The sequence below is a fragment of the Poeciliopsis prolifica genome, unplaced genomic scaffold, assembly GCF_027474105.1.
Source record: "Poeciliopsis prolifica strain line A6 unplaced genomic scaffold, Auburn_PproV2 SCAFFOLD006, whole genome shotgun sequence".
Classification (NCBI taxonomy): domain Eukaryota; kingdom Metazoa; phylum Chordata; class Actinopteri; order Cyprinodontiformes; family Poeciliidae; genus Poeciliopsis; species Poeciliopsis prolifica.
Window position 1 is genome coordinate 6,854,509 of NW_026562381.1, and position 106,363 is coordinate 6,960,871.

Genomic DNA, 106,363 nt, shown 5'->3' on the forward strand with positions numbered 1-106,363 from the left:
CCCCCTCAGCCAAGTTATCAACAAGACTGGCTACGGATACAGACTCAAAAATGGGGCCAATATCAGTCACCTACTCTACATGGATGACATCAAGCTGTACGCCAAGTGTGAGCGAGACATCGACTCACTGATCCACACCACCAGGATCTACAGCACTGACATTGGGATGTCATTCGGACTAGAGAATGTGGTCGGCTGGTCACAAAGAGGGGGAAGGTCATCCACACAGAAGGGGTCTCACTCCCAGAAGGAACAATAGCAGACATAGAGGACAGTTACAAGTACCTAGGTATACCACAAGCAAATGGCAACCTCGATGAGGTCACAAGGAAAGGAGCCACAGCTAAATACCTCCAACGAATAAGGCAAGTCCTGAGAAGCCAGCTCAATGGCAAGAACAAAATCCGTGCGATAAACAGCTATGCCCTGCCAGTAATCAGATACCCTGCTGGAATAATTAGCTGGCCAAAGGGAGATAAAAGCCACAGATATTAAGACCAGAAAGCTACTAACAATGCATGGAGGTTCCATCCCAATCCAGCACCCTGAGACTGTACACGAGCCGCAAGGACGGAGGCAGAGGACTAGTGAGTGTGAGAACCACTGTCCAGGACGAAACAACTAAGATCCATAAATACATCAGGGACAAAGCCTCAACAGACAATGTGCTCAGTGAATGTCTCAGAACAGGGAACGGAGGTTGAGGTGCCAGAGATACCATCATGGGAGGACAAACCCCTACATGGGATGTACCACCAGCAAATAACCCAAGTGGCTGATATCAGTAAATCCTACCAATGGCTGGAAAAAGCTGGACTCAAGGACAGCACAAATGCCCTCATCCTGGCAGCCCAGGAACAGGCCCTAAACACCAGAGCAATAGAGGCCCAGATCTACCACACCAGACAAGACCCAAGGTGTAGGTTGTGCAAGGAGGCCCCTGAGACAGTCCAGCACATCACAGCAGGGTGCAAGATACTGGCAGGGAAAGCGTACATGGAGCGACATAACCAAGTGGCAGGCATAGTGTACAGAAAACATCTGTGCAGAATATGGACTGGAAACCCAAGATCAAAGTGGGAAACACCCCCAAAGGTGGTGGAGAACGCCAGAGCTAAGATCCTGTGGGACTTCCAGATCCAGACAGACAAATGGTAATGGCGAACCAACCAGACATTGTCGTAGTGGATAAACATCAGAGGAAAGCCGTTGTGGTAGATGTAGCAATACCAAGTGATTGCAACATCAGGAAAAAGGAGCACGAGAAACTGGAGAAATACCAGGGCCTCAGGGAGGAACTGGAGAGGGCCTGGAAGGTGAAGACCACAGTGGTGCCTGTGGTCATCGGGGCCCTCGGGGCAGTAACCCCCAAACTGGAGCAATGGCTACAACAGATCCCAGGAACAACATCAGACATCTCAGTCCAGAAATGTGCAGTCCTTGGCACAGCCAAGATACTGCGCAGAACCCTCAAGCTCCCAGGCCTCTGGTAGAGGACCCGAGCTCAGAGGATAAGAACCACCCGAGGTGGGTGAGAAGGGAATTTTTATATATATATATATATATATATATATATATATATATATATATATATATATATATATATATATATATGGCACAGAAGGTATCGGTGTAAATAGTAGAGGAGCCAAAAGAGGAGCCAAACACCAAACTCCTCGTAGACCACACAGTTGCCCGAGACTGCAAAACCCGACACACCAACCTGTGCATGGCTTGGATTGATTACAAGAAAGCCTATGACTCAATGCCGCATACTTGGATCATTGAATGCTTAGAGATGTATAACATTAACAGGACTCTGAGAGCCTTCATTGCAAACTCGATGAGGCTGTGGAAAACCATCCTTGAAGCCAACTGCAAACCACTTGCACAAGTGTCCATCAAATGTGGCATATACCAAGGAGATGCTCTGTCCCCTCTACTGTTCTGCATAGGCCTGAACCCCTCAGCCAAATTAACAAGACTGGCTACGGATACTGACTCAAAAATGGGGCCAACATCAGTCACCTTCTCTACATGGATGACATCAAGCTGTACGCCAAGAGTGAGCGAGACATTGACTCACTGATCCACACCAGCAGGATCTACAGCACTGACATTGGGATGTCATTCGGACTAGAGAAGTGTGGTCGGCTGGTCACAAAAAGGGAGAAGGTCATCCGCACAGAAGGGGTCTCACTCCCAGAAGGAACAATAGCAGACATAGAGGACAGTTACAAGTACCTAGGTATACCATAAGCAAATGGCAACCTCGATGAGGCCACAAGGAAAGGAGCCACAGCTAAATACCTCCAACGAATAAGGCAAGTCCTCAGAAGTCAGCTCAATGGCAAGAACAAAATACGTGCAATAAACATCTATGCCTTGCCAGTAATCAGATACCCTGCTGGAATAATTAGCTGGCCAAAGGAGGAGATAAAAGCTGCAGATATTAAGACCAGAAAACTACTAACAATGCATGGAGGGTTCCATCCCAAATCCAGCACCCTGAGACTGTACACGAGCCGCAACTCGACTGTCCAGGAAGAAACAACTAAGATCCATAAATACATCAGGGACAAAGCCTCAACAGACAATGTGCTCAGTGAATGTCTCAGACAACAGGGAACGGAGGTTGAGGAGCCAGAGATACCAACATGGGTGAGCGAGAGGACAAGCCCCTACATGGGATGTACCACCAGCAAATAACCAAGAAGCTGATATCAGTAAATCCTACCAATGGCTGGAAAAAGCTGGACTCAAGAACAGCACAGAGGCCCTCATCCTGGCCAGCCCAGGAACAGGCCCTAAACACCGGAGCAATAGAGGCCCAGATCTACCACACCAGACAAGACCAAGGTGTAGGTTGTGCAAGGAGGCCCCTGAGACAGTCCAGCACATAACAGCAGGGTGCAAGATACTGGCAGGGAAAGCGTACATGGAACGACATAACCAAGTGGCAGGCATAGTGTACAGAAACATCTGTGCAGAATATGGACAGGAAACCCCGAGATCAAAGTGGGAATCAATCAATCAATCAATCAAATTTTATTTGTATAGCACATTTCAGCTACAAGGCATTTCAAAGTGCTTTACATCATAAACACAAAACACAAAGGCATGCAACATAGAATAAAATACCAAGGGTTTTTTTTTTTTTTTTTCCTTTTCCTTCCTTTTCTTCCCCCTTCCCTTTGTCACGGAATTTAAGCGCCTGTTACCGCCGGACTCCGCCGTCCGTTTAACCACGGGTATTCGCCGGGCCCCGTTGCCCACAACAGGAAAAGGTCTCAACCTTTTGACACGGAATTTAAGCGCCTGTTCACGGAATTTAAGCGTTCTCCACCCCCAAAGGTGGTGGAGAACGCTAGAGCTAAGATCCTGTGGGACTTCCAAATCCAGACAGACAAAATGGTAAGGGCGAACCAACCAGACATTGTCGTAGTGGATAAACAACAGAGGAAAGTCGTTGTGGTAGATGTAGCAATACCAAGCGACTGCAACATCAGGAAAAAGGAGCACGAGAAACTGGAGAAATACCAGGGCCTCAGGGAGGAACTGGAGAGGGCCTGGAAGGTGAAGACCACAGTGGTGCCTGTGGTCATCGGGGCCCTCGGGGCAGTAACCCCAAACTGGAGCAGTGGCTACAACAGATCCCAGGAACAACATCAGACATCTCAGTCCAGAAATGTGCAGTCCTTGGCACAGCCAAGATACTGCGCAGGACCCTCAAGCTCCTAGGCCTCTGGTAGAGGACCCGAGCTCAGATGAGAAGGGAATTTTTCATATATATATATATATATATATATATATATATATATATAATATATATATATATATATATATATATATATATATATATATATATATATAAAGCCATTGAGTCATAGGCTTTCTTGTAATCAATCCAAGCCATGCACACGTTGGTGTGTCGGGTTTTGCAGTCTTGGGCAACTGTGTGGTCTACGAGGAGCTGGTGTTTGGCTCCTCTACTATTTACACCGATACCCTTCAGTGCCGTGCTCATGTGTTTATCCATGTGTTTGCTGATCTGGCCGCTATGATGCCTGACATGAGCTTCCAGGTTGTGGAGAGGCAGGTTATTGGTCAGAATGTTGGGTGGGACTGGACCCATATATATATATATATATATATATATATATATATATATATATATATATATATATATATATATATTATATATATATATATATATATATATATAAAATATGAATTATATTATACATTATATTAGTATAATTTAGTATTAATATAACAGTATTGGGATATTGATAATTATCAAATATAATTTTCTTCCATTGCCAATTTATTATCAGGAATTTGCACAAAATCTTTGTGGAATATTGGAGGACTCCTGAGAAAGAACCTAAAACAAATAAAGGAAATGATTGTTGATTTCAGGAGGATCAGGATTAGATCAAACCTGTTTCCATCATGGAAGAAGAAGTGGACGTGTTTGAGGGATATAAACACCTCAGTGTTCATCTGGATCACAGACTGGACTGGAGCAGCATCAGAGCCAGGGACCGTCAGAGATCAACAGACTGGTAAAGAAGTTCTGTTTCTGGGAAACCTCTGGAGATGGTCATACAGAGAAGGATTCTTAAAAGGACCAAGAAAATTTGGGACAATCCTGTCCATCCTCTTCATCTGATTGGACTTTTTTCACTGGGATCCAAAGCTCTTGTTCCTCCAGCTCCTTATGGGTAGGTTGTACGCCTGCATGTCCTAGGGCCTCAGGCCCGCTCCATACAACCTCATCCACGTACTCGACTGGGACCTCTCTTCCCCTGGGAGTATTGTCCCACTTCTCAATCCCGACAAAGACAATTTTTCTCTGTTGGACATAACGGTCCACTTTATTATTCCCGTGCCAATGAGCTCCCTCATGCATGTGTGACCTTTAATGCTCGACCTAGAACTCCAAATGCATTTTTAACTCAGCAATCTTTTTCCACAAGTCTCGGTGTGCCACTGGCTTGCCCTTGGCTGTTTCAAACCCATTTTCTTCCCAAATGAACAAATCTTCTTTAAGGGCTATCCATGACTAACCTGGCACTTTTGATCTTTCTTTTTGACAGTTCCAAAAGTCCTTCCAATATTGCAGTTACTTCTCCGGTTTGGGCACTGCCAGGGGCTTTTACTTTTTGCCGACACCTTTCTTGGCCGTCTCGCTTCAAGATGAACTCCCAGAATGCCACTTGGTCAGATCCTTTTCTTGATCCATCAGTGTAAAGTATCCATTCAGGGTGTTTTTCGTCTTCAGGCTGTGCTTGTGGCCGCTTCTCCAACTATCATTTGGAACCATCTCACGTTGGGCGACATGTCTCTCAGGCCCGTTAACACCTTTCGTTTTAAACAGATGGTTTAAAAAGAAAGGTGTCAAAATCATCATACTCTGGGAAGCAAACCTCCTCAGCTGGGGAGGTTTGCTTCTCAACTGGGGACAGGCCAAACGGATGGGAATCAAAAACATCGTCTGTTGGTTTTCTGTGTAAACCTGAACAGATCACACCTCCTTATACCAGTTTTCATAACAGGCTGAAATGTTAATAACGGCACAATAGACAACCACAAAGAAAACGAAGAACCCCTTAACATAACACAAGAAATCAGAAAAAAAAATTATAGTCACAAGAAGAAAAAGTAAACACAAAATTAAGATCGGTGCCTTCCATCTATTTGTATTCTTAAGTATATATTCCAGTATCGATATGCTGTTTAGGTGACTGGCATGGAGAGAGAGGGCAGGGGAAGATGGCGTACTTGATGTTTGCTTCTCAAATCCATTTTGATTATCGTCATTCGTGCTGTGGCCACAGAGGTTTGAGAAGCAAACCTCCCCAGCTGGGGAGGTTTGTTTCTCAACAGGCGATGGATGAAACAGATGAGATTCAAAAACATCTTCTTCTGAAGGCTTCTTTACTGGAGCTGGTTTAAAAAGAAAGGTGTCAAAATCATCATACTCTGGGAAGCAAACTTCCCCAGCCGGGGAGGTTTGCTTCTCTACTGGAGATGGTGTAAAAAGAAAGGTGTCAAAATCATCATACTCTGGGACGCAAACCTCCCCAGCCGGGGAGGTTTGCTTCTCTACTGGAGATGGTGTAAAAAGAAAGGTGTCAAAATCGTCATACTCTGGGAAGCAAACCTCCCCAGCTGGGGAGGTTTGCTTCTCAACTGGGGACGGAGCAAATGGATTGTAATCAAAAACATCGTCTTTTGGAGATGGTTTAAAAAGAAAGGTGTCAAAATCATCATACTCTGGGAAGCAAACCTCCCTAGCCGGGGAGGTTTGCTTCTCTACTGGAGATGGTTTAAAAAGAAAGGTGTCAAAATCATCATACTCTGGGAAGCAAACCTCCCTAGCCGGGGAGGTTTGCTTCTCAACTGGGGACGGAGCAAACTGATGGGAATCAAAAACATCATCTTTTGGAGATGGTTTAAAAAGAAAGGCATCAAAATCATCATACTCTGGGAAGCAAACCTCCCCGGCTGGGGAGGTTTGCTTCTCAACTGGCGACGGAGCAAACTGATGGGAATCAAAAACATCATCTTTTGGAGATGGTTTAAAAAGAAAGGCGTCAAAATCATCATACTCTGGGAAGCAAACCTCCCCAGCCGGGGAGGTTTGCTTCTCTACTGGAGATGGTTTAAAAAGAAAGGTGTCAAAATCATCATACTCTGGGAAGCAAACCTCCCCAGCTGGGGAGGTTTGCTTCTCAACTGGGGACGGAGCAAACTGATGGGAATCAAAAACATTCTCTTTTGGAGATGGTTTAAAAAGAAAGGTGTCAAAAATATCATAGTCTGAAAAGCAAACCTCCCCAGCCGGGGAGGTTTGCATCTCTGTTGCAGATGGTTGAAAAAGAAAGGCATCAAACGCATCATACACACACATTTCTTCCATTCTGAAAATTCTCGTGAAAAACAATGTTGAACTTCAATGAGCTGCTTGGAAATGAACAGATGTCTTGAACACATGCATTTATAATCTCAGGTGTTCTTTGATCTAGAATTGCTCGTCATCGATGAGGTCATAACTACAATGAGGTCAATGTAGTTCTGGGGGAATGTCTTGTTTCTGCACGTTGTTATAGAAACCATCAGATCAGTTCTGCATGACCCAGATTATTAACTCTTTGCAACGGTGTCATTTAATCATTCGAGGTGCCATGACATGAAGTGAGGAACGGGAACTTAGCGACTGAAGTTGTTTTCCAAAGATGTTTGGAGTCGGCATGTTATTTTTATTGAAAAGAAATATATTGATAAACTTCTTTTTATAATCAGGACTGCAAGTTCCTCTTACCTTCTTTCCTTCTTTCTTTGTTTCTTCCTTTGTTTCTTTGTTTGTTTCTTTCTTTCTCTCTCTCTCTCAAGTACGCATGCATGAGTGTCTGCTGCATGTGTGGAATGGAAGGAGCACGAGTGTGATATATATAAGGATATCAATACATATCCAGTATCAATACAGTATGTCGATACTGGAATATATATTATGGGTCTTCACTTTACTTTACTTTTCACTAAATTTTTTCTGTGTGATGTAACTTCAAACCATTCATAGAGCATATCTAAAATATTTTAGATAAAATCCAAATTCAGAAGCTGAAAGACTGAAGAATAATGCTGCTCTACATGCTATTAGAAAGCACTGGCAAAGAAGTCAATCCAGAACAATCATTCATTTTACTTAGCTGTATAAAGAAGATCCATTAGCTTCTGCCGCAGTGCTAGGGGTTTCCGCTGGGCTTATCAATGAATATTTAACTGTATTTGGTGCTTAACCTATTAAAATGGCCAGTTCTAAGCATTTTTAGAGAGGCTCTTAAATAGTTCCAGATTTCAGGAATTTGTGGGCATTTGGGGTCCCTAAACATTCTACCAATACAGAATAATTACTATAAGTAATACCCTGAGAAAACCCACACAGGACCTGGGATATTGTATAAAAAACACACTGGAAGACTTGTATAGCTGAAATTTACAAAATAAATATTTTCAGTTTTAACTACCAAGCAGGACTGCAAAGAAATACTGTGCAACATAATGAGAAAAATGTAAAAACATATGGTTCAAGAAACAAGACCATCATTTAATACCATGTGTGTTGATCAAACCAAATTCAGCTTTTCTGTAAGCACGGTTTATTGGCACACATAATGGTAAAGCATACATACCAGACATCAGATATGACACTGAACACCTCTGCTATATAATGTACAAATGGTGTCTAATAATACTAGGCTCAAACATATTTTGAAATGTGTTAGCTTCCTTACAAATACACAAATAAATACCCATTAGATCGAATTGTATAAAGACATCTGTCGTTGTTTTCTTGCCCATTTTTAAACAAAAATCTAACAAAAGATCAAGAATATACTGGGGTATTGATTCGATTGAAGATTAAAGAACAATCGTGAACACAAACACGGGGATCTTAAAGCATTTCTGTGGGGTGGATAAGATTGTATGTCAATCTGAAAATGCAAAACTGGTTTGTTCCTTCAGTTTGTCACTAAGTCCTCAGTAAATGGTCATGTGACAGTGTGGCTGTTTGTTAACTTTGTGGCTTTGGTTCTGTACTAGCTAGAGAGGTGTAGAAACATGAGAAATTTTGGTTCAAAATAAAGCAAACCAGCATCCATACAAACCACCCTACAGAAATGAGAAACTGGTGTAAAACAAAAACAGCTGCCATATCCAAACTGCTTTCAGTGGTTGATTTACAGTGGACAAAATAGATTCCACCTCTATTTACAGAGCTACAAACCTCGTTACAGTGTTCCCAAACTGATGAACACAAAAAGCAAAAACCAAACGATGCGTTTCAAAGAGCACATTTATCAAACCAAATAAAAATTTTATAAATCATGCAGGAGAAGGCTTTTGTATCAGTTTGGGATTAGGTCGTTAAAGGGAAAGAAGTCCAACTTTCCAGGAATAATAATAAAGAAAAACAATAAAGCATCAAAATGTGTCAGCAAAGTTCACAAACTGATTGGCAAAATTACAATGTGACTTCAAAGGATTCAGAAAGAAGCAAAAATACCAATAGACAACAAACACAATCAAACTGGTTTGCATGAAATCACAATCTGCGACAGCCGCAGTAACGTTAAGAAAACAATTCCAGGACAAGATTTTCCTCATTTGAAAAAGCTTCCACTTTGTAGAGAACTTTTATTTCCTCTTAATTGGAAATGAAACTCGGGCAACAGTAGAAACAAACCAACGGCCGACTGAATTTCCAATAAAAATGCAATTGCCTCCAACAATGTTTCATTTGAGTCCAATGTGGTGAGACACTTCCATGGGCTCCGCTGGCTGCTGAAAACCACCTTCCCTTCACCAGCTTTCTATTTCAGAGACATTTTGTTTGTTGTTTTTACTCTTCTCTCTTTCCCACTGTCCGCAGTCAGCATGATGACTTGTGACCTGCAGGTCAACCAATCACAGCTGAGGTATTCCACCAGACAGGAGGTTCGTATCTGAAGGTCCGGGAGGGAGAATTTGATCTACAGCTTTCCACTGAAGGGGAAAAGTCAGTCTGCAATAATCATTTTATTTTACATTGCATACGTTTTGTATGCATTTATTGTCTGTAGATACTTCTGAGAAGTTCTCTGTGTTTTTTAAAAGAAATGTTACAATGATTCAGAGAAGAAAATATCCCAGCTGACAACGTTTGGCTAGACATGTCAGTGATGAGTTTGCAGACGGGTGAATTCATTATGCGGCACGGAAGCGCTGTCCTCAGGGTGAAGGGGGAGAGGTTTAAATGTCTAACTCACATGGAGCCAAGGATCTGTTGTTTTCTTCTTTTATGTAATTTGTTTATCATATTTTTACTGCGAGGGCTGGGGCGCTGTGCTCTCGGGCTTGCTGTCCTGGGCGGCGGGGGGTTTGCTGCTCCAGGGGGCGTTGTTTCCCAGAGCTGGGGCTGTTGAAATCGTCCTCGTCATCCAGACCGTTGGTGGCGTCGTACTGCGTGTTCTCCAGACGGGTGATCAGACGCTCATCCTCGTCCCCAAACTCGCCACCCATGAGGGTCGGCTCTCCAACAACCATCACGTCCTGTAGAGATGCAGAGAGGTTGATGAACTGAAGTCTTCTCTTTCAAAGTAGACCTCACATCTTTAAGTCAAACTATTTTCACATCTACAAATTCAAAGTTATTTACCCCCTTAGAGGTTTCTTCTCTTTATGATTTTTTTGTGACACTTAAATTTATCAATTGATCAAACAAGTTGTATATTTACCAATATTACTGATATTGCAAGATTTTTTATATTGTGCAGTCCCAATAGAACCAACATGGCCGTAGAAAACATGGCACCTTTAAACTAGGGTTTGTGATGCTCAACTGTCATCAAGAAGTTGTGATAATTGGCAAGGAGAGTTCTTTATATCTCTGTTGATGAACTTTGGCTAATTTTGCTTGAGGGAATTGTTTTATTTTGGCCAAATTGGAGGATTTGTGAGCCAGAATGGCCTGGTTAAGGTCACATCACAGCATCTCAATTGGATTTAAATCGGGAGTTTGACTAGACCCTTTCAGAGCTTTACTTTTTAAGTCATTCTGATGCTCCGCCTGCTGTGGATCACTATCCTGCTACATAAACCACGTGAAGTTGAGCTAAAGCTAAAGTTCACAAACCCCCAACCACGTCTGACTCTCTTGAAATGCTTTAAAAGTTGTAATGGGACACAGACCAGACCTTACAAAAAGGTCATCATTCTCCAGAACAGGATCATCAAGATATTTTTTTTTTTTGGTAAACTATTGGTCCATGTTTTCTCCATTTGTGGATTATGTATCTCATCATGGTTCGCTGGAAATTTAACTCTCTAAAACATTACAATTTAAGAAAAGGGTCAGGGACTTCTTACATAATTTATTTTTTTACATAATTCCAAACTGGTTTGAGTTGTATTTTATTTTCTCCTTTAAATGGCCAGCTAAAGAATTGAAATGCTTTGAAGAGATTCAATAGTTTTTAAAATAATTATTATTATTGAAATATGGACGCTAATATAGTGAGATCCACATCTCTGATTTATTTTATTTTTGGTTGCAAATTTTATGAATTTTATCACATTTTTAGTCAGTGATTTGTAAGTACACAAAAATAAAAATAGTTTTGAAAAACTTTATTGTGGTTATGCTCTGGAACCAACAGGTGCAACTAAGGGGGGATTTGAAATGCAAATTGAATGAAAAAAAAATCACACTTGAAATGAACGAGTATCTGATTTTTCTATCTAATCTTTGTTCTCAGACCATCAGAACATCAAAGGAACATTGATATACTTAGACTTTTGAATAATATTTGCACTACTTCAATCAAATGATTATGCTATACAAAAGATAATAATATATTTAGCCAGCTTTAAACAGAAATACCACAAGGTCAAAAAGACAACCGTTGACTTTTAATAGCCTTTATCATTACATCATGTTTTCTGTCTGATAGATAATACCCAGTCACTGAAAGCTGTGTGTTTTTCTGTTTTAAATGCAGACCCCCCACTTGCAGCGAAATGACAGAAAATGTGCGTGTATGTTTAGGACAAGTGCGGCTGTATCCAGTGAACCCATCTGAATGGGCGACCCCTCTCTGAGCCCCCTGTGCAAATGAAACCTTCCCATACACTGAGTGGATACCCCTGGTGCGCTGTACCAGGCAAGATCAATACTCATCATGTAAGACATATTTCACAGAGATAGCCCTCTCACCCTGGGTCATGGAAAGGAAGGACTGAGATTAATCCATTATCTACTGATATCTGTGACTCGTGTGATGTGAATGAATCCTGATGTAGAGGGATGCCCCCTGGAAGTCCCCCTAGTCACGTTTTTAAATTCCTCTGCAAAAATAATCCTCGTAGGGTAATTTATTATTTCAAGCACCGATCAATAAGGACCTCAATTACTGGTATATTTATTCCTGAGTTGTTGAGTCTCATCCTTTGTTGCCGCTGAGTTTCTGGACCAGCTATTGTATCCTGGGAAGAAGCCGTTCAGTTAAATGGAGTGCACGCTTCACCGGCTGTGTGTGTCAGCGCTGCCTGGTTGGGAGATCTCACTCTCCACAACCGTCTCCACCGCAAGAAATACACAAAAATAACCCACAAACGTGCATGTGCACTGGACAGAAGCCAAGACAAATCCACTGCATAACCGCAGCGCTGCAAACAATTCCACACCAAAAGCAGATGAATGCAGATTAACCCTGCCTGCAGTCCTGTAAAAAGTAAGCATTGATGTAAACATGCACAACACAAACTGCTTCTACTCCAGTCCAAAAACCACAACAAAATGCACAAACACTTTGATGGGAATCACAAGGAAATCCATGAATCCAAGCCATCTCCTCCCTGTTTCCCCCCAGCGACCACTTCTACACCTCTCTATGCCTTAATCAGGCTAATTAATTTAGGTGAGCTTTTCAACTAAATGACAATATCCACACTGATTTGTCAATTTGCATAGCTAATTAAGTCATTAGCTAAAAATGTACTGATTGCCAACAAGCCTTGCATTCACCATCTGCTCCTGCGAGGAGGCCTGTCAACCTACCTCCGGCCAAATTTAGGCAAACCCCTCCTTCCCACCATCCCTCTTGAACAAAATCTCTTCGACGATAACAGCTGGTGGCTAGTCTGAGACCAGGGAGAGCTAATTGTGGGCTAATTAATACTGTCTACTTGTCTACTCATCTCGTTAGGAGTTTGCTTTCGCACTAGCAGAAGCAGCAAGATCTTGAATGGGCCAATGCAGAGAGAAACGCCTCCTTTCTCGCTTGATTCCACCAAGTGTTGCATCAGGATGCATTCATAGAGATTAGCAGGAGGACGTATCCACTCCTCTTCAGAGCTTCAAAACAACAAGTGAGAATTTAGTGGGTTGGAACAGGATGCAAAGTTTCGCTAAAGGCAGGACAACCAGACAGGAGACACAAAATCATTTAGTCATTTAAGGATTGTATTTAGAAACATCAGTTAAATCATAGTTATATACAGCCAAAAAGAAATCTTGCACACCTTACAGAACTTGTAATAGGAGAAGAAAGTTTCCAAAAGTAAAAATGGTTAAACAATCCAAGTAAGAGTATACTCCAGTGCACTGGAAGAATCTTATTGTTTGGGCATTATTGGTATGTTCTTTCACACCTATAATCGTTGTATTTGATCACCTCTTCAGCTTCTTCTCTTTGCAAGGCCCTGTGGTTATTGGAGATGATATATTTTAAGATAAAAACTGATATATTGGACGTAAAAGGCAATCAATGGATTTCAGACCTTTCTTATTATTTGCATCTCCCAGGAGCCATAAACTAATATTTGGCATAAATTTCACAATATTTTGGTCATTTATGGATATTTTGTTTTTGTAGTTCTTTTTGTCCAAGGTAGACATTAGCAAAAAAATAAATCAACTTTTCTTTTTTAATCTTAGAACTGGGTGAAACGCAAACATAAATATACTCACATTTTTCTGCATTTTGACTGTATCTTATCAATTTGTGCAGTAAATTAACTTTATTTGACCATCATCAAGATCCTGACATAATTTTAGCTCGATATTTCACAACTCTTTTTGAAAAAGGTCTTAAAGGTATTCCTCTGTGTTTATTATTTCATACAAAAACCACATGTTTGACAGATGTTACAAGTTTAAAGGCCTTCACTTGTCTTTGCAGACAAGTAGTGCAATACAACTTTCTCAGAATTTTTTTCTTAAGTCAGCATATTCATAGTCTAAACTGATGTTAAACTGGAAAGTGAAAATGGACATCGAGTTTTCCCCAGTTTATGATAATCTTCCTGTGTTCTTCCAGAACTTACTGATTTCCCTTTCTCAGAGTTTGGGACAGAAATTTGGAAATAATTTTCAGTTCCATCATGATGATGACCCCAAACATCATCAAATGTTTTTGGAAGGCTTACATTAAGCTTACTGAATAGCCTTCTCCGAGCTCTGACCTCAAATCAGAACATTTGTTGGCTTCACTCAAAAGCCCGATCTTTGGCAGGAAATCAACAAACAAATCAACTCTACCAATCTCCAACAAAGACGAGTGGTCAAACATTCTTGCCAGACATTTTAGCTAAAAACTTTGATAAAAGCTACAATATATATATATATATATATATATATATATATATATATATATATATATATATATATATATATATATATATAATTCATTAAAGTTGTTTGATGTATATTTATTACAGCCAAAAAATAGTTAAAATCTAAAAGCTCGAAATATGTATGACATTACAATCTGTAATGTGCGTATGTAACTGCATGTGCCACATGCAGTGCAGGTGCAGTTTTTGTTTTTATTTTTTCAACTGCGATTTGACTCAAAATTAAGGCAACTTAAATCTAATGTTAAGGTAGATCTATGGATTATAAAACAGGACCATTTCAAGATGACTTCAGTCTTGGATGTTCCCAAGACTGAACCACTAGAGGTCAGTGTTGCTCATTCTATGCACAGCCTCTCCACCACCACCAGCTAACCCTCCCCTCTACCCCCTTCCAGTTGCAAGGGTCCACTCCTTATTGTTATTGGACTCACGTAGGCTTGTGTTCAGCCACAAACGAACAACTTCTCAGACAAAGACAGCAGGCGCACAACATATGTAACCAGCATGTAACGGACCGCGCTGCCCGTCTTTAAGAGTTGTGTGGATGCACGACACAAGTGGGAATGTGTATATGTGTGTGCTTATGTGAGTGGGAGGGTAGGTAGGTGGAGGTGATGAGGAAGAAGAAGAGGGAATGGGGGTGGTTGGGGTTGGAGGTGGGGTTTGGGTGGGTGAGGGGGGGCTCAATGATGGAGCAAAGACGGAGCTTGTGAAGAAGAAGGGGGGGTGAGGGTGTATACAGATATCTGTGATAATGAGAGCTGGCACAGAGCCACGCTGCCTTCCAAAGAGAAAACAATTTGCGAGTGCAGTGTGTATATGTGCATGAGATGTACATTATGTATGGGTGAGACGAAGGCAAGCAGGTAAAAGGCTAGAAAAAGATGAGACAGCCAAAGAGTCTTCAGTAAATATAGACGGTCAGTGCAGAATGTTTGTAGGCAGCTCAGGGTGTAGCACATTTAACACTACTGTCCATTTAAAAGAACAACAAAATTAATGTTAGTTGAAGTCAGAAACAAAATTAATTGGTCTTTCTTTCAAACCCTTATTAGAGGACTAAATTGCTCTGTATGCCAATTCAGTTCAATGACATCTCAAACATAAACCTTGTTTTTTTATTGAATAAAGAATAAAATGTATTCTGGTAATGTTTGGGAGAGTTAAAGAACTTGAGGTCAATTAAACATTCCTCACTTGGTATTGAAACAATATCCACGAGACGTGAGAGGAAGAGCAAATGGCTAACATAGGGTCCTTTCTACATCTTTATTTGTTGTACTTATTTAATATGTATTACATTTATGTATTGAATGCTGAAAAATGATGTGATTTTCATACCATAAAATAAAGAAATGTATTGGTGACTCGTGTTAACAGGGATGTGCTGCTGGTTTCCAACTTTAATTTTGATGAGGGCCCCAATTAACCTTGGACTGTCCCTGAGCCTTTGTCTGGTTCCTACATGCAGGTCTCCTACAGAATCCTAGTGTTGTAAAATCTTTCCTCACAACAAGTCACTTTTTGAGATAAACTAACAGAATATAGACTCAGTATATTTACTGTGAGACCGGGGAGATATAGAAAGCTGGTATAGAAAGCTGGTAACACTCTTAAATTTTCCATTAGGCTGAATTAGTGCTGAGGACAAAATGTACGCACATTAATGCCAACCAGTAACACCTTAACAAAAACAAATTCCCTTTATTTTTTGTATCAGCGCACTTTTTCCTGCACTGAAATGATCTGTGTAGAAGAACAGCGGAGTGCTGTGCCGGCGCATCTACAGAACAGTAAATTGGATGCTGGGGAGTGAATGTAATACAGCATGTGTATAATGAGCATTGTGTGGAATAAAAGTAGAGCCTCTGCAGACAGCACACCCACAGCGGCATCCAATCCTCCAGGGAGGTGCCAGGCATGTGGTGAAACACTGAGCTGTTTAGGCGGCTGTTTAACCTTTAAGTACGTCAAGTAACCTTTAATACAGCCGTGTTGCCAAATCAGGCATTTTGAACCTAATACAGGTCATGAAGCTGTATGCTTGTAAAATCCATTTAAAGCCCTTCAAAATTCATTTGTTTAATCATAAAAAAACTATATTATTATGACAGTTTAATGAGGATATAAAATAGATTAAGCCCCTGCATTAACATAAAACTTCCATATTTATTAGTAAAAACACAATGGGTCAGATGTTTATTTAGAGATTAAAAAAAATGTTTTTCCGATTTGATTTTTTTTTAATACAAAAAGCACATTTAAAAAGTAATCGAAATAAAAAGTTAAATAAGATTCATATTTATCACATGCCAACTTAAAAACCAAAATTACTGAATGTTTTCCCAATCATGAGAGAAGGTGTTAAAAGTTACATTCATCCCACCTTCAGCTTTATAAACAGAGAAGCTGCCTGACCAAAACTGGCCCATATATAAAGTTTAAGATGATATTTATTATACATTCACACATAAAGTATGTGTTATGTTGTTATGTCATTCACACCTTTGTGAAAATAATAATAATAAAAAAAAACACATGTATAGCACCCTTCACATTTATGGTCCACCAGCTAATATGTGTAAAATAAATAAATGCAACTTTTATAGCACCAATGTAAATGCATATTGTAGATTCTAAAATCTTAATTTGAGTCCATTTGTAAAGTGGCAGAAAAAAAGATTTCACAGTAAAATTTAATTGTTTGTGCCATAATAATTGGCAAATGGTGTTGGCTTGTATTCCAAAAGCATAGAAAGATTGCTGTAATGCAGCTTTAAATAAATAATCCCAAAATAATATATTTGGACACCATCCATATGAACTACTGCTTCGGAATTTGTCAACATACTGCTATAATATCCCACCAATGGCCCAATAAAATAATAATTTCATTGTTTTAAACTCACAGAAACTCAACAGGAACATTTGAAGAAGAATTTAAAAAATTACACCAGTAAGGAAATATTTCTGATTAATTCGGCAAAAATAATGGTCAGTTATTTCTTCAAAGTGAAAAGTAAGATTCAAATTTCACAAGTACAACATGTCTTGATGTTCCACAAAATCCTCTGAATTTCCTTCTGTTTAGATGCACAAAACATGAAGTTTTCAATCTACCAAAACTTGGTACAAACATACCAAGATAAGAAACATTATGAAAGCAATCTAAAAAGTGACTACAACTGAAGATATTTTTATATTTATACTTTACAGTATGAGAGTCTAGGAATGTTTATTTAGTAAACAAACTCTTCACCTGAAGGAACATATATTGCCCTTGGGTGTGATACTGCATTTATTTATATTTAAAATTCAAAATTTTTAAAGTTCTTAAGTCAGAAATACAACAAGAAAACTAAAATTAACTCAGAATTCTGTCTGTGTAAGTCAAAGTTTGCAGAGCGTCAGATATAGCCTATGCTATTTAGAAAGTTTAGCTTCATCCCAGAAGTGAGTGGAGAACCAATATCAGAAGTCTATTTATTACAGTCATTCTTCAAAATGGTGAATACAAGACAACATACTATTTAGGTAAACCATCGTAAGTTAGAAAACACTTTCATTTAAACTTCCCATATTATTGACAGATCAAAAATTGCAAAGTTTCAAACAAGCGCTAAATAAGTTCTGACAAAGAGGTCAATGCATCACAAGCCGTTATGGTCAAAGATCAGTTTTTGAAAACTGGCAAATTTTTTATGTGCAACAAATTAATTTGTATTTTGTGATGTGCTCAGTGTTTTTAATCAATCTTATCTCTGTTTAGTTGATTTATTTTAAGGCACAATACATTTCCCTTTTTTGTCTTACTGGAGTACAAAAGTAAAAATATTGGAATTTTATATCATTATAAGTTATGTGTTATAAAGTTGCTGTATTGTTAGTGAGTTACATGTTCCATTTTATAAAAATAATCCATATTTGTTTGTCAAACTTTTTTTCTTAAACATTATATCAATTTTTTTCATTTCTGAAGTAGCGACATACATCCACCTTAAAAAACTGAAAACTTCCTTTGCAGCAGCATGATGCTGCAAAGGAGATGTCACTGATTACCAAGTAAAATTAACTGCTGTTGGGCAGTCTGTGGGTTTAGTGCTTTGCTCAAGGGCCTGGTCAGTGTACTGGCTGTGAGAGGGCAAAGCATGATTTCACCACCCACATTTTCTGATTCGCTTCAAAGTTCTTCTTTTATTTATAGCCCAAGGCTTTGGCCACTTGGATGAACAACAAGGTCTCATTGCTGGTTGGTCGTTTTAAATAAAAATTCCGAAAAGGCAAATATTTTTCTGAGAAATAGGAAAACATTTAGCAGACAGCTGTAATGGTTGGTCACAAAGCACCCTACAAGAACAGTTACATTCTAATCTTTTACTGAAATGTTTTTTTGCTTTGATCACTTTCATTTTGTCCCATTTTATTTCATATACCTCTTCTATTTTTTTTTGTTTGTTTACAGTTTTAAAGCTTTTTCTTTCATTTGTAAAAATAAATTAAGCCATACTACCTGAAATGCCATTAGGAATTTCTGGTGCTTGTTTGGAACCCTATAAACATTCAATTGCAGCTACAGAAACCAATGATGGCTCCTTTCTGAGATGCTTTGACGAAAAGCGACTGCTAAATGGCTGTACGTAAATAAAAGAGGAGGCAAACCGAGAGGAGCTGATGCTTACAGGTACCTGACTGGAGAGGCTGAAGTTGGTGGCGGGGCTGCGCTTTTTGCTGGCGGCGGTGCCCACGCTGCTGTTGGCGCTGCTGGCTGAGTTCTTCCGTTTCCTCCTCTTCGTGGTTGTCTGTCGGGCAGGCTCAGCTTTGGCGCGACCAGCAAAGAGAAACAGAGGCCATGCCAAGAACATAATGCATACAGACGGAGACAGGGTGTAGGAGTGTGCGCAGTGTGTACAATTTGCAAGTGAGATCATGCAAACTTCTTCCCAGTGCTTGTACACTGAAAACACATGCAGACAGAAGACGGAATCCCACAGACATGTTACACAGATAAGAGCCTCTATTAAACAAGGATGCATGCTTTATCTTCAGAGGTGAAACCACACAAGCGTTAACATCTCCAAACACATGCAGCTTTAATAAAGAACCTCTGCTTCATTACATAAATGGTCAACTATAGACCTTGATGTTCAATGTGTTGCAACTTCTTCAAAAGCAAAAGCAAGACTGAAAGAAGAAACACAACTGTTTGACTTATTGAAATCTAATTAGCATTAACACTGAGTTTTTATTATTCCTATTGAGAATCTGTGATTAATAGCTCTAATTACAAGTTGTAGCCAAGTCATCACATGCAATAAACATCTAACACATAATTTTGACATCAGGCAGGTGAGAATACATGATAAGCTTGCACATGAAAATGCATTTCAGTCCATTCAAGCAAACAAGGAAAATAATGCTGCTTTCTTGAAAGACAACGGATAGTCGATATTGTTAGAGAGAAGATACCTTTTTTGTGATTTGTGGGAAATATTTCCGTTTTGAAGTTCTGTGGGTGTCCAGCTGAAACCGGAGCCAAAATTTGTTGTGTTGGTTAAAAAGACAGACATATATCAGAGGGTACAATAGAGAATTGCTAATAACATCAGTAGGAAATGCAACATACATCAAAAAGAATGTGAAGTTAATCTATAAGTGAAAAAATTAGAATTACCCAGGTAAGTAGTTCAGTTTGTTCCTTTTATTCCCTGACAGTTTCACTAACTTTTTTTTATAGAATATATGTAGTGCATAATTTATAAATACAAGGTTTTGCAAATTCTTCAGGCATTGGTTAGAAAGCATTATTCCATTTAATCTCAAGAGAAGACAAGAAAATCCTACTGTGATTTTCAGTCAGATGTCTGAAAGTGAAAAACATTTTCTGAGGTTTCTGTCTAATGATGCTCTCATATTCAGTTATAACAATCAGAGACTCATAACACAAACAGCACTATAAATCAGAACCGCAAGAACAAAGGGAATTTTATCCGCATCTTATCTCGTTTGATTTCAAAAAAATTTGACAGATATGTTTGTTTATGAAAAAAAAATAAAAATTAAAAAGGCTGCTATTGTGAGGGACAATCATTTGTGTTATCCCACTGGTTTCCTCTGATGCTGAGCCTGTGACGCACAAAAATCGCTTCCATTTCCACCAAAAGAACTTATCAGAGCATAAATACACCCGTGGCTTCCTTCCTGCAAAAATCCCAACCTGTTTCCGAGCTGGAGAAGAATCGCAGGAAAAGAGGAACAACATCACCAACAAGGAAAACCCTCATTTCAGCTAAACTGCAAAGATTGTGCAACAGATGTGTCAACATGTAAATGAATGAGAAAGAGTAACCTCTTTGTAAAGGGTCAACACTGTGAGGAGTAATTGTTAAATAAAACGCTGCATATTACCATAACGCTTGTATAGAGCAGAGACAAATTCTGATCTGCTTTTGCTCTTTTACCATGTGCACAAATAACTATCAATGCAGCCAGGAGCCTTTATTATATTCATAAAATGCTTTCCCTTTCCTCACTCCCTCTGATTCTGTTTTTTTCTTTTCTTTGAAGAATGTCGTGGACGCTGGGGAGCCGCTGTCCGGGGAGCTGGATCTGCGAGTTTGATTACACTCGGTACTCTTAATTAAAGTTACACAGGTCTGAGTCAAAGGCTTTTTGACTGGTGTTGGTTTTTAAAGACATCTCGTCACGCCTCGCTAAGCATTGCTGTAATTTGCAGCCACTCCAAAGTGTCCCAAAAAAAAAAAGAAAAAAAAAAAGGCCTCGGCTTACTCCCTCTCCGGCTTAAGACCGCGCAGCCAATTTAAGCTCAGTACTTTTCAGAAACCAGCCTGCAAACATCAATCAAGGGCGCCTGAGAGGCCTGTTAAAGATTGGCAGGGTTGAGATTCAAGAGGCAACTCTGAATTCTGATGATTTTATATACCTGACAGGCAAAAAAAAACATATTTCAGGAATTAGGATGTATAATGGCAAATTTGGGAACATAAATGATGCAATAAAACGCACTCTGAGTGAAAATATTTCTGCACAGTGATAGATGGAGTGGAATTAAAAGCTGTTTAAATGGAAGAATAAACTCAAAAGCTCAGTAGAGGGAGCAATTACCTCTCACTATTCTTTATGAGGAACCAGCTGTTATAATGATGGTTACTTCAGCCCCATTAGGACTCACTTTTATTGTATTAAATATACAGGAAAACAAAGCAGAATTTAAGAGTTTTGCTGAAAGAAATGGCTCTTTCAGGGTTTAAGAAGAAGAAAACACTATGCATTATGTATTTACCTGGTGGTGCTACCATTCTCTGCCATTTTTGGAACAGACATGTCTTGAGACAGTCCCGAGGACTGAGGTTGTAGGTCTTATGCCTCGACATGAGCTCTTGCATGGGCTCCAAGATGACGCACAACTGCAGACACAGCGAGACAAAGCAGAAGCTCAATGAAAGCAGAGGACAGCATCGCCAATTCATTTAAAGTATTTAAAATTCTCTACCATTTATTTATTTTTTTACTGCTGATGCTGCTCCTGTCATAATAAACCAAAACCAGAATAGGTTGAGTTTGTTGCTCAATTAATCACTCGCTCACTGACGTCTGAGTGATAAATTAGGAAGTAAACTTATTTTTATAGACACTTTAGCAAAATAACTTTAACTTTTTATATCAAAGTGTGTCTGGAAGGACCAAAGACAAACTTCTGATTTATTTATTTATACTTTTCCTCCCATTTCGACATTTATAAACATAAAATTCATTATAATTTATCAGAATACAATGAGACAGATCAACAGTGAAAACATTGCACGGTTTTCTACATTTTTCGCAAAGAAAGCTCTAAAAAAGTCTGCAACACATTTTGTTTCTGGTTGTAACATGACAAGATGTGAAAAGTTTAAGTTGGAATAACTTTAGAGGCCACTTTGTATTTAGTGACATATCTAATATATGCGACAAAAATATTAAAATAAGTGTAATTTGTACTTCAGTAGAATAATCTCACACTGAAAATTTTTGAAAAGTCCAACCTTTAAATTCACAACATCTATTAATCAATCAATTCAATCAACCAATATTTACACAGCACTTCACGCACCCAAAGCGCTCCATATGTTCACAGAATAAAACATGACCCAAACAAAATCATTACATAATTTAACAGATAAGAAGAGACCAGCTAAAAAGAAGGAAAGAAATGACCTTGATAAGAACAACATAAGAATTTTTGATAAAATACAATTAAGCTAAAAACATGGATTCTTAAAAGGAACTTAAAATACCTTCAATTGTCTGCTGTCCTTACAGAAGGGGAAGATTGTTCCACAGTTTGGGAGAAACAGAAGAAACTCTGCCTAATAATTAAGATTATTGTAATAATGTTTTGTCATTTATACTTCAGTTGTTTTAAAAATGAATCAAAGGATATTTAATTCGTAATCATTTCTGTTTTCCTCAGTGATAAATGTGATACTCTTCAAAATGGGAAAGACAAGAGATCATGTTATTTAAATAAAAGTATGTTGGGAAGTAGCTACAGAAAAATATGTTCATCTAAAATTTAATAAAAAAGTTTAAAACAACTGGAATGTTGGCAATCAAGGCTGGATGAGGATTCATATTTATCTTCATCAGATGCAGGGAAGGACAATGAAAAATGAGATTAAAATAGTTTCATAACAGCTGCCTGTTATGAAACTACATCTAACAGCCACCATGTCTACATAACAACTATTTATTTTAAAGCTTTAGTACACATCTTTAGCAACAGGGCCGATAAATGTGGAGGCCACTGTAATAATCAACACACATTTCTGTCTTTAGAGCAGAAACCACAGAGAACAGCCCGTCCCTCCCACCCTGCGCCTCATAACATCCCCGCATTGAAACAGCACGAGTAAAATATTCATTCTGAAGAGAACCGTAAATCTCTGGCGACCAGCTTTGAGAGGAGGCTGTCATCTTAAATACATCAAGACTGGCTTATCCATGAACATCTGGATGACATTACAAGTTAGTTACACCACTGTGTTCGGCAGCTGGAATCATCCAGATACGTGTTGGACAAGTCAGTAAAGAGGCTCGAAGGATTTTATCATACTCCAGGTAGATTCCCAGTTTATCTGTTTAAGTAAGCAGAGGGAATATTAACATCAAACGTGGTATTGTATGCTTTTAATTTATAAAACAGTTTTCATCCTAAAAAAGGAAAGCCATAAAGGTCACCTGGTGAAATTGCATAGCATGTAACATCAGTTTCCTTCTTTCCTTCCTTTCTTTCTCAACATCAACAGGAGGAGGAGCGCAATGATCATTTGTTGAAATGGCTTCAAACAACCAACATTTATGTTCTGCATTATTGGGAAAAAGCTGCAAATGTTTTAGGGAGGGGGATCTTTGTGGGTGGATGTGCTCACCAAACGTTTGACTTCATCGCTTGACTCCAAATCTGTATCCTATTATCTGTAAATGTTGGCCATGCAGAGTTTTTCCATTACAGTGTCTATTACCACAAATGTTTAAGTTGTTTTAGTGTTTCTGTGGTCTATCAGGAGGATCTAAACAGCTACAAATGACTCTGAAAAGCAAATTTGTCAAGATTTTTTCTCTTTGTCAAGCACCAGGTTTGTAGTGCTTTTTCTTGTAAATGTAAACCCTCCACTGTCATGAGTTGTAATTTCTTTCTCATTTTTATTTTATTTGTGGATAATGATGTGGTTGCACTGGAAAACACATTGCTTAAGAACATTTACAACTATTGTTCATTTCAAAATTGCATCCACACCAGACCCTTCCATACTAGAATTATGGACCCGTGTCTCAAAATGTTTCCCATTTAAATTCAATTGTTTTTCAGACTAATAAGAATTTTCAGGCTGCTTGTATTGTTTAAGCACAAAAACTCACTCTGACTTTATGGCAGATATTTATACAATGATCAGACTTTAATTATACAGAGGATCCATGCCCATTTGCTCCTCAGTATTTGCAGATATTTCCATGGAAAGTGCCTCCAAATTATTTGTGGAAAATTTGGCTACTTGTGGATTTTTTTTTAGCGGATAGCGAAAATATATCATCCTGCATTCAATAGCAGCCGACATATTTTTATTGACTCACCAACACCACAGTATAATTAGTTTAAGAAATCTAGCTGGGAAGTTTTTAAAGAATGGATATCTATCTCTTTAAGAGGGAGATAAATCATGGCAACTGTCTGAGTTAGTAAAACTGGGACTCTACCAAAGAATTCAAGCAAGTTTCAAAGCACCTCCAAAGTTCCCACTGATGTTTTTGACATTTGAGTTGAAATACTGGTTAAAAACGCCAAAGCTTTAGTCAGTGTTCTTCTGTTTAAAGTGTTAATGGTCATCCAGGATTTGATCCGGTCTAAGCTGTCAAACAAAGGATGAGGGGATGAGGGGATAAAAGAAGATAAAGGCCTAAGACAGAACCCCGGGGAATCCCAGAAGTGATGGGAACAGCTAAAGAGGAAAACTGCCCAACATGAACTGAGAAGCTCCAGTTAAGTATGACCTAAATCATGAAAAGGCTGTGATCCTTATAAACTGCTGTAAATGAGACAACAGGTAACAAAGAAGACATGTTTCAGTGTGTATTAATGCCAGATTGATGTCGAAACTGAAGTTGATTTCAAAGTACATTCTTTAAAACCTGTACAGTAAGGGCTGTTTACAAATGAGATAGAAATGTGTTAAAACAGAAGGATAAAGCTTCCAAGCAGGATTGAAACAACTGTATACAATGAGAAACAAAATATACAAATATTTTTACATAGTCTATCTTTTTTGTACCAATTCTGACCTGATTAATACTTAAATTAAATTCTCAACTTTTTCACACTTCCCACTGCTGATTGACTTGGCCAGTGCAGTTTCTTAACAGCTGAGTGTTAACTACTCTAATGTGTCCACATAGTTGCTGTCTCCTAATCAGAGTGTAATGTAAGGTCAAAATTGCTGCAGTGACGGTAGGCGTGGGTTTACTAAGTTGCTCAAGGGCACTCTCATAGTCATTATGGAAAGAAAAGGAGACTGTTAATCATCCGTTGCATACTCAAATGATCTCATCTGACCTTCAGCATCCCACCACTCCTACTTTTCTGATGTCACTTCTAATCAGCAGGTTGTTTCCTTCTTGAAAAGGTCTGTACAATGAAATAAAAAGAAATCTTTACAGGAGTATTGAGTACAATCCACCCACAGCTATTTGTAAATTCGTGTTGGAGGCTTTTATGCAACCTGCGTTGCAACATTAAGAGTCCAAGCAGAAATGATAGATGTTCTCCAGTTCTTAAAACAGTCGATCTGTCAGCGGCAAAGTCGGCTGCTTAAGTCAAATTACCCTACATGAACAAAGCAATGCTTGTTCCTTTTTCCTCAGCTGATATGTTGGTTCTGTTTGGATGCTACACCACTAGAGGAAAAGTGAGCATCCCTGTGGCAGACTAATCCAGTGTTCTCCTCTGATGGTTCCCTCCTGACATAGTAATATCCCTCCCCGGCTCAGCCAACAAGCCCTGGCTCTCTGCCTGAAAACAAGGGCTATTTTCAGGCTGAATAGCAGGAAGCCAGCAGCTCCAATACATGGAAAGGCTTAAACACTACAAATGAAAAAAAAAGATGTGTGTGTTTGTGTGTGAGTTTGAGGGAGAGAAGGCAAGTTGTTGCCCCTTTAGCCAGGAAGCCGTCACTCTCTCTTGGAAGGTTTGATAAATGCTGGGAAAGGCCATTTCCAAAAGAACATTATTACTAGTCTAATGTGAATAAAAGGAATATTTCACATTGACAGCCTCACATAAGTGACAAAAAACATAATTCGTAGAATGTGAGACTAAACCATATATATAGTGGTGGTTTCCAAACTGAAGAGTCTGACATCAAGATGGATCTAAAGTAGTGCAAAAAAGAAAGTTAACTGTATTATTTTAGTCTATTATATATTTTTTTTATATATTCTTCCAACTTCAACTCAGTGGAGATTAATCTAGGCTTTAGATGAATTGTTCTGGATCCTCCATGATAATAGAATGAAAACAATATTTAAAATAGATTAAAAGTTTATTCTAAGAAAGATTGCTAGTTTTAAATTCATCAGACAAGGATTTCTGTGGCATATATTGAGGCATCGTGAGTCACACTGAGACAGTTTAGACACCTTAACCTCACCCATTAAATACAAGTTTTCAGCACTCAAGGCATAAACACCATTTTATTTCTTGAGTGCTGACCGCGTGAATCACAAAAATAAAGGAGCAGAAAGAAAACCTTCAGTTTGTAATTAAAGAAGCTTGAATTACGCATTCTCCCATTTAGCCGTGCTGGAGTTGCCTTCTGTAAAGAAAATTTTTTGTTATAGAACAACAGCAAAAAAAAAAAGAAGAAAATAAAATCCATCCTGCTCCCTCGCTCCTTCTCTGTGTGTTTTTCTTCACTCGGCTATAATAAGCTGCGAAGGTGCCGTACTCTGATTCGCGCCATTTCACAATTATGAGTCTCAACAGGGAGCGTTCATTAATGTTATGCTAATTTTCTGTATCCAATTAATTCTTTCCTCTCCCCGTTTCTCTCCTCTTGTTCCCCCGTTTGGAAATTGTACCTGTCAGTCAACTGTGGTGTTGGAAAAACACAAACAAAACCCGCTGAAATCATCACTAATGCATTCAGCGATTGCTTACATCCTACATTACTACATGTTAAAATGCAGAGAAAATTATGTGCATTTATAAAGTAAAGTTAAACAATATTATTTCTTTTTATGTATACAATCAAGTGTGGAAATACCCATGCGTCATAAAGGTTAAACCTTTAACTGGTGTAGAAAACTTACAAAAAATGTGTAAATTGTGCAAGTGAGAAGAGAACAAAAATATAACATGTGCATTCAAACCTGCAAATACATTTCTGAATAAAAATTATGACTTAACTGCAGAGCATGTAATGTTTTCTGACAAGAAGCATATTACAAATAAAGAAGCATGAAAATTCTGCACAATAAAAACAACACTATACTGTCTAGACATGCTACTTAATTAGAAATTATGAGCAACATAATTTTTCTATGTATGGATATCAGATAACAATAGCTCCTTGGCATGCATCAGGAGTGACAGAAACTAAACCAAAAGCAGAATGGCATTCTGAGATCCAGCCCCCCGAAAACACACACAGAAATTCATACGCAAGGCACTTACCCTGAGGTAGTTGAGGGTGAAGTTGGTCAAGCCCATGCGTGTGATGTTTTTGGACAATTGTTCCAGCACCTGAGGGTCTTGCGCCTAAAATAAGGAACACATAAATAAAATAAGGGAATTTAAGAACATTTTAGCCTATATTATATTCCTCTGGACAATAGTTAGGTTCATTAGTACATATATTTGAGGTATTTGATTTTTATTTATCTTCACACTCTTGCAAAATTGACAGCTGATCAGTTATATTGCTTGAATTTTTACAAATATCTAGCAGGATTTGTTGTTGGTGGTTTTTAAACTAGGTTTGAAATTGCTGAATGTGGGTTTGTCAAGCCACAGTTTCAGAGTGTATTGGAATAAATAATGACAAGACACAGAAATATGCAACCCAAAGAATAGAAAAAATAAAAAGCACTGGTTTTAAACCTTTTGCTTTGCACTTTTATGAAAAACATATAAAGCATAGCAAGATGGCACAAAATAATTAAGAAAACCACATAAAAACTAATAAATAAATATTAGAACTCCAGCAATTATATTGAATGTTTCAGAGAAAAGGGTACATTTTTGAAAAGTTTCCTTTCTTAAAAAAGTAAAAAAATGCTGGCAATTATAAGTATAAATCTAAAGGTTTCTTTTTCTCTAAACTTGTTTGCTCCACAGATAAACATTCACATCATAAAGAGCTGGAGGTATTGACAGACCAAAACACAGCCCAGACTAAGCAGAAGCAGCGCTCACACTTGGATTCAGTGCCTCATGAAAAATGCATAATTCTATCTCCAGTCACATCTCTGTGTGGGGAAAGTCATGAGGGAAGCGGGGGAGTCCTTTTGTACCGTCAGCAGACCAGCATGAATGATAGCAGGATTGAACTAGTGTGCATTATTTGACAGCTGGCGGGATCACAGTCTGAATTACTTTACTCATCAAGCAGAATTAGGATGAATGTACTGTACACATATTTTTCTTGGCATCACCGGCACAGCGATGCATCAACAATTTAGAAGAAAGTTGAGGAAATACTGACACATGTGGATGAGAAGAGATGGAGGCTATCAGCTCAAGAAACTCAGCAAATAATAGAAGTAAAAACCAGATCAGAGGGTCAATCATGAAGTTTAAAATGAAGACAATAAACTGTATATGCATTAAATCTGAGAGGATACAAAAAGGAATGTGTAAATGTGTCTATAAACAGTCCTTATATGGATGGATAGTTGTAATGTCTTGTCCTCCGATGTAGTGAGGAAAAATATCTTAAAACATTAGAATCCACAGTTACCATCCAAAATGCAATCACATTTAACTCTTAGTGCTTCTTAGTGGTGGCAATATAACAGCTTTGTTTTTATTGCCTTCTGTTTGTGCCGGTGCCATAATCCAGTGGGTTTTCAATGGGAATTTCATTTTAAAGGAAGTACTATTACAACCATAACAATCGGCAACACATTCATTACTTTATTTGCAAAACAAAACAGGTATTTTAAATGCAAACATTGACAGCAATCCAGTAAAAGTTTAAAATAAAAATTCATAAAATATATGACAAAACACAATTTTACAACCTGTAACAAAGTATTATTTTATTGCTATATAGTTTCAGTGAAACACTTCTGCATCTCTTAGAACCAGATTATAAATTTAGATATAAGTGCAACAAACAGAAACTCATTCATGGATCCTGTTGATAAGTTTTATTTTTCTATTGCCAGAACAACAAGCTTTGCAAATTTGATGTTTGCAAAATAGAGATCTGACTTACTTTAGTTAGTTGATTATATGTTGTAAATGTGTACTTTTCCACCTCAATAAAATTAAGTTGATGAATAAGATGCACTTTTTAAAAATGATTTGCTGATTTTGAAAATAATTTACAAGTAATTTTACAATCTCTGTGCAGGGATTGTAAATCCCAGAAAGGAAACATTTAAAGCTGTAAATGATCTTTCAAAAAGTCTATTGTGCTGTGACCAAATTAGCACCTCAGGTCTCAGTGAACATTAAAAATACTAAAGAACAAGTGAATAATTGAGATTCCACTGTGGAAGCGCCATCTATGAGTGGGAAAAATTTATTTAAAGTTTTATTTTTATTTTGTGGTAATGTACCAGCAATAATGAAAAGTAAAAGCAATAATAAAAATGACAACTTCAAGTAGCTGTGCCACGCTAATCATAGTCCCACACTGTAACTCCATTAAATCATGTTTTGAAATGTATTGATATTTACTGAGGTTCTCATCAAACCAACAGTGGAGAAAATGGTAACAATTATTTTGACAATACAACCAGTTATGTTTTTTTTTTAAGTCATTAACTTTGACTAATCTTTTAGATGAATCCAAATTTTTATCATGATGAAAAAAAAAATCTCAATAACAATAAATGATCCGACAAATGCTCACCCCACGCTACACCCTGTCTTGTGTGGAAAGCCTGATCTGGTCAATTTTTTGTCTAATTCAAAAGCTTCATAAAAAATAAAATATTTTTCAGCTTCATTTGAGGTCTGGTAAAATATTAAAAAACTACGCTCCAACCCTCGCTTTGAAAAGTGGTTTCTTCCAAAGCACTTCGAGTTCTCCAAGAATCTGAAGTTTCAACTTCGCTATTCTGACTCCCATGTGTCTGTATGTGCTTTCATTAGCTCAAGCAGTGATCAAAAGAATGTACTTACACTCAAACACAAATCACAGAAGACCTGGCCAGGACCCACAACAGTCCACAATATCCCACTCTCCAGGAATTAGCGTGAATACCCAGAGGGGCCAATTTATTGGTGAGTAAAATTCATAAGAAGTTTCAGGCAAAAAGCAAGACTGGATCTTAAACCTTTAAACCCACATTATAAAAGAGAAAAGGATCATATGGTCGTTTCAAAGCAAATGTGGAAAATGTAACGAGATGGGAAACCTGTGATTTAAATTCAAAAATTGTTGCTTACTCTTGAAATGTCTTATTTGACTCATGCTACCTGTTAAATTTTCTCATTTGTACTAATGAAGTGAAAAAAAGAAATATTGGTACACACACAGTGAATGGAAGAGTGTATTGGAAGCTGATGCTTCCTGTCTGTGTGAAGATCAAGTCTAGTGTTAAGTTTGTGGAGCAGAACATTTTTTTCTGTGTGTCTCCACATAAATAACTGCATCTAATTCCTCAGTGAACTGTACTACTACCTGAATAATAGACAAGTCATTTTAAAGCATAAAGCAAATAAGCTAGCATTACCCTACCTCTTCAGTTAGCTGGTCTGTATTTAAACATTGTCAGAAGGACAAAGATGTTTAATAAAGATACAGTGGGGGAAATACTTGTTTAAACTCCAAGTTAACACCAATATAAAGACATTTATGATGGAGAATCTGTAAAATATGGGTGTTTCAATAGACAGAGAAGAAATGTCAGCAAAATATCCAGAAAAAAATCTAAAAGCTGATTTGGATTTAATCAAGTGAAGTAAGTACTTAATAAGGAATGTTAATAAGCATTTTCAAAGTTCAGTTCAGAAACTCAGTAGTACACATGTGAAACTCACAGTTTCACATAGTACTTTTTCAACGACCCAGTGTACATAGATAAGGTGAAAAGATCAATGACTATTGATAATTGAAAATCTCACTATCCACATAATCCGGCTTCCAGCAATTATAGTGCTTCACTTTAGCGCCCCCTGTGGTACAAAGGAGAATTACAAAGATAAGTCTCAAAAAATTAATTTTTGTTGTTGCCTTTCAGTCTTTCTTAAAGGAAGTGTGACATATGGCACAAAAAAACAAATAAAGTTTTGCTTGTCTTCAAACCCAAACAAAGCAAAAGGTACTGCAAACTTGAAAACTCCTCAAATTTTCCAAAAAAAAAAAAAAAAATCTTTTATCCTTCAGAGTTTCTATGCAAGTTATTGTGGACTTAAATGAGTACACACAAAAAAGTTTCAGTCGCAGGTATTTTAATCTGCATTATCTTCAACAAAATGTACAATATCAATTGTTCAAATGCTATCTTTTGATGTATGCTGTACAGTAAATTTCATTGTTTTTTTTGACCACATGAAAAATAATGTTTTTTGTTTCACAGTGAAGCTTTGCATACAGAGTACATCAAAATATAAAGTCTGAACAGAAACCATCTAAACCCATGTAATAAAGCAGAGAAACAACAGATTAAACATTTGGCTCTTTTAAACTAAAAAAGAAAAAACTAATCTGAGTGGTTTTTGTTTAATTCATTAGAATTATTTTTCTTTCATGCACTGATTTAAGACACTTGAGAAACTGAAAAGAGTGACCTCTGAATTCACTTTATGTATCTAATCCTTTGCTGCAGCAAACCTTACACTAATATGATCACGTTCTAATCAGACAGACATGCTAAGAGTTCAGGTAATGTTACCTTGAAAGATTTCAGTGATAGTGATGTTGGTGCTTCTTCATTAATGTGACTACCATGTACAATTCTCACAGTTTTTATGTAAAGCTGCTGTGGATTTCGAAAATATTTTATGCAACTATTTTATTGGTCCTTGAATCACAAAAAAGAGCCAGGAGGCTAGTGGGAACATATGCATAGTTTTGCTTTGTTTATTTTATTTTTAGTGCAGCATCATATGGTTTCATCTTTTCTATAGTCTATGCATCATAGACTGAGTCATCCATTCAGTGGAATTAAGAACTGAAAATTTATGTAACCTTTTGCTGTATTATATTTTTCTCAGACAAAAGGCTTATTTTTCCTTTTCAGTTTTTCATGCAAACAGAAATTCTTTCATATTCCTTTGTTGGCATATTATAACAAAAGGCTTTTAAATACGTCTCTGCACTGTGCACCGACAATCTCTACTAGTCAAAAAGTCAACCAAAGCGGACATGCAGTGCTGTGGAGAACAAAGTTAAATATCAAACAGAGACAACCAAAGTAAATACAAAACTGAGTTTTCATTGAGTGACTTAATTAAGAAAAACTGTTTTCCAAACCAGCCTGTTCAACCTCTCTCTAAATGATGAATTAAGTGGGACTAGCTACATTTTTTTTCAGTCAATTTCACTACGTATCTGCTGAATACTGCCAGATTTGAACAATCAGAAAATCTTTTAGAATGAACTTGTTTGACAACATGATGTAGACATTTTTCACAAAGGCATCTTAATAATCACAGCTTATTAAGATGCCTTTGTATACAATTTAAAAATACAGTTTTAAAAGGTGTGTGTCCCCTTGCATCTGGTGTGAAATTAACAGCATTAAAGATGATCACATAAAACAGGGTGTAAAACATGCCAAGCATGATTGTGATGATCTGGGGCCACTTTGCTTTTCCAGGAGCTGAAAGATTTGCTATGATTAATAAAAATCTCTACCAGACCATCTTAAAAAAGAGTGTTATGAGTTTGTTACACTTAGCTCGAACAATGATCCAAGGGTTTACCAATCATAGTTTTCTGGTCTGAAGTGTCAATTCAGATTTTTTTTTGTCATAAATCATCTCCAAATATGACAACAAAACAACTAAGTTGGCAACACTGTGGTAACTATTGTTACTCGGATGTGATCTGGTGTCCATGTATATCAGTCAGTCCTCTCTCACAGCAGAGCAAACCTTTGCTGAAGTCGAGGAAGATCTGTGTATAAGCTCTGTGTTACTGATCTCCCAAAAATTTATGAAACTGAGGCTAATTTATTGGAGCAGCTTTATACCATGTTCAGATTGAATGACTCAAAAGAACAAAATCATAATTTTGGAGAGACCTGTTTAAAGCCTAAACTTAAATCCAAGTGAGACACTGTGTCACTAACTTCAACAGGCTATTCATGCATAAAACTCCTTGAAGTGGCTGTATTAAAATTGTTCTGTAAGAACCAGTGGGACAAAATTCATCCACAGAAATGTAAGAAATTGCCAGTGAGCAGAAACTCTTGAAGAAAGTTGTTGATGCCAAAGTTGTTTGCATTACTTTTAATACTGTAATAATACTGTAACTGACTGTAAATCTAATACAGTCAGTCAATAGTTGCTGTAAATCTAATACAGTCAGTTACAGTATTAGATTTATGGGGGAAATTAGTACTTTCTCCCCAAAGTGCTAGTGCACTTTTTCAAAAATAGGTCCCAATTTTTAAACTGCCTTTTACTAATTTAGCTTTCTCTGATAGTATCATTTGCTTGATGATTTGAAACATTTAAGTTTGGGAAAGGTCTTTCACACTAGTGTCTGTGTTGTCTGTTGGGTGTTCGCTGTGTCAGACTTACGTGCATGGCCAGGATGCTGCGCGGGATGAGCTCCCGGTACTGCCGGATGGTAAAGTGCCACGTCTTGATCCTCATCAGATCATCGAAGGCAAACTCCAGTATCAACCGACCCTCTGTGCAAACCTGGAGAAAGATTCCATATTTACTGTTAGCTGACATTTTTCCTCATTCTTATGTTTCTTTAACTGACTGGTGTCAAATCATAGTAACACAGAAACCAAAAAAAAGTCAGTTTATTGTTCAAATACAATTTCTCTAAAAATGCTGGAATTGTTTTGTCTGAATTCTGGAATTTGCTAAAGGACTTTTTGAGCGACTATGATCCCAATATTTACTTTGTCCGTGGGCCCCTAAAATGCAAAAATAAAATGTAATCTGCAGAGGGGTGTGTTTACACCAGAGACAAAAGAACTCCAGGTCAGAGAGAGTTGCCAATTAGGAGGAGACGGAGAGAGCCAGAGAAGGGGAAACTGAGAGGGGAAAAAACATTATTTCGGCCCTTTAGCTGAATCCAGCTCTTGTCGGGGCTCTTGCGCTTCCCTGTATTTCGTTGCTGTGACAACCAGGCAAGAGGCAGGAGAGAAAGAGAGAAATGGAGAGACAGACAGAGAATGGGGTGGGGGTGGGGGGTGAATCAGCTGATTAGTTGGCATGGCAACAGCAAAGATGTAATCCCACCAGACACACTCTAATCAATGCCCCCAGCGCAGATGGTCTCCTGAGGATCAACAAGAAAGAGGCTAGCGGCCATACTGAACCCCCCCACCCCAACACACAAATACACCCACCAACCCTTCACACCACCACCACCCTCACCACCCCCCCTCTACCCCATCCCCTGTTCCCAGCCAACTACCTCTGTAACTCACGTGCCAACACACTCAGTCATACCAAAAAAGAAGAAGAAACAGAATCTCACTGCATGGAAAACAGACTCTCTGCTGTTTCAAATAGAAAATTAGATACCGTGAAATGTTCCCACTTTTATCAAAAAACCCTGTTTGCTGATATATACAACCATTAGAGAGTAAAAGTAAGAAAAAAAAAGTTTTGTTCAACAGCAAAATGTTTATACAGACAGAAACTTTTAGCAATAACAAACATGTAGCAATAACAAAACACATGGTCAACAGAAATAATCATAGCCAATAAGAAATAAAACGTTTATATGACTGTTGATCTATAGCATTGCTATGATCTGAATAAAAGGTACAGCAAACCATCAACATGCTCAACAACATACTCAGTGTAATTTCCATTGTCATATAAATTTGCATGTCTTCTTTTCTAAATACCATTTTAAAATTGTCCTTAACTGTAATGTAATTTTTTCACAAGTTGGGTTATCTGCTCTGTTATAGTTCTGTCTCTCTTGTTAAAGTCAGACTTGCTGCACTTAATAGTAACATTAAAAAGGACAATATGTCATGAGAAACTTGGGATTAATTATTTGATGTCTTGTTTAATGTGGTTTTGTAGCTTGGAAAGTAAATCTTTTAAATGAGTGACACTTCAGTGTTTAGTTTGATATATTTACCAGAGCTGGAGGATTTTAAATTAACTCTCTTGTTATATTTTGATATAATTTAGTTACTTATATTTCCTCTCCTTTTGGTTAGTAAATTAATTTAATAAATAATTGCCTAAGTGAAAACAGAGTTAAGATAATCCATAATTTGAAGGATTATCTTAACTCTTCAACCTGCTACGAAACACTCCCTGATATTTTCTATTACAAAAAAGTATAAAGGCAATGATTTAAATTTCAATTTAAAGTTGAAATACTGTTAACAGTCCACTTTATTAAAATTAGAATCAGAATAAACTCAACTTTGGCTGATTTTTTTCTTTTTTTTTTTTTTTTTTATTGCATTGCATCCTTTTAATTATATAGTGGATTATTTTTCTAACCCCCAGCAGCATATTTAAAAATAAATATTAAGGCAAGTATGAAAGAAAAAAAAAACTATTAATTCTTGACATCATTTCTGAAAGTTAGGTCGTTTCTCTGCATGACATTTACCCAGGAGCAGTGAAATAACTTGAAATGTATTTACCAGTGAATCAGTGTCTTATGGTGCTTTCCAGGTCTATTGCCTACAGTGAAACAACAATGCACTATTGATTCCTTCTTCCATAGTGCCTACTGTGTCCTTAGTACTGCCTTCTAATATTGCTTCTATATCTCTCTGCAGTCCTTCTGCTTCTATGCAACCCATAGATGAAATCATAAATGGCTTAAATCAGAACCAGAGAAAAATACTGCACTTTAATTGCCAAGCCCAATATATGCACAAGAATTTGTCTTTGTGGTGCTGGTGCAGAGACAAAATTGCAGCCAAGGCTTCATATTTTCCATGAGGAAGATTCAATCACACAAGCTAGTTATTTCCCAACAGCAAAAGTCAGTTGGTTAAACCTCATATTTTCTCAACAAAGCTCTAGCCTATTATGTTTTAGCTAAACAGCTTTCCCTTATGAAAAACTAAAAGAAAGAAAATCCAGATGAATTAAAAAGTGTTCCATTAAATGCTACAGCCCCTCGCAAAGTTCCCATTGATTTAAGAGCAGGGTCATAAATCTTGCACACAACGGGGCTGAGATCTCTGGCTCAAAAGAGCAAGAAAGAATAACAGTGTCCCGCTGCGGAGACACTATTCAGTACTGCGCCTCAACCTGACAATCAATTAACGGAGCAGATGAGAGTCATTAAATTGAGTATTATGAACATTTATCACAACTTCTGACAAATTTGTTGACTAAATATTCTAAGTTAGAGTAACTAAGTGGTTAATATAGGAGGAAGGGCAGATTCTGTCAGCATGATGGTATTAACACACAAATATTTAAACCAAAATAAATAACATGAGTAATTGTTTTTATTAAACACAGGAAATAAAAGATTATTGCAACTACTGCTATTTGCTTTTGTAGAAAATGTATATTTATTTGTTTGTCTTACTGGTCATCAAAACAAACTAAAGCTTTAAATTAGGAACTGATTAACTAGTTCCTATTTAATCAGCCAGGTTGCTTGACAGACATAAATCATAAACATTCATGTCACTTGTTCTGTGCAAACAGCCAAAAGTGTTACCATAATAAGTGTTTTAAGGGGCTTGTTCAGGTGGGATTTTTCGCAACGATATAACTATAAAGAATTTCTAATAAATAACTTTGAACTTTTCAACAGAAAAGTGCAGCAGTCATTTTTCAGGCAGCTGGAAGGCAGTGCACAGCAACAGGGATTAGATGCAGACACTCTGGTCCTGGAGCATCTCCCGATGCCTCATTGTAATGACTTTAAACCATAAAAACTCAGTTTAAAAATGTTGATACCAGTAGCTAAACCAAGCCTGTATTGCACTGTGCAAAAATACAATAAGTACAAAAAAAGTAGAAATTGATCTTGATTCTGCAGTTTTAAAACTGTTTTATCAGAGAGATTAACTACTGTTTTGTGCCGCATCCAAATTAAACATCTAATAAATTCATTGTTTATTAATTCTAAGGAAATGTAAATGTAAATTGAATTAATTTCTGAATGTGAAAATCACCCCTCATAATGTCCTTGAAGAATAAGGCACTGAAAGTCTGTGAAACGTTTATGACTTGACACACACCCCCAATCTTCAAGATGAGTAACAGTAAATCATAAAATGTATAATAAATAATAAGAAATATCTATTTACCAAAAATTCCTTGGAGATAGTCTGAAACGGCTAAACCTGTCACAAAGTTGGACGAGGAAGTAAATGTATCGTAGTACACACAGACAGGTGCGTGGACTAAAAAAAGTCCTCAAAATTTATTGCCAGAGAAATGTAACAGAGGGGATCCAGGGGTTCACCAAATCTCCATAGTGATATATATATATATATATATATATATATATATATATATATATATATATATATATATATATATATATATATATATATATATATATATATATATATATATAAATATATAATCTAACATCTTTTCTAGGTCTGCCAAAGACTGTGAAGGCTGCTCTGAGTCATGAAGTTAAAATACAAATGAACAGCTTGTCTGTTGCATAAATTCTGAATAATAAAATCTGTGGGGTTTTTTTGTTTGTTTTTTTAACATTAATTCAGGCAAATTTTTTAACTGATAATTGAATAATTCACATTTGAATGAATCAAGTTTCAAACTCCAAGCTTATATTAAAACGAGAAATGATGCAATTTTGTCTTGATCGGCTTTGATCAGTCAAGACAAACTATTTTATTTATTTAAAGCATTAAAAGTAATCATGCCCATCATTCTTAGTTTTCCTTCAAATTATAGATCACTTGATGATTGCATCTCTAAATGTATAATTTGTCCTGCTTTAAGTTAATTAATGTATCCGTTTGCATAATCAAAGCCCAGTTAATTAATATTTATACATAACTTATCAAATTACCAAAGAGGTACATACTTGAATGTATTCAATGGTAATGAACAGAACAAAAACAGTTTGGTAAAAATCTCTTTTCATTTTTAGCCATTGGTAAAACATCCCTACTGAATTAGATACACTTGAACTGAAACCATTGTGTCATAAAGTTGCCTTTTCCTCTTTGCTTGCCTCCCAGCATGCAGAAACCCCAGCTGGGCACCAGTAACAAGGACCAAGGCCTCAGAGCTAACACACTCCGGTCAGGGAAAGCAAGGCCTGCTGGGTACTGAATAGAGGTGTTGGGATACTGGAAGGTGGCTGAGAGGTTGGGAGCTTTTGCTCAAATTGGCACCCCGTGTCACCTTGTCAACACCTCTCAGCCTTGTGAGTCGCACACACACATTTTCCACCTGCACCCAGAGAGCTCGCCCACTCAGAGAACCCCTGTATCTCCACCCATTCGTTAGATTATAACACTCCGCCGTAGCAGGAGTGACATCAATTCAGGGAGAGAAAAAAACTCAAGAACATGGAGTGCTGAACAAGAAAGTCTTTACATCTAGCTTGCATTTATATTTCCACCAGTAAAATTAAATTAGGTGATTCTGGAATGCTGTACATTTTCAACAGCATTGTTGCAGATAATAACAATTTACAACGCATCTCTTATTACAAACTGTAGCCAATGATGATTAATAACGGGGTCTATCAGTATTTTCTGCCCACTTGAAACAAATCCTAAGGTTTATCTTTCATTGTAACTACAGAAGATTTGTCTAGAGGCATAACATTAATTAAACTAGCAGTTAGAATTTAACCAATGAAATTAAGAAATTAATGCTAACAAATTTCTTAAGAAGTTAAGAAATTTGTTAGCATGCTTGACTTCAGTGTTAGAGTTTTAGCTTAGCAAACTGAATTCATTTTAATCTTCAATTCTTACTTCAACACAAGACAGATTTTCAACCTGTCTTGTGTTGACCTGTAAACACTTTTTACTGGTCACTTTATTTGTTACCCTGACTCGTTCTAGTATGAACTCCCTTCTGAGCTTTAGTTCGCTCTTAATTATTCATGGCCTTATTCTGACAAAGTCTCAAAAACATTCATTAAAGATATTGACATGGCAGCATAGAATTAATCTTCACTGTCACTACATCCCACAGGTTCTCCGATGGATCCACATTTGGTAACTGTGGAAGACATTTTAGTAGTTACCAAAAATGGCTTCCACATTTTTGGAAACTACTAAAATATATTGACTACAACCATCTGTGAATAACTAAAATCTGCAAATACTTGAGTCCCCATCTTAAAATGGGGACTCAAAATGGGGATAATTAATAGTTCCATTATCCAATGACTGAAGATATACCTTCAGTCATTATGCACAGTGGAAACCATTCAGTAATATAAAAAAGGACAGTTTTGCTGGATTGGCTGCTTCAGAAACAACACAAGGTAGGATGTGAAGTAACATTGCACCAAACTAATTCAGCTTTATATTGTAGATATGCTCAACAAAACATATCACCGACTAAGTAGTATTTCCACCCATAATTCAAAGTTGCGTTCTACAGAAAAAGATGCAAATAGATGTGTAAAATTCGAATTGAACAGCAAATGCACTCTGAAATACTACTACTGCAGATTTACAAGGAACACCAACTATTGGCCAGTATGTTACCAGTATAAGAAGATATCCACTGCAATGCATTTGTTGTTTCTTGCTGTTTTGATTTTATGTTCATGGTGAAAGGGTTAAAATGCACCCATATGTGAAGTTTTTTGTTTCTGTCTGAGATCATTACAGGATTCCCAGACTAACCAATTAAATTGATGCTAGCTGTGCTTTTAGAACTCATTGAAAACATTTAAGAAAAGCAACATAAATCCAACTCAACTTTTAATATACCACAATATTTTTTAAAATATATGCAAAGAATTAGACTTTATGAAAGACGGACGGAGGAGCAGAAAGAGACAGATACAGGCAGAGAGAGAGAGAGAGAGAGAAGTAGGCAGAGGCAGAGCAAGCGCACGAGTTGGGAGCTGGGGATGATTTCTCCAGGGATGAAGGATGCGGGTGTGTGTGTCTGTGTGGTATGTGTGTGTGTCTGTGCGTCTCGAGGGAGCGGGGTTGGGGAGGGAGAGAGGAAGAGGGAGGGGATGAGAGAGAGAGCGTTGGAGTAGAGAGCGAGGGAAGAATGAGCGAGCCGGCAAGGCGGGGAGGGGGATGAGCAAAGCGGCGGCGGGGGTGATGTGCTGTGGTGGTGGTGTTTGAGGGAAAGCGAGGCGAGGCAGAGCTGATTGAGATTCGGGCCTCCAGAGCTGCAGGCTCGCTGCTGCCGCTGCTGCTGGGAGCTCAGACAGAACACGCTCAGTTATTGGAATTTTTTTTTTCTAATGAATTAATTCTTCTCATCCAATTTAGGTGAAGATGAAAAGAGAGCAGGGCTGCAAGCATCAAATTTAGCTTTTTGTTGACCGGGCCTAGCCTGCTCTGCTCCCATTTTGTATGGTTAATATCTGACACTTGTAATATATTATAGCTTTTTTTGGTCCGCTGCTTTCAAGAAGCCTTGTTTACAAAAAGGAGAGAAAACTCAAACAGCAACAACATGAAAAGAAATTTCCTTTTTCTATTACTTGACACATTCCATTCTTATTTATTAACATGATAACAAAAGAGCTCCCCTCGTTCCACTTATACTAAAGTATAAACTTGTTTACACATATGCCAAAACTCCACCCTTGCCTACAAAATTTGCCCGTTTTTCTCCTCTTTAGTGAAGCTAACCATTTATTCATGTAAATACCTGCCACATTCAAAATAAGAGCATGATTGAATGAAGAATAATGCTCAATGCTAGAGTTAAAATACATTTTCTATTAAATTGAAGTTAGTTATGGTGATGATTAAGCAGATGTTAGGAATGATAGGTATAGGTAGATGCAAGCCACGGTTAAAGCTCCACCTTGTTGCTGCAGTTATTGCGGTTAATGTTGTTATAAAGTAACTTGAACTTGAGAAAAAAACGAAAGTATTTATAAGTATCTGATTTCTAAGGCAATATCAACATTTTGAAGGTTCTGATTCATCTCCTTCAGGATAACTCAACATGTTGTGACATTGTTTCTTATCTTGCCACAAACACATAATGACTAAAATTAATATTTTAATGATAATAAAGCATAATAATGTTAAAATTCAATAAATGAAATAATATTTCAACAAATCCTACATAAATGCTTCTAGGATTTTAAGTATGGGATCAGAGGTCAGTAAAGTTGATGTAATTATATGTGTTAAATTACACAAATATATAAACTCAGTTATAGGTTAGAAACTGTCAGAAGACATGTAGTTGAGGATCTTTCTTTGAGCAAAATCTAGTTTTACCTAGCTTAGCCACGATGAAAATGCTAATGCTATGCTTTTTGAGGCAGTTATTGCCAATTTAGCTGTCATTGCATGATACATTATTAATTACCTTATTATGTTTTAACCCTTAATCACAGGTATTGTTTTATAATTTCTTTGTCACATATAACAAATTAAATCACAAAAATTATTTTGTTAACTAGAATTTAACTTAAGTTATCTGAGTAACTTTTAAAGACTAATGACCATCTGGGCCATAATGTCCAAAGTCTATGAATATTATTTAATTTTATAAATCACAATGCAGTATCATTTTAATACAAGAAAGGGTATAATACCTGTCAAGCATTAAAAAATACATAAAAATCAAATTAAGCTAATTGGAGATCAAAACTAACAACCACCTTCCAATGTTTTATTCCCAAAAAAGTTAAAACTCAACTCTCAAGGTTTTTTTTATTCACTTCATAGTCTCACAGCCTTTGAGAGGTCAACTAAAAAGTTAATTATCTGACTCACACACACATACCCACACACCCCCCCCCCCACACACACACGCACGCACGCACGCACACACACACACACACACACACACACATGTGAGTTAGTGCGCACTGTCAAGTTCTGAAAACAAGAGGGGTGTATAGCCATTTAATGTCAGAACAATCTGGTCTGGCGCTTCAGCTCAGGATTCATGGTAGAGGGAACATAGAATCCCTTTAGCTCAGCTGCTTGGCACTGACAAGGTATCTGGCCTCAGATTCATTTAGACAGTCAGCAGAAGAACACTGAGAGTCAGCGAGCCATCTGGATCAGACCGTGGAGGAGCAGATATTCACTCCACCTCACAGGGGAATTCTGTCCCCAAAGACAAAAGCCGGTGAGCACAGCATTATTGCTTTCAGAGGACCTTTGTGTCTGCTTTGGATCATTTTACCTGTGCAATTAGTGTTTCCTCTCCTTTTGCTTGGTTCCATCTGTGTGTCAGTTACAATACAATCTAAACCACACTCCGCAGGCATCTTACTCCGGTCCTGATAGCTTTGCCTTTGGAGTACCTGTAGGCTTGAGAATCAGTCTGTGGCTTTACCACTGTAAATGCCAGAGGGCAGAATGGCCAAATTTCTAATAGAAGACAAAAAAGTAAAAATAACCACACTGCTTGGAACAAATATTGGGCTAAAAACAATGCTTCGCATGGTTTAAAAAAATAAAAATAAAATGAATATATATATATATATATATATATATATATATATATATATATATATATATATATATATATATATATATATATATATATATATATATATATATATATATATATATATATTATATATATATATACAATATACAATGATTGTTTTTATATTTTTACTCATATTTATATTTGATATGTATAAACATTTTATTTCATCATAAAGAGAGAATAATCATAAAATTCACTGATAAACTGACATAAAAAGCTCAATTTGGCGCTGCTTTGGTCAAGAATAGGCATTTAAAAGTAGAGGAAAGCGTTTTTTTATTACTCTTTGATAAAGACACAAGCACCTTCCTGTGTTTGACAGTGAAACCATCAAGTTTTACTTCAAACAGCAGAGACAGCATGAAAGAAAGAGGAAGAAAGGGAATCAAAGGGTTTAAATGGGTTTGATCTTTAAGCACTTTAACACCTTGTCTGGCCATTATCATAGCACACAATCAATTATTTATGGAGAGAGAAGCTCAAGGGTCAGATGTTACCTTTGTAAACATTGGCTTCCCATGCTGGGTGACCATGGTGCACTGATCACAGTCCAGGGTGATGCAGGAGTTGTGGAAGGACTCCTTGGAGTGTTTCAGGATGTAATGGAGCTCGGTGACGCCGCCCTCAAACACTGTGCTGAAATAACGGGGTATCAACGTCCGGCCGATTGCTGCAGGGAAGGACAGACAGACATGACAGATATGCTGAATACTGAAGGAGCCCAAACATGAAATGATGTGTAAAAGATAGGATCAGCTTATGGACAAACAAAAGGTGCTGTTGCACACCAACAAAATTCTCCATTTCAATGTATATTTACTTTATTTTTACTCTCTAAACTTGCAGGTCGTTTTTTTCTCAACTGACAGGATTATAAGGTTTATAAAAGTAGCTTAATATCTTGCTTAAGGACCCTTCTGCATGTGATGTGTTGTTCATTTAACCAGTTATATTCCAACAGGGAGATTTTGCCGCAGCTGCCTAGGAATTTATTTGTCTATTAGTTAAAGGTTGCCACAGTCTTTTGGAAACATTAATAACCACTTCAACTTTTGTTTTTTATTGCATGTTACAGCCACTAACCCAAATGCATCTTATTGTAATTTTATGTAACAAAGCAATATAAAGTAGTGCTTAGCTTTAAAGTGAAAAGAAAATATATACATGTGTTAAAACTTTATGATAAAACCAAAAGTTGTGGTTCATAAATGCATTGAACCCTTCCTGAGTCAAAACTCAGTAGAACCTATAATTATAGCAGTATATCTTTTGGGGGTATGTATCTAATAACTTTGCACATCCACACACTGAAAGTTTTCTCCATTTTCTTTGTGAAATAACTTAAGCTATGTTAGCCTGGCTGAAATCCTCTATTCTTTCTTCACACAAGCGTCAAAGACTGTCGACTAGATTTAAACCTAGACTTTGACTGGGTCATTCAAACACATGAAAATGTACTGATTTCAACCCACATCATTGTAGATTTGGACGCATACTTAGGTTTATGGAACAGAGTGGTAATTCGGTGATGTAAAATTTATTTATTTCATTCATACCAAAATTATATTTACTTGTAATAATCTTACAGGTACATCTTGAATGCCCATACAAGTAAACGGTATTGGGTTTGTGTCCTGTTGAATGTATTTGTCAATAGAAAGCCCTCTCTTTGTTACTTAAACTGCTTTGCTTTCTGAACCTTAAAGGAATCATCTAGTGATTCCTTTAAGCAGCTCTTCAGCTTGTTTTGAAGTTCTTAGCTGCAGCAGAGAGACAATTAGTTTGGACTCTGCATTAAAAACTGGAAACAGCAGGAGGTAGCTGGCCTGGATGCGTGCCAGGACTGGAGCTCAAAATCAACCTATTATTTTTGCACAACACCTGTGTGTTATCAGGTTAAACAAATGAGATAAAGGGAGATCATTACACAACTTCAGAGAGGCTGGTTTGAACTTTGGACAGAATCATGCTATTTCCTGCTTCTTGGAGATATTTTAGGGAAGACTAATTGCCTCCTGGCTCAGCACACCAACTGTAATAAGAGCGCTATCTGTCTGTTTTATTTTTTACTTTCAGGAGGAATGTAACTAGAATTTGTGAATTTTTTTCAGATTCTATCCAAAAACAAACAGTGAGCACGTGCATTGTTGCAAATAAATATTATTTTAAGTTACAACATATATCACAAAAATAAGATTTAATAAATATGATACATAAAAACATAAAACACATTCATACATTTGAATGTGTGTTTTGATAAGGTTTGTTTGTCAGGTGGTTTAAAAATGTTTTTTGTGTATTAAAAATGTTTTTTATTGGTATAATGTATTATCATTTTAAATGTTGTGTTTTCATTCACTTTATAGAGAAAATAATCATAATTAAGATAAATAAAGGCTGAAAACAGACTGTGTGCAGTTATATTATATAATGTGTTTCACTTAGAGAAGTGAGTTACTGGAATAAATATTCTAATGTATTCAATGTTATAGAACAAACTATATTTTAACTTAAAAAAAAAAAAACTTAAAATAAGTACAAAATAAAAAGCTGCTAACAGCAAAAACGAAGAAGTTCATCTTCGTTTTTTGCGAAGAAGGTTAACTTCACGAAGAAAACCACAAAGTGATTTTCTTTGTGGTTATCAAAGAAAATCCCGTTATTTTGTAATGGTTTCAGATTAAATTATAAATATGAGGAATCCATAAAAAGCTTGAAGAAGACAGGAGCAGACCAGGTATTCCAATGACTTAAACAATATTTTGTGTTTACTGTATGACACCATTAAATGCATGTCACTGACAATCATTGGAGCAGCTGCTTTTAATTAGAACATGAAAAGGTGAGTCTTGATGAAACTTCAAAATGATTGTAAATTTAAATATATAATCATGAAAAAACTGACCTTCTAATTGAGGTTGGACAGAAATATGAGCAGTCAATTCAGAAGACACTATATGGATATTGCCGCTGTTATTGATATAAGCTTCAGCATTTCTGCCACTAAAATCAATACTGGCAGTAATAGTCCATCCAACTAGTCACATATATTTGCATGCAAAGCAATAAATGCATTCCACTTAAAATATTCCAGCAAACCAAAGTTAGCATCCAAGCATTCTTTTGTGATATTGATTTTTATTGACGTTTGCAAATTGATACTGTTGGAGAAATTGTGATATTATTAATCAATTATTTGTTATTCTCATTGATCTTTATAATGTATCTTTAATTGATGCTTTCCTTAAAGTTAATCTCATTATAGAATTAAGAATGTTTCTTGTATTGTTGATTTACTCTGATTCCTTTCTCAGAAGGCCTCACTGACAGAGAGCAGAAACAAAATCTTCCTGCAGGTTTACCTCTTGGTGAAGAGCTCTGCTTCGGTTGAGTTGCTGGCCTCCAATAAAACCATCATTGCTAAGATCACTACATATTTTATTAATCTTTGTGCCTGGAAGGACATTATCTAGTACAGAATGATTGTGTGTTAGTTAGTGAATAACATTTGACGCTGTAGCTGTTTGCCCCCTCCCTTTAGAGCTACAGCGTCCTTGTGATTAGGGATCCTAGAAACATAAAATAGAGGAGCAGACAAAATGTGCTTCAGATCGGTAGGAGATTGTAACTGAAGCACATCTCTGTCCGTTCTCCTCGCGAATGAAAAAGAATCTAACTCTTTTGTCTTTTCTGTCTTTGTTAATGTATGTTTAACAGGTGTTAACCCTAACAGATACATTGTTAGAATTCAATCTCCCTTGCCAAAAAGACAGAAAAGTTTTTGGATGTCTTATTTTCTCTGTGTTATAAATAAATCTTCCCATCTATAAGTGAAAGTCCAAATAATTCACAACCCTTGATATTTAAAGATTTGTCCTTAAACAGTAAATGTTTCAGTATATCACTCTCCCAGAACAGGCTATCTGAATGACATGTATAGTCCAGGTTTCACATAATCTTCAAGTATGTAAGACTGCATAAAAAAATGAAAAAAAGATCTCCCGCAGCCTCCCAACAGGTTTTTTTTAGGACAATAAGATTTCACGACTTAGTGCAGTGTTAAACTGACTTATTGAGACAGACAGCTTCTGCAGTGCAAACTTTCTGCAGAAGCCTGAAGAGACAATGAGCAGGCTGCATGATGAAAACCAGAGGAGGAGTCAGGGAGGGAGAGACTGTATTCAGTGGTTTATAGTCCTCAGGCTTTGTCTGGTTCTATCTTTCCTGAGCTAGCTATGGCTTCAAGGAGAAGCACAGATGATACAGTATTCATGCTACACCACTCTATGGATGTGTTGTAAAGTCCTGCCAGAAACCAACTTCTGAAAATGTGGGTGTATTCTACAAGTCTTTCAAATTTTACTTTTTAATCAAGGATATATTTGGATAGTTTTTTGTGAATAAGTTATTTTGTGAAAAGAATAAAAAAACTTACATCTGAATAAGTAGAGGGGTTTAAAAGCAGTGTCTCACCGTCCCTCTACCTTGACAACATAATCAAAAATTCCTCTTTATCTCCTCACAAAGAACCTTAAATGAGGTCACATGTTCTCTCTCTGCCAAAATGAACAAAAAAGAGGCCGTGAAGTGTACGTTTAGGCAAAGTAAGGCATGTGTATTTTTAAAAAGCAAAATCATGCAAGACTTGATGAACACCAAAACAGAAATTAAATAAATATTTACTTTAAATCTTAGTTCTACATCCTCAATTTAAAAAAAGTAAGATGTTTTAATCTTAGCAGACAGTGACAAAGTAGTACTCTGCCATACCTGATCACTGTAACTGTAGAGATACATTGAGGCTGATGGTAATTTAATGATCTCCAATTAACCAATTAAGACATTTTACGAATTAAGGTATTTGTTAGTAAAGTAAGAAAACAGCTAAAACTAGAAGACAAGACCATTTATTCAGAATCTAAAACAAGATTGTTTTTGTTGCACAACTAAATATGAAGATTAGTCATCTGCGCACCACCCCCAGAGAGCATCTGCATCGAACAGCTTTCCCTTGGAAGAAAACCCGCAGCCTCCACTTGTGACTGCAGACCTCAATGTTGCAGTTTCAGTTACTTGTTGAGCAGATGTCCAGAACCAAGAATAACATCTTGGCAGCATATTCTTAAAGAGCCTACTTCTGTTGCTCTTATTTCTCTATAGCTATAAGCTACACACTGTGGTACACACACACGCCTGAGAGCAGCTCTGCAAACACCTGCTTCATCCAAACATCACCGGGCAGTTTCACTTCAGCAAATTGACTTGCTTAAGGGCAGCTACTTATCAAATGCACAGGGAATCAGAAGCGGTATCTGCTCCATCCTGAGCTGATACTTTTCTCTTCTGCCTGCAAACTATTATTGCCCCCACATATGCAAATCCCAGCAGACATGTCTTAAATTTGATTTAAATTTCAAGTTGGATATAATATATTTGCACACTAAAAGGGCAACAATGTTATGAAACCCAGGCTGTACATTGATGCTTAAATAAGAGAAATGGTGAATTATATTCTACCCTAAATTGATTTCTATACATCCATAAGCAGCAATAAAGAAAACAATTTATACATAGCAGATGTCTGAGGTTCCTGGTATAATTGCAATGTAAACATGGGAAATGCGTTATTTATAATCAAACAGGATAAAACAAAATGCGATTAAACATTCTCAAACAAGAGTTCCCATCAGAGAACTTCTGCAGTTTGAAATATTCCTTAGATTGAAACAGTTCTTTGCATGGTAGTCGAATGTGCAGAAGGAAGGACAACAATTATCCAAGAAATGCTAATGGATGCAATGCTCTTTGCTCCACACAGCTCAAGAGGGACCTCAGGTCCTTCCTGCACGTTAATTGGACTCTCATCAAAAACACTTTCAACTGTAAAAATTACACAAATGAATATTTTTGTGAAATCATAACTTTTCCGAACATTTGTTAATTTATTTTATTTTTTGCATTTTTTCAAGTGAATGTTTTAAACATGTACACAATCTGTAGTTTAAAATGATTATCTGCAGGGTGACCAGTCTGTATAGTGGGGGAGTGGAGGGAGATAACTATTGTTCCACCGACTGCAGTTTTCTCCGATCCATAAAATGTTTAGGCCAGCCAATTCACATTTTGGGGAATTCCTTTTTTATTTATTTATGTCTCACAATGTTGGCAACAGTTGGCTGACTGTTGTCAGTTGCCTGTGGTGATCCAAATAGGCAGTCCCAATTTCAAAAAACAGTTTTCAAAGGGCCCTAAGTTGTATTTAACACAATAAAGGTTTGCTAAAATTTCAAGATTCTCTATTCCTAATTACAAAAATCATGGGCAGTCATGGTACAGAAGCCAAAAGAGCGCCAAATATCACTGTTACTCAGGTAGAATTGTTTTAAAACTACAGTTCAGAGCTGAAGAATGGCATATCTGATAACCAGCTGGCTGCAGGCTAGCTTTCTGAACCTGTCTAATTAACCAGCTAATATTAGCTTCATATGCTTTTGTTGCACTAAAAGTAGCAGTGAGCCAACCGGTGATAAAATTCTGCAGAATAAGCATGTAGCACGTTTAAATTACAACTGGATTTAAAAAGTGTTTGCTCTTTAGTTTTGGTTGAGTCTATGTCTCAAAATCAAGATATTAAGCAAATGCTGAAGATGTAATTATTATAAAATTATTCAATACTTTTAATTTGCTATTATTATTTGTTTGTTTTTAGAAAATTTTAGAGCATGTTGGATGTTTTTAGAGTAACTTACTTAAAATTGTGGCATCATTCCAGCTAATCAAACTGCTAGAATCCGATTGGTAGTATGTTAGGGGAAACATTTCTAATAATTGAATACACAAAATAATCAAAATCAATTCCAATAAGTTGAGATAAGTTGCGTTACACCAGATCAGTAAAACAAAAACAGTCTCAGTCCTGATTTTGGCACTGAGAATGTGAACATTTTGGGATTTTCCTGCTCATCTAGTGGAACAGGTCTCTCTTCTTCTCCATGTTGCCATGCTTCAAATCTTCATTATTGGAACACCGGTGCAAAACAAAAAAATTGGATGGTCACATTATCCAACAGCACATGGCCTCTGATTTCAAGCAGTAATAATCCATCTTAGAGTCAACACTCTGCTGCATAGAATTATGCTCTCTCGCTTTCCCCCAGGATGGCTGCTTGGTCTGGAGGCAGTGGAGGTTGGAGGCTGGGGTGAGGGTGTTGGGAGGGTCTAGCCTGGGAATAAAACTTCATTTAGAAGTGAAATGTCCCCTAAGACACTGGCTCAAGAGGATTTTGTGGTCAGACCCGGATGGTAGAGTCTAAGACGGGGATGATGTGAGTGGCTGGGTGCGGAGGGGCAGCAGGGGGAAGAAACAGGGGAGGGTGGACCCATGACTGGCATGTTTTTTAAATTCAATAAAGTCAAGCATGACTAAATAACACATAAAATGTTTGGCATCATGAGCAGCAACTGTGAGGAGGAAGAGGGAAAGAAAGGGAAGGGGGGAGTGTGCTTGGCGTAGATGACTGTGTAAATGATGCTCTTTCGCTCTCTCTGTATCTCGCAGCCTCCCTCACTTGGTCTCTACCACGGTTGAAAAACAAAGTACGCCAAGGAGTGGAGCTGACTGCTAATGCGGAGGAGCTCTGAGGAGACGAGGGGGGAGACGGGGAGGTGAGAGAAGGGTGGAGGGAGGTGGGGGGTGAGGAGGGGTTGTGGAGATTGGGACTGAAAAAATGAGCAAAGGATGAAAGAGAAACAGTAAGAGGAAACTAGGAGAAAAGCTAAAAAAAAAAAAAGTAAGCACTTGTCAATGAGGGAGAGAAGTCTGTCTGTGGGGTAGAAGGGAAAGAGATGGAGAGATTGGGAAAGGGATGCTTAGGTGATTCACAGATCTGCTCCCTGCTCCCATCTCACCAAACCATGCAGGGGTTTTTGGTTGCGTCTCCTCAACCAAAACTGTTCCAATAAAAGTCAGTGTGCGTAACTCCGGGTGACACAGTGATAGATAAGCATGTAATAGTAGCCTTGCTAGCAACTCTTGGATCATTTCAAGCACGGCAGTCCCGTGTTTCTCCTCAGATAACTTCTTCACTCAGGCTCAAACACGTTTAGGCTCCCTCTATGCTGCAGACAAACACTGGAGCTGGGCTGATTTTAAGTCCTGATGTGTCCCTACATCCCCCAGAGGGGAATTCAACAGGCATGTGTTGATCAAGGGTATTAATTCCAACATACTAACATCTATTGAGTATCTTCTTTGTAATCTTATCCAAAATGTCTCTTCTGACCTGAAGAAAATGAGAGACAAAATGCATTCAAGCAACAAGAGAAGTCCAATTGCCTGTTCTGATGCATTTAGGATTTCCATGTCCTGAAAATCCTGGTCATGGACTCTTGGGGGTGACTGAGAACCAGTTGGTAAAAAAAAAAAAATCTAGTCCATGCATTTGTAACTTCAAGGCTGAACTACTGTAATTATTTACTATTAGGAAGCAGTTAAAAGTCTTCAGCTGATCCAAAATGCAGTATTGATGAAAATTAAAAACAGAGGTCATATTTCTCCTATTGTAGCTTCCCTTCACTGACACTCTTTAAATCCAGAACAATTACATGTAAAGCCCTTAAAGATCAAGCCATCAGAGCTCTGATTGTTCCAGATGTTCCTAACAGAGCATTTCACTCTCAGGTTGCAGGTATATTAGTGGTAGAACGGGTGACAGATCTTTTAGCTATCAGGGTTCTCTCCTTTCCTCACAGTTTTACTCTGTGAGGAAGAAAACCTTTCTATTTTTAAGAGTGAGGGGAACTCGTTTACTAGTTAGCAGTGCCCATCACTGGTCTCTCCTAAAGAAAGCCAAAGACTAACTGCATCGGTTCTCTTTGATCATAGACTTGAAACTGGCTCAAAGATTATCTGCTTAACAGTGTTTCTCTCCTAGATAAGACAAATAAAGGAGCTTCTTCTGCTAATAACTTTTAGAAGTAATCAATTGGCACTATATAAATGAAATGAACTGTAATCGTATCATAGTGAACACTTCAGCTAATTTAAACAGATTCTAAATAAAATATAACTGTACAAAACTACCGATGCTCAGCTTCAAAAACAATGTAATTTTTGTATAGTACGTCTTCTGTATGCTTTACTTCAAAAATGAAAACGATGCATTTAATTAATTAAATGTTGTTGCTCACATGGAATTATTAGCTTTCATTACTTGGCTGACTTTTTTACCTACAGGTGTATTGTTGTTAAAAAACAACAATAACAAAAAGTTTAATCCATTTAAAAAAACCTTAACCATCATAATCACTTTTCGTTAATAAAAAGAGGAATTGTGCTAAAAATAGAAACTATCAACTGAGAGCAAACATGAGCAAACCCATAAATCAGAGGATTAAATTGAATCTGCACTTTGATTTGGAAGAGCACTTTTTTGAAGCAGAGCACATATTGTATCCTTCACTTAAAGATATGCTATCTATCATGTAGAAGACAAACTACAAACCCCACAAACTTTCTTTCCAATTTTATTTTTCCTCTGCACTTTTCTTGACTTCACTCTCCTGCTCGTGTTTTTATTTTTCTCCGCGGTGCTGATTGGCCCGTCTTCAGTCATTGGGGCACTCCAGAGATACAGATTAGCTGGCACTTGTTTGGACGAACACGACAAGCAGCATATGTCTCTCAAGTAATGTGTACCCAAACATGCAATTTACAAATAATTAACGTGGTGTTAATTAGTCACATTAATTCATAGCACTTTGTTGGGATTGTTTCCCCCCGTCGGTACCCAGGACTCCTGCCAGCAGCGTCACTCAGCGAGACAGCAAGAGCGTTTTTTCCACTCCAAAGCCAGAGCGGGGCATCAGAAAACATAAGGGTTTGTAGCTGACATAATACACTGGCAAACACATACATACATTCACAGTGTACAGCCAGGTGTATTTTAAATTCACATAATACTGTGTAGTATTCAGAATATTCATAAAATTCTTGCTCAACCTAGACATTGTCAGCATATGTTGTGGAAGCTATGTTTTTAAAAATGGTTTTAATCAATAATTTATAACAATTGTATAAAATCTAAACTACATTTGATTTTTCAACTACAGTTAAAAAAACACCAGCAAGCAATTTTGGCCTGACTTTTAAGCTGCAGTTTTAAGGGGGGGAAAAAACATCTAGTCACATATTTCTAGTTTCCTGTAACTTTTCAGGACTTTTTAAGACCATAACAACTTTAAAGATATCAACGTTCTTCTTAACTTACTTCATAAATTACATATGAAAGACAAAATTAGGTTTATTTTGTCTTAGGTGAGTTTTGGTTTAGATGAGTTTATTGTTTTTAAACTTGCTACATGTTACATTCAGTGCATTTTGCACTATTAATGATTATTAACAGAAAGCTTTAACAAACTAAAACTGGGTAAATGTGGCTCCAGTACTAAGACCTTTGAGTGGTCAGAGTGATGAGAAAAGCACTTTATAAATTCTGCCTTTTTAACAATATTACAATGGATATACATTTTTTTTACTATAGTTATTAATCAATCAACATTTATTCACTATTGAATAGCTAAACAACAGAAACACAGAAAATAATTTACACACTACTAATTAAATTGAAAATTCCAATTGGCAAACAAACATATATTACATACTGGGCATTAGCTAATTTTTAGTCCAGATCGTATATGAAATATAATTGTATCTATCACTATAACCGTAGGACATTTAGGCACATTAAATTATATTTGTCAATAAAGAAGTTGGAGATGCTTGTTAACAGGTGGGTTGCAATTAAAATAAATTTCTACATATTGGATACATATGTTGTTTTTTTTTAGGAAACCATATGTATCCAAAAAGATACATATGGATTCAGAGCATTAGTGCGACATGATACATTGTGAATTTACTAAATCTTATTATCCACACTGTCAACCTCACATACATACAGCACATCCATAAACACAGACAAACAGCCTACAAAAGTACAGTAATGATTTACCAACGGACACCAGACAAAACTTGATATATTATGCACACCCACATGTGTAGAAAGAAATAAATACATGTAAACATAGAGCGGTGTTCAAAAATAAGTTAACAATAGGCTCATATTGTACACAGTGCCACTTAGATGTTTAAATACAGATGATTTTACATAAATGTCCAAATAGTTTTAGCCAGTTAATTATGCATCTGAAGCATTTATCCTCCAAGGTGGAATGATGACACAAGAGAGTAACTCAAATGTCAGTACAGTTCCCTTAGCAAGTTGTAGATAAGTCTATTTTCTTGGCATTGACTCAAATGTTAAGGAGCCATTTCAAAGGGTTACCAAACCAAAGTTGTGTAGCACAATAATAAATCATTAAAAGCCCCAAATGATCTTGACTTTTTGGATACAATGATAAGATTAAAAAAATAAACGAGTAAGAAGCATGGTCAGTAAAATCTTCTGTATGTAGTTGTACACACAGATGTAAACATGGACTGTAAATACAGAACTATAAAATTAAAACAGAAAAATACAAACTCCTTGTCAACTCAAGTGAAAATGTGCCTTTTTATGGCCATGTTCTTTAGGTTTGATACCAGAAACATAAAAAAACATGTTTATGTTCCTGGTATTGATAACTTCACTCTATAGAGGAAAGTAAAGAGTAAATACTGCAGTCTTCTGTTAAAACAGCCCCAGAACGTCACAGTGAATGAACTGCATAGTCTCAAAAACAGGCTGAAACTCAAGTAAAGGCAAAAAATGAAAGACATTGAGACTGTTTAAATTATTTGTTACAGAGCAGAAGATACCTCTTCCTCTAAAAAGCAATATTTTCAAATAAAAAACCATACAAAACCTTGTATTGGCATTAATCAAACCTGATATTAGTTTAATTTCACATAAAATTAATATTTTATTGTTTTTAAAATTCAGTGTTTAACTCAGACCATTACAACCTGACTGTGCTGTCCTGCCAGTGTTTCTAGCTTGTATTTGTTAGACAACATGTAGTAACTTACATTATGAAGCAAAATTAAGACGCGAGAATGTGTTTGATGCGGGGACAAGAAAGTCAGGAGCACTCAGTGGGTGATTATGCAGCAAATGCAGTTCTCTGAACTGCAGAAAGGGGAAAAATGGGATGAAAATGAGAAAAGGGGAGCGATGGGGATGATCATAATATTTGCAATCTGCATATATTCATCAGACAAAAACCTGATTGGTTTATGACTCAGAGCAAGGCACTTTTATTGTGTTCTGTTATTTTAAATAATTTTTCATTACATCCAACTAAAAGTATATATATATCTATATATAGATATATATATAGAGTGCAGCACCCACCTGTTGCTGCACACTGAGCCTCAGCTGGCAGAGACGCTTTAAAGCTGCAGTTGAAAGTTGAACGTCTGTTCAGCAGCCAAGAGCAGACTCACTCCTCTAATCTCCTTGAGTAGATTACCAAATAATTAGGAGCATTATTACACTTGTTTTAACCTTCATGGTTACTTCATGAAGAGCAAGATGGCAACAAGTCAGTGTAAGTAGTATTGTTCTTGAGAAGAAAAAAAAATCAGATACAACATATTACTATGGCAAGTTTATGCTATAATTTTGCTTTAACTTATGCATTAGCGTCAAAATAACAACAAACAGATGCTATACATATTACAGTAATTGCAATATATGATGTGAAACTATTGTCAACCTTATGTGTATTTCTGAATAAATATTGTGATACATCAAAACTGTGGTATTTTTCCTGCAGGTTATCTTATACCAGCATATTCTGGTCACAGTGCTAAAGCCAGCAAGTGTTTATGTTCTTAAAGGAAACTACAATGACTTAAGGTTAGAGCAAGAACTGGCATACTGTGGTGAAAAGGGCAGAATTTAAACTATTGACTACTCTGTAGTATTTGGTATGTCTTCCCAATAGTCTACCACTGCTCTTTTGAGACATTTTACTTTCCATTGATTCCAATCCCAAGACTTTGAACTTCCCACTTGGGAATTCAAATCCCAAATGGTAAGATTCACAATCCAGACAAAACATCCCAACTGTAGGCTTCAAATCCTACAGTTATTAAAAGTCTTCCGTTAACAACAGAAATTCACAACCTCATAACATAAAGAATATGTAAAATTAGAAGAATTACAAAAGACAAAAACCATAGAACCTTAACCAAAGATACATGTATGCTAATATTCTCATATTTCTAAAAAGGTTTTGCAGATGTTGCCTTGCAGGAAGACAGTCCTGATTCCAGTTTCCTCCTGGTGTCTTTCTACATGGTGTTTGCATGTTTTCCTGGCTGCCTGGTTAAAACCATTGCTTGCTTAGACTCACATAATGTGATGTACTTCAATACACAGAGCTAAAAAATACAATTTAAAAACTGATTATTCCCTCTCAGTGTATTCCATTGTTGATGACTAGTGGGGAGGAACATGCAACGATTAAAACCAAGATGACATATTGATCTGTGGGCTTAATCAATGGTTGATGAAAAATGCTTGGCCAAAGCACATGTCTTCATCGACTCTTATCTTTATCTAAATACCCGTCAGAAGCTGCCATTCCTGAGTCAACTGTGGGGAGAATCAGATCATTGGCAAACTGATAAAGTCAGCTCAAGTTTACTCACTGTCAAGGATTTGACTAACACCACTGCCGCATAGTACTTCACATGGAACATGAAGGAGACAGAATATACTAACAGAACAATATGACAAAACTGAAACAAAGTATTTATTTGTTTACTGCATACCAGTAATTTTTGAAAAAATAAAAACTAGAGTTGTTTCACTCATAATCTATATTTTGTGTCATATATATATACAGATGAACTGTGTGATATTCCTTTACATTTAATTGGTACAACCATGAAAAGCTGCTTTTTAAGAAAACTAATCTATTTTAAAGAAACACTTATCAAGAGTGAACATCCTGTAATTGGAGGAGAATTAAGTCCAAACTTTTTTCTAATAAGGCCAGGATACAGGATACAGAACCGAACCCAGTGTGAGATTCAATGTTGGCAGAAATACAAAATAATCCACATTGTTTTTGTAGAGTTTAATATAATCTAGAGTGGGTTAAGCCAGGCAGCCTGAATTTTAGGAGAAACTGACACATGCGCACAAAGACCTGTGCACATCAGTGCCCACACACTGAACACTCACCAGAATGTGGGAATCACTGCCTAGAACATGAAATATTCATCAATCATAAAACTTTAATTCAATCTCTCTCTCTGTCATTTTAGAAGCTGCTGTATTTTACTTTGTGAGGTAAACAAAAAATAAAATAAAATAGAACTACAGATTTTATTGAAACACATTATCCACATGCACACACCAAACCTCATCATTATGACACTGCAATATGAAAGACAAAGCAAACTGGTGTTCCTGATTTTAAAAAGAAAAGAAGCAGTGAGATCTGTCACATGATACTGTGAGACTGAAATTAAGTGTCTAAAGTTGACCTCATTGAAACTACGGTGCTTAAATACACACACAAGAAAGAACAGCATTCATTTTTAGCTTTCAGAAAGGCAGAAACACACAAAAATCATCAGATATTTTTCTCTAAATACAGTTTTTACTGTTATTTTGCTTTTACCAGGATCCAATAAAAATTCAAATGAATCTTAGCTATGATACATAATTGTGCCATAAAATTGTGCAGGCAAGTGTTACTAGGTGAGTATTTGGTTGGTGACTTGAGGAGTTGTTGTGTTATTAATTAAAAACAGCATTCGAACAATAGTTTTGACAAACAATATTGCTGATTTTCATATTCAGTTAATATGTTTTTTATTATCCATATAATAAATCATACCTCAAGTTCTGCAGTGCAACTTTCTATCACAAACACCCAAAAAATGTTTGGGGTTAAATGAAACGGATATTTATAAAGCAAACTGCACATTACAAAATGCAGTAAAGTGATTATTAGTAGTTCTGTTTGTTAAACTCTTGAAATGAAGCATAATGTTTGATTCCTGAACATAAAACAGTAACAGTTCCTACTGTAAAGCCAACAATCCTGCTAATGATTTCTTCACCCTCCTTCAAGTTGCTGCTGCAAACAGAGCTGGACTGGGAGATTCTGACACGTTTTACCTGATTAAGATTTGCAGAAATTTGCTAAACTATGGGAGTATTTTCCTCAATATGAAAACAGAAGGCCTTTTTTAAAAATGTTTGCTGATTAAAATTTTGTTTGGTAGTAAATATGTTGGAGAAATATCATTAATTTGGCAAGACAGATATGGAAACTCTGGTGTGCTCTTCGAAAATAGACACTGTTCTAAAGAAAATAAACCTTGTAAATGTATTTTATTTTTAATAATTCCTCCAGCTTTTGCTGATATAAAAAAAAAATCAATCTGAAGCATGTTTCACTGAAAACTGGTGTCTCCCTTTAACAATCTCTTTACACATAAGAACATGAGTTTATGAAAACAAGTAAAAACATAATCATAATCACACATTTTTAAATGAATGACAGAAAATACCAACAATTAAACGCCTGCATCTATAAATGTCATCTATAGAGAAAATGTGAGCTGATACTTCTAGAGCTGACGGATGAATGATCCTTGGAGATATTAAGTATTGTTGGTGATATAAATAGAAAATGTCACATATGATATAAATTCATTGCCACTGTTTTATCAAAGATTTTATTGAAACTCTTAGTTTAGTTTGCTTTGATCTAAACTTTTAAATATGATGGCAAAAAAGATCAAATGCAAATTAAAGAAAGTTTCATTTGTGCTCAATGAATAACAATCAAACAGTAAATAAATGTCAGCAATTTAAATAGATTTTTACCGTGAAAATGTCAACCTATTGAAAAGTATTTCTAGTTGCGCTACTAGTACATGGTCAGCCAGAGCCTGCTGAGATGTTCCAGGTCGCTTCAGCTTTCAACCCACCCATGTGTTTACATCTGATTCTCATCTTCCTCTTTACGATACTCTGTAGTTTCTTTAGGTCAAGAGAGACAGCTGACCAACAATGACGCCATCATTATTACATCAGAAACTACTTTTTGCAGTGTGGGCAGGTGGTAAGTCCTGCTGAAAAGCTAGAGATGTTAATTCACATCTTTTTCAAACACTGAACCTTCTGTGAATATGGCTTTATACAGCCCTCCATTCTTTAGCAATGGACTTTGGTGATTTACTCTCCTTGCAAAGGGATGCAATTTCTCATCCAGGAAATTCATTATTGTGACAGACCTAGCATAACGTGTGTCTGTATTATTTGTTACGTTGTAATATAATTAAAAACTCCATTTTGTGTTGTATAAGCTCTAGACTATGAAAATTAGAATAAACATTTGAATTACAACGTCATGTATGAAATGAATCTACATAATATATGAATTTATTTGTTTTGCAAAACATTCAATGACGTAATAAAAATCTAAAACTACAACAATTACAAGCTGCTTCACTGTCAGAAACACACAGTGTAAACAAAATAAAAATACTTTTCTGCTTTTTCTTCTCTCGACATCAACCGGATATTTTTGGGAAACTGAAGTTCTGTCATTTTAGCTTTCCACTTTAAGGGGAAAGGAAGTGATAAGGAAAAAGTGCGTAATGACAGAGAAAGAGAATCCTCCACAGTCAACCTCATCCAACCTCAGGCCACGCATGGATGGTGACTGGGTAACGAAGTGAGCAGGAGGCGAGGGGGGAGGGGTGGACAAAAATCGGAAGTGTTCTGGATGGTGGGGTGTATATCCCCCTTTCACTCCCCCGAGGGCAACCCTCTTCACCTCCATCCATAATTCAGCAGACCTCCCTCCCCCCAGCTGTGCAGACCCCCAGGGCAAAGCTCCACCAGAAGGACAACACGCACAGGAGGAAGACACAAAGACACCCACCACCAGCAAAACTACCAAATACAGCAGGACAAATAGAGGAGCATGCCAGAAGTCAGAGGTAAATCACGTACAGCTTTCCGTATAAAACCACCATGAACGACAGACATTCACCAAACAATCACAGACTCCACTGATACAGTGAATTAACAGCTAACCCATGCAGAGGTTCACACACTGCCTCGGTTTGACTCAGACTCCCAGTGAGCCTAAATCAATGGTAATGAGTGTTGTTTTGCGCTGCTTGGCCTCTGATAACTAAACTCTGATCTGACGCAGCGGTACCGGCTCGGCTCAAACAAGTTACCTCCAAAAGGGATAAAGAAGTTTTTACAGATCCGTGTCAGAGTAGAACTTTAAGAGAACTCCATCAGAAATTTAAGATGATATTCTGAACGACATCATTTAATAACCACGAGGCCTATCACGATAAAAAATAAATCAATCACACGATCAATGACAGTTATCGAACTCATTTATTTTATCGGCTTTGTCATTTCTTCCTGCCTTTTTCTCTTTCTATTGATGACACTGGATGAAAAAAGGCTCAACTCCGGTGCTCTCCACTGATCCCTCTGTTTTTAATTTCATTAATGTAATGTCCAGTTCACACTACACAATCAAGTGAGCTATTGGCAAATAGAAATGTTTTTAGGAGTCGTCTCTCTATGTCAACTAACAGAAGACTAAGTGTAATCTTATTGATTGAAGGGATGGTTTAACATATTACAAGCAGACAAAAGGCAATTGTGAATCTCTTATTTAGTTAGAAATTATAAAAAGGATTAGGGCTACAGAAAATTTTATATAAAATTATAATTCTGACTCTTGAGAATTCTGACTTTAACTTCAGAATTCTGAAAAAAAAGACGGACATCTGTGAGAAATCAGTTTACCTGGAAAATGGTTGCCCCCAGGTGCCCACCTGCATGAAAGTCAAAACTGTGAGATTAAAGTCATTTTTTTCCTTTATCTAATCCTCTTAGAGGAAAGAAAAAGGAAACAATACCCCTCCTAATTAGTGTGTTCAGATTAAATGTTACATTTTTATAGCTTTAGCAGTACTTGAAGTGCTATTGCTACTTCAATAATCTTATTTTCAGGCTTCTGCATATTGTAACCAGGTGTATTAATAAATATAATTACATGCAAAGAGTCCAAAAACATTCAGACAGCAAAAATAAATAACATTAAATAAGTAAATTAGAAGTCATCTTCCAAGTCTTCTTTATTTCAGTTTAACAAACTGAAACTCAAACTGGAATCTTTTAACAGATGAGCACATATTGTTCTGCACTTGCACTGTCACATCATCTGCACTTTACCATAATTGGACCTGCTGCTTCTTCTTCTTTGGTGTGGTTGAGTGCCTTTAGTTAATTTTAGTTGTATATATTATTATTACTATTGTGTGTTTGTTTATTTAATATTGTATATATTTGACTTTTTGCACGGGAGTTGCAATAGAAATTTTGTTGAATCCTGTTCAATGACAAAAAAAAAAAAAAAAAAATGCTATACATGCTGATGCAGCTTTAATTTAAGGAGTTATTCATCAGGAGTGTTCACAAGCACTGCAATAAAAAAATCAAACATTTCTCTGTAAATTACAAAAGAACTACATGTTTGGTTTACATACAATTATGAGGTGCTGTATGTTTAGCTGTGGGTCATTTTAACACTATGATGGCTGAAACTGGGACTCAACCTCCCACCACTTGAGATGCAACAAGTGAACATTTTGCACTTCTTGCTGATTCACAGCCACCTGAGCTGCAACTCCACAGTGGAGTTCATTGTTATGAGATGTTCACATCAACATTTGAGATGCTCGTTCCAGCATTGAGATGCTAGAACACTAGAAAGAAACCTTTTGTCATTGACTCTTAAATATATGCTCACTAAAGAATGAGCTACAAAGCTCAAAAAGTTATATTCCCTGTCATTTTGAGCTTATGAATTTCTTTTACATTGCTGCCATTGTGTCTGAGTGTGTGTGTAGTTTTGTGTGTGTGTGTGTGTGTGTGTGTGTGTGTGTGTGTTTGTGGAGAAAGAAGATTTATTGAAGGATGAAGGAGTGCCACATAAACATTTAATAGCTTAAGTAAAGTGGTGCAGGTCTTTCATAGACTATGGAGACTGATGGGTCTCCAGCACACTGTATTATAAATAAATATGGATTACTCCATGTGTCAATAACGAAGCCCAGGGAACGTCAACATGCACATTTGTGCACGGTCTGAAAGTGTGTGTTTTTGTACACAAGCCAGCACTTTTTCCTCTGCCTTTGGGTCTGACGCCAACATCATCTCTTCCTACAACCATCTGTGTGTTGGGACTTTTGCAGAAACATATGTTAGAGCTTGTTTGCATGTTTTGTTTCATCATGACATTACCCTTGCTTTCACTATGCATTTGCATATGACTGCATCCTGTTGTGTGTGCCTGTATGTGTGGGCAGCATCAATACACTCAGTGTATAGATGCTACACACAAAAATGTGCAATTCTATTTATTATTGATGTAACTTCTCCTCCGTTCTCTTGCAGAGCTCATCTTTCTGGGCTTTCTGAAATGTTTCACTGTTAAAAGCTCGAGTTGCATTTCACTCTTCATTTTTTCATGAGCAGCATGTTTTCTATCAAGACTTGGAACATTCACAAATTTCATTTGCGCAAAACAAAGCACAGAGGTGTACAGTAAGAGACCACATGGGAGACTTTCCAGTACGAGTAACTAAGAAATCAAATGTCATGTTTATTTAATGGAATACAAAAGTGGGGGTTTATACAGATTTAGAAACTAAATAGGAGAAATAGCAACTAATGTAAATTTGCATTTTAGAAGATGTGTTAACCAAGTGAATATTAAATTATACATTTTCAACTTGGTTGCAGGATTTTGATTATTCAGCTAAACAGATTATTCTTTTAAACTTTTTTCCAAATGTTTTACTATCTTTGTTCAAACTACAAAAGAAAAGGAACGAGCAGAAGGAAAGAAGATGAGAAGAAATATAGCTGAACATGGAGAAAAAAGTTAAAACAATGTTGAGGAAAAGAAATTTCAAGCCCTTCAGAGTCAATATTTTTTTTATTTTTGTTTCAGAATAAAGCAATAATCCAAACTTTTGGTCAAATTGGAACATTTTCTATCATTCTCATACTTTTTTCATAAAAGGTGACATATTTATTTTATATTATTAAAATGACAAAGATTCAAAGAAAAAGATGCAAGTTTTTAGCCTATTAAACCATGAACTTCTCATATTTTGTTTCATTACAATCACAAATGTCAGTATTTTGTTATTGGAATTGTGTATGAAAGCCCAGCACTGCAATATGATATAATTAGGTAAAATGAAAGGAACCCAGTTTTAAACAATAAAAACGTAAGGAAATATTATGCATAATGCTACAGATCACACACATGAATATGAAAAAAGATCAAGCAAAGGATGAGAGTTAAAAACAGGAAAATAAAAAAGTAACTGAGAGAACAAAGAGAAATGAAGATAAAGAAAAGGAGAAACTTTGAAAAGAAGCCAGGATGGAAGAGGAGAGCTGTCTGCGGTATGTATTGTTTGTCCGACTGGAAAGGAAAGCTGGTTTTGTTTTGCTCCAGGGCACACAAAGTGTTGAGAAACAGGAAGCCAGGAGACCTGCCCATCCTCATGGACAGCTGGTGCCCTCCGATAGCTGGTCCCCTCTTCCTGTTAGCCACAGTACATACAATGGTTCCCACCCTAATTCAGGCCACCTGGAAAGCAGCACAAGCGGCGGCTCTCTGCAGCCTCTTTTCAGACATGCTTTCAATTAATTGGACAGCAACTGAACATGTCTGGTTTGTGTCTGAATTGTGCCCCTAGAGCATTTCTGAACAATTTGCACTGACAACTGTCTAATATGCTGCAGTCACATTAAGAAGCAGACATGCAGCGCAGCGGTGTGCAAATGTGGCAGACATTTAAAAACTTTAGTTCAACAAGAGAAAATAATGCTCTCATCCATTTGCACTGAATAATTAGTCGAAAGATGAAGTTTCACTATAACAAAGAAATTAAAATTTTCAGATTTTATTTTCAATAAAACAGATCATTTGAAGACAGATTTTCAGGTGGAAAAGTTGGATTTTCTCACCAACTCAGACCTCCAAATTAAAAATGGCCACCTTGAGTATAAAGCTTTGCAATAGCTGCTTTGTAAACAGTTTATTTCCTTGTAATAACTGAGTGATTCACTTTCTCGTACTGTAACATATTCATTAAATGAGGTGTGATAAAGATTTAATGACATACAGATAATCCGAAGGACGGGTAATCATGTTCATGTAATTACGTTTTATAACAACATAAACTCATTTTGTTTTCAGGTAAACCATCAATATTATATCAAAAAGACAAATCTTGACATTTGAATGAAAAGCATTTAAAATCTATCTCAGTCTTATCAGCATTACATCTTTCTGTACATATAGTCAAAGCCTCAAAATAAGTACTGCTCTATAAACAGAGTTTATTCCTATTAAAATGAATGACAATTCTTATCATGATTTTTTTTTTTCATTATAATGATAAAGGGAATGTTTGCACAGATTGCAGTGTTTTGGATATCACTAGTGATTGTGGCTGATACAGATTTTTCCTCTTCCTAAATATAGTGATAAAGTTGCTAAGTTGGCAACAGTGGGGTGACTACTATTAACCGAGCATGTGCAGACGTGACCTGGTGGGCGGGTCTGTCAGTCAGCCTTTTCTCAGAGAGCAAACAGAACAGTGACTGATCTTCAGACACTTGCAAAGTAAAATAAGTATTGGTAGATCTCCGGGGCTGAATTATAAGTGCACTCCTAATAAAAGCTATAAATACCTATCCAAAACTCAAAAACTGCAGAATAGCAGTTTAATATGGAAACTATTTCATAGTTTTATGTGCAGGACAGCCTTTTTGGATTTTCAGGTAAGTGATAAGCATAAATTCCCCACTTGGTATTCAGACTTGAAAGGATCACCTCTGAAAATTTCCGAAATTCAAACCTATACATTCCAATGTGGAGTAAAAATGGAGTAATCCAATGGAGTAAAAAAACTCTTAACCAATCAACTGCTGCTAGAATATGTTTTTTTTTCTTGTTTTTTGACAGAAGACAAACAGCTTTGTCTTTCAGAAGAGTAGCACATCTTATAAAAGGTTTAAACTTTTTCAGTTGCTCTTTGTAATTCAGATTTTATAATAACCTAAATGTTTGGATCTCATGGAAAAAGACAAACAAACAAGCTTTAGAAGGCATCTAAATGTGATCATGATTGCCACAATCCATTTTTATGCCTCTGCTGTGAAATGGATAATGCATGAGAACTGATCTGACAAAATCTTTAGGACTAACGAGAAGGTTATATTTTAATGCAAATCCTGAAGCTTAAATTTCTCCCTGGTGGATGATCCTTAAATAAAACAAAAACACAGAAGGTCTGATTTTAAAAGTTGGGAGTTCAAGTGCAAAAAAAAAACAAAAACATAAATAGTCTATCAGAGGAGAAGATGGACCCATTAAAGGCGAAAGAGAGATCTGTTGGGATGCAGTGAGTGTTTCTCTCAGCGTAAAAACAAGCTGATACTATCGGAATACTGATTCACAAAACAACTCTGCAGGGGGCAGTAACTTTCAAACACATATTTTCAGCAAATTAGATTCAAAAATAAATAATCTAACTAGAGCTCATCCTATATTAGGCATATTTCTTACAGAGCAAAATATTAGTACAGCATTCTAGTTAAACACCACAATAGAAAAGCTAAAATACATTTTCATTCAGATCTTTTCTCTGCTCTCTGATTGGAATCACTGCACTCAGTAACATCTCTCTTGAAGTACAGAAAAAAAACTATCCTTTCTTTTTTTAGATTGTAAAAAATAATTTTATTCTCACTTTAAAGCCACTAAATTAAGACTTGAAGAGATGATAGAGAGCATTGGCATCTTCTCTTTGGATGTGAAAAGTCTGCATGCATCTTGTTCTCCCTACAGTAGAGGGCAGAAGGGCTTTCTGAAGAAGTCACGACAAGCAGGACTTGTGAGGAATGAGCCTGTGAGCCTGCACGAGCAAGAGGTAACGGTCTGAGAGGGGTGAAATGGAAGAATAACAGCTTTTATTTTAGGGTGCGAACGCAGACAACTTTTAATACCACTGAATTTTATATCTTGCATCTTAGATCTCTCAAATTAAATCCAAACTTTACAGAGTTTGGAAATATTTAGCAAATAGGATATTTTTTTGTCAACACCTCCAAGGTATTTTCAGTATACTTCCTTATCAGACAAAATGGAAGGAAATATAATAACCTTTAAGAGTAACATTTTGATTTTTATTTAATTTTCACCCTCGTCCTGGCTTCTAACCTCTAGACTTAAACAATTAACTAACACAACCTTTTAAGTTTTTGGCACAAGATTTCCGATGTTGTTCTCTGAATAAAATTACATTTGATAAACATTGTTTCCATTAGTTCAATATTACTATCTTTTAAACCACTTTAAAACCTGGTTACATGTTTGAAGCTTAAATAAACTGCAAACATTCTTCTTTCTGCGATAAAGTTCTTATCCAAACATTTCTTTCCTTTAGTTACTCATTCTATGTTTTCTGACAGCCTCACTGTCATTCAATCCTCTCACTATTTGTATCTCTGCTTTCAATAACTTTTTTCACTGCAGCCAAAGACATAGAAGCATGCTGGATAGGAAGACAGCTGTCAGTGATATCATTAAAATAGGACGAGCTTGGTTTACAATAGATGGCAGTGTTGAACTATTCTGAAGCAGACTACACAGCAAAGCGTTAAGGCTGGATATTTATGTTGGAATGTATGATTTTTCTCTCTCCTCTGCAGCTCTTTCTCTCCATCTTCTCTTTCTTTGTGGCCAATCCAGGTTCCCAGTCTGGGCTCGACTGTCAATCAGTAACAGCCTACACCTCGGTGCTGCAGCTGAGCCAGGGCCGCATCATCCCACCTGTCAATCACGGCTCTACACCTTCAATCCTTTCCATCTCTCTAAAGCACAGTCGAACACCACCACCCGCTCCCCCTTCTCTCCTCCTTCCTTTCAAAACAACCGCCACCACAGAAGCACCAAGATACCTTTAACTCACAAACCATTCAATAAGACATGCAAACATTTGTTGTTGCTAAAGCTTAAAAACAGACATGAAAATGGATAAAAGGTATGCAGGACTACATACACAGCCACATTCAAATTACTGCATGGATTGAACGCTGTCATAATACATAATCGATATGCATAAAAACATCATTCTAATATCGTACAGTGCAAAAATATAGTGCTTAACAGTGAAGTGGGGGTTTCTACAAACATTGTTCTAACTTAAGCTGGCCATTAATATTTTCATATGACAATCTGCAAGAAAATAATTGGTTATTGTGCACTCTGGAAGCCAAAAAAAAAAAAAACTTTCTTATAGAGCATTGCAGAAAAAATATTTTTGATTTGTATTTTTGATTCCAAAACATTAAGAAAATGTAAATTTTTTAAAATTAATTTTCCTACTTTTCATAAAGATGTTGTCAATATGTAGTTTATATTAACAAAGTGACCCTGAATTTTCAAAAATGTTGCAGTTCTCCTTTTATTATTGATTTCTATTTAAATATGAAATTTAACATTCGTTAAGGCTGCTACTTGCTGCAGCACAAAACTGTCCTCATTAAAACAATAAAAATAAACAAAAATCATAATATTGTGAATTATTGCGTAAATATTTTACAACATTTTGCCATCAAATTGATATCCAATTAAAATCAGGAAGTATTTTCTTTAATTAAACTATGCTGAACAAGATATAATATTTGCCCTTACTAAACATTTGCAATTAATTTATTTTAGCATATTTTTAATCTTTCAGATAAATGTTTTTGACTAAAATATTAGGTTTTGTCCACATCGCAGAAAATTTAGACACTTGTGGGCTCCGGCATGTTTAATGTATATTCTAATGAATCTGTTTTTCAATATGCTCCTCGAGACACACTGCCCTGGATGTTTCAGATGTTTCCTTGGTCTAACACTTTATTCAGATAAATGTAGCTGAGCGAGGGCCTGTTAATCAGCTATTAACTGAAATCAGGTGTGCTGAAGCAGGAAACATCTAAAACATGCAGCGTTGTGTACCTTAGGGACCAGGGCTGGGAAGCGCTGCAATAAATACATTTATATACATTAAAAAGTTAAAAACCATGTCAAATGCATGTGTTTTGAATATCAGATCTGTTCTACATGACTACATAAAGTCATCATGAGCACTCTAATCCATACATTACGACTTCTCTTTTCCTATCATTAATATTGCAGAACTTGATCATTATCCTTTATCACTTGATGGCTCTAATCTTGTGTGGTGGTAGAGAAGGGAGTGAAGATGGAAGTTTGTTTACTTCTTATGTTTTTCTTTTAAACTATATCAACTGTTTTTATGAATAAGCTAGATTATTTATTTCTACAGAAAATGTAAATCCTTCAGCAACTCGCTGTAATTTTTGGTAGGAAGAGGAAAACGTTCAATTTTCCAAAAAAATATATGTTCATTTGCAATATATATAGCAATATTAAATCTGGGCTACATGCAGATTTTAGAGTGATTATAAATATGCTAAATATTCAACATATTGAAATGACTATAATACACAAAATATTGCAGAACTCAGTGGTTCTGCTTATTGATCAAAATGTTCTATTCTCAGTAAAAGCCATTGTTTTGTTCATTCCTAATCTGACTTCAAGGCAGAGGTGCTTTGGCTCATTCCTTCTCATGTAATAAAGTGGCTCCCTTGTCTTTTCTGCCTCCTCATTATGTCCCTATGCTTGCTAAAAGAGAATTAGCCGTGGTCATTTCATCGCTGCAATAATTGCGACCCACAATGCCAGATAACAAGATGAATTGCAAACGCATTGAGAACTTTTTTTTTTTTTTGCAGTTTGCCCTCAACCAGCCCACGAAACATGCAAAGTTTTCTGTTTCTTGTTTGAACTTCTTCTAAAATGAGCCTTGCTCTTTGATTGCATCATAGAGCGCAGCTTTCATCAGATGCTTCATAGACTGTAAAGCGAGGCAAGATACCCAGCCAAGTGTTCAGACCACTGTGAATTAAGACATAATTAAACTAAGTTTTAAACATAAAAAAGTACAAAACAATAGCCGGTACTAATTGATGCATGACTATAGACATTTTGATGGAAACATGTCTCCAATGAGAACACTGATTAAAATTAATCAATCACACTATCTTGAAAATACACATCTTTATTAGCTTCTACTTGAAATGAAACTATAAAATATTATGTCATATGAGAGGCAGAAAAGTCTCAGAGCTCATATTTAGTGCTCAGATCTAAGAAGGGAGAAGGTGAGGCAACAAACAATACAATCCGTCTGAATAATCATCTTATGTTCTTTTCTGTTGTAATTGTGGCTCATATATGAAGATTACAATTAGCAGGCACTGGTGATCTGGTAAAATCAGATTTTTATTAGTAGAACAAGGTGGAAATGATTAAAGAGCCTTGAGTTCAGGTTCTGGAGAATCTCAGACTCATATACGTCATTTCACAAAGAAAATGCTGTTCATGCTGCTTTGGGTAATTTCTGCATATAATATATTTTAAATATTTTAAATATTTAAGAACTGAATAGATAATTTTATCCTATACCACATTACTACTCAACAGGAATATGGACTAAAATATGCAACTTGGAAGAGTTGTACTTGAATCACTTGAGATTTGACTTGGACTCAACTGAAGGTTTGAGACTTGACAGATTTGTGTCATTAGAGCATCATTTCTGGGTTTTCAAAATAAAATCCCTTCTCGCTACTTTTTTGCGTCTTCGCTTTTTCTCATGCCTCACACTTTATTTTGTAACTCATAGCTACGTTTTGAACATGTTCATTAATTAGACTTCAGGACAAACATTTTAAATTCAGATTTAAATATTGGTTTTCTAATATTTTCAAGTCTTAGATTAAGCAGAATAAAGAACAAAAAGTCCAGTTTTATGCAATGTAGTAAAAAGAAACAGACAATTTGAGAATGGGATTAAGCAAACATTAAAAATATTACTTCTTAAAAATAAAAGCATTTCTGTTTTGAATAAATTAGAAAATTTACTTCAACTCTCTTCTCGATTTTATTTAACCATTAATGCATATTTATGTTTTTAGTGAAGTAAATATTTCTTATTAAATTATTTGCTGTCTTTTTACACTATACCAAATATTCAGGAAAAGATAAATGAAAGACAACGAATGGATGTAAGCAAATGTCGAAAATGTATTGATAAAGGTACTTTTTAGAAGCCCATCTAGGGACAAGTGCTATGAATTAGCTGTTGCTATTGCACTATGATGCAAATATTGGCCTGCTGTTTTGTGCAGTTTGTCTATGTCAGTGTGTGTCTGTCCCTATCAAATAAACTTAAATAAATAAATAAAAATATCATATATCAAAAATAGTTCATTATTGGCTGATTTTTACATTGCTCTGTATATAAGTTAAAAAATTTTAACATTTGTAAATGAAAGATCATCAATACTTAATTCAGCATCAAAAAACAAATTTCATTGTCATGCTTTTGTGCATCCATCCATCCAATGCCGTTTATTCTTGCAGAGTCGCAGGGGAACCTGTTGCTGATGCACATCTTAATTGGTTTTGTGAAACACGGTTTATTGGTGCTAGCATCACATCACATGTTTCTAAATCTGGCAAAAATGTTCTGACAGACTGATCTGTTTTGCAAGTTTGCAAATGAATTTCTGACAATTGTTTTTGTCCAGCAAAAATGATTAAACCACAAGCATCTCTGAAATCAATATTGTCAGTAATTGTTGTCCAACAAAGCCAGAAAGATACAATGCAAATCCAGAGGTATCTATAAAAATGTTGTGAAAATCCCACATATACTACTGACCCTCAAAGTGAAATATTCACCTGACAATAAAAGATATTCTACTTTAGACTTCAAAAAAAGATTTTTTCCTTACCCAAACATTCTAAGCTGATTTCAAAATGAAAGTATAAAAAAGGCACACTGAGTGCTCATGAAGAAAACTTCCAGTAGTTACAGCGGTTATTTTCAATATGAGCTATTTCCTTTGAGAAGCCCCGTTTAACAGCAGCTGGAGACGAGTTATGAAACTCCGGTCCTGGCAATAAAGAAACAGATTAGGTAAATTAGCTTTTCTAATTTTTGCTACACTGAACGTTATGAAATTAGAGCACCTCAGACTGGAGTAAAAGAAATGTTTCTTTGTAATTATCATGTAAGCCACTCAAACAAATACGATTGAATTCCAAAAAGGATTGGAATTTTTATTTTTAAGCCTTTATCCGTCACACAATGTGTGGAATTATAAATGTACTGGGTTAGAAATAATAAGCAAATAAAAACTAACAAAAACACAAATAAATATGCCTTAAAAGTGAAGCTGTATTCAAACTAAAACATTTTCTCTTGATTCATTTACGTTTTAAAGATATATTTAATTTTTCAGCAGAAACACTATAAACCTGACAAAGAGGAGCTAAAATAATCTCCGGCATAATCAGTTTTAATCTCTTGATTTTATACCTGCAGTTTATATTTAGAATCCATACAGTTGTTCCACTGCAGTAAGTCACAACCTTTTGTTTTGCAGCATGGCTGCTTCTGAGCCACCACTAAGCACTTCCCACACTGGCCAGTATTGTTCTGACCTGCATGACAGTAGCTACAAGTCTTAAGCGCTTTTCACAGCTGGAAGCTATAGGATTAATTCAGGATGAGGTCACTGGCAGGCACATTTACATGCTTTTCTGTTTGCTATGAGAGAGCAACTAAGCTTAAGTATGAAGACTAAATGCAGAAGAAGGATCTTAAAAACATTTATCTGAGCTGTAGGGCCGGGTGATAAATCGATTGATTAGTTAATCTAATTTTGTTTCATCAATTAGATTTTTTTTAAGCCATATCACCCAGCCCTACTGAGCTGCAAATTGGAAAATATAGAAATAGAGGGTGATGGGAAAAAAAAAAAAACAATCTTATAGTACTAGCTATAAAACTCATATAAATCATCAAAAAGTAATGCCTTTATGAGAATTGTAGCAATATATTTAGTTTTTCTCTCTTGATTATGTAGATTTGGTCCAAAGATGTATCGAGGTTTATTTGTTAAAGTTAAGTCTTTCAATCTGAAACTTCTTAAATTTGGTGGAAAGCTGTTCAGTGAACAAAAGAAGAAAATCTCTTTTCTCCATTGCTGGGATTCATTGGGATGAAACTTTTCCGTTCATCGGAACAAACATGTCTCTTTTTCCAGGTTGCCACAGAGAATTCAGGCTGGAAGAGAGAAGTCTAAGAAAATGTGGAACTTCATTTTAACAATTTTCTTTTTGGTTTTTGAAACAGGGCTGTGTACAAATCAGCAAAATGTATGGGTTTTCTTAGAGATATCTGAATCAGGACAAATGTGGATTCATTTAAAACAGGTGGCACTGCAAAGAGAAGACCAATCACATTCAAGAGGCAATAAGCAATCAAGAAACAATATTAGATGTAGCTGGTGAATGCTAAACTCCAGATTAATCTCCTTTTTCCTAATGTGTCCCTAACTCCCCCAGACTAAAACTGTGTTTTAAAAAATTTAAAGCAGAGGTATCCAGAATGTGACCAGGGGCCATTTGTGGCCCTTCCAGTGATTTGGTGAGCGTACTAGCACTCATGGTTGAAGCAGCTGGACACTTTCTGAAACGTTTCAGAGTCATATTTTCCATTAACAATCTACACAAAAACATGAGATTTTAGTTTTTTTTTATTGTTCATGTTGTTATTATTATGCTACACAGGCTTTTCTGCTCTTGTGCAGATAATGTTTCAGTGTAAAAAGTATGGAGACAAAATGGAATAACATCCTAAGAAAAGAATAGCAACAAGCCAACCAAGACATGTCATGCAAACCCCCCAAAATAGTGAGTTATTCTCATTCATTAAGTTAGATACCATAAGAAACTATTACCTTTTGGTGTATTTATTGTCATTTTAATAAGTTGAATATCTGACATGATGTTGTTTTCTGAAAGCTACAAAGATTTTCTCCTTGAAGAGTCAAATTGTTCAAAGCTGTGACTGCGACCAGAGACCAAATCTCCAATCAGCAGACGTTAAACACTAAAGTTGGTCATAAGAACATCCCTTTAACTGTAATTTATGTAATTTATGGTTATGCACAGTCTTGGACAACAATTTTCAATTTTTTGCTTTTCTTCGACAAACTAGTAAAATTGGAACGCATTTTAAGGTGACGGTGTTTGAGTGAACATGTGTGCAACTTAGCACACCTGAATGTGAATCGACAAAAGCTTGCAACTGTAGGTGAGTCATCATTGCCATGGTGTTAAGCCTCCTGTTCCCGGGGGAACAGGGTTACCATCTCTACACCGGTGGGGATTTTTATTTTTACATTTGAAAAGCAAAGCTGAGCCCAGCTAACAACACTCCTCCACTGCATGTATCTCTGCTCTCGCTTCCTTCTCCTCCTCCGCCGGTGAGCTGCGACACACAATAACAAACGCAGCCGACGCCACTCACACATCTGGCCATTTCAATGCACCACATCCTTATCTATGTCTGTGTGATTTCGAATATGTTTCAGAACAAAACATGCAAATGAGATGGAGGAAACAAAATCACAAACTCAGTCAGAGCATCTGCTTTGCAGTTCATCTGACAAAATGTACAACATGAAGTTCTGATGTTTCTTGAGTTCAAAACTTAGTTCAGAAACAGAAACGTAGCAAACTTTTCAGATCTAAATGAATGAGTCTATAAATCCTCAAGGTGAAAAAGATAAACAAGATCCAGCATACACTGAACAGGCTGAGAATTATGACTACCAACTGAAAACGTAAATATCCCTGATTATCTTTTCATGTCAGTGGGATAAATTATTCAGTAAAAGAAAATGTCCTCAAAGTTGATGTACTAGAACCCAGAAGGATGGGTAAACATGAATGCCAAGTGGTTTATTATATACATATCTACAGATCAGTCAGTGCTGACCCATGTATACTGCCAAAAATATCAACAATGCATTATAAACACAACATGGAGAAACGTAACAAGGTGTCCTGATCTGATGAATCATGTGCTCTTTTCTGTCTTATGGACGCCCAGGTGCATCTGAGTCTGTCAGAAGGGAAACACATGGAACCAAGATGGACTATGGTGACAAAACAGACCAAAACAGGCAGAGACATTGTGTTGTGTTTGGGGCAATGTTCTGCTGGGAAACTTTGACTCCTGCCATCTATTTAGTTATTTATCCTGTACCTCCTGCCTTACCACAACAATGTTCTTGAGACTTTGAGATCTGCAGAATTTGGAAGCCAAATTCATGCTAGTAAGATTGTTTTATACAAACTAATATACCAGTATTAGTTTGGTATATGTATTATATGTATATTTCACCAAACATCAAAAGCTTTTCCAATGAAAAAAACATCTATATTTTTCCAATTAAAATGTAGCTTTTTTTACATGTAAACAATTTTCTACAGCTAAACAGGGTCTCCATGAAAAAAATAATTTGTGAAAGTGAAACCCATATATTAGACCTGTGATGAAATTTTTAGAAATAGGTTGCCAGTAGTTGGGTGTGACATTGCATCAATACTCAAACACATGCAGAGTAAAAGCTGGAGAGAGAGACAGCAATTTTCTCAGGGACACAGAGCAGAATGCTATGTGGAAAAAATATTGTTTCAGAGGTAAAAATCTTTACTGAGAAAGTTCACACATTTTTTTTTTGTTGTTTTCAGTGAGGTGTTATAGAGGTATTTTGGGAGAGTAAGAAATCAATTATTTGACTGGAAACTTGGTAAAGGAAGGAGCAGGTTAAAGAGAAGTAAAAATACAATGTGTATTTTTTTTTTCACTTCGGCAAAAAAATCATTTGAAGGAATCATGAACTCCACAGACAGAAGTCTCAATGTATGTGAAGGCTAAGACTTTCTGTAAAACAGCTTTGCTTCACAACCTGTTTTCAACTTTGCCTCCTACAATGTCATAAAAATCCACCAAATTGATAGATGGCAATAATACTAATGATGATAAATTGAATTGGGAAGATTTTCACAAGATGCAGATTAGCACAGCAATGACTCATAAAGTGGAAAATATGAAGCTCGTAAAAGTAAAACAGCAGGAAAACCAGCATGTAACACGTTGAATGTCTCAACAAAAGGAGTCTTGACAATGAAACAGTTTCACAATTATCCAGTTCATTCTAACAAACACAACATGTTTAAATTAATTTTAGAAAAAGAGATGCCTGCAGTATTCTTACTGTATCTCTTTGGTCCATCTTCGAGGCAGAAGGAGAGTGTGAGGGTAGCATCTTCTTCAAAAAACTCTGTAGCAAAGGCGTCCCACCACAAACTGTCGCTTTCCTGTGAAAAGAAAAACAGAATCCAAAGTTTTAGTCTAGATTTTAATTACTAAAAACCCAGTTTTTGTCTAGATTTGTAGGCATATGATGTACCACAAGGTACCAACAGGTTTGTATTGCTTCAGTGTCGTATAGGAAACATTTACCAACCCATAATCTTCAACAAGTTTGTTGCATTTTTACACAAATTCAAAACTGATTCTTCCTAATCTAACATTTTTTTTTGTAGTATAATGTGACAGCTTTGTTTATCGCATGAAAAAACATAATAATCTCAAATTTTATATTTGAATTTGTTAAAATTAAATAATGTGTTTGAACCACAGTTTTACAAGACTTTAATTAGTATTAAACCTGCTGGAACAGAAATAAAAAGTGTAAATCAGAAAACATATAACTCCATAAAAGACAGAACTTCCTAATTACACCTCTAGAAGGGGTGTTTCCCCTCCCCCACATGTTGCTGAATGTTGTAATCCAGGAGGAGTTTTCCAACTATTTTCCCTTTGCTGAGAGAAAGACATCATCATCAAGGTGCTACTGTATCCAGGCAAAATAATAGGAAGTATGCGCATCAATTCTTTCAAAGTACCACTGATTTTGAACAAAAGCTGCCTGGCAGCAGTGTACATTTTTAGCCTATTTGTTGGCTTAATAAAACACCTACGGCTGCCCAGCTACTAGTTCAGGTAACCTGAATAATTTGTTAACTGACATAAACTTTGTCAGCTCCCAAAGTTACCTGAAAAACTACCAAGCAGTCTTCATGACTTGTTTTGCCTTTGTCATTTATATGTGCAAACGATATTTGTGGGTTTTATTTTTGACCAACAGTTCTGGCATTAATGTTTTATGATATTCTGATTTACTGAGATTCTCCTGTAAGTATCAATATAAAACTAAACTACTAATAAAAATAATACATTTCAACAGCAGTATTTCCTGTTTATTTTATTAACTTAAAGCTATTAGAAGTTTGAAGTTTGTATATTTTAAATGGTTGTTTTTAAAACCAACATGCAGTAAAATATGCAGTATTTTTCTCAAGATAAACAACACATCTCCAGCTCAAGCCTTAAGGTTGTTGACTGTTAATAATTTTAATAACTTTGACAGTAGCAACAAAAGTATAGTAAATAGCAACTTTAGCAGTAGCAATAAGAGGAGAATGTGGGGAACTTCGGTAAAGTACTTCTAGCACTGGCTCTGGTAAATGTAATTTTTCACTATGCATCTTCTGCAGAAAAGCTCATGATAATTCTGGCAGGATAACCCCTATTCCCCAACCTCCCTCTTCCACCAGTGACGTTAAGCTGATGCTAATTTACTCTGACATGTTATGACACATCCCCACGTTTCAGTCTGCGCAGGAGCTGAAGAATAGCAAGCACTTCCCAGATGTTGACAATTAGCGTTGTCACCATCGAGCAGTGTCAGGCCTGATGAGCGGTGACCGGAGCGCCCTGTGGGTCAGCGTGTCTCATCCGCGGCAAACCCGATGCAAAGAGGAGGGCACGTGGTGCGCAGTCCCGGAACATAACCCAAATCAAGCCGGGTAATCAACAGATGATCATGAACTGGTGGTAAGCAATGAGATTCCACAAGCGAGAGCTTTAATCACTGCAAACTCTCATTTTTTTCAGCATTAACATCTATCATAAGATCTTGCAAGTTTTTGTACAACTTTTGTACATTTCAACTTTTGGACAAGATAAAGCTAAATGTTTTGGTAAAAAGCAGCACCTTTTAAAAGAAATAATTATGATTCAGTCAAGTTTAGAAAACTGCATTAAGGACATATTCATAAAGTTTGATTTCCACTTTTCAGACGTATTTCTTTAAATTCGAACTACCAAGACACCAGCTGCAAACCTTTAGATCGGAAAGCTGAAAGCAATACATATTTCATTTGTTTGCTTCATTAATTAGTTACAAAAATGTTGAAAATTGATTAAAATACACAAATAATAAATAAAATTTTTGCATGAACTAGAAAATATTAAAAAATGTCCTTAAGCAAAAACTTGAGCATCTGTGCTCCATAGTCACTTGTTTTGTTGCCACAAACTGAGCCAAAGACATCACCTTTAAAAGGACACTATTGACCTGTAATTATAGTGCTCCCACTGGGTCAATCAGAGTAATTGCTCACCCCAACAGTGCAAAAATACATCACTCCCCCTCAGTGTTACACAGTAAAACAAACTGATAATTGATTACATGCCAGGAGTTTGTCTGAGTTCATTCTCACTTTAAAAAAAAATTCAGAAAAATAAATTGAATCTGGTAAGCTAACGTACGGCCCAGACTATCTGTCCGCTGGGGATGAGCTGCATGCAATGCCGAGTGTTTTTGTGTGTGTGTCACACTGTGAGAATCAGCAGGTGTGATCAGCCAGCATGTGTGTGGTGTCATGTGAATACATCTATTTCAGAAAGACAGAGAAGAGTGGCACATTGGGACAAAAGAGATGGAGAGAGAGTGAGACCGAATCCGGTGCTGGTCGGTATTCAGACGGAGTTCACCTCATAATCCAGCAGCAGGAGGAGGCAGGCACTCCCGGGAATGACAGTCAAGTGAAGGGTAACCAACATGTTCACTCCACTCACCCAGCAGCCCTCAACCATCCTGCTGCTGAAAAGCTACGACTTTTAAGAAAGTCAAAACAAATTAACTTTCTGATATATTATTGCAAATAATTTGTTGTCATAATATTTTAAAGATAGGAAATCATACTGTGCATCATATCAATGTGTCTTAAGGCCAAATTTTACATTTGTTTAAAGAGGAATTCTCAAACATCATGTTCAAGTGTCCAAATCTCATTTATTGTAATAAAAAATTTAAATATCTTTTATTACATTATTTTGCAATAATAATAATAAAAAAACATTTTTTTTATTAGAGAACTGTGTTTGTAACACAACAAAACAAATCTTTGCAGTAAAGTTTGGTGAGCATTCTGATTTTATAGAAAAACTTTGCAGAAAGTTGAGGAACTCATGCCCCAAACCTAAAAATAAAAAGAACCTTTTTCACACACAGGAATAAAGAACCCATGTAAACTGACCGTAAACTGCAGTTTAACACAAAACATGAAGGGAATCCTGTTACAATACAAAGTGTGAAAAATGGCACAGTCTGATTTCAGAGAACTGACTAAACTAAGGCCCTATAAAATCTTTTCATTTGTTCCCCAATTCCAATCTATTCCATTCCAAATTCATTTTCCATTTTTCAGAATTTGATGATTTTCATTATGTAAAACCTAAAAATAAGTTTTTCCTTCATTAGAAAACACACAATATTAACACACTTAATGACATTTTTTCAATGCAGGCATGGGCTTTAAACATAATAAAATTAAAGTTCATAATTCGAACAATCGAATATTGTTCTCCCATCAAATTTTGTCAAATGGAGCTGTTCTTGGTCTTATGATGTAATGTGAATTTAAGATTTAATCACAGCTTTGTGATTAATTCTTGAATCAAACATTTTTTATGTATTATTCTTTATGTAAGGATCTCCAGATGTTTTCCTGAACCAAACAGAAATTTCACAGGAGTCACTGCTGGAGTTTAACAAAGGTATTTCATAAACACATGATAGACCTAAGTTTAGGTCTGAATGATGAGAACTGGTTACTGAACTTGTTTGCATTACAGAAAACCTCTTTCTTTTGGTATTAGTTACATGCTACTTTTCCACAAATAGTTTTCATTTCTCTTCCTGTTTTCAATATTTTTCTGAACCAAAGCATTCCAAAAAACAATGTTGTCCACTCAAACTCAATACAGCTCATTTTGGCACCTGCCCACTATTTGACTCAGGCCTGAGACCACCCTAAAGAAAGAGAGCAGTTCACATAGAAGCAGAGATGACAACAATGTCTATTGTTTTGTCTCCATTAGCCGCTTTTGGCGCAGCAGGGTTCAGCCACAGACGATGTGGTTTTGTTTGTGTCTTTATTGAAAAGTCTCCCGATGCAGACAACAGAGGAATCTGAAAATAACCAGCAAATTTCATGCTCATGAGCAGAATTTAGCTTCAGCATTCAACACAATTAAACTCCTACTGCTGCTATACTGCACTAACAATCTAGCATATTGATTTACTGATTTAATAATGTAATTAAAATCTACAACAAACTACAGTTATAATTTTCAAGTAAATGTGCAGAATTTTGAATATTTTCTGTAGCTGCGATACAACACACCAACTGCATCATCAAACAGTAACCAGTAGGATTAAAAGTTTTTGAAAGCCTGTTTTTCAAATTCATGTATTTACCTTGATACCAAAGATCAGACCAAACCTGCAGCTGTATGTGTCCCACTATAACAAGATGAAGTCCTGCTTAGAATTGAGAGGCAGAGTGGAGTTGCCTCACAGCTTCCTCCTGGTGTGACACTGAATTACGACTTGTGCAAAGCTGAGCCGCCAGACTGGCCAGATTAAACTCGAGATCTAGAAGAGAGGAGAAACTGGAGGCCAGAAAACACAAACCAACATCTGAAACTAAACCAGCCTCAGAGAAGAATCACAGCCTGATGCAATGAAGAGTGTAAGTAGTTTTGATTTCATTTTGTAATAATTATTTACTATTTTAAAAAAGCCGTCCTCACTCTCCGCTGCTAGACTCTATTTTTATATTTCTCTGCCTCTTCTCACATCTGTCTCCTTCTCGCTGTCTCCCGTCCTCCTTGCTGCTACCCAGTGACAGACAACATCCTGCCTTCATTCACGCCCGTGGACTCTCTGACGAACCACGTGGCATGACGATGTTTGTTGTCAAAAGCAACAAATCAGGCTGACTCCAAGGGACCTTAGGTGAACTGACACAGTCGCAGCCGTGACGGCCTTGACGCCCGTCAGAAGATAAGGCTCTATTGATTCAAATGAATCGCACCCCATCTGAGGGGGATTTATCAATGTGTCAATTGCCCACTAGCCAACCACAAATCACCAGCACAGGCCAGTCCCAGGGGATTTACAGGGAATCAAGTGGATTGGACGGACAACATAGTAAGGATCCTCAGTAAATAGCAACAGAGCTGAGGGTTAAGTCCTGGCATAAAGAAACATCCATACAGAATGGAAAGGCAGTCAGAGTTTCATGAAAACACTCAAGCATGCCTTAAGAGATGCATATATACACAAACAAACCGGCATGCTTTCAAAGAGAACAATGTACTATAAACATGCTTGCATTCACTTTTTCCCACTGCCTCTGTTTAACATGGACTGGTTTCCCAGGAAGCTTTTGTCAGTCCGAATCTTTTTGTTATCGCCTTCAGCCCCTTGTGTCAAAAAAGGCTTCAAGAGTATAGGCGTGTCAAAGGCCTGACCTTGCAGAATTACCAATGACTGAGATCCTATTCAGCTTTTGAATAGTTCATAGTGCAGCTGACTGTTGTGTAAAGAAAAATGTACAGCGGCCAAAAAAAAAAAAAAAAAGAATCACAATCGTTGCAGCTCATTGAAGAACATAAGTTGACAATAAACGCAAAGGATTTGTGCCAAGTCACTTACATTACAGTCTTTGTGTAATTTGCGTAATTTACAAATGTGCTTAATAATGAAAAGAACTTCTGATTGAATCCCAAGAGCTACAAACAAGTTGACAGAAAGTTTCTGTCCTCCAATCAAGGCAGGAACTGTTTTCTTCGATAACTTGCTCTCCTTAGACATTTAGTCCAGATTTTTGAAAACATTAGTTGGGACAAAGGTTCCTATTTTCACAAACCTTATAGCAGAAAATATATTTCTTGCTAAATAATTTTTAATCTATCATTAAAATCTGACAATGTCAACTATGACAATCAAGGAGAAAATATTTTTACCAGCACTTTGAAATCAATTATATTTGATTGATATTAACCACACGTCACAGCAATCTGGAAAAATGTTTCTAATTTTTTAAGATGTTTTTCACTGTTGGTTCCATGAGAAGATCATCAATAATCCAGTTGCATGCATATATAATTTACCATATAGTGGCATGATTGCTCTTTTTTTATTCTGGATTTTTTTATATGATGTTATTCCAGAGTAATTTTCTGTCATTTCCATGTCTTAATAAAATATGTTTATGAAAACAGTGATAAGCTAGTTTACCCATAATTTGGACAAAGAGATATTTTAATGTGGTTCCAGTTAATCCAGTGGGAACAAAATGTATAAAAATTTATCTCCGGCATCTTTTTTAATCTCTTTTTTGGGTTATGCTCACATATTTGTAACATTCAGATCACAGCTAGGTGATATTACAGACTTTTGTTACTGTGGATCGTGTTAAAAGGTGTCAAAAACAGATTGTTAATGAAACCCAGATTCACTGGTCAATAAAATAATGTGTAAAAGAAAAAGCTACAGTTTTGCAATACACACAAAAATACTAAGTATAAAAACTGTCAGTAGCAGCTCCCAAGCTACTAAAAATGTTATTTATTATTTATTCTTAATATGACTTTTTGAATACAATTGTAGCTATTTTCCTCCATGTAATGATGCTGCTCTGTTATTTTTTTTTTATAGCTTCCTAAAAAAACAACCAATATTGTTTTGAAAACTCTACAGTTAATATTTGTTAGAGAAACAATAACAAAAATAGGCTGACTTGGTTTGGACTTACTGTTTTATTTTCTGGTTTTCCCAGTACGGCTGAGTGAGATGCTAAATAAATACAAAGAGACAGAGATCACTGAGAGAATAAACCTTTACCTCATTGGCAATGTATCTTTAGTGGTGCTTAAACTGACAAAGTAAAGCAATTCCCTCCATACAGCCATTGCTGTGATCATTTCTAAGATCCAGGACACACTAATGTTAGACATCAACATGTTTATTCCCATGGGTCTAGAGTGCAGACTATACATCCTGCTGCATTTGGCTACCATACAGCCACCTGCCACACATTATGGAAATGAAGAGAAATGAATGCAGCGGGAGAAAGTCATTGCCCTTGAACAGCCTCCACACGTTCCCCAGAAATGAACTTTATCTCTCTGGATGAAGTCACTGAAGAAGTCCCCAAGTTTAATTTCATATCTGCCAATTTAGTTGGGCTTCTTCTTCCCTCCCATTGTCCCTCTTTCACTGCATCAGACTCCATGCACTGGAGTCACAGAACTGCTTCACATACGTGCCACAGAGCAACAACGCAGGAAAGGTCAGAGCACATACACACAAGTCGTTTGTTTGGCGTTTTAAAGAGAGAAACTCGATTCAGAACAAGCTTGAAAAATGACAGGAGACAACATTCAAGACTGCTGGCTTTCACCCAGAATGGAGCCGGATTGATTCCTACAGCAGCAATAAAGTCACTTGTGCTGCAGATACACACTGAGGAGCGACACTGACTTACTGACAGGGGATATTTTCCTCAAGATATCAGTAAAATGTGCAAAAAAAAAAATCAATAAAAGTTTAACGGAAAAAAACGCAGAAATTACACAGTTTTGGCTTCATAATCGTAATAAATTTTAAAGATCAATAATGTCTTGTTTACTTTAATTAAGATCAGATAATTGTATAATCTTATCCAGCACCTTTAGGGGGTTGAAATGATACAGTATTTTTAAACAAAAGCTACAGATACATACCACAGATGTTTTTTGATCTTATTAATCATTACAGTGGTGAGCCATAGGGTTTCAGTCAGAGCCTTTAATAGACGTCATCTATACCTGAACAATACACGTTATGAAGGACAATGCAATAACTATGCACCACACTGAGCAACAGGCGTCCAATAACATGCCAATAAATAAAAATACGTCCAGTAAGGGAACAATGCGCATATCAACCAATATATCAATGTATATATTAACAAAATAAACAGGCAACCGCGCATATAATTGAACAGCCAGCAATTTAACAAAACTTTTCTGCTTCCCAGTTCAGCTCAGCATCAATCCATACCTGCTCAAATAGCACATTTGAACAATTAAAAGAAACTGTAAAATTTGTATGAGAATGTAGGAAAAGTAAAACTCACCCATCATTTGTGAATAAAACCCACAGGTTGTGGTGGTCAGTGCTAGCTGTTAGCCACTCATAGCGTTCATAGATACAGTTTTTAAAATGCCTAACAAAGTTCTTACTGGTCTATGTTAGTAAATACACTATTGGTGTGGATTTTTCATTTTTAGTTATTTCTTATCTTAAAATATGCGATTTTGATAACCGGAGTTGAAGCAAACACAACTACGTTCTTTTTTTTTTAAAGGTTTTGTTGGCTGGTCTTTATTTGAAGGCAGTTCAACAAAAAGGAGGGTAATGACCACCGGGATGAGGACCAAGGCCTCCATACGTGGGTTGTGCTTTGCCCCTGCGCGACCACAGCACCCCACAGTTACCATTTTCTAAATACCAAGTTCACTACAGTGATGTGGAATGCAATGGACGTTCTTTATGCACAGCTGGGCCTGTGGGAAACGCCGTCATTGTATGTCAGTTTTGATTGGCTGATGATTCTGTCAGTCATGCCTGTAACTACTGAAAAAAGTACCTATTTAAAGGGTCCTTGAGTAATACGCAATATGAAATATGAAGATGAGTGAGGATAAAGATTCTGACTTTGACTCACTGACCACTGCAGTCCTCCGGATTGTGTTTCCCTTTTCTAAGCTAATTAGCGCACTAAACAATGAGGTTTCAGGCTGCTGGGAAGGAAGATTCAGCCATACAGGATTACTTCAGAAATTATGCTATTAGGACATTTTTAATGTAACACTGAAGATGTAGATGCTCACCTGAAGCTTTACACAGTGATATTAGAAACCAAATGAACAGGGATGTATTTCAAAAAGCAAAATGTAAGAAGAGACTGATGATACTGTCTGAGTTTACACTCAACCAGCCTGGTTAAAGATCAGCTGGTGAGAAAGTAAGAATTAAGATATTTTCTGGTCAGAGGACACATCCTGCCAAAATAACACTGGAAACAATATTTGGTGTATAACTACTTTCATCCGACAAGAAATATGAGGGATTTGGAAATGCTAGTAGCTTTAAGATAAGGAAATAACTTAATTTCTTTACAAGTGTTTACAAATTAGTGATTAAAAATTATTTGTCTTGCATTCTAACAGAAAGTACATCTGAGCTTGATCTCAAAAATCAATTTGTACTATTATTTATTTAAATAAACTTGCTAAGAAGAGAATATGTTGTGGGGTGGAAAGTATCAGTTGTTTTCTGACTTGTAAAGGAGAAAGCAAGAGATCATATTTATTGTCAAAGTTTTTTAGGCTCTGTTTGTTTACAAAAATGTGAATAATCATTAAATATGCAAGTTCATTTTTTAATACTTTAGCATGATTAATTTTCACAGTATAATCTTTTATTCAATGTATGTTCTTTATGCTTGAAATGAATACATCATATTTTTGTAAACTATGAATAAGTTTTAGCAATGCAATAGCTAAATCCTATGTGTACGTTTGACTCAAACATATTTCTTGCATCATGCTTGCAGTGAAACTGTCCAAAGCAGTTAAGAGTTTCCACAAATGTTAGATTGTTTCAGCTTCATCTGACCTCATGAATCAAACAAGATCAATAGTGAGCATAATTCCACTGGATTAAAAATTAGTCTGATGTTCTACTACTTACAGGCTAATTGTTGACATCACTCAAAGCTCATAGTTACAGTGCCAGTGTGTCCAGATGAATTTGTTTCAAAAAGATAAAATAGGAAATAATTCTGGAGTCACAGCTTGCTCTAGACTATAAGAAGGTCATTAATTTCTGTAAGGTCAATTCTCCTGCTGGTAAAGTTTTTAAATCAAACAATATCCAGAAACTTTCACAACATACACAATTAGCCAGCCCTGTTGAAAAGTTGAAGATCAGCTGCTGTATAACACTCGCAATGACACATCACTGATGCAGATACTGAGTCACAGGTGCAACTTTTCAGCAAAGATTTAATCGAGAAGGGTGCAGTACCCATAACACTATCAGTAATAATGAAATAGATGTACAGTCTATAGTCTGTCTCCATCCTTGGTCAGGATTATGAAGCTCAGCTCATTTACATGGAAAACTCCATTAGACTCAAACAGCTGATCAGCAAAATGATGAAACAGCCAGAAAGCAGCACAAAGCAGAGCCTGACTGCTGGTGAAACCTCCCTCGAGTAAAACTTCCCTCTCCACTGCTGCTGCTTCCACTGGTAAAAATATGCAGCTGGAGTTGCACAGCTTTTTATGAGCCAAGCTGCATGCAACAATAAAACCCGGTGTCATACCACTTTGGATACACCTTCTGGATTGCTAATTGTTCGGCTTACGGAAATGAAGATAAACCCTTGATTAGTTAACAAAGCTGATTAGGGAGACCAAGATTAAGAGCATACAAATAATTTTATTTGTTCGTTTGTTCCTCTCTCTTGTGTACACACATATTTACTATCAAAACCCTTTCAGCGGGATTAGAAGTCTATCTCATGATTTAATGTTTTTGTTTTATTTATATTATGCAATATGACACCTGTAACATTGACCAGAACATTAGTTTTGCAATAGTACCATTAGCATTTGGATATAATCATTTAAACAAAGACAAAGATGTGTGGCCTCAAATGGCTGTTAGTGTTTCTGAGGACTTGCCCATTTTATAATTTATTACTGAACATAATGGATGAAGATTTTATTGACTAACAAAGATTTCCGGTTTTCTTTAAGGTTTGAGAAGCCAAATTTGATTTTTCACTTTTTAATTTTTAATGGATTATAAGGCATCCAAATTGTTTTTCAATGTGTTTAATTTCAAATAAATTTAAGAAATGTTCACCATAAAAGATAATTAAAAGTTTGCCACATGTTATATTTAGGAAGTAAATTTTAAAAGCAACATAAAATGACAAGAATATCCAGATTTCTTCCAAAACCTAAAATATGGGGTATTAAAAAAATTTGTTTGGTTGGGGTTTTTTTTGTCATAATTCCAAAAAAGTAGGAGAATTTGAATAACTAATTCCCCACAGTTCAAGCTTTCACTATGTCACTCAAATATTTGCCAAATAATATGAGCACAAACTGTTTCAGATCCAAGATTTCAACCTGTGACCTCTTAGTTTCAGGACAGAGTTGTCAACCATGCTGAACAAAGAACACAACAGGACATAGACTGACTGCAGGCACGTCTGTCTTCTCTGTTATCTGAGGGGCAGAGCTGCCTGGAAGGAACCATGGGAAAGAGCCAGGAAAAAGGTGGGTCCATTGTCCGAGCATCCTGCTGGATGTGACTGACGCTTGTGATTTCATCGGAGCTTTTCTTTTTTATACATTTTCACGAGTTTCTGGAAACATCCTTTTCCAACATCATACATACAACGTGCTAAGAAGCACCATTTGCATATACTTTCACATAAGGACAGAAATCATAAACTCGGTAAGGGTATACTATTTTTGACACTAAAGCAAAAATAAGCATTTAAGAGTACATACTACTACATTACACATTTGACAATATAAATATTTAAAGCAAATTAAATTGTTGAGCTGCCCTAAATGAGAGCCAACAGAATCATCAATGTGATGTACATAAATACGTTTGATTTGATCAACTACAAAAACTACTTTCCTCCTACCAAGGTCACTTCAGAGTGTCCTTATTAGACTTTTTAGATTGAGTTAAAATAACCTCTAATTCCTATAGGAAGCTTCTGAGAATCTAAAAAAAAAAAAAAAAAAAAAAAGTTTTGACACTGGCAGGTTATTCTGCAAGAGTTGCGTCAAAAAATGTCAGATTTCTGTTTTCTAAGAAAATTTGAATTTCAAAAAGGTTTGAAATATAAGAGATATTTTAAATATTGGTTTGTGAGCTGAACTTTAAATATAAATCTCTTTGGATTCAATAGAATTAATCATATGTTGTCTCCTTTGAATATTAAAAAAAGCTCCAGTCATGAAATAGAGAGAGTAAGATGTCTCTATACCTAAAAGGTAGTCTATTATTATTATTATATTTTTTTTAACAATCAATCGAATTGTTTTTTGTTTTTTTTATCTGTTGAATCACTGGCTTTACCATAAAACCTCTCTGACTGACTAATAAGCACTCCTGACAACTCCTCCTCCAGATGCTTCTGAAGAGCAGAGCTCGCTTCTGACTCAAAGACAGAACCAGTAGACCGATTGGAAATTCTTGTTCAGTCGGATCAGGAGAGGTGTCTAATCAATGTAGTGATAAATGTTCTTGCTTGCATCATAGAATTTGCTATTTTTGTGTAAAAATCTTTCTGTTTTTCTTATGTGCACTGAACTGGTGCTCAGGGTCATTTAGTAACTTTCTTCATCAAGATCCAATTTCAAAGTGAGAATCCACCAAGACGTTCAATGACCTGTAGCAGAACTGACAGTTGCTAATCTCTGAGTGACCTCCAGGCAGACAAAACTGCTGTTGGAGCAGAAACGTCAATAATCCTTTCTGCTAAATAAGAGATGAAGGTGATGAAGAGTTAGTAAGTAAGTCAACCACCAGATCTGACCAAGTAAGATGTTCTTTTAGTTTGACCCATTGTGGTTCTGGTGTTGAAAGCTATCAAATCAGGGTGAGTCAAAATCAGGCTGCAAATCTATATCTGCATCCGTCTCCGCTCCACCTGTATCCATAGAACCGCCATAAAATTTGGCGCCGATCGCTCTTCATCACCAGTAGGCAGCATCTCCGGAAGGAAAAAGGCTGTTGTATCCATACATCACGCCAGTCATTTTAAAAATGCCTATTGGTCCCTTGAAAAACAGTAAAAACCCAGATATTATCATAAATCAATGAAATCCCCCCAGATGCCACGAACCGACCTTGAAAATTGAACGTTATGCTGCTAGCACTCAGCAATCGTCAAGAACTAGCAGGTGGAAGTAAATGTGCAACACAAATAATCACCTGACTGGAATACAGTGGGCTAAATAGTAGAACATAATTTAACTAAGCTTACGAGCAGATAATTTGCCTCAAGGAATTTTAATAATCAAGGTACCGGAATCATTCATGGACTAGTGCAAGTTTGTTTCCTCAGAAAACCCAAAAACTCTTGCTACAAGTCAGAAACCTTTACCTTTAGTCTATAGCAGCAGTTGTAAAGTCAGCGTTAGCGTCAATTATACTTTAGATTTCTGTGCTTCTACTCAAAAGTAAGCAGGCCTTAGTTTGGTTTACGTTTACTTATTGGTTTACATAAACTTACGTTTACTTACATGGTTATGATATGTCATAACCATGACATGTCAAGAAAGTTTGAGTATCCCTGAACTAATTAATCTATGAACATGCCCTCATTTTTCTTTCAATTTGTGACTAAGTAAAAAAAATATGTTGATGGACTAATAAAAAAAACATTTAACTAATGGCAAGTCTGTTTAGATTGTAATTTACAAACATGGCTGTTCAACTTTTATGAAGAAAGCAACAACATTTATGAGGCACATGTCACATTGGTGTTACATTCACTGCAATTTAGAAAAGAAAGAAATCAGGTTTCACTTTTAACTCTTGAACACTTTTTTACATAATTCATTCTTAGTCCAAATCTTTAATATCCATTTCATATATCAGGGCACATATTGTTTCAATTGCCTATATTCATCTCTAAGCAGTACTTTTATATAATATAAAGGAAGAGCTTTAACATCAAATAGAAAGTTAAGTAGTAGCAACAAGCTGTGTATGTCTTAGTTGTTGGTTACATTTTTGTAAAATTAATAGATTAATTACATTTTTGGATGTCAGTGACTGATCATGAGTGCTTAAATTCTTTTCTAGTGTTTAATAGAAGAATAAGACAAGATGGAAAACTTATTGTAAGACAGTAAATTGAATTTTATGTATTTCTGTCTCTATTCAGAGATTTCACACCCAAAAAAAAAACAGCTTTCTAAGAAAAAAAGCAATAAACAGGCATGAGGTATTCAGCTCTGACACCAGCTTTCTGTGGATAAGGTTACTTTGTCCCTTCAAAATGATCAGTCTGCCTGCTCACCTTTTAGCACTATTATTCTTTAATTTAGCGAGGCGGATGTTGCTGGGGACTTAACGAAGAGACGCAGGATTAATGTGATTCAGTCCTTTCAGTGACTGGCCAAATTATGAAAATGCAAAATGTCTTTGTTTTTAATGTGAGAGCACTGAGCGACGTTTCACAAGCCCACAAAGGCAGACGGCTGCTCTTTGTCAATAAGCCTTGAATCATAAAAATGGAGCATATTAGAGATTCAGCTGATAGAGGAATAAATAAAAATAATGCTGTTGATTCAGTGAAGCGAAGTAAACACAACATTTTTGAAATATAGAGTCTGTGTCGCTTTTTCTTTGTTTCGCTATTTAATGTGTAGAAGGGAAAATCAGTGCAGAGTAACGTGACATATTTCTTATACAGTTAAAATAATCATTAAATGGATCACTGAATGATTAAAATCAGCACTGATCCAGCTGAACAAAGATCATCAACACTACTAAGGAACGTTTGAATATTAATTAAATTAAATTAAAATAAAAAATTAATCATCCGAAAAAAATCACAAGATGGTTCATTCCTAAGAAAAAACAGGAATTCAAACTGCCAGAGATCATGAAGTCTTGTATCGTGGCTCAATCCGGTCTCCTTCTTTGAGACTGACTTGCTTTTGCCTCTAGATTTGTGTTTTAAAAGCAAATTTCTGTATGATGTAAGCATGTCTTCCCAGGTGCCAGGTTTACATCATTGCATACTGGAGCTGTAGCCAGTAATATCAGAGCTACTGCAGTTTTTTGACTGGACGCTGATTGTGAACTTCCCAGCTGAAGACAAGAACCAGATGTTCTTGGGTGGGTGCTACATCTTGTGATTTATTTCCAGTACAACGGTGATATCAGACTCAATACATGGCAGTTTCCATTTGACCTACAGACAGTAAAAGCCTCCATTAAGGCCACAATGTACAGTATGTCTTTGAAAGGCAGATTCTCAAACACAAACCTCTGGCTGTGTTCTTGGTGGCTCATCTTTAATCTCTCCATGTGAACCTAACAGGAAACTGCCAACTTGACCTCTACACCATAAGCCTATTCATGTCAATCTGACACTTTGCGCTGATGGGAACAGATCCACTTTGCTCCTGACAGGAACAAGGGATTTTACCATAATGAACACTCCAGTTCCCCCAGTTCCACAGAGAAGCCAATGAGTCAGGTCTGCAGGCCCATTTAAATAATGAGAATGAGACTAACTATGTGCAATAGACACAAGAATCCAATAAAAGGCCTGCCAATCATTGTTACTGATCGCATGTCTATCTGCTGAGGAGGAGTGTGACCATTAGACCCACTGTCAGCAGCAGCGAAGCCTCTGAATGCAACCTGCCGGGTATTATTGCAGCGGCTCCATTAAAATGCTTTTGTTTTCCTCCTGTTTCTCCCTCTGTGTTGTAGTTTTACTTACAGTGTTATTCTGCGTCTCCGCTCTCTGCTGCTGAATATTAATGTCCTCTATGCTAATGGCCCTGCACCAGCTGAGGTCGACCAAGCTCCTCCTCTGAATGTTAATCCGCCTTTGTACATTTGCATATGCCTAAGTGTCGAATTCCCCCACAAATCAGCGCAGCTCCCTCCAAACGCTGGAGGTCTGTGCCCTCCGCGCGACAGCACTGAAACAATGTGGTCACACCATATGCATGGCATCAAACCCACATCGCAGCCTGTTTAGATTACCAGGTCAGCGCAGGTTCACGTTCACTAAAATGGGATAGCAGTTGGTTTGGCACAGAAATACAGCCAGCCAGGTAATAAGTATGAATGGAGCAGGTAATAAGGTTGGGATAGAAACAGACCCTCAGTAATCACAGGACCAGGGTCTGCTTTAGTGGCAGCAGAGGTTTCAGTTCAAAGGTGAGCTCTGATCCCGGACAAACATGTGATCAGCTGCGCTGTTGGCTTTTATTAGGCCATATTTCCATGAAACTACAGGGTAGGTGCAAAGATTGTTACTGAAAACAAAACATACAAGAAAACAAGGAAACTTTCCTCAGCACACAGAAATGCAGGAGTCCAACTGACAAACCCAACAGAGCATGTCACATTAATTTACTAGGATAAATTATTCTCTTTCAGAGGTAGAGAGTTGTTTTGTCAGATAACAGAAATATTGAATAATTTTAATATCTAGGTTACTTCTTGTTTGTCCTGACAAAACCAAAAAAGATTAAAATAAAGATAGAACTGATGCTACAAATTGAAGTCTCCAGGTTCTTCAACAAACTCAAGAAAAGTAAAAATGTTGCCTCTTGTTAGCTTAATCTAAACATAAACCTGGCTGTGGAAATGTTATAATAAAAATATTCAGATGACAACAATATTTAAATATAAATCTGCTCTTTTCTGGCAGTGTAAAATTTGACTGAATAATTAGTCAAATCTTTTTTCCTGATCCTAATTCTGATTTATGTTTATGCTCTAGAAGAAGCTCCCAGTGAGATCATGTAAATAAATTCACATTAGTTACTATTAAATAAAATCAACTAAACATATAGTTGAAAAAACAGACTGGTGATTAAAGATATCAATTCAAATATTTTGTTGACCTTTAAGCTTTCTGTCACCTTGTTAATTGTGCTGGAGATTCATAAAATACATTTTAGATGGGCTAAAAATATTTAAAGATCACTTGGCCATCTGAAATTTAAATTCTCTTAATTTAAGAGAATTTAAATTAAAAAAAAGTTCATCCTGCCATTAGTTGGAGCCATTTCAAGCAATCTGCATGTTGAGGCAAGTGAACACTCATCAGTACTGACTGAGACATGGCATGCATAGAATAGCATGAGGATTAATGCTAAACTGCAAGATTTACAAGATTGTTACTTTTCTCAAAATTAAGAATTTTCTGGAGGTTTCCAAAATGTTTATAGAGAGATGGCAGGGATCAGAAATTCTAGAAGACACCCCACAAAAATCCCTTGTGTTTTTATTATCATTAGTGCAATTCAGTATAAAGGTTTGCTATATAAAAGACTCAACAGCATATCTGTTGCACAAGACTCAACAGTAGCCTTCAAACCATTATGGGTTTATTGCAAAGACTCACAGGACTTCAAGTTCAAGTTCAAATTTTCCTTCTTAATGAAACTATTAATCTATCTCTTAGATTTGATTAGATTTTTCAGATATGATTGAGTCAGAATTTTAAATTGTATGAAGTTTTGTTTGTCTTCTATGGAAACAAAACTGACCTGATTGTTAGCAACACCTTTAAACCATAGATTTGAGCTCCTTGGCTTTAGTTGATAAATACATGCATGAATAGTTACCTGTGTGTTTTGTAATGCATTTCATTTAATGTCCGAAATACAGTGTTGAGCATTGCAGGGTCACTGCAGCTTGTCCCTACTATCGTGGGGACAGAGGCGAGGCAACGGCTGCAGGTCCATTTAGAGAACCAACATGGAGACAAACAGCCTCACCCATAAGGTCAATTTAGAAACAACAATTAACCAACAGTGTGTCTTTCTAGAATGTGGAAAGAAGCCTCAAATAAAACCCACACATGCACAGGGGAGAACATGCAAACTCCACGAAGAAATGCTTCAGTCAATGTTCGAATCAGAGCCCATATTCATCCAAAGCAGCAGCACTAACAAGCACAGAATGAAGGGAATTGCAATAAAAATAACTACCCTTATAATCCATTATTATTTTATTTTTTGAACAAACTCCAAGAATTTTGGCTGTAGTTTCTAAGCAGACAATCAGAAACAGAAAACCAGAAGTACTGTTGACCAGTTATCATAAAACTGACTGTTAAAGTAAGCAAGAGAAGGCTAGATTATATGTGCAATCATTAGCACTGGCTCTGCTCTACATTTTATATCTCTCCACCCACGTGCATATCAAGTTAAATAAAGACACATTTTGTTGTAAGATTAAGAAACAATCCTCACTGATGTGAATATGTGTACAGTCAAATGTAAATGTCAGAACAAATAAAGAAGCTCCACTGCATTTCTCATGTCAAACAAGCAAATGCGTGCATATTGTTGACTTCACTTCAATAACTGTCATTATTCAGGACTACAATCATCTATTTTGATAGTTTGCTACAGGTGAGTCTGCTCCCACTATTGTTTGCCTGCATCAGTAACATAATAATTCATAGACCCACCAATGAACATGACAAGTGAGAGAATTTCAAAAAGAAGGATTAACATCACTCAACTCTTTGAGCACTTTTCCAGAAGGCGGTGCCAAACTGCAGCATAGTAAGAAGAGAACCGATTAAAAAACGACTAATATCAACAGCAAAAGTCTTGAGTCATTTTGGCCTCAGCAGGTTGCCAAGTGCAGTTTGAGCTTTTTCTTGCAGCCAATACTTCCACTTCTTTCAATACATTCAGCATCTGTTTGTAAGATTAAGAGTTTTTTGACTGGACCATTACAATATAGCAACCACCACAAATAAATGATCTCACTGAGTACTAAATTTAAACACTATTTTCACTTAGTAAACCTACTTTCTTCTGAAAAATGTTATAGTATGCACACCTATAGTGCCTCTTATACGTATTCCCACACTTTAAACCCAATACAGTCACAAACTTCAATGTATTTTTTGTTTTACAACTTTCACTGAAAAGTGAGGCATACACATGTATGCAATTCCCTTGAGTGGGTATTTTGCAGAACCATCTTTCCCCAAGTCTTTATAAATACTGCCTCTACCTCTATTTGAACATACAGAAACTAAAGAAAATTTTGCACTGTATCTCAAGATTAAATAGAGAGCAGCACTGAAATAAAATTTCAAGTGTTGGGAAAGATTCTCCATCAGAATTAAATGGGGACTGTGTCAACCTTTCTATCTGATTGTATGCTTTGTGAAGCGCTTCTGCATGAAGATGAACATCTGGTCAGGTCCTATGAGTTTTCCAGGTTTTCTTTTCTTGATTGTCCTGTTTTTAGTTCTATTTATCAACTCTAAACAAATTTCTAGTGCCTGCTGAAGGAAAACATCCCCAAAGCATCATGTAGCCACCTGAAAGTGTCACCTTTGGGGGGTTTGTGTTCCAAATAATAAAAAGTAATAGTTTTCCATCAGAAATAGAGTTTTGCATGGAGCCCAAAAGGTTAAACTCTGGTATCTTTACTTCTCACCAATGTTTTTCTTTGTTCTCTTTTTGACTTGTTTCAAACTGCAAATTAAATTTCTAATTACCGTTCTCAACTTTAAACTTCGACAACTTTCTCCCTGTTCACCCATATTCTCCAACAAATTTCTGAGTCTGTTACAGATCAGCTGGATTTTGATTGAGATTATTATACACCAAATATTAAATGACATCTCAAGGCAAATTATTGCCTTAAATAAAATTGCTGATTTTATTTAAGGGGTTTTGTTGTAAATGGGGATGGATAGAAACCAAGCTTTTTACATTTATACATATTTATTTATTTATATTTATACTTTATCTAATAAATAATTTGTCCTTTTCATCATACAGTTATTAAGTTGTGACAATCTATTACATAAAATCCAGATAAAACTCACTGAAATTTGTGATAGCTTATGATGAAATGTGAAGAGGTTTCAGGGTAGTAATACTTTTTGCAAAGCTTAAAGAAAGAAGGTCTAAAATGATCTCCTTCCTAAATGACATATGACATCTATGAGGAATCGTCCCAGTTTTTAAATCTAGTTAAATGCTGGAGATTTTCATAATGGTCTGCAGCAGTGATTTGCTTAGTTCATGCCACATAAATCTGCTTACATTTCAGTTATTTAAGTGTTATTGCAACTTATTCACACACACAAAAAACAAAGATCCCAGAAGTCAAAATAGTATAAATTGTTTTTAAATAAAACAAAAATGAATTCAGCTCATGTAGCGGATAATTCTTATATTCATGTGCCAGAAGAATAATAAGCAAAGGAAATGATCAATACATTTTTATCTGATAGTTTAATAACGTCAAAGAATAACAGAACAGCAATTTAATTCCAGCACTGCTGTCTATAAACTTAGAGACATTTTCTCTTCAAATATCCCACTTGTTTGTTTGACCCTCATACTTCAACTGTTGTAGTTTATTAATATGAGCTGTCTTTTAAAGTTCAGTAATGAGAAGCGGCACACTGGCTTCTCATGCACGGTCCGGTCCAGCAGCTGACCACATAAACGGCTGCAGCTTCATGTGGAAAGTATGACATGTATCCCCTCAATGTCTCAGTTAAGATTCAGGACACAAATATAGCATCTCTACAAAGTTAATAATTTTTTTCTTCACTAAATGAAGCAGTTTTAGATAAAATTGTGGTTTGGGTTTTGCTTTCATGAGGATAATTATGATATAATTATGTTAAAAGCCTGAACCCCGCTATATGGCACATCTGGATTCAAACAAAACTCAAGGCTTTTTTTTCTCCTATAGTACATCATTTTCAGTAGTCAAACAATATGCACAAAGCATATGATGCATATCCTGACTACTGAAGAAAGAAAAGAAACGAAGAAAGGAAGGAAGAAAGAAGGAAAGAAAGAAAGAAAGAAAGAAGAAAAGAAAGAAAGAAAGAAGAAAGAAAGAAGAAAGAAAGAAAGAAAGAAAGAAAGAAAGAAAGAAAGAAAGAAAGAAAGAAAGAAAGAAAGAAAGAAAGAAAGAAAGAAAGAAAGAAAGAAAGAAAGAAAGAAAGAAAGAAAGAAAGAAAGAAAGAAAGAAAGAAAGAAAGAAAGAAGGAAAAAGAAAGGACAAAGAGAGACTGAAAATACTATTCAAACCAACAGCAACAAAAAAAAAATGAAATATATAAAAAAATAATACAGAATTTTGGAGGTTAAGGTATTGGTTTAAATGGTTGTGCACCTAGACCTGCGCAAACGTCTGGAAACGTGTGCCTACGTGTCCATGCGTCTGAGATTGTGTGCGTGGTGATTGCACTTGGTTTCTGGGTATGTGTGCTACAGGAGTTGAGGTCCATTGGGGCTCTGCATGAATAATGCATCAGACTGAGGCTGCTGCTGCTGCATCTCAGCAACATTGCCTTGGTCGGTCTGCTTAAAGTTGCAAGTTCTTCCTCTGGAAAGTCAGCATCATTCCGTAAGAGACTGCAGTAACTCAACTGGAGCCTGAATTTAGACAAAAATAACTGCAGGAAGGACAATTCAGTTTCAAGCATTTCATAAAAAAACTGATTTAAAGTATCAAATATGTAAAATTTTAATTTGAATACAACATGTTAAAAGCTGAAACTGTATGCTGATTATTTAGTTCATAAAAGAGCTACATTGCATTGTAAAAACCTGATAATGACTTGTAATTTCTGAATGGCAATATTAATATGCCATCAACACAAATATTTCTTGTTATTCTCTTTCTTTAACATCTCCACAATGTCCCCACTTGTCTTAAGCTTCAGGAAAATGTCAAGATCTGTATGAGGTGTTCGCCTGGGACTGAAAGTCATCCAAATTCACAAATATTTAATTGATAATCAAAATTGAAAGCATGGTAAGTGAAATAAATATTCAGTGACGGAGCATTTTAGGTATATTTCTGCTTTATTTTCCACCACATGAGAAGAATATGCTGCTTTTGGCATCTTAGAATTTCTATATTTACAAATGTCCACATTTTTGTACAAGCATAAGTTTGGAGATAGACATACATTTTAATATTTTTATGGTGAAATCTTGAAACATGGAGAACAGGGATAATTTAAAACTAATTCAAGATTTTTACTGTTTTTTGCTTAAGACGTCCATCTCTTTTAAACTTGACATGCCAGATGAACTTTTTATCTGCAGATTCACACATGTGTGATCACAGAACAGCTGCCAGAGACAGATGCTCTCCATGCAGCTCACAGTGGGATCAGCAAAGGTTCAGGCTGGTTGACACTGTACGCCACACACGCTTAGCGCCCAACGAATTGGAGCATCAGGAGACTGACACGAAATTAATTCGTCCCCATGTGCAATCATAAATTTGCAATCAGGACCACTTTCATTGAGGAAGTTTGGCGTAAATGCATTGAACGGTGGATTTGCGCTTTAGCAGAAACTCTTCCATGAACTTTGAAACTCTTTTCCGAGGGTTTATGGAAATATTTTAAAGCCAGGCAATATGTAAATGTATGCAAATTAAATGGGTTACATGAGGTTATACAGCTACTTTGCCTCAGTCACTGCAGCCTAGTCGGATAGTTTTTTTTTCGACTTCTTTATTTTAAACCCCACTCTTCAGTTTCCTGAAAGCGCACTCCCTTTTGAAACGTGTCTCCCATTAAAACTGTCAAATCCTGATTTCACTGGACTTTCCCGCTTAAGGTGGATCACAGGTGACATTTGTGCAACGCAGTTTAGCACTTTAAATAGCCACATGTGAGCCACTCCTGTACTCATCCTTTACTTTGTCACTAAAAATCTTACCTATTCGTCCCAAGATTAAAATAAGCGCTGCGTGTTTGCAGCGTGTTTGCAGCGTGGACTTCACACGCTGCTGTTTACTTTCACCTCAGGAATGTTTGGCACTTTGGCAGCCGTGTCTCCTGAATGACGGACCGTCAAGGCTTATCTTTCTCCAAACCCGACTCTTCCCTCCCTCCCTTCCGCGTCGTGGACATTCCCAACTCTGCCTCGTCCAGTGTCCCGTTTTCTTGTGACGGCCACGTCCCGGGGACTCACCTCTGTGCGCGTCTGCAGCCGCTTGTTCATCTCATAGATCCGATACTCGGGCTGGACCATGTAGGGCGAGTGTCTTCTGTAGAAAGGTCCGAACGGAGAGGAGTAGAACGGGTCGTGGGTTGGGTTGGACATGGTGGCTCCTGGCGAGGCGCACGGCGCGATTTCAACATCCAGCGGGCACAGCAGTGCACATGGGGGTGCGATGCTCTCCGACAAGCCCCAGTTGGAAGCAGCCGCTATCGAGGCTGAGCTGCACTCTGCAAGTTGGCCTGCCTAGTTCCCTGCTATAGCGTGGTGCCGGAGGAGGGAGGGAGGAAAGCGAGCGGGAGGAGGTGGGGGAAGCAGCGGAGTTGGGTGGGGTGGGGGGCGGGGGGGGGGGGGGGGGGGGCAGTTTCCTGTTCCCTCAAGACCTACTCTCAGTTTTGCACTCTTGCGAAGTTCAGTGTGTAGTGTTGCACGGGTCTCTTTCTTTGTGTGTTTTCATGTTTGTTTTTGTTCAAATTTCACATGTTGGATTGAGAGTAAAAAACAAGGATGAGCTCACATTTAATTCCTATTGATATTTTTCAACAAATCACATGTAAAGGAGCATAAACAGACATGAAGCCACGGCCGGATGTAGGAGGATGCTACCCTGGGTTGGGACCAATATGGTGCCCCTATTTTCTTTTGAAATGACAAAATAACAACAAACCTCTTTAGAAAAAACATTTCTCTAAAAGAAGTTTAATTTCAGAAATGCAAAAATAAGAGAGGATTTTGTTGTGTGTTTAGTAAAGAATCCAAGTTCAGAGACTCTTGCAGAACTGAAGAGTTTTTCTAATAATGAATGGAGAAGGAAACTTAGAGGGGAATCATGGGTCATGCAGAGTAATTGAAGAATCCAACAATGAACAATGAAATTCACTCATATATAGTGAACAGTGGTGGAAAATGACAAAGGAATCAGATGAACTAATCAGGGGAGAGGAGGAATAGCTGTGGCACAATGCAGGCTGGGAAACTGAGGGAAAGAGACTAATTAACACAAAGGAACTGAATTAAGAGTTAAATAAGCTATAAATAAAGGTGAACAGACTAACAAGGATCAAAGGCAACTGAATGCAACTGAACTAGGAATCTAAACACAAAGCACAGATTTAGAAGACTCCCTTTCAGCAATAATGAACATAGAAATGAGCAGAATATGACAAGACCTATATGACAAAAACTAGAATGTATGTTCTTTAGATTGGGGTTTCCAAGTAGAGAAAAAAATCAAGCAGATACTGTGTCTTCCTAAAAAGAAATAAAAAAAATAAAGTTGCACTTATTGCATTTATTCAAAAATAGACTTGAAAACTTATCTAGTATCAAAATTAATTTGTGCAAACATAGAAACCTATCTTATAAATGCATTTAATATGTGCAATCACTTTATGTAAAACAGAATAAAGGGTTTTGGTGTAAGTAGCGCTTCCTTCATTAGCGAGCTGCTGTTGTCACTTTATCACAGTTTGATGAACACTAGCTGCCAGTTCTTCATTTTTCTCTGGAGCTCCTATATAAATGACTTTTTCCAGACATCTTTGATGTTTTTCTCCTAAAAACATGTGTGGTTTTATGACGTATATCATTTTTATCTGTGTCTTTTAAATTTTAATATGCTTATTTTGCTAAATTAAAAAACTCTGAATGCACATCTTACAATTTTAATACTTTAACTTCAGCAGCAGGGTAGCCATTCTGCCCTTTTCTCTCAGTGGAAAAGGACACTGATTTATGCTGCATGAAGCATAACAACACACTAAGTGACTAAAACCATTCATTCACCAATCAGGCATACTTTAGTACATATGCAGCAAACTACAATACTCTCTGAATCTTTCTATCAGAACCATCAGCCAGAAACATTCTCTTTTTCAGAACTTTGAGATAAAGTCACTTTTGTTAGATTGGACCACGCTTCCTACCTCTGTGCATCAAGGAGACTTAACCTTGTCCACTTGTTACTGTTCCTGCTTTTCACCACTTTTGATACTGACCACTGGAGACCTTAAAAGAATTGCACTTTTGAAGATTCATCTAACCATCCATGTGTCCAAACTGGCTCAGTTAGCCATTTTTTCTCCTTCTACTAAATAAATATTAAGGACTGAATTAATTTTGCTGTCACCCCCCTCTAACAAGTGTCATAGGTCAGTGGTGTAATATTAAGTGAATTATATTTGTCAGATAAAAGAAAAAAGACTCCCACGATGTGAGGTAAGATAAAGCTCTGGATGAAGCTCAAAAAGAACAATGTGTGGGTTGACAGAAAAACAAGTCAAAGCAGTAAAAAATCTTTCTGAAGATTTATTGTCTCCTGACATGTTGATGTCCTTTTTTACTGCGCAGGCAGTCTGACACAAATACAACCTTTGTTGAGTAATTTTCAGAGGAATCCCTTTGTGTTCTTGTGGCATCAACTTCCCAATTTGATACCATGGTCAAATGAAACATCTCAGTGGTGGAGGAGAGAAACACAAAGCTGTCTGTAAAATAATCTTCCAACCACTTCTTTCAGAGGTCTGCACATCTGCCTCCATCTCATCCTATCCTTTGTTTCTAGCTTTATTACACTAACTCTGAACATCAGTGAATCTCCTCCCTGGTGTTCTTCTTCTTCTCCATATTCCTGATCTTTTGTCATGCTAAAGTCAGCTTGTATCGTCCATTTCAGACAGAATTAAGACTGTGTTGCAAAGGCAAAACTGACCAGTGCTGGATGGTTTTTGCAGAGAAGGTATTCTGGTGCAAAGTGGGCGGTCCTTTATATGTGATTGAGTGTGAGAGTTCCTTTTTAAGAGCATTCACAAGACTTATTGTCGTAGTGACCAAGTATGACTTAGATGAGCACAGAAGACTCATATGGGCATCAGTTGCAGCCAATCCATAACATGTTATTGCTGTTGTGCCCCACCCAAACTCTCACTAAAACCAATAATGATCAATGTACACTCACTACTTTCTCACCATGCAGCAACCATCAATCCACTCTTCTCATGCAGAAGACATTTTATCTGCGCTCCGGTCCCCAACACATTGTAAACTGCTGAAGTAGAAATCAGAGCTCAGTGAGGAGGGATGAACAGCTCCAAATCGATCCAAGAGACCAAAAAGAAGTTGTGGGTTTTTCAAACTGCAGCCCGTCTGCAACATGCATCAGAAAACATCTTACTGTATACATCAATGAGCAGAAGGAGGAAGAGTGATCAGCAGCTAGAAGAAAAGCTTTAGACAGCAATATGAAAGAGCAATGTGTGTCTGTGTGTGGTTGGGGTAGTCATAGTGAGACTCATCGAGTTCCAGGAGTGACTGTTCAATTCCAGGAAATTCAATTCTGGGAAAACTACTTTGGGTGTTTTCTATTGTGATCCTCACACTTTGAAACAATTTAGAGTAAGATGAGGGAGCTGTCACTTCTAATTTCATACAAAAAAATGTAAATCCAATAATGTCAACATTGAGTAAATGCAAAGACCTAAAACAGTTTAAGCTTGTTTTATGCATTTTTTATGTATTGTGTTATTTAGTTTTTTATCTCTGTTTTTATTATTGTGCTTTAATATCAATCTGTCAGTGAGACTAGAAATGGAAATTAGCCACTTGGCTATAATCTCATATATTATTCAGTAATGTGTATTGTATCATTTTGAAAAATTAACTTGAACTTGAAAATGAAAGTGACTTCAGACTGACCATCTGACCAGTGGTGCACAGTTCCCTCAGCAGTGATTGAAACTGATGGCAGAAGTGCAGAAATCCCTCAGGTCGACAGGAATTCCAAAGATCATAACTACATTATGGAGTAACTGAAAATGCAGATATAATTTCAAATGTGTTGTGATCTGGGGCATTCTGGTAAGACCATGCTTGGGATCTTCTCAAGGGTCTTGTTCACGACTGAAGGAATAGGTGGAGTGAGAGATCTATAGGCGGACTGGCGCGGCGTCTGCAGTGATGTGATGGTACTGGCCTGTCTTGATGCAAAGAGGGCTGAGCTGAAAGGTGAAGCTCTAGATTTACAAGTTGATGTACGTTTTACCCTCATTTGTGGTCACAAGCTCTGGGTTGTGACCGAATGAAGGAGATGGAGGATAGGAGATGAGTTTCCTCTGCAGGGTGTCTGGGCTCTCCGGCATACAGAGGGTGAGAAGCTCAGAATAGAGCAATTCCTCTTAATCCTGGAAAAGCCCTTTCTATGTTTTCCTTAAGGTAAGGTAATTTTATTTGTAAAGTGCATTTTCAGCAAGGTAATTCAGAGTGCTCTGTATGATTAGAAGGAAAATAAAACAACAAACAAACAAACAAAACATTCCATTGAAGTGTCAGAGTAAGAAAAAATGTTGACAGGTTGAAAACCAGGCAACACTTCAGGATGATTCAGTTGATGTTAATCAAAGGCAGCTATAAACTGGTGGAGTTTTAGTCATGATTTAAAAGAACTCAGTGTTTCAGTAGTTTTAAAGTTTTCAAAGTTTATTCCAGATTAGAGGAACATAAAAATGGAATCCTACTGTTTGGTTCTGATTCTGGGGATGCAGACCAGACCCAGAAAGATTGATACGACAACAGCAGATCTTTAATGTACTGTGATTTATAAAATAATGAATAGTATTTTAAATTCTATTCTCAAAGCCACAGAGTTTAAGGACTTTTTATTTTTAGAATTGGGGTGATGTGCTTTATGTTCCCAGTTTTAGTGAGAATGTGAGCAGCAGCATTTTGAAACAGCTGCAGTTGTCTGATTAACTTTTAAGGCAAACCTGGGAAGACACTGTTGCAATAATCAGTTCAACTAAAGATAAACGATGGATGAGTTTTTCAACATCTGGACATTATTCCTTTAATTCTGGAAATGTTCTTCAGGTGACAGAAAGTTGACGTAATTATCTTCATATGTTTCTGATGTTTCAGGTCTCAGACCAACTCAGATACATTTTGTTTGGTTGCATAATGCATAGTGAATTCTTAATTCAGTGTTATGGGGTCGAAACTATACACATATTTTGTGTTTTCAAATTAAGATATTTTACATGTTGTAAAATAGTATTTAAAGGTTGGAAAAAGTCATTATAATTTCCAAAGTATAACTTTAACTTTTCAGATGCTCCTTTTGTCCAGCTTAATATTATAGAAATTATAGTTAATGATAATAATATTTGTTTCTGTAATATGAGACAGTGAAGCAATATCACACATTTTAAAATGAGAATTAATGTCAACTTTTGAAAATGTACATTTAGAAGCTGTGTTGATAAAAACTAGCATTTCTTGCAGACAGAGCAGAGTTTAGTGACATCTAGAGGTGAAGTTGCAGGCTTCAACTAACTGTACATTCTAAATCTGAAAGCACATGAGAGGTTGTGCTTTGTGACTAAACACTAAAATGCAACGCAAATACAAAGCAGCCAGTGGAGCTGGTGTTTAGCTAGAGCATTGTGATCTTTGCACAAACCTGCTGATGCAACATGGAGGAGGAAGAGGACACATTTTTTCTGCAGAAAAACAAAAGCATTTGTTTTTGTTCACGCTGTCAAAAATAAAAGTACAAGTATGATTTATTTATTATATTTTTCCAATACATTAAGATATTAACTGGAATTCCAATAACAAATGTAAACATACGTTACATTTATTGACTTTTTATGGCATGAAAACCTCATTTTTAAAAAAAATCCTGACCCCCTTCTGCTTTGAGTTATGAGGAGTAAATCTCTGAAGACCTGATGGTAACACACAGATGCTGAGCCACCCGGCTAACGAGCCTGCATACACAAACTGGGTTTATGTGAGAAATGAGTTCTTAATACTGTATTGATTGTGTTGCCTCTGGTCACTGCTGTTAATGATGGAGTCTTTGTACCTGGCTAGTTATGCACTATAATTTGTGATTAAAGGAAGATGAGGGAACATTTGCTTCTCTGACTGCAGCAGCGAGAGAACACATCCTGCAGTGTCACTCGACATCAACATTCCAAATGTGTGTTTGAATCATGTCAGATTTTTGGTGTTTAATTCAGTGGCTAGACAGAAATATTTCGTACTTTTCTGCTTTTTAAAAGTAGTCTTCCACTGTCAATAAATAGTGACAGTGCTTTAATAATTATGCCCTGATATGTCGTTATTCAAGAAGTAAAGTGACGGAAAATAAAATACTCCTATGAGAAATACTGTGCTGGTGATTTTTAATGGCATCAATAAAACATAAGTTTTAACATTGTTTGAAACTTCAGCATAAAACTCCTGATGTGATGGTCTCCATTTCTTCTTTATCTTTCTTTCAGTGCTCTACTGTGCTGAAGAATTTTGTCTTTGAAATAAAGGAAGAGAGAAAGAAAATACCAGAGCAAAAAAAAAAAAAAAAAAAAAGAAAGAGAACAAGAGAAAGATGGGAAAAATATATATTTTTGGTGTAACAAGTACATCAATTTCTGGTTCTGCTGTATATTTCTAATGTAGCTGTTACAATAATCTTGGGACAAAAATATTCCTCAATTTAGATTATTTTACAATTACATGAGCCATTAAGTTGTACAGTTTATTTGCTTGCCAATATGTGAAGAGTTTTTAATTACTAATACCAAAAAGGAAATTAACTGAAATGACTTTATTTAACAACACAGTAATTTCTAACTGTTCACACTATATATACAATACAGGTAGCAAATCTGATGTTAACCAGGAATCAAGAAGAACTGATGAGGCATTATTTAAACCATGAGCTGAATCAGGAGTCAAATGATACAGGCAGAATGAGGATTTAGGACATGGATAAAAACAGGAAATGGGATCTAGACTAAATATTTTAAATATAAAGTTGTATTGTTTTTTTTATTATTATATTAAAAGAAACACGGCAAGAGATGGTGTTACTTTTGTTGATCTAGACATGACAGAGCAGAGCTGCAAGTCTTGCATCAACTGTTACATTAGCAACAGTTGATGCATGAACTGTTGCTAATGCTGCCAATATGATGACTTCATGAGAAAAAACAAAACAAAAATTAAAACTGAAAACAAATAATCTATTTACCTATTGCTGTACCCATTAGTCATCTAACAAGAACAATCAGAAAGGTTCCTTTTGTTACTGTGACATATTTTTTACTTAAACCTGTAATGCTAATATTTATTTCTTTAATTAGAGACAAATGAAGTGCTTTTTAATAGATAACATATATAGATTTATATAATACAGTATACTTTATATTTGAAATTGTGGATTTTAAATCTGGGAGGATGTGTAAATCCATTTTAGCATTACCAAATTTCTATTACCCTAGTTAAATATGATTTTCTTACTTATATCCTCAAATAAAAATGTGGTAATAAATCCCTGCAACCATAAATAGAAAACATGTAATTTTGAACAATTAGGTAATTATTTCTTTTTGCAGCATATTTAGTTTTCATGCAACACAAATTATCTTGCATAGTTCCAACACCATATCCAATAAACATGACTTTGTAACACATTCCACATATGTAATCTTTGCTAGACATGTCAATCTTGTGATGGCCTGTGACAGTGTGTGTACCTAATATGAAAATTGTCCATACCGGACACAGTGAAGTGGAGTGAAAATCTTTTTGTGGCACAGTGATTAAGATTTTCTCCATGCTCTCCACCGTGACAGATCAGGCCTGGGCTGAAAAAGTGGCCAGAAGAATCTAAAAATAAACAGACACGCAGACCGACTGTAACGATGCAACCGAATCTCACATTAACTGCACACACTGGGAATTAATGAACAGCATTTATGAAGTCTGACTTTTAATCCAAAATGGCTGAACGGAGGGAAAGCAGTCTGAATCGAGTGAGATAAAAGTTGTAATCCAAACGCCTCAGGCATCCGGTCGGGTAATTAAAAAAAAAAAGTTTGAAAAATCTATTAATAAACCGTTAATTAAAAACTACATTTTTAATATCTCAAGACCTTTTCAATTGACATTTCTAACAGGATTTACTTGGTCGCCTAAAGCACTTACTGCTTGACTGTAGCTGCAATATGGTACATTGAAGTGAACAGCTCATTTACCACATTTCAGCATTAACCTGGTTGTAGTGCAGATGATCACAAACACATAATGTTGAGTCCAGAGATGATGTGATGTACAGTAGAGCAGCAATGATACACACATTGACTAATTAGGATTTTTCATTAATAGCTCAAATCTATTTCTTCTATATTATTGAGACTATATGAAAGTCCCAAAAATATCTGCTTGAATAATTAAATTCTTTTTGCTGGTCTGAAGTAAAGCCTTGACCATGCCATCATCATTATCTAAGAGTTGTTTTTCTTTTTTAAAATCACAACATCAGGTTCAAACTTAAATAATCAATAGTTATACCATTAGTTATCTGTCTAAGACCTAACAACAAGCAGAAACAATACATATTAAATAATAATATGTCTATTTTTTAGAAATATTGGGCATTTTAGGAATAGATACGTAACATAGCGTTCATCATATATGAGTGAAAACCAAATTTCTCTAGAAATCTGAGGTTATAATCATCCTTTGACAGAGCCACTAAAAGACCGTGCAGGAGCCTGGGC

At 36.5% G+C, this 106,363-nt stretch overlaps 1 protein-coding gene across 1 annotated transcript; it reads right to left on the minus strand.

The window, feature by feature from the left end:
* Window positions 1-8,145: 8,145 nt before the first annotated feature.
* Window positions 8,146-98,024, minus strand: LOC129360421 (LIM domain-binding protein 2-like). The gene is given in 10 exon segments (XM_055030626.1): window positions 8,146-9,959; window positions 9,961-10,101; window positions 18,873-19,003; window positions 19,654-19,707; window positions 21,488-21,611; window positions 27,413-27,496; window positions 33,662-33,784; window positions 43,201-43,373; window positions 75,016-75,118; window positions 97,776-98,024. Coding segments are annotated over 10 exon segments (1,152 nt in total). The 5' UTR covers window positions 97,908-98,024; the 3' UTR covers window positions 8,146-9,872.
* Between the last annotated feature and the right edge of the window lie 8,339 nt (window positions 98,025-106,363).